This window comes from Labrus mixtus, chromosome 9 (assembly GCF_963584025.1).
Source record: "Labrus mixtus chromosome 9, fLabMix1.1, whole genome shotgun sequence".
In the NCBI taxonomy this organism is placed as follows: Eukaryota; Metazoa; Chordata; class Actinopteri; order Labriformes; family Labridae; genus Labrus; species Labrus mixtus.
In genome coordinates, this window is record NC_083620.1 from 4,149,099 (window position 1) to 4,264,044 (window position 114,946).

Below are 114,946 nucleotides of genomic sequence, written 5' to 3' on the forward strand. Positions count from 1 at the left end.
GGTCTTTACTCGCCCTGTTGTGTGCTTTAACATTATTTGCACACAGACTCTTGTCCGGTGGACCTCCATAAAGCAGCCAGGTGTGTTTGCAAGGAGCTTTATGACACACCTGAAAGCCCTCAATGCATCCTTCCTTTTTTTTGCTTCATTATAACCGTATTCTGATTTTTTTTTTCTGCAGGATTCATAAAGCTTTTTGAACTGTTTACGATCATTTTGCAGCTTTAGCTTGAAAGGTCATGCTGTTTAAAGTATTTGATGGATTTGAGATAAGAAATCAGCACCAATAAGGGACAGCTACAACCTGCAGACCTCGTTTAAATATCATGTTAAGGATCCTAATATCAAACACTTCCTAAGATATCTATTAAGTGAAACCACAGTGTAAATTATATAGAAGATAACCTAGGCCAAGACTGTTGACTTAGACACCACGTCCTGACCTCCACTTCCTCCAGCTGTACCAAAGCAAAGAGGTCGTGTTTGACCTTCTCACTGTCTGTCATTTAAACGGAGAGGGTCCTGCATAGTCCATCATATCGTGTTGTATCCGATCATTTTAATTGTAATTTATTTAATGATAACAAAGCATGACCTATTTAATGACGTTTAACTTTTAAAACAATTATGCATCTATTAGAGCACGGAGAGAAATACACCGACCCTGCAGCGCTTTTCACTCTAAAACATTGTGTCCATTATAATCAAACAAGTAAATATGAACGATGCATTTTTACAGAATCATTCAGATTGAATATAAATGACATATACTGCAACCAGTCAGCAGGAGGAGCTCCAAATTTGTTGGCCTTTTTTTAAACAATTTAAACGTTTTACAAAAGTGGAAGCTGTGCATGGCAGTATCAGACAGTCATATCAGACTTCAGCAGAGGGAATGTGGAGTTGGACATGAATCATCTGTTGTCTCTGTTTTCACATTCCTGATTCTCTCCACATTCTCTGAGACGTCTCCTGCCCGGTTTAAATGACCAGGTCATTTCTCCCAGAGCAGAAACACACACAGACGTATAACGCTTTGGTGTAGAGCAACACATGTGTACAGCCTTTGGACTGCATTGGCCTGCAGAGTTTCTTATATAAACCTACTGTTTGTCATTAACAAATCTTGAAATGCATGATCATTTCTATATATCTTTTTGAATATCTCTTATCTTTTTCTTAAACCACCATCCATCCAGACTTATTGTTAGTTTGTTTTAAAAATATATATTTTCAGTAAATTTTTGCTTTTTTTAGATACTACAGCTGAAGAGAGACAGGACATGTTGAGTGGAGAGAGTGAAGGATAACATGCAGCAAAGGGCAGAGGTCAGGTTCAAACTCCCAGCCGCTGTGATGCCTCTGTGCATAGGGCATGCAACATACCCGCTATAGGCTATGCGGTGCACCAATTCTAGCCATTTTTTAAACTAGAAATGAATACTTGTTTCCCTTTACCTTTTTCAGTTTTAGACATGTCCACTTTAGTCCCACAGCTTCTTGCGCTGTCACTTTCTTTTTCTCTTCTTAGCTTCATCCTTCATCTTTTTCTTCCGTCTCTGAGCCTCAGACATTGTATCAAACAGTACAGAGACGGGCTAACGTTTTAGCTTTTTATCTGAAGGCTGATGTGTGATCTAGTACTGTTAATCCACACACACTTCTTGCGAGAGAACATTGGCCCGCTGCTGAAGTTAGTGGTTAAAAACCTCCCTGTTTATAGTTATTGTACTATTAGATCCACATTTACTTTAAGATGGAAAAGTTGCGTATTGTTGCTTTAACATGAACACCTTTGAACAACAAACAACCTGTACTTTCTTCCACCTTTCTTCCTCTATTTCTATCTCCTCTTTTTGTTTTGTATCCACATTTTTATGCACCATCTAGTTGGCAGGCTGTCCACATTTCTGCATTCCAGCTAAATAGGGTAGCCTCCCTCCCTCCCTCCTTTCATAACCCCATCAAAAAAAACAAAAAAAAAAACAGATTCCCTCATGTGTGAGGAGCTAGCCATGCCCGCTCTGCAGGAAACAATGCCAGCCTTTCTGCCCTGGCATGAGAGGAAGAGAGGGAGGGGAGGAGGGAGAGAAACGAAGAGATTGAGAGCTCTTTGTGTGTCAAAAAAAAAACCTTCTTGGTTCTGAGAGAAAGAACATTTACTGATGTCCGGAAAGAAGGAGCTTTGATGTTGTGGGAACGAACCATAGACTGTATAAAACATGAACGTAGTCTCAGTCATGTCACATATTGGTTTCTGAAGAGGTGTCTGAGAAGCCCGACAACGGAGGTTTGCATATTGGAAATGCTGACTCCAAATAACTTGTGATCAATCTAGAAACAGACAAAGAGGTGGAGCTGAGGCGGGCCTTAAACCTCCTGGCAAACAGCTTCAACCATCCACCTGTCAGAATAATCAGTTCTTTTATTAATCAATAAAGAAATTCTACAATCTGTCTTCCTACGTTTATCTGAAGTCAGGTCGTGGTGGCAGCAAGCGCATTAAGTCAACCCAGACTTCCTTCTCCCCAGCAACGTTTTCCAGCTCCTCCTGGAGGAATCCAAGGCACTCCCAGGCCAGACGAGATACATAATCCCTCCAGTGGACTCTGGGTCTGCCCTGGGGGTCTCCTTCAAGTACAGCGTGCCCAGAAAAACCTCCAAAGGAAGGCGCTCAGGACACATCCTAATCAGATGCCCGAACCACCTCAACTGTCTCCTTTTGATGTGATTCCTCTACTGAGGAAACTAATTTCAGCTGCTTGTATCTGAGATCTTATTATTTCAGTCACTACCCACAGCTCATGTCCACAGGTGAGGGTCGGGACGAAGATCGACCGGTAAATCGGTAAAGAGCTTTGCCTTCAGGCTCAGCTCCCTCTTCACCACAATGGTCCGGCACAACGCCTGCATTACTGCTGACGCCGAGCCAATCCGTCTGTCTATCTCACGCTCCATCCTACCCTCACTCGTGAACAAGACCCCGAGATACTTGAACTCCTCCACTTGGGGCAAGGACTCACTCCCCACCCGGAGAGAGCAATCCCCCTTTTCCGACAGAGAACCATGGCCTCGGACTTGTAGGTGCTAACCCTCATCCCAGCCGCTTCGCACTAAATTCCTCTTCCTCTCAATGCAATCCTTAAAGGCTTTATATGCGATTTTTTGATCCAGCAGATGTCGCCCTTGAGCACCAGCATGAAACCAAAACAACCAAAGCATTGTTGTGTTAGCATGCTAATGCTAGCGATCTTTATTATGCTCGTATCTTCACACTGCATGTAAATTTACCTGAAATGAGCGTGATCTAGAAACACAGTTAAGCAGTGAGTACAGTATGTTATTCTTCTTTTCTCTAGTCCCTCAATTAAACAACTTTTATACACGAGGGGAGGAGTCAGCCGGCCGTCCGGGCGATGTAAACAAACTGAAGATAGGACTCTGAAAACTCTGAAAACATCACAGACAGTGGGACTCGAGTGTTACACCCATTGTAGACAGTCATGACTCACAGAGTTATTTTCAGAGGATATACTTGATTTCTATTATATTTAAGTGTGAAAAATCACATAGAAAGCCTTTAACTGATGTAAAGCGTCAATTTTTGTTGTAAATACGAGTTAGTTCAGATATTTGTAAGTTTGTCTTACACAATGAAAATGTCGATGTTAATTTAAACCCTGGAGGAACATCAAGTAAAACATTTCAGCCGTGAAGAAATAAGTTTTGGTCTGGAGGTATTTGGGTGAAAAACAATATTTAAAAGGTCATTGTCAACTTGTTGTTCAGTCTATCGAATCGTGCGTTAACAAGCTTCCTCTTCTTCACTTTATTTCTGACCTCTATGTGAACAAACCAGCTCAGTCATCACTTTTTCTTCCTCCCTTCCTCTTTTTTCTCCTTCTCTCTTTTGATCACAGCTTAGACACACACACACACACACACACACACACACACACACACACACACACACACACATGTCTCTCTGTTATCTGGGACTTTTGGGGCAGCCTGCCAGTCAGGAATGTAGGTCTCAGTTTAGTGAAGCAAGCAGCAACAGGTCCAGATCCTGAGTGCCGGCTTGTAGAGGAAACTGCAGCGGTGAGTGTGTGGACAAAAGGAGCGAGATCAGGACAAAGAGAGACAATCTGTGTTTCATGGAGAGAGGCAGCGTCCAAGAAAGCAGACAATCAGATTCACACTGATAGGAGTGAGTGAGCAGCAGAGAGCATTATTATTTTTATTTTTTTTACCATGGAGGCTGTGCATTTGCTGGACAACTGGAGAAAGGTAATTGTGATATTTAGAGACACGCAAACAATTAAAATTCACTTTGCGTGGAATCTAAAGAAGGAAAGCCTGTAGTTTTCTGTCTTTGAAAGAGCTTTTAAATGGCACAAAATCGTTTTCCAACATTTGTTTTTATTTTCAGTTTGAGGGTACCTCAAGGGTCGACTCTGCCTCTCAGCAGAGTTTCATTCTCCTGAAGGCAGGGTGCACTTTTTTTGATTTTCTGTGATTGCGATAATGATGTGTTCGCTTACTTTCCCCTGGGTTTTACACACAACCACAAGCTTCTTACGTCTCCTTTAATGACTGCTAAAGTGTTTTCTCACCTCCACTACTGAACGTGTGCACCATCATAGACGGGGAATATATTTATAGCTGTTTGTTTCAGTGCTGAGTTGATGGAAATATACCCAAAAATAACTGAGTAAGAAGGGAGGAATTTAGTGTTTTGATAGACTCTGAGAGACAACAGTGCAGCCGAGGTGGCTGAATTCCAGCGAATGCGTCAACTACCAAGAGATTTAATGTGAGCGTGTGTGTGTGTGTAGGTGTGTGTGTGTGTGTGTGTGTGTGTGTGTGTGTGTGTGTGTGTGTGTGTGTGTGTAGGTGTGTGTGTGTGTGTGTGTGTGTGTGTGTGTGTGTGTGTGTGTGTGTGTGTGTGTGTGTGTGTGTGTTGCTTAATGCTGTCTACCATCTGTTCTGTGTTGTTTGTGTGCTGACAGCATGAATCACACCTTTGCACATTAGTGAGTAAGATGACTGGAGAGGGGGAATCCCACTAAATAGGATGCCGTTTTGTGTGTGATTCTGAGACATTTTTTATTCTCCTGCGCTTTTATATGAGATCATAAAAGGGGGGTGTCAATGTTCCCTTCAGAGAGGTCTAATATGTTTTTATGTCACCAGAAACAACTCTTATATCGCACACTTCATTGATATAATCGTAGGTGTTGATGTTCTAATGCAGCCTTGATCAGTGTCTTTGTGTGTGATGTTGGTCTTTAGAGAGTTAGAAAAGGTCCAGACACTATTTTTAAAACTCACAACAAAACAACTGAAGTAAGAGCAGACCAGGTATTCTGTATGTAAAATATCCATTTTGGTCAATGGAGTCTGGTGACTGTAAAAACTGTTACAGGGATGTTTCTGTGGCTGGTATGTTTTGCACTGACAGCATGAATGAAGTCCAAAGCATATGATGACTTATTTCTCAAAGATATTTGCAAAAAAACTGTAAGTTTAAGTATTTTATAAAGTTCTTACACTTGATCTAAATGTTTCCATGTAGATCACCACTTTTTTTTGTATGAATCCAAAGGTAAACAAACAGCTGTTACATCACTCTCTTTAAATCCACCAAACTCCAGTGACATAAAGTGACTTTACCTCAAAGAACACAGGAGTTGTTGGTCCTCTGCTGTCTTGATTGTTCCGTTTGTTTCTGTTATTGTGTGAATTTGTTGATTTAGCTGGTTAGTTTTGACCCAAACATTATTTTTGCAACACAAAATTACACAACCAGACTAACCAATCAGCTCAGCAGAAGACCAGCAACTCCTGCGTTCTTGGAGGTAAAATAGTGTTTTTGTCCATGGAGTCTGGTGGATAAGGAGACAGTGATGTAACAGCTCATTTTATTTTAATTAAAAAGTGTTCAAACAAGAACATTTTGGAGTGCTGTCCTAATTCTTGTTTGAACATTTTACATTGAAAGGGAGTTGAGCGTGTTTTCTCTATCGTTAATTAAAAAGTGTTACCTTAACAATAAAGGTCTATCTCTGTGGCAATCTTATATCCATAGTGGATATGGTGGATATTTTCATTTTTCATATTAGACCATGATTTGGTTATGTAAAGGTTTTCTACAGAGCTAGACTTTTTTGTTTAAGTTAGAGATACAGATACAGTTGATATATTGCTCTCTTTAAAGCCACAAAACTCATTGACGACAAAAGGATTTGACCTCAGAGAACACAGGAGTTGCTGGTCTGCCGCTGCCTTCATGGGTTAGTGTGTTTTTATTATTGTGTGGCTTTGTTGGTAAAGCTGGTTAGTTGTGAGCCAAACATTATTTTTGTAACACAAAATGACACAAACAGACTAAAAGTTATCGGGATGTGGGCAGACCTGCAACTCCTGTGTTCTTCTTGGTAAAATTAATGTGTTTTCGTCGCTGGAGTCTGGTGGCTTACAGTGATGTAATGGTTTTTATGGGGAACAAAAGTTTTAATTCTGTGGCAATCTTTTGTGTTTGCGATGACGTTATGAATCACTTAGAGTGCAGACAGATTGTTGAGGGAGAATCCCGCTGAATATGATGACATTTTATCAGAAACTGTTGTGTAACTGTGTGGGTTTGAGACATTTTTAAAACTTATGAATCCATATTAGAACATGAAAAGACAGCACACTGAGATGAAGTCACCAATGACGACTTTTGTTACTCATTTTGTGGCTGATAGCGATGTCCTCACTTCCTCCCTCAGGATCTTCATGTGTCTCAGGCAGCTGTGGACGACTTAGTGGACATGGACCGCCTGAACAGGAACATCATGCCGGAGTGTGGACGGCAAACGCACCAGGTGTTAACGGTGAGTGTGTGTGTCTGTGTGTGTGTACTGTGTGTGTTTAGGTGAGGTTCTGGCGGGGGGAGGGAGGGGGATGAGTCACAAAAGCCAAACCCTCACTGTGGGGGCTTTTCTTTGGATGGTTTTCCATCGCAGGGACCGGAGTTTAGATGAAGTTCAAGGAACATGTAGGACAGACATATTGACAACAACATAAACATTAAATTTAAATGTATATACACACAAGATTACATCAAGTAACAACAAGGCACTAAGACTATGTAAAACCTTCATTATGATCAACATTTTGAGTTTGTCTGAAAGAAAAAAAATGTCACCCTTCTGTGCTTTTCAACTTTTGTCAGACTGCTGGTAAAATATAATGAACTGAAATATCACAATATGCCTTTAAAAATAGTTTTTATTGTGGAATGCAGGTGTGCGTGGATAAAATAATTCCTCTTGGACTGTATTTTTAGGTTGTTGGATTCCATGTCACAGAGAAACATTGTTGGAAAAATTCAAATATCTTTCTTGCACTTTTGGACTTTTGAAACAACATAATGGAGGAATTCGGTTTGGTGAGCTTTGGCGCCCAACGAAGGTCTCTGAGTGTAAATGCACACATAATGTGTTGACATAACCAGCTCAGCGTCTGGCGTGCAGCCTACCGTTTCCTGAAGCTAATGTGTAAAAGTATGTCCAATATTTCCTCTAGTTCTCAGCTTCATCCGCCTTCTTCTGTATCTTAGCCTCAGCCATTACTTTACTATTAGATCGACTTTGAGTGACTTTTTTAAGGTGGAGAAGTTACATATTGTTGCTTTGAAGGCGAGGTGTCACAGAGGTGTAAATATCGCTCTAAGTAGGAGCTTGCTTGCAATTTTTGGATAGAAATAACAAGAAATTTGCCATTATTGGGCACCTAGGACTTCTACTTTTGCTGTCATGCTATTGAAACACAAAGTGAATTTATTTGATTTTTACTAATATCATATTGAACTTTGAAATTCTGGTATCGTTACAACCCTGCTAAAGAGAGAGTCAGTAGCCTCATTGTTCTAGACTTGGCACCCATCACAGAAAAACAGAGTCATCAGCTGTGTTTGTGTCAGTTTGGTTACATGTTTCCAGCGTGAATACTTTCAAAACACAGTGAGCGCTCTCTTCTCCTGATAACTGTATCCATCAACTGATGTTAAATGTCACCATGCACAGCGGATGCTCTGGCACATTTTTGGCTCTGAAACCCACCCCAGATGATGGATAGGAGGGGTTTGAGGCTGAACCGGTCAGGTCAGGCTGCACAGCTGGGACGCCTCCTGACAGCATATGTTAGCATGTTGTGAAGCAGGAATCTTCACCCGAGTCAGTAATTAGACAGAGCCGGAGATTGGATGTCTATGATTCCCACCTGCTGGCTCTGAAAATCCTCTCAGGCATTAAAGGGGAAGGCTTTGTGTGTGTTGTGTGTGTGTGTGTGTGTGTGTGTGTGTGTGTGTGTGTGTGTGTGTGTGTGTGTGTCTTTGTGTGTGTGTCTTTGTGTGTGTGTGTGTGTGTGTGTGTGTGTGTGTGTGTGTGTGTGTGTGTGTGTGTGTGTGTGTGTGTGTGCTCGTTTTATTTTTCCTCGTGCATGTACGGGAGTTAGAAGAAACGGGAAAAGGAGGCCAAACATGATGACATTAAACTTTAATGGTCCCCGTAGGGAAACTGGGATAATGCTGCAGATAAGAAACAGGAGTATGAATAAAGACCAAGTGGAGGTTTTAAATGTAATATGAGCTGATTTTCAAATCATTAATTATCTTGTTTATATCCGAGAGGGTTTGTATAATTATCGATGAAAGTTTCTAGAGATTTGTTAAAACAAAACAGTCTCTTTGTCCTGCATGCACGCTCACCAATCTACCGGAGAAATTCAAAAGTAAATTGTACCACTGCCTCTAATCTGAGTTATTTAGACCCCAAAATATTATAACCAAGACCTCCCAAAAAGACCTGAATTAAACTTTAAGAGAGAAAGTAAACTGGAAAATGTTTTTGACTTTTGTCAAGCACGAGGATGCATTGAATTGAATAAATGTTTATTTGATAGGTCTGATGCAATCTAAGATGATACATATTTTCCCTTCATTACATTTTTGTCAATCTATAATTTCCAATTTCCAATTGTGCAGACGGGTTGTCGAGGAAAGACTCTGATTATGTTTTGGAAAGACAAAAGAAATCAGTAAAGATCTGATATGATGCTAAGCAATGTGCTAATTTCAGAAAAAGAAAAGCAAGTGCAATACAACTTACAAAACAAAGACTTATACTCTGTGCAGCACTGTATTTAAAAATAACAACATATAAAGCAGATGAATACCTGTGCATTACATTACATTGCAGACACCACATGAGAGCAGCAGCACACAGCAGAATGAACGAGTCAGCTTCATGAATCCTGCAGTGTTTCCTCCCATGGCCCCTCCCCTCTCCTCCCAACACTCCCAGTTAACCTCCCAGCCAGTCTCTGTCTCTGCAATCCTCTTAAGGCCTGACCCCACTCCACTGACGGCACCACCACAATCACATAATCCTATTAGCACACACACGGGTAGCTAACCATTCAAGAGGCTGAGTCCATGAACACGTACGGGTTGTAAATAAGAAATGTTAGCGCTCGTACGTGGGACGGATGAGATGCAGAGTTGAAGTGGATGTTAAAATGCAAATAAGTGACTCTAAACCAATCTGAGTCATTTATTGTTTCATCCTGTAACAGACATCAGCAGAAAATAATTGTATATTAGTCCAGTGATGCTTCTTAAATCAAAAGTATCATGTCAAGTTTCTCAATCTTTGAGTTGTTTCCCATCATATATAAACAAAAATCTTGCATCCATTTAACATCAACATACGGGGTGTCCTCTCCCCCCTCTGACCCCTCCTGTGATGCTACATGTTAATATTTAATGTGTCATGCTGGACCACTTTGTTCAGCTATACTGAACAGGAAATGAGAGCTGATTAGGTCCTATTGGTTTAGTCCCGACATAGCCGTGCAAACACAGACAGAGGGTGTGACCTCTTTACGGTCAGACTTGCGACTGACTTAGTGGAGGATTTCAATGCAATCACTGAAAGTATAGTTCACAGTAAGAACTAGGGGTGGAAATCACAGGGTTACTCCAGAGACAATAAGATACAGTACGATACAATAAGACATACCATACCATAAGACACTGTTTGACAGACTACGATATGATACATGATACGAAGTGATATGATACCATACGATATGAAACAATATGATACAATGCGATCCAATACAAACAATAGGATATGATACTGTGCTATACAGTAAGATGCGATACAAAACTAACTAAACCAAATGATAATATACAGTATAATACAGTATGATACAGATAGGGAATGACATGGTATGATAGGATACCAAATAGTACAATAAAGTATATGATGATGAAATTACACGATACAATATGTCACTTGATGTTGCCCACGATAATGATAGCATCATGATACAGCAATTTTGCAATAATTGATATATTGCAAGACAATCATACAATGACTCAGCACAATATTTCATTAACAAAGGAATGTGAAAAAGCCCCTTAAAAGTAAATTATATTTAATGAGTTTACTCCTCCTGTCACACTTCATCTTCTGTAGAAAAGAGACCAATCAGAACGCAATTTTTTCCACAGAACTGTGATTAAACATGCTCATTCATCCGGACCAAAATGTACAATTAAGTGGCATGTTTGACCTCCTTCTTTAGAGTACACCGTTGGACCTGATTGAGACCGGAAAGGGGCTGAAGTTCCAGGCAGAGCGCCCTCACTTGGTCAGCCTCGGAAGTGGACGACTGAGTACAGCCATCACCTTGCTGCCGCTTCCAGAAGGTGAGACACACACACACACACACACACACACACACACACACACACACACACACATACACACACACACACACACACACACACACACACACACATGAACACAAAACACAAAAAATACACTTGTTTTTGTCAGGTAGTTTTCTCTTCTTACCACTTGCTCACATATTTTCATGTTTCCAGACTTTATTCAATCACTGGCTTTCATTGATCTTTTATAGTTTAGTAAAATGGATTTATAACATTTACAACCTTTTACAAGCAGCCACACATTATATGGCTGTTGACCCGACCCTCTTATCTCCTCCATGTTCATGTTTCGTCCTTGTCTGTGTCTCTGTGCGAGCTGCGGGCAGTTCATGTCGTGTTTCTGTCTGGTGACCTTTGTTCTGTCTGTCTGTCTGTCTGTCTGTCTGTCTGTCTGTCTGTCTGTCTGCTGCTGGCCTTCCTGTCTCTGCCTGCGCCTCTGCACAGTGGTATGCAGGGGGATTCCTCTATCAGAGGTTTTGGCAAGTCAAGGGAATTGTGTGTGAGTCAGTGTGTGTAAATGTGTGTTGGTTAGAATTTGTCAAGGCCCTGGTCAGTATAACCCCCACTCTCACTTTTGGGTTGGGGGTACATGTTCAGCTTGTTTTTTCCGGTTTATATTCTCTTCTAAAGTCTTCAACTTTTTTTTCATCTAAGAGCTACTTAAGAAATATTTACAGAGGCCTACATTGTCTATTGCATCACAGCTATTAAATTTGGTCATTATGTATCAAAACGAAATTATCCAGCTGGATTAAGCAACCTCTCATTCACACGTCAAATGTAAACACCCAAAGGTTTATGGTCCCTGAGTAACGTCTCCACCACTGCGGTCATCTCTTCCTTCACCATCCCACCGCCTGTGAATGTCTTCTTGCCCTCCTTAGGATGAACATCATTTTAAATGATGCCTCTGTAACTGTGTTGGCCTTCTTCATTGGTTGGGTGAATAGAGAACGCTGTTTTTTTAAGTGTTCAACTCGTTCACCTTCTCAGTTTGCATCATGCTGCCTGCAGGGACGTCCAATGAAAAGTCACCCCGTTGCTTCTTTTGCTGACTGAAACTCTGGTCCTGCAGATGAGGCACACACATGTTGCCCTGCTATTACCTGCTACATTCATACTTCAGTCTGAAAATGTAACCAGGGGACTGGCAGGAAACAATCCTAGTAAAGTCAGAGTGAAAAATGTGGTTTTATGCATTCACACATGCAGCTCACCCTGAAAACTTCCTGACATTTTCAGGTTGAGCTGCATGTGTGGGATTAACACCATAATCATGATCACATCCACACTATGTGCTGCATGTTATCAATCAGAGAACACATTATTTCTACATTATAAAAGGTGAACCACAGTTAATGCACCCCTTTTAGATATCATTCTAACTCCTCTTCCTTCCCTTCAGGTCCGACCACACTGGGTCATGGTTCAATGGACATCAGCATCCAGGGCCCTGGGGTCGCCGCCCAGCACTGTTACATAGAGAACAGGTCTGGGATCATCACCCTGCACCCCTGTGGGAACCTCTGCTCAGTCGATGGGCTCCAAGTCACAAAGCCAGTTCGCCTGTCACAAGGTAGGAGTGAGCTCAAAAATCATGTCCCATAATGCACTCTGCTGCAATGCAGGGTTTCTGTCTCTGCATTTTTAGTAACAACATTGCTAGTCCTTTGTATGGATCTCAATTGTCTCTGCACCAGAGCAAACCTTACTGGAAACCAATAGCCAGACATGAAAGGATCTGTGGTTTCTGTTTTACATTTTACTTGTCGACTCCAGTATATTACCTCAGTTTCTGTAGAATTTGGTCCAACAGCTTTCTGATCAATAAAAAAAAAGCAGCACAGAAGCCAGCAGGTATATTCAATAAAATGCAGTCTTTAAATAGCCATCGATTGAGGAACAGCCTGAGGTTTCTGGGTTGATGAGTTAACGAGTTTGGCTGTGCTCAGGCATGCAGGTATTGAAGAAACCAAAGAGGGAGAGAGGAATTGATTTTCAAGCTGATGCTACCTGGGTGGTTCTTAGATTGAATACCGTGGAGTGGTTTAATGAAATTATCCCCTGGGATTGTTGTTTTGAAGGACTAGAATTACTTTCATAAAGGGAAATAGGCAAAGATTAACTAGACCCCCTATCAGCCAACAACACAAAGGAGGAAGTCACAAATTCAAGGATGAATTTGTAAATTATCGTCACCGCATTTTATATCTGAATTCTTCTGGTTTCCAGTTGTACTACAAGTAGTTTTTGTCCACTTTCATGAGTTGGTTTTGAATGTATTCAGGAATACATGTCAAACTGTAAACCATGAGGTGTTTCAGTTCAGTCATGGAATTTCAGAGAAGTTTACATCAGAGCACCAGAGGGAGCACAGTGACGCCACTCATCATTACTCACAGTGCTCACTTCCCTCCTCACTGCTGCGTAAACACACACTCTGCACTTACACATTCTCAGATGCATGGTCACACACTTTAATGAACTGTACACTCTACATGGACTTAAATCTTTCATTTCTAGATCCTCTCTCTTCAGTCAGAATCCGGTGTCCTGCTTGACTTTGTGTCAGCATGTCCCTCTGTCTTTTTTCGGTATTTCAACCTGGGTAACCTGAGCGGGGGACACAAGGCTATATTTATGCTGCCCCCCTCTGCCCCAGACAGATCTGACTTTAGCCCCAGAGAGGGTCTCAGGTTGAAGAATGACTGTGAGGGTAAAACCAGAAATCACTGTCAGGGTCCTGAGGAGCTGTTCTAAACAGTGAGAGAAGCTGAAGTGGCTTTCTTCTGTGTTAATGGCTGCTGATACAGATCTAAATTTACAGCAGGAAATGGATCAGACACGGTCGATTACACAACATTTACTCACCACTCCCTGCAGTTATGTACATTAAATGAGTAATACACCTCAAGTAAATGTTTCCTACAAGACAAGATGACTATTGTAGTGTCCGGAGAATGCATCACACGGCAGTGAAGCGAAGACCAGAGGCTAGTGTGTTTTCACTCTGCAGAGAAATGCAGTAATGGAAAAGCAAGCAGCAACAAGTCAGTATTGTCACAAATTGCAAAAGTGCTCAACAAGCGGTTTTGAAGTGATCCTCCTGGATTTTAAATCAGAACAGTCAGTCGAGGAAAATCCAGACAATAAAAAGGGCATGTAGAAACTAAGCCAGTTTAGTTCAGCTGCTGTTATAGGGGGATAAAGGTTTGTCTGCTTGATTCAGCCAATCAGAGGGAACACGAGGGGAAAAGGGGGGCATGGATATTAATCTCTGTGTTAACTGAGGAAGACACTAAGAAGAGCCAGTTTCTGGATAAACTTCTGAAGTACTTTACACTGTGAGTGGAGAAATCACTGATGACAGGATGTGTAGATAGAGTGTAAGGTATCTTTTCTACATACAGCACTGATGAGGGGAACTCCACTTGTGTCATTTTGAACAACACAATGTGTTTTCTTCATTTTACCATGTAGGCGTTGTGCTTCAGGGGCGTGTTCAGACTTTTTTCGACTAGGGTGGCATGAAGTTTGTGTGCACAAGGTGAATTGTATTTGCTTTGCAAAATGTCTTGACTCATGGGTGATACAGACCTCCCTTGAAATCTAACGGGTCATCCTAGCTGCCACCCCAAAATCCTGAACACTGATTGGCTTTTTGCATGGTCAGAGACTGGACTTTTTAACTTGGGTTAAAATCAACTATTTTGGCTGTGGTGTAACAGGCTGTTAGTTTCTATGCACTTAAATGTAGCATTGTTTTATTGGTTATTACTTTATTACTAAAAGGTCTACACGTCTTTTTTCATAAGACAGGTGCATATAGAGGAATGAGAACATGAAAAAATGCAAGCAAAATACTGAACGAGCACACACACAAAAATCAGCAAAACAAAAGTTCATAGGCGTTATTCTGTACTAAAATTTTATTTATTTTTTTGACAGCCATTTTTTGAAGTTGCCTACAGTATTTGTGACATTTGACAAATGTCTTCTTTTTGAGCACGTAAAGAATAAAGCCAGGCAGACGTATATGTTGATACTCTACTGTGTCACATTTGAAAATTAAGAAATTATGAGCTAACTATTTGTATGTTTATGCTCACAAACGTTTTATACCACCCCTAAATAAGTCAGAGCCCCGGGGCCACCCCAGGTCTGGACACGCCCCTGATGTTGCTTAAACTGTCTTGACTTGATTCAGATCACAGTTTCACATTGACATAATCAATAACTCCAATGTTATTATCAGTTAAATTCCTCTACTAGGGTCTTTCTCTCTTCCTCTCTCTCTTGCTCTGACTGAGGATCTCCCAGTCTTGTCCACCCCCTCTTCCTCCTCCTCCTCCTCCTCCTCCTCTCTCCTTGTCAGCCCTCCCTCTCTCTCTCTCTCTGACTGTGTGAGCCAGCTGTTTTCCTCCAGCAGTATGAGATAGCGTCTTTCCTGCGTGAATAGCGGGGGTGTTGGTGGTGGCACGGAGAGACAACAATGGACAACAATGACTGTAAACTCCCGCACTGGTTTGAATGAACCGGGATATACCAAGCGACGCGTCGGTCCGGTGGATGAAGCCGTGTTATAGCACTAACAAGTGGACAAGCTTTCCATTGTGAACATTCAAATATCTTGCAGCATATAGCCTGTTAGAGTCTCTGGGCTTTTTAAGGATTATCATAACAAAAGCGCGACGGGACAAAAAAAGCCATAAACGCTCCTGTTGTTCCTCAATAACTGAGAAAGAGAGAAAAACACGTGGTTTTATTTAAAGGAGCAGCAGAGGCGATGAAAACAACGGAGGAGGGGGAGAGGAGTTTCATTCATTGGATTTAAAGTAAGTTGTTTTGAGTGTATCTTTAAATTAAAAAAAAAAGAAGTCGCTGGTTGTGGATTGTTTAAAGTGTTGGCCGGTGGTGCTTGTCATAAAAGTTCCTATTGTTTGAAAACGAAACAGTAACACACCCAGGTGCTTCTTGTTCTATATTATGTGACTAAAGCAAGAATGGTTCGGGCAATAGTTGCTAATATGAAAAAAACACACTCTTGATTTGCGTTTCGTTTAACCTTTTCCAACTCATTTGGGTCAGAAAGCTCACATGAACCGAACCCCATCTGAGAATCGTAAAAATAAAACATCAAACCTTAAAATTTGTAAATTACATGTAATAGAATATTATTCTCGACCTTCCATGAATCAACATGATGTTACAGTTAATTCGGCATACATTAATTTAACATCTCTTTGACAAGCTTTTAATAAAGTCAACTTCTGTTGCGCAACTTGACGTACAAGTAACCCTGCGCTGGAAGGCGATGCTGCCTGTGTTAAATCACTAAAGTTCTGATTTTCTTTACATGTCAGGCTGGATTTGGTTATTTTGTACGCCGAATTTTTCGCAATGCTTTTATTGATAAGGCTAAGTTGTTTAAGGAACATTGAGCCCCAGCGTATATTACCTATATTCAAAATGTTTGTAACTGCTTGAGTTTTGAACTGAGTTTGGTGTGTCGCTGCGCGGTTGCAACATTAACACCTGCTCTAACGTTGCTGTCTCCAGTAGCCACTCAGTCCCCTTTGCTCTAAGTCCAAACTTTGCTCTGCCTCCATGTGAGTTCTGTTTATAGACTACAAACATACAAGTCTGCCAGATCTGCAGATACCCCCTCATCCAGGACGACATGACCAGACCCCTGCTGTGTCTGTCTACTGTTACACTGCTATTCCTGGATGCCAATGTGACCTAACCGGGGCTGCTAACTGGAATAGAATAGAGCTCATGCTTATTTACAGGCCTCCATAGCCTGTAAAAAAAAAAATCCACCATAGCGGGCATTGCAAAACCAAGACCCTCTTCTTTTTATTTCAAAGCAAATGACTTCACAAGTGTGGTCATTTTTTTTTCTTTCCTCCACCCATCACCTCTATCTGTCATCTTTGACACATTGAGTTGACCTCTTTGTAAAGAGAGGATGTGTGCAGCCCCCCTACAAACAGTCATCAGGGCTGCTGTGGATGTGAGGTGGATTCCCAGAGGGTCCGGAGCAACAGGTCAGACATGTGAGGGGCGACGGGGGGGAAGTGTCAGCTCAGGGACGGAGGAAAGAAGCTGGCAGCAGCTGGTGTGTGTGTGTGTGTGTGTGTGTGTGTGTGTGTGTGTGTGTGTGTGTGTGTGTGTGTGTGTGTGTGTGTGTGTGTGTGTGTGTGTGTGTGTGTGTGTGTGTGTGTGTGTGTGTGTGTGTGTGTGTGTGTGTGTGTGTGTGTGTGTGTGTGTGTGTGTGTGTGTGTGTGTGTGTTTTCTCAACGTTGTTGTTGACACAGTCTTTGACCGAACATCCTCTGACTGCACCGAGGTCAAGGCAGGGCGTCCAGATGAGACGGTGGTTCAATAATACAGATGTACAGATCGGGGTTGTGTTCACTTCCCCAGACTTTGTTCTGTGTCTGATTTCTGTTTGTTTGTTTGATTCCTTCCAGACTTTTTTAATGGTTCTAAAGCTCATCTGGCCAGTGGGGTTAAGAGTGATAAGATCTTCTCAGAAGGACATTGGGGCCGACCCCAATTAAAAATCTGAAATAATAAACACATTTGATATTTACTCTCTGATCTCATGTTGTAAGACAGGCGAGCGCTCACTCTGTGGATTGTGACATTAACAAGTAATAACCAGTTGGAAACTGAAGAGGAAAGCACAACAACATATACATTTTTACTCACCTCCAGCTCACGCTCAAACATGTACAGCCAATGTCATGTCAATGTGTTTTACTCTTTTCTCTGTGAATTTTCAGTAACAAGTATCTGAAAACTACCAGAAGTTCTTCCTGCCCATCGTCCGTTTGTTTACTCTGAAGTTGATATTGACTGTGAGAATTTTTTGCAAAATGTTCAGTTTTTAGAGTCCGGACTGGTTGTTGGTGAGTTAATGTGTGGTGTGCTGTGTTGGTTATATCTTTGCTGTCTATACATTAGAGGAACAAAAATGTTACATCTTTTCATATTTGTCATCGTGTGGGCTCTCTCACATTTTCAAACTCTCTTTTTTTGTAGTGTGGGCGTCACATGCACTCGTTATTGTTTTTTATTTATCACACCTCATATCGTTATCTCAATAACAAATATTTGTCTCATGTGCACGCCTGATTCTGTTGTGTGTTACATTTCTGCTATGACCATTAAATACCACCAAGAGGAACAAAATGGACCAGCACCATAATCCCACAATGCAACTGTTCTTATTCTTCTTATTCAAAATAGTTAAATTAGACTGAAATCAGCAGAACTGAATAAAAATCAACAAGGACCCAAAGGGACTAGAAATAAACAGTTGGATGTCACATGTAAAGGGCTAAAAAGAGCAACAGTTCACCTCTAATTTAATCACACAGTTTGGTTTAATATTTATTACTCCGCAGGTCTGCAGCCATCTGCCTCTGGGAGCATGTTCAACAGCAGGAGAGTGGCTTCAGTTGTTCTTACAAAAGGAGGAGGGGGGGGAGAGAGGGAAGGAGGGGAGGGGGGAACATCTGTTCAGACAAGCAGTGACCAGCCTCCGACACGTTGCTGTGGTGAGCGTCCAGCAGCTGACAGCCTGCAGGACGCTGCTCGGGGTCTGAGGGACGATGATGCTGTTTTTTTTAGGGAAACCTGAGTGCATTAAAGGGACAGTCTGCAGATTTTTTTTACACTGTGTGTTTTTATCAATATTTACAGTTTATGGTTTTTACCAAGGGGCAACCTCCGATGTTGAAAAATGAAGCCAGTGTGAAAGTGCAAAATCCTTAAGTCCGTTGAGGGTCCGCTAGAGGCTGGATCCAAGAGCCCCGGATGCCCCCTATTTAAAAATCCCTGTTTTTACAGCAGAAAATAACCTGTTTACAGCCTGGTACAAAAACTATAGTCTGAGTATAATAATAATATATAAATGTAGGCATACAATCTGAAACACAAGTCTCGTCAGTATATGAGTCACAGATCATTTTGCTGTCATACAACATATTCAATTGTCAATTGTCTCCCCCACAAAAGTTTTTAGGATGTATATTTTTATTTTACACATTTTATTTTATCATGCTAACAGTTTGTAAAGTTGTTTCAAATGACGCCATCTTTTTTTTACTGGATATGTGAGCCACATTGGAATGAGATGATCTGCACATCATAATCTCATGCAGCATGAGCAGGAGAAACCTCTGTCTCCATCATATCTGCCAACGTGGCATCTCATATGATCGCTGCTTCCAAATCATTTTTTCTGACCTTTAATTTGTTCAGACTGTTATTCCCACATGATGGGAACGCAGGGCTCGGACCTCCCCTCCTCCCCTCCTCCCCCCAACCCCTAACCCCCTCCTCCTCCTCTGTGTACTCCTTAAGTCTCATATCTTCCTCTGGTATGTGCGTCAGTGTTTGACGGCACGCAGAAAGGCAGTCATTGATTAACTGGAGGGGTTTTTGACTCTCTGGCCTTTGCTGAGGCTGTAAACCATCAGGTTGCCGTAGCAGCCGTCACCCACAGTTTTAGGCATTCCTTTGTCTGCAGCTGTAGTGACGTCTCATGAGAGAGGTTTAGCAGCTATGCCTCTGTTTCTGGGACTAAATGGTTAAAAATCTTCCTCTTAGTTAACTAAAAGTGTTGATTGTGAAGTCTGTTATTTTCTAAATCGGCTTACAAGAACTTTCAAAGTCGAGGTGAACTGCCTAAGCATCATCCATGTTTGTTGTTTTTTCATATACATCCAGGATGCTTTTTCCTGAATCTTCTAACTCTGTTGCGGGAGTTGATGTCCCCATTCTTAATGCTCCAATCAGCTGTGTTGTCAGATGCCATGAACACCAGGAACCGACATCACTACCTGAGGTGATCTATGCTCTCAGCTTTCTCTTTAAAAGATGGAAATAACAAATAGCACTCAAACTAAACGGATTCACACGGCTGCCCACAGGGTTAGGGTTAGGGTTATTCTCCAAATCTGCATAAAGGTCTCCTACACAGAACATTGATACAGTTCATGATCATGGTTAGTTATGAATACGTTTCAGATAGTTGATGTCGTTGGTTATAATCATGAGGCATGATCAGGAGGAGAAAAAGACACCACCAACAGAAAATCAAACAAAAGACTTGAATGGTTAAAGACCAGTATTCCTCCTGCTTGTTACCTATCTACACATTTCTTTCTTGTGGTGTTACGATGTCCACAGTCCTGCAAACATGCGTGCAGTAGATGAAACGTGTTTTCACAGGCCGGCCGGTACAGAGGGAATAACACGAGTCAGCAGCCTCGATGTGCTCCTCTACTCAGGTTGACTCCATGGCAGATATTTTAAATTTAAAAAAAAAAAATGTGGGGCTTTTTGCCTTTATTCGATAGGACAGATGATAAAGAAGAAATCAGGAAGAGAGGGTGGGGAGTGACATGCAGGAAAGGGGACTTGAATCGGTGCAGCCTGCTTAGAGGAATCCATCCTTCGTACATGCAGGCACGACCTTACCGCTAGGCCATCAGTGTCGTGATGGCAGAATTGTTAACTTTTAATATGATGCTAAAAAAAAAACAAATATCAATCGTTGTTCTGACACCAGATTAACAAAAGTCCTCGGCACCCAGTATTGTCTTATTGTCTATACTGTCTCAATAACAAGAACACATTAACACCAAAAGGACTTGAGAATCGTCAATGTTTGCCGACCTGTGAATTTAAATGGACCACAGCTGCTCTCTGTCTTTCACTTGTGGTTAAAAATATGACTGAAGATCTGAATTTTTTGGTGTTCTTTTTGATATATATAATTTAAAACAGCAGAGATTGTATTGTTGTATCATATAAATCAGAGATGTATGACAACCTTATCCTCTTCTTTCACTAAAATGAAGTGCAGCAGCATTTTGTCACGTCATGATTACTGTCCCAAAGTGTGTGTGTCACTCTGTAAGTATTTGAAGCTCTCTCGCTCTGACCACCTCTGCTCCGTCTGATCCAATCTTCTTGGAAATGTACTCGAGGCTAAGCCGACACACTGGAAAGATTTTATGTGGTCTGATGGGGGAAAAACACAGAGATGTTATTAGAGAAATGATGGAAGATTTCAGAGAGGTTGAGCAGACTGCTAACCACTTCTCCTCTTAATGCCACAGCACCCCTGAGGGAACGTTTGGCCTTAACGCTGTTTTGGCCTGAGTGCTCCCCGAGGAGCTCACACACCGCTTTACACTGATTTTTCTTGTCTCCTTTGGTATTAGAGAGTTTTAATAGATGTCCCCTCATCCAAGCTCCCATATTTATCACATTTTCTTTGTATTGAAAATGGAACGCTGCAACCATAGAAATCTCTTTTTTGTGAAATGTTCGTATCTATTGAATGCATTGAATCACATGTAAAATAAAAGTAAAACAAGCTGCTAAATAGAGGCTTGTATGGTTTGGATGGTTGGATGATTTTAATAATTAAGTAATTCAAGAGGTTTACAAAGATAAACTCATACAGTGTTTATACCCATCAATTCTTTAAGAAATCTCTATAAAGTTGTAGTTTTGAATTCATCTTAGTAGTTAAACAAGCATTCAATAAATCGATTGGTTGATTGACAACTTATTAACAACCAACAAATTGATGTTGTTCAGGAAATTCATTAAGTGGAAGCTTCTCACGTCCTCAACTATTTACTTTTAAAATCTATTTTTGTGCTTTTTCTGCCTTTACTGTCGAGACAGGACAATGGATAGAGTCAGAAATCAGGGAGAGAGAGAGAGAGTGGGGAATGACATGCTGGAAAAAGGAGCCACAGGTTGGCATTGAACCCGGGCCGCCCGCTTCAAGGACAACAACCTCTGTACATGGAGGGTTCAAACTTAACCACTAGGCAACCGCCGCCCCTGACGTCCTAAACTCTTGGTTTCATTTTCATGCAGGGCTGAAATAGTGAAGACCTTGTGACTATCATTTCATATCTCAATTGAGGATTTGTCTGAGAGAAGTTGAGGTTGGCCCTGAAGTCACATCCACACACCATGATAAAAATATTTTCCATATTTACAGGAGAAATAAACATTTAGCCTACGTTTATACAGCCTGGTACAAAAAGCTGGTTTGGGTCTGAAAAGTTCATGATTTAATCAGCATTCAATGTACAGGGGATTATTTTTTTTATAACTAATCAGTTTAGATTTTATGAATGGTAAGAGTTATTCATAATTAGGGGTGTGACTGATATGACTGCATCAAGCGTGTTGTGGCTGTTCTGCAGGAGGATTAAGCTCCGCCCCTTTTACCTGTTACCAGATTGACCGAACGTAAGATTGAGATAGCGTTTTCATTATTTATATACTGTATTTTATTTTGCTGAAAGGCATGAACTATTTTTAGATTTTCACCTTGGCTTAATCTGTGTGTGTGTCTTTGTTTGCATTAAAGTGTGCGCTCTTTAATCCACTTACTGCACTTTTATTAGAGGATGGGGTCACGCTGTCCTTGTGCGGAGGTAGTGATGCTCTTTGTGTGTCCTTAGTGTTGAGATGGTGATGTGTTTGAAAGCTGCGTGCAGATAAAAAGATGAAAAGCATGGAAATATTGTAAGGCAGACCCTGAGGCTGAACATGAGCTGCTGTTAGAGGATACTTCTGGTTTAAATGTTCTACTTTTTGGTTAAAGTGGAGCCGCTCTGGAGGCTGAGAGCTGCTGTCCTCGCTGTAATTCTGCGAGTGCACTCTGTGTGATTGGACGGCTCGTTCCTGCTGTGTTCAGGGGAAATCGTTCTCTCTCACAGCGGTCAGAGATCAATCTAACTGATTAACTGTAGGGATTTCACTTTACACACACACACACACACACACACACACACCTCCACCAATGAAGCCAATCTCTCCTAACATTGCCCGTCCTCTTGCCTGTATGACATCATTGTAATTATGAAAATGGCAGCGTGTCATATTTTCCTGTTGCAAAGTGAAGCAGAGCCGTTGATTGAACAGATGTCAGTTTTTTTTCAGTTTTTTTACTGTGGCTGATTATCGCTGAGCTCAGCCTCAGAGGAAACTAATCCTGAACTGCTGCTTCTTGGAAGAATCCTGAGGTTTTTTTTTTTCCTGGGTCAGAGGGTTCGGAGGGAAAAAAAAAGAGGAGAAGAAGAAGAAGAGATAGTGGTGTTTATTTAAAATAGCTTAAGCCGACATGGCTCTGCCAGATGTCGAGCAGGTATATAAGTGAAACCAATGCACTGGTCCAGAGCTCCGTTAATGATCTGTTTCTGATCGATTGAATTAGATGAGTTTGCGATTAGATTCATATCAGTGCCTTTATGTTGCTTTTCCAGTTTACTCCAGCAGAACAGCTCAATAGTTAGTCAATCAATCCAAAGTCAGTCAAAGGAAAAAAGATTTAATATGATGTTCGTAATGTCATTTTTCAAGTAAATATCAAATTTCAGCTCGTTCCAGTTGTCAAACATCGATGTGCTGCTCTTCTATTCCCTAAAAGATCATTGAAAAGTGGGGAAGTTTTAAAATGTTGGAACACATTTTTTATTTTTATTTCAAGTCTTTAACTTCTCCATCTAGGAAATATGGTTGTCATGTTAACAGAATTATAAACTTTGTTCCTACACTTGTAAAAATCCAGCTGTTTTGATACACTGGTAACTGGAAAGTCCTAGTCCTTGTTTTGCCATCAAATGACTGCATTGTGTAAATGGCACAAAGATATTGGCAAAGTTTCTGTAAAAAAAAACAGTCAAATAAAGTGAGATTTTATGAGTGATCAGGAGCATTTTAAGATACAGTTGCAGCCGTTACAGCTTATTTAACAGCGGCATGCATCAGTGATTATTAAACAATGTGGACCTGTTTCTTATTTAGACCCCGAATTGTGTTAAAAAGTTCAGTAATACTAGAATTTCCCTTTCATGCTATTTTAATTCACAATGAAGAATCTCAGAAACCAAAAAGTCCTGAATGTGTTGAGCAACACTCAGACATGTCAAAAGGAAACACTCATCCCAAACATCTTTCTCTTAAATCCCTTCCAGTCGAAATAAAAGTCTTAGTGGTTCGGGGTGTGGTTAATTTCTCTGCATGGTTAAAGGTTCAGCATCTTTCGAGGCCCATTAAACGCCCCCGCTCGGCGGCCTGACGAGGACAGCTTGTCTGCAGTTGATCTGTTTAGTGGTTGAGATAAGGTGGGAAAACCCCCAGCTGTTTTGGGTGGAGACGGGGGTTTGAGATAAAAAAACAAAAAAAAAACAGACAGTTTCCATAAACCGACAGCTTTGATGAGCTTCTGTTCTGTCTCTTCTCTCTGGAGCGTTTTAATCTCTGATCTTGAAGCCGTAGGACAATTAAATCCAAACTGTCTTCTGGATTCCCTGATGAAGGATCAGTCAAAATATTTTCTTTCCAGAACTAACATCCTGAGCCCATATCAGTCCTACTTTTCTACAATTCACTTAGCAGACCCTTTTATCCAGAGTTTTAAGGGACGAACATCAGAGAGTAAGAACAACAAAAGCAAATATCTAGAGAGGAGGAAAGGACGTCAGTTAGTGCAAACAAACAGCTTTAAGTCCCATCACACACACAGGTGCACAGTGGCAGGTCACTTTAAGAAAACACGATGTCATCATCAACAACCAATCGACAGCTGTTCTTGAGAATTCTAATCAGCGTCAAAACCAAATGAAATATCGTCATCATCAATCAGGTTTTAGAACATACAGTGCTGTTACTGCCATAACAATGTTAAAGACAGGTAAAGGTAAAAGACAGCATTGCTTGTCACTTTTTGTTGATTTATCATCAGCATTTGATACTTCTTCTGCTGAGGCCACATAATATTGATTTTGGTAAAATTGCACATTATTGTTTCTAGAGTATATCTCTTTGAGAGACAAACAATGGAATAGTGGTTACTTAGTTTAACATTTTGTTAAAAGTAACAAAAGGTGTTCCACAAAGTTCAATCCTGGGTCTGTTTGTTTTTTGTTGCGAATAAATGATATTATCTCCTCTCTGTCAAACTGACACATGTATCTATATGAAATCCACAATAGCTTTCAAACCATGTAATTTATGGTCACTTGCACATGATGGTAAGCATCTTGAAATTTTGGCAATTATTTTCAACCCCTTATCAAAATATTGTCATTTTAATTTCTACTGGCTTTCCATGCCATCCGGTTTGATTTGTGAGCGGTTGAATATGTAATTAATTCCTCCAACCTTCATTAGAATAGTCTAAGTAAATGAGCTATTTGTTGAACCTTTGTTTTTTTTATGATTAAAATGTGACTCTCAACTATATCATATTATTATGTAACTATTTCAAGCCAGATTTATCTAGTTTTTAAACTGTGATTCTCCAGCAGACCTCTTGTCATACATCCAGCATACCCTCTTTATTGACTTTACACCAAGTGCGTCCATTAAATTACATTTCAGTCCTGTAAATGCAAAATGAAGCACAACCGTTTTTCTGTGTCAACACTGTGTGGGTGCTCTTTAATGAACAAATAAGATTTATGATCCTTGTCCCCTCCACCATCACTGAATATGATTCATGGCATGTTTAGAGCATCTCCATATTACACTTGGATAAATTCTCCCCGTCTCCCAGGACCATAAATCTACACTTAGTTTGTGTAGAAGTATTGTCTGGCGCTCCCTGAAGTGTGTCTCCTCGCTGCGGGAGGATCCATCATGATAAGTAGCTGCGTGGGGTTGTACTAGCTGAATTGATGAGCGTTAATTGGCATCGAGGGACTGCCAGTAATGGACTTTAACGACAGCGTCTCGCTGAACGCTTAAACCAGATGGATTGGTTCAGCTTATAGCACGTCTATTGATGATAATGGCATCAGCTTTGCTAAATGATTGAACTGTAAATTTGATTTTTATTGAAAAAAAAAACTCTTTAAAAGGTCACTTCCTCTGTATGTACTGCCTGTTTTCACAAAAATGTCAAATGTGAGTTATTGTACAGTTTCAGTGAAAGGTTAAGTATTCATAAATGTGAAGTGTTGCCATAGCTTATAGATTGTAGATTTTTTTTTTAAAGAAGGAGAGTAGGCTACACAAACCAGATCTGCTCAATAATACTCAAGATTTCACTCCTTGTGAATGCATTACTGCTGGCCGGCAAAGAAGCTGCATCGATTTCTGCAGATGTGATCATGTAATGAAGCTAAGTTTAAGAAAAAAACGACAGAAAAATCAATGACAGTGTAAATGTGGGCTATATTTTCCCGCCCCTAGATGAAATGAGTTTAGGCTATAAATGCTGTAGTGTATGTGACACTGATTTACTTGCTCCATACTTGTCCTTATACAAATAAAGATGAACTAAAATACATAAAGGGTCACATTCTCTTCACTAACCAGTCATCGTGTAGGAGCTAATCAGCTTAGGTGTCGGGGAAAGTGAACCCGGGGGTGCTGGAGGTTGAGCCCTCTGGGGATCACTTTCCCAGCAGCATGCAGGGTGGTCTTCTTGGCATTTGGAAAATAATTTTAAAAACGTTCAGCTTTCTGTGAACCGTGGTTTCCATGAGGGACGGCAAGGAATTGCATGCTTTGGCATAAATGAAGGACAAATGTTAAAGATACCGCAGAGTTTCCACCAAGGCTTTTCTGTAGATTAAAATCTGCAGTTTAAGCTATTTCTATTCGACATTTAAAGCCGTTTTTATTCAACATTTAAATGCTGAAATTGACAATTTTGGTCTCTGAGGTAACAAATCTCTGCAGATATTTCTTCTTCAGTCAGTTGGAAAGAAAATAAAGACATGGGTCTACGTCTCTTCTGACTTTCTTCACTGTGAATTAGAGTAGCATTTTTAAACTTCGGCCCTATTTTAACATATTTTGGGGTCTAAATAAGTAACAGGCCCACTTTATTTTGTAACTGCTGATGAAGAGGCTGTTATAGCGACATGACTGATTAATCGGCCAGCCGATAATATATTGATATTGGCATATCCTGTGACTATTGATAACGGCCAATTTTAATACAGATAGGCGCAGGTATGAGGAGATTTATTCACCAGTCAAATAGCGTTTCATTTGAGTTACATTGTATTACACTAGCAGTTCTCTGTCACCAGCAGAGGGTCGTTTATGGATTACAACAAGCATCATCACACTCCAGAGTGTCAAGCGAGGATGCACGTGCATGCGCAGTTACTTTCCAGTTGAGCCATGTATCAAACAAATAAATCGGCAGATACATCGGTATCAGATTTTTTATCTCTCCAATATGGTCATCAGTATCGGCCCCAAAAAATGAGCCGGTCCCTAAGTATAGCCACAACTTTATCTTTGAATGCTCTTGTCATTTTGGTACAGAAACTTTGCCAAAGAATTGTGCAATTAAACAGTGTGTTTGAGTTCCTGATGGGAAGTTGGATGACTTGTGTTTTTATCTTCCTGTGGTAGTTCATAATTCTGGTATTGTAAAAAACCCTCGTGGGTACGGTTTGTTTGTCTTCTCTGTTTTGCTAACTCATCGTGTGCTGCTCCTGTTGCTGACCACACACACACTTTCACTGCTGGGGTGGATAGCCTGGCTCCCTTTGGGGGGGGGGGGGGGGGGGGGGGGGGGGCACTGGGGACTTGGATTGAGTGTCAGCTGCCAGCAGCAGTTTGTGCTGAGAGAGCAGTGAGGAGGAGGAGGAGGAGGAGGAGGAGGAGGAGAGATGTCCTCCTCATCTGTCAGCCTGCAGCAGCCTCTGCACCGCTGAGGCCTGCGTGTCCAAACACACACACACACACACACACACACACACACACACACACACACACACACACACACACACACACACACACACGTCCACACACAGAAACACAACACAGAACAATGCTGTCGGTGCTGAGTGTGATTTACTCAGTGTGTTTCTCCAGTCTCTACATGAACACACCTTACACAAACAACACTGACTAAGAAGAAGTTCTCGGCCTTTAGGAAACAATTTCTGAGTGTGACAGTGTAAGCACTTCTCTGTGTTGAGAAGAGAACTGATGCTGAAAGTTGAACTTAAGTAGGCATCATGTTTAGCATATTTGAGTCAACACATTAGCTATAGGGATTTTTTGATCCTTATAACTGGCTGATATTTTAAACGTCTCACTAAACCACAGCTCTTTCAGTGTTCATCATTGTATTACTAAATCCTCCTGAAAAGAGTTGTTTTTTGTGTGACAGAACCGCTGAGTCAAAGTGACGTGGTGTGCCACCGAGCCGTCACAAAACCCCTCCAGATCTCCGGGTGAGAGACGAGTCTGTCGTGACAGAAACACGACGCTTCGAGCTATGTTCTTTTTAAGCAAGCGTTTTCATTGGAAGCGACTGAATTGATCTTCGCCGGGGAAATCATGTTAGTGCAAGTCTGACTGTGTGCTGTGAGTCAGGGAGGCGGAGGGAGGAGGAGGAAACAGGAGATAGGTGAGGGAGTCGGATGACTGCTGAAGACGTGGCCGTGCAGACCGCAGTATTAACATCGTAATGAAAGCTTTCAAATATCCTATTCAGCATCTTTTAGGTTTTTTTCCCCCTTTCATGGCCAGACTGATGATTCCAGATATCTACAGGAAGCATTTCAACTGTGGAAAAAACTAACCAAAATGATGTTGAGGATGATGGTGTTGTAAGGAAACGCTGATGGAAATAAAAAAAAAACTGGCCCTCTAAATCCCCATGCAGATACTGACCATGAAAAAGGAATGCTAATGCAAATAAGCACAGTGCTGTATTTGGACAGCTTAAGTAGGCATGTGGCATTATTATTGTACCATTATTAAGTATCAATTTAACTGGTGTTTAGCACCACCACTGGTCTAGTCAGCAGTTCTCCACAAGCTGGTGAAGTGTGCAGAATCACTACTTTGTGCACTTTGAAATAACTTCAATTTTATTCATGATAAAGTCTATGTGCTTCACAGATTAAATCAGACAAATAGAAAACAACATGCATGGGAAAAAACAAATTCAGGAACACATTTATACAAATCAAAAACACTGGTATAAAATACAAGCCATACAACACGCACATGACAAGATTTTTTTTTTGGGCTTTTTGTGCCTTTAATGGAGAGACAGGACAGAGAGAGAGAGTGGGGAATGACATGCGGGAAAGAGGCCTCAGGTGGGATGTGAACCCGGGCTGCCCGCTTGAGACGACAGCCTCCATACATGGGGCGCGCGCACTAACCACTGCACCACTGCACCACCAGCGCCTCGTCAAGCTATGTTTTTATCTCTGTTTTGTAATGTGACCTTGAGTGCTTTGAAAGGTGCCTTTAAATAAAATGTATTATTAAAAATCATAAAGGAGGCACCAAGGCCTTTGCTTTTGTTGGATGAACCACTTCTTCAAAGATCAGTTTTCATGATTAAATTAAAGTAAATGGTCGGCCATACTGAGACTGGTATTCACATGAAGAATGCACTTACATTTAGTATAAGAGGTTCATTTTCCCCCTCAGTTGTCAGCACTGTTAGCTGTATAGTTACCGTCTCTGGTTAATATTTTGTTGTGTCACTCGTGGAATAGATTGACGGTGACTTTTAAATGAGTACCAAGCTATTTTAACAATTTGAACTTGATGTCAAATTGAAATTCCGTAAGTCGTCATTTTGCGTGTGCAAAAGTCTTACCCTGATAAAATAAAAAATGAGGAAAATGTCTCAGTGGCCATTGGTTTGATGATGGCGATCACAACTATTTGTAGACCTAACAGACAAAGAGGTAAAGCTGAGGCGTGCCTTTAGTCTTCTGTCACAGTTACAACACACCCACCTGTGAGATCAGCCACGCCCCTTTATTATGAATAATTCTTAGCCTTAATATTATCAAAACGGATTAGTTATATAAAAGAATTCACCCTTCGTACAGTTTGTGCAAATCAAGAAATAAGCTATTCAGACAAAAAACGATTTTTGAAACAGGCTGTAAACATGTTTAATTCTGCTTTAGAAATTGACATTTTTTAACAGTTGTGTTTGTGACTTCGGGGTCTTTTGCAACCAGTGGACACTCAAGGAACTGCATGTTTTTTTTTAACTTCTGCGTTTGGTTTATTTGTCAGCTCTTGAAGTTGCTGCTTGATTATAACATGACGCGTAATGAGGATTAGGATATAAGACCCAACTTCATGTTCACTATCAAGGAACTGCAGTTTCTTTCACTTACCCAGGATTTCTTTTTTTAACATTAGAGGTTGAGTCCTGTCCTCCAGAATAGGGCAAATTCTGATTCTCCATCAACTTCTCCATTGAAAATAAATGTCAACAATGCGCCCTAGATGTATCCCTATACTTTCACCAAATGTCAGCTGGGATAGGCTTGATGATAAGGTGGTGTAGGCAATAGATGCACTTTATAAAGGTTAACACTGGAGAATATTGTAGGAGCTTAAAAAATAATGTATACAGCTTCATGTAACAGTCCTTGTCACACATTTTATTTTCCACGTTTTATCCCTCAGTCGTGTCTTTTCCGGCAGCTCCAGATTACATCAGATGCTTTCCTTCCGAGCTGTCAGCATGTGCATCTCTAAAATAAAAGGTTGCCTGGCTTCGATGCACTTCATCACAGCTTGTTGTGTAACAGAGAACTTTCCATCTTCACCTTAGTCACAGTGTCCTCGGCTGACGACAGACAGAGGATCTTATCTCTGCTCAGGCCGGTAGACCTGTCGCTCGTCATCACCGCAGGACAATGGCTCTATATTGAGAAAGCAATAAACATGAGATTGCTTATCTGTTATCTGGCTCGTGGCACATACAAGGGCTGAATTAGTAATGTGCGTTATGTGCTTTGACATTTCAAACCAGGATGATAAGTGGATGTGACTGATAGCACCATGGAGACAGAGTGTGTTTGGGTCTGAGTTATATCATGTAAGAGAATACAGGTCAGATCAGAGTGAGGATCACTTCAGGACTTATTGCTGTAATAATAATCCGTTTGCTTCTCCACACTAGAGACTAGGGAAGGGTAACAATTACTTGAGTAATCGATTTCTTGTTGTGGACGTCATTAATTGAGTATTTCTTATCGGAAATAGAATGTGTTTATCATTGAATGTACCCAGCGTTAGCGGCGCTACCATTAGCGGTGATTTTTGATAAAACTGTAGGAAGTTACAGTATGTACAGCTGCTCCTTTGACCATGAGTCACTGCCACAGCTCGCTTCTTTTAATCACCTTGGACTTAAGACAGCAAGGCATCAGTTTAAACACACCTTCAGCAGGTAGACCCGCTGTAATGAAGATGCTAATCAGCGCTGCCCTACTCTTAAGTGACACAGAGCCAAACCATTTTAGCACATAGCCGACCATTGTAGACACTGACACCCGCTCTGACATGAGGAGGGGACAGAGCCCTGTGGTCAGTGAGTGTTAAGGACCACCTGGCTCTGCTTATTGAATCAGAGTGGAGCAGGAGACCACATTGTTTGTAACACTCTGTTAAGTTACTTGTATTTATTCACCACCATGGTCGGTAGGTTGAGAAATTCAACTCATGTCATTTTCAAACTTGACACACGCGCACACACACGCGCGCGCACACACACACACACACACACACACACACACACACACACACACACACAAAAGCGCGGCTCTTTGTCTCTCATGGCACCAGTGTGCTGATTGAAAATTATTTGTAACAAAGACACATTTTCTTGTAGCACATTCGACATATCTATAAATATATAGCACCTCAAAAGCGAAGATGAGTTATTGGCTCCGTTTACAGATTTACCCATAGCCAAGGAAGACATCAAACAAACTGGAGATTAAGTCTGTCATCACTTTATTTACTGTGCAGATTAAATACTTACCAAAGCAACGTTTTTAGATAATCTTATCTCCATAATTGGATGTGTTTCCTGTTGAGGCAGGATGTCAGGGCTGTGTAAACCTCTGGGATTTCAATTAGCGGGAGAAGACGGGCTTTTTTCATGTTGAGGGCATATAACTGATTAAAGTTTAATTTACAATGCAATTAACAATTCAGATGTAGCTTCCTGCTTCACAGTGAGAGAAAAAAAACTTGAGCTTGACATGCAAATGTGTTTTTGTGAAAATCATAAATATCTTACTTTTTGATACTCAGAGATGCTTAATCTGCACGGTCCTCTTTATAGGCTGCTATTTTCATCATCCCAGTCTATAAACCCAAAAGTGTTGTTCTTTGTCACTTTTAAACCATGGGTGTCAGTGTTTTGTTTGTATTTTTTTGGTTTTGCTGACAGATTTGTATGCGTCAGCACAGCCTCTGTGTTTTTCTTTTCTGTTTATGACTTGGCACTACTTCCCCCTCCGATCCTTTTAGACTGTCAGAATGATTCTGACGCCACCTTAATTACCTCTCTGTTTGTTGTGATGATGCTCTTCTGTGTCTCTGAATGCTGTGAAAATGTCATCCAACAATTTTGGATGATTGTTTCATTGGTCATGAGGGGACACTGAACAGGTAGATTTATGACTGTTTTTCTGAGAGCTAAATGATTCAGTACCACTCTTAGGTCTTGACAGGCAAACTAGCTCATTTTACCACTAACCCCTACCAGCCCCTGCAAAGCTCAAAAGACACTGGAGTATACGGATAGGTGTGGTTTAATTAGTACAGTTGTGTTGTGGTAATACACCAATCTGCCATTGCCATAGACTGTATAACACATGGACATAATCTCAGTGATGTCACCCATTGGTTTCTGAAGCGCAGTTTAGAAGACCAATGATGTTGGCAACATGTTGGAAATGATGTCTCAGATTAATTTACGGCCAACCTAGTAAAAGGTAAGGGGTGGAGCTGAGGACCTTAAGCCTCCTGACAAACAGCTCCAACACTCCGGCTTGCAGTCATAACAGTCCCGCCAGAAATGAAGATGATTTAGTTATGAAAATATTGAATCCCTTGTACATTGTGTGCAGATAAACACATGAGCTGTTCAGACAAAAATCATTTTTCAAACCAGGCTTCAAACATGTTTGATTTTACTGTAGAAATTGTCATTTTAACATGGCAGTAATGGGACTTGAGGGGCTTTACAGCAAGCCTCAAGTGGACACTCGAGGAACTACAGTTTTTTTTACACTTAATTTTTCAAAACTGAATGCTGCTGTTTGATCGAAGATGAAGTGACCGTGGGGGAAAACTCTTACAGTTTCAAGATAAGCACAAAAACATTTGGATGAATCTCTCACACTTGCTGTATTCCTTTGAGGTGTCCTATTTTGTAAGTTCTTACATGTTCTGTGAAGCAGAATTAAAACAAGTTTTTTTTCTGTGCTGTTTTCCAGGCTGTATGCTGTGTTTTGGCCAGTCGGCCTTCTTCCGCTTCAACCACCCTGAAGAAGCTTTCAGGATGAAGAGCATGATGCCCCACGGAGGAAGCGTCTCCACCGGGGACTACAGACTACGTGCAGGTATACTGAGTGATGCATTCACTGTTGTAACTGTGTATTTTCAGCCTGTTTTCACTTAACATCATGTCAGGGCTTCTCTCTGCCATACAAACATGGTTCCAGTCAGTGTGAATAAAACACACTGACCTTTTGTCCCATGAATAAACCCCCCCCCCCAAAACACTCTTTCCCTCCTGAAGTTACAGTTACAGCTCAGTCTGTGTGGATGAATGGTCTGGATTGTTTTAGCGTTGAACAAGACGGTTGGTGAGGTGGAGCCGCTGGGCAGTGTGTTTTTTACAGGTGGATGTTTGCATACAGCAGTAAATCCATGCATTCTTGCTTTTTATAGTCTGGGAAGGGCGGGGGACTTAAGCAGTAGACTCCTGGGACAAGAACAGTATAATAGTGTGGTGATGCACAATACTGAAAAAAAAAGGTCTAATAATTTGATATTTTTGGCATTCTCCTTAATCTTGATTTTTCGTTGCTTTATTTCAGAACTCAGACCTTGTTTTGGTCAATACATTTACGTAATATTGCCGTTTAGTGTTGTAAACCAGCCAGAAGAATGCCTTCTGTTAGTTTTAATGACTTTTCTGCTCTGACAAAGGAAACTCATTTTGCTAATGTATTCATTACTCATAGACGGAATATCATCAAAATGATGAGTTATGAAAACATTAACCCCTCATCTAGATTTTTAGTGAAAAACCCCAGTTACAGAGACCAAAATATTTTAGTAGCAGGCTGTAAACATGTTAATCTCAAAATGGACATGTTAATTTGGGACCTAACAGGAATATCTTGGCGCTCACAGCCAGCCCCAAGTGGACACACAAGGAACTGCAATTTTTGCGCTTAAACATGGGCGTAAATTTTCAACACTGGAGGTTTCCGCTTGGCTGAAGCATCACAACTAAAAATTTGTTTTGTACATTATCTCGCCTCTTACCAGGAAAAATCATAGTTCAGAATTCAGATGACACCCTTTCCAGAATGGTTATATTTCACCTTAACTGTGTAAAAAAAAAAAGGCCTACAGTCCAGTTATTCCTGTTTACAGCTCAATAACAGACTTTTGTTGTCAGTAGCAGCCTTTAAAATGCAGCACCAGTTGAACCCTGCAGCCTGAATAGAGCCCAGCTGGGACCTGGTGCTGAAGTTCGCACCATGCATGTTTTATGAGCATCTCATTCCTCTGCGTCTCCAGGCAAAGTTTTCAGCTACTTGCGTACGTGTGTGTGAGCCCATGTGTGCTCTGCTCCTGGCAACCACACAACTGTAAGTGTACCTCTCCGTGGCCGGCTCTACGACCATGAATGTGTCATAGCATCTTGTTATTTCCCTCCTCTCACTGTTGACGCTGCCTGCCCGCCTGCTGCCGAGGGATAAGTTTAGCACACTGGCACTCTGACTGCTGTGGACTTCCTGGTCCAGTAATGAATGCTTTCCGTTGTTTAGAAACGTACAATTTTCCTCAATTATGCATTCCTGGGTTGAATGGAAATGAAACCTCATTATACCACTCCCATGATAATTTGTGCATATCTGTCATATCAGCTTGGAAACACTTTAAATTACACTTGTTATCTGCACATTGATTCCTGAACTATCCTGAAGGGCAAACCCAGCAATTAACCTACTTTTTAATAAGGGTGCACATTTTTAACATTTCCGTTTAAAATAAAGCAATGATATTATTTTATTGTGCACATACATCATGGCTGATACCTGCTGAAATGTGGTCCATTTTAGCTATAAGGAAGTAAAACCTTAATAGACCATATTACCATGGCGGCCATGTGGCTTCCTGTCATGTTCCAGGTTTAAGTCATGTTATCTTAAATCTGAGCGGCTGTTTCATTTGAATGCTTCCTGACTGATGATCTCATACAGTGACAATGGATACTGAAAATCCGTAGCACATCGGGCCATATTATGAGTTTAAAATCATATTGAAAAACTCATTAGCTACTGCTAAGGTTAGCTTTAAGTCACTTCCTAGTTAACATTTACGTTTGAGATTCACACATATGACAGAAAAGGGGTTTATTAATTCAAAATATCAATGCTCATCTAGAACACATTAATATAAGCCTGAGGTAAAACTTGTTGGATCTATTTCAAGCTCACACATGAGCCTGCACACTGGACACACTAACAGGACACTGTTATGGTACAATTCTGCAAAATGTACTTTTCAGTTCAAACGACTCATCCTTTGTTTCAGTGTGAAAGCCTCTGAAATAAAGATACAACCAATAACTGCCAGAATAAATGGAAAGTATTCTGATAATGAAGAACATGTTCAATGATTTCTCAAGCTGAAATGATAAACACTGAGACAAATATTTAACATGTTAGGATCAGTTTTTTTTTGGTCATTTTGTAAATATAAAGTCTTGTGGTCTTGGACCTTTTGATAAAAGAGTCAATTTCGATTCATCACTTTGGACCTTGGGGAATTGTGATTTCCAGTTCTCTGATATTTTATAGACTAGAAGTAAATAAAACTAGTAAAGATAACCTCTAGATTATTCAAGAATAAGAGTAATGAATCACTGTAGAGCTGCTCTGTCTTTGTGATGCAAGTTACATTCACTGTTCTGTTCAGTTCTGGTGTTATTTTCCGGGTCAGTGTCCGTCCAATGACCAGCAGTCTGTCAGCTCTCTCCTCTTCACTGATTGGATGTTTCCTGTTCCTCTCTGTCCGGCGCACAGACGGCTTTGTGGTTCCGAGCTGCTAACTTAAAGCGACTGCTGGCTGGAGTTACAGTATCTTTTTCAGAGACTATTTTTAAAGCTCCAGTTCCATACTGCTGTCTGCCACCTCTGCCCCCCCCGGGGGGGGGTTTCCCCTCATAGTCCCATCCTGCACCCACCGACCCACCAACCATCCTCTGTGCTCAATGAAAGGCCTTTATCTGCCTGTGATTTGTCTGCTCTATCCGTCACTGGCTGCTTGACAGTCTGCAAAAAGCCGAGCTGCACAGGGCTGAATGCTGGGGATGCATTTGTTATTGTGGTTGCAGCGTGGCACCACCACATGCTGCATCTCTGGTATTCAAATGTTTTTTTATCATTACGTGATGAAAACAAGATTCTCTTAATAAAAGAGGGCTGAACAATCTTGGACAGAGAGTTCTGTTTGCCACTGGAAACAGTCATCACGTTCTTCTTTTCATTTTCACTCCATTTAAAAAAGCCACATTTCCAAGTCTGTGGAAAAACTTTCCCCCTAACATATCAGATCAATGAGGCCTCCAGTCAGCAAGGCTCCAGACTAAATTATTTTACCACCATCCATAAACCATCATAACAAACAATGTTTTCTGAAACCAATCTGTTGTTTCATTAATTTGTAAATGTCAACTTAAGTTGTTTTTGACATAATAATAAAAACCCAATTCAAATGTTGAGGAAATGAAGGATGAGGCTATAGTTTTACTGCATTCAAAAAACATGTTTTATACATAACAGAAAAGTCAACACATTTAACACAGAAGTTAGGATAAGTATTTTTTGTTATGAAGTTGTGTTTTCTCTCTTGCAAAATGCTCCTGAAAACGCTGCGTCAAAACGACTTGTTTTCTGCCAGCCTCCTGGTACATTTTGTGTGTGATGCTGATGTGAGACAGCAGTAGAAATATTCAGGAAAATTCACTGTAAACAAGCAGTGACCTCGTATCCTGCAAACGGCGCACAACCACAGACTGTATTCACATGACCCGAGCGAACTTCGTGCAGGAGATGAAATGGCATCATACGCTTCCTGTTCATCAGTGTGTTCCTTTCTGATCTTTTGTTGATATTGTGAACCTGTTGAACTACACATTGATATAAAGGCAATTATTGTCTTCACATTTTATGCTGCCTCTTTCTTTTTATGTCATGTCTTGCCACCTGAGAAAAGCCCCCTCACCCAAGACCCAACCCCCCTGCCTGACATGGATAGTCTCTTGAGCTGCAGGTGGGAACAACCAACTCAGGGTTCAGATTTCAGGGGCAGTCTAAAATTTCTAGAAATCTTCAGAAATGCATGTTACACCCAGGGACCTTTTTTTATGGAAAATTTTACATTTCTTTTCTTTATTTTTTTACCTGATTATACTTTGCAGTATTGCTACTAATGATCTAAGAACTTCTTCTGCAATTCGTTTTGAAATGTATCATGATGCATGTTTTGCAGAGGTTTCATTAGGCTTCTTGCAGTGGTCAAAGATGGAAGCAGCTTCAGTTATATGTATGCATACGGTCATTGTGAATACAGCCTTTAATCACAATGACAAATGTGTTAATAATCAAATAAATCCCCAAACATTGTTTTTCATGCCAGAAAAATGTACATAACAACAAGTGCTAGTTCAGAAGGCTAATGTATTTAAGGCTATTAACTCACAAACTCATAACATTTGCATCAGAGAGACAATGACAAACCATAAAATCTACTGCTTTGACTCTAAAACAGAGCTGTAAATCTCGCAGTAGTTCACATCACCCCGACGAGAAATAGCCATGTCAAGTTAGTCAAGACGCTGGAAGTTATTTGGGATGACCTTCAAAATAAAATATGATTACTTCTTTGTATTTGAAATACATACTAATGGCTTAAATGCTGAGACAGAGAAATTACGACATACCCGTATTGTCTAATTATCTATCATTCCTTGTACATTTTCTAAAAAGTAATCTGCTAGTGTCTGACTTGGGGTAGTTGAATTATGATTAGGGTTGATTATGTTTTTATTGTGAAAGTCATGACCGGAAACACCTTGTTCCGTTTGAAGTAACTTGACACCAGTGGTACTGTCAGCAGCAGCGGTGCCTAGCACCCCAACCCCCGGATGAAATATCATCTCGGCCGTGAATCTCCTATATCCCCTTCGGTTTATGAGGAGCCAGGCGCGGCAGGGCTCCGTCACACCCGGTCGGTAACCGGTGTTCGGAGGATGTGGGCCCTCCTGTGTGTCACATAACAGGTGAAACTGACCGGGTCGCAGTTTTATTCCTTCATGTGAGTACTGCTTAACGCCTGAGCGTTGGGCGAGAGGAGTGATGCGAACCGGTCACACGCCAAACTCCATTAAAAATCTCTCGCTTTGAAGATTATTTACATTTTTTGTAACGGTGTATTCAGCACACAACATTATAACATAGTTTAAACGATTCGTCAGATTGTAATTTCTAATTCGGCTAAAATTGTTATAAAACTAAGTCATGATTATGTATTAATAATACATATTTTTGTTTGGGGCTCAGTTTCAACTACCTGTACTAGTATGTGCAGGGAATTTCGGCAATGACATATGGACCTATCTTATGCTCAGGTAACAAGAGCTTGTTGATGTTTGTATCGATGCCGTATAATAAAGATCTACACCTGTAATACAATGTCTGAAGTCACATTATATCAGGCGCGCATATTAAACGGCAGCTTGGCTAACACTAAAATGCTAGATTTTTTAAATGAAGTTTGGTATGTCGTTTCTGAAGCTGGGGGATAGACTGTATCCAATGACATCATTGCATGGGGCTTTCTCTCAGCAAACGGTTGCTTTTAGTTTTGCCACCCCACCCCCCTCGATTTTGACTCTGCACATCACAATCAAGCCGGTGTGTGTGCTGTGCGAGAGACACGATGTGACATTGGGTTCTGCACGGATATCATGTGCTATTGTGACAGCCTGCAGACTTAACGTGCATGGAGATGTTTCAAGATTGAATAGTGGTCAGGCTGTCACGATGGCAGAGTCTCTACAGGGGAGCTGGCAGGAAGCTGCTCCCATCTCTCTCTAATGCATTATTTGTGAAGCCTCTCTATTTCAGTGCATTTTTTTCTGTTGTGACATCTCTCTCTGACATCATCCCACAGTCATCTTTAATGACTCCTAATGTTATTACATCACTGTTGTACATGGCAGCTCTTTTCAGTATTTGCAATATTGTCTCCTCCTTGTTTCAATTAAAATAAACGCAAACTCAGTCTAAACAGATGTAATGCAGCATTAAATAACACCTGATCTGTGCTCTGATCCCTGCCTCAAGGCCATGCTGCTGACTCCCACGTGGCCCAGTGTTTTTCGGTTGTAATAATCTACTATGCTGCTAACATTAGAGAGAGACGGTTAGGATTAGATTACCAGGCCTGTGTCCTCTGTCGCTTTCGGGCCACACAGTAATTGGGTTATGTAGGCACATTTTCTCCTCAAAGCACAGGCCTGTTTGTCTCTCTGTTCATCTCCTCGGTTGTGTCCTTCTTTCTTTCCTTGCCACTAGTCCCTCCTTTGCTCTCTCACTTACTTTTCTTTCAGGGCCTCGACACTGGGATGCTAAACATGGAGTTGATGATTTTTAACATCCCCTATATAGCAGTGACAAGGTTATGAATGGATAGTTTTGCGTAGGGAAATTTGTGAAGTTCCCTGAAGGCTCAGGGATGGATGGATTTTAAACTTTTGCCAGAAAAGCAAGAGTTGGTCTGTTTGGTCTAACATGTTTAAATGTTTTCTGTGTTGAAACAAAACCTTCACAATCTAGGGAGAAAAGAAAAACATTTTACAGAACGTATCAGTTTATAATAACATATTATATCAGATGTATATTGTCTAAAAATAGGGGGGATAACAAGAAGGAAAGGGTTTCATAACACCTTGTTTATGTGCTGCAAAAACATAATGCTCTCTGTGACTTCTATGCTATTTTTGTAGTCACTAAATAGTTTAATTTCCCTTAAGAACAGCAATCAAAAGTCAATTAAGGAAATTTGTAAAAGAAGCCAACGGCGGCGACACAGTCTGAGGAAGTCAAAACGTTTTTATAATACAAAAACACTCACTAAACTGATCTTATCCTTTGTTTCATCTCCTTCTTTAATACCTCGGGGAACAACAGGTGATGTAAGGTCATTCAGCAAATGAACATTTGAACTTCTAATATATTAAAGATAATCAATGACAATTCAGCATTCAGCTCTTGGATTTAAGAGACATCGATGGTACTCGTATACAAAGATCAGACCACTTATAAAGACTTTTTTTTTCTCCTTAAAAAAAAAAACCTGGAGTGAAATTGTAAAAGCCTCCAGAAAATCAAATACACATCAATAACCCTCTAATGCTGGCCTTACACCAAACAACATTTCAAGCAATTTCAAAGTCACAGACAATTTTTAAGATCGTCAAACTGACGTGCATTGATTGAAGTCTTCTTTGCATTCTTTGTATTTCTGCTTTTATTGGTCAAAGCTGCTATGGGATGTATGCGTTAAGTTGACTAAACGATTGAAGTCGTCTCTCTTGCTAGTCAACACCAGTATTACTAGTCAGTTAAACACATTACTAATGTTTCTACATATTGGCCCCAGATTCTGGGCAAATATTATTCCCAAATGCAGTTTCCCGCCTCTAGCCGGGGCTGTAGCCATAGTAGACCCTAATTGGTCCTCTTATCTACTGGCTCTATCGCCCAGATGTAAACAAGCACAGAGAACAGATAGCATTTTGGAGGAGCCGAGCGCCTGGCCGTATTTTAATCTAGAAAATGAAAATAAAGTTGTATGCTGTGTCAGGTTGAACTGTTGTGTTGACTGGAGCAATGTGTAACCACATTCAGAACAAGTATGTGGATGTCAACCTTCTGGGAGGACTCAAGGCTGGAATTGCAAACACTGCTAGCCAAGTTAGGCAAATCAAATTACATTGTGTTCCTGCAGTGAACTTTAACTAAATGATGCTCAATATGGACTGTTTTCTTAGAATTCCTCTCACCTTCAGACTTGTTGGGTAGTCTGAATTGTCTTTGAAATGAGTTGCCTAGGAACATCCCTAGTCAAAGCCTCTGACAGTTGTTTTTTCTGTTTCCAGACAAAGAGAGCTTGGTCAATGGGAATCACCAGGCCGGTCCAGCTCCTGGAGAGAGAGTCCAGTCTGAGCACAGTGCGATCGTCAGCTCCATTGAGAAGGACCTCCAGGACATTATGGACTCTCTAGTCATGGACGACCCGCAGCCATCCTCCTCAGAGGGCATAAAGCCCCCAGGAGGACAGACCATCCCCCACTCTCCCCTGTCCCCCATGGTCAACGGAGGGGGCCGCTATCTTCTCTCGCCTCCCACCAGCCCGGGGGCCATGTCTGTGGGGTCCAGCTATGAGAACAACTCCCCTCCTTTCTCGCCCCTTTCCTCCCCGTCAGCGGCCAGCAGTGGGAGCTTCACCAGCCCCTCTCCTGGTGGAGGACCCCAGGACCAGAGTTCCTCTCTGCCGCCAGTGCCTGTTCGCTCATCTAGCTACAACTTCACCGCCCAGCCTCCGCCCGTTCCACAGCCACGGACCATACTGCCCAACTTCAGCAGCGGGGGGCTGAAGGTTCAGGAGAGCCCCCGGCTGCAGAGGAAGGTCCTCACAGAGGCTCCTCCCAGCCCCAAGCCGAGCCGCCGAGGACTAAGCCAAGACGGGTCGGAGAGCCCTCGACAGACCCCTCTCCTGTCCTCCAGTGAGTCCCTCAGTAGTAGAAACGTTGTGCCGAGTAGCCCTAGACTCACTCCAAAATTCGCCTCCTGCTCATCCCCATCCCCCTCCAGTCCCAGGACCAAGACCACCACAGTGCTCCAGGAGAGACCTGCCAGCCCCTTCAGAGAGCAGCCAAGTCTCGCTGACTGCATGTTGTCCACCAGCCCCTCTTGGCAGCTTTCCCAACCTCCCACCAGAGCCTTCCAGCCCCCCCTGGACCCCATCGTCCACATCATCCAAGGGTCGCCGCTCCAGCAGCATCCACGTTCTCTGCAGCCCCTCGAGAGCCCCCGCATGGCCAGGAGGAACCTGGAGCTGAATGGCAGCAGCGGAGGGGGCAGCAGTATGAGAGAGCTGCCGCCGCTTAGCCCCTCCCTGGCTCGAAGGGGGGTCCCGGTACTACCAGGGGCGCTCCCGGGGACAGTACCCACCATGAGGACTCCCGACAGCCCCTCAGGTCTGAGCAAGTTTGTCCCAGAGAGTCCGAGGCTTCGACGCAAGTCCGGATCTACACCCGAGGAGCAGATGTGCAGCAGGGGGATCCGAGCCCGCAGCCCCTCGCCCACCTCCATGATGATGGAGGGTGGCGGGGGCCCGGGAGTCCGAAAGGCAAGCTTTGGGAATTCCTTGTCGCCTGCTTACAGCCTGGGCTCCCTGCCTGGCTCGTCCCCCTTGTCAAGCCCCAGGAGCCACAGGAAGATGTCAGCAGGGAGACCCCACCCCGGGATGAGGGAGAGGAAGAACAGCATCTCGGAAATCAGCGACAACGAGGACGAGCTGCTGGAGTACCACCGACGGCAGAGAGAGGAGAGGCTCCGGGAGCAGGAGATGGAGAGACTGGTGAGTCACTAACACATGTGGTATCTTATCAGCGTACCAGGAACGTCCTGCTTAAGGAATAGTTCACTTAATAGATTATGTAGCTGTCTCACCCTAAAGTCTATGGACCAGTTCTGATTGAAAAACCTGCACCTCACCTGCTGCTTATGTACATTTCATAATGATCCTTACTCCCTGAAGTCGAGTAGAGTAGTCTGATATGTCACTGTTTATAACACAGAGCGTTTATCATTCTCTGGACGGGCCGCTTCAAAAAACATCTGAGGCATACATTATAGAATATAACCACTTGTTCTGATGTATTCAGTCCATCTCTTCCTCTACATTTCATTGGCACAGACTCCTTCTCTGAAGACTTAAGAGATAAAGTGATTAAATTAGCAGTAACTCGGTGAGGGGTACTGAATATACTGATGAGCTTTGGATTATGATGCACAAGTGGTTTGATCATTTTTTATCTTCTTAAAACGAGCCTCTTGAAATGAGTTTAAAACTGATTTTCTTCAAACCTTTCGAGGTTTAATATTAAGTTTGACAAAGAGAGGATTTTACTGAGGATCTTAAGACTTGTCAGAAACTGTCAGAAACTTGCCTTAAGCACCACCTAACCCATCTGAGATTTTTCATTAGTATGATTATCACCACAAGAGCTGAGATGAAAAGTTGCCAAATTTCTCTGAGAAGTTTGGTCTGACTTTAGCTCGTGTGACGTCCTGGGTTAAGGGGAGTGTCATGATTGCAGTGTATCTGTGTTTGTTTGTGAAAAGGAGGCGTCATCCAGGCTCTTCTCACTGAGCTGTCTGAAACTTGGCCCCGCTAAACTGCTGCTGTCATGCTGTCTCGGGGTACCCAGATGTCTCCATAGCAACCGTATTGTTTGTTGTTTCCTAAAGTGAAGAGAGCGGGGGAGGGAGCTGTGTTAGACATCTTGAACTTGTCTGCCGCTCTGAATGAAACCACTGAGACAAAATCCTTTTTATGTGTTTGTGCCTGCGTGAGAAGGCGTTAGTTCACCCTGCGTGTAATTACAACCCCCTTTTTTTTGTAGGAGTGTTAGATTGAATGAAGGCGGCTCAGTCTGAGACGAACATCCCCTCTGTCTCTGTCTACCCTGTCGCGTTCTGGGACCTCTTATAGAGACATGGCAGTCAGACGGTGTTTCTGAAGCGCCTCATCTGAACACTGAGGCTGTATGACCTCACAGTGAAGTGGGCTAAAGTGTTCAAAACTGTTCGATACTTTGATTCTTTTTGATACCACGTGTTTCAGGACTATATAAGTCAGAAGTACTGAAGTTGTAATCATCATATTTTTGACCCAAAGCTGCCATGAGCGAAAGAAAGCGTTGTCTTCATTGCACAAATATTTTGGCAACTCTTCAGTAGCGAAGCGTTGCCAACATATTTGTGCAATTGAGACAGTGTGCAAGTTTGCATTTGTTTTAAAAACAAGAAATGACCCAACAATTGGTGCCTTATTCTGCAGTTATGTTTGTTTTTTTACTAAAATCAAATCTAAGTTGAATATTCTGGCCTCATGGCAACCCTAGTGGGACACGGCCAGACAAAGAGGCACACTGAAGTCAGTGTTATGATATGTTAGGTTGGTCTGAATATCAATCATATTTTTAGACTGGATTTGTTTTGTCAGACTTTATGGCTTCGCTCCAAGTTTAGTATTAACTGTGAGTTATTTTGTCCCTGATATAAAAATATATTTATCCTTTCAGTTGGACAGGTTTAGACCCGATTGTATGATGCTATAATTATTGTTTCCCAAAAATATTACAAGTTCATCCCTCACCACTGTGAGTGGTTTCAGTGAGTGGTTTCAGTTGGGTTGCATCTATTGATTATTTACAATAGATTAGATTAGATTTATTTTATTGTCTATAAAACGTGTAATTGTTGCAAGGAAAAATAGTCATTACAAGCTTCTGGAGGCCATGGATCTTATAGAGGCTTGTTTTGGTCCCAACAGCAGTCAGAGTCTTGATACTTTTTGATACCATGTGTTTTAAAACATTATAATCTCCTTTATTTAATTTATAACTAACATCGAAAAAGACCAGTGCTTTAAAAAACTTATTAATAAATCAAATTAATTGACAACATTTTATGTTATTTATACAGTAAAGTTTGTATGCAACTTTTTCGTAATTGGAAACTAGGAATCACCCAATATTCTGTGTCCTCGAATTCTAATTTTGTTGCCATGGTATCAAATCGAGATATTAACGAAGAAGACTCACAGTGGGGCTGATAGTATGGCTTTTCAGTGGTATGAGTGTGTTGATTTTTCTAGCGTCTTTTGAAATTGAAAGCGGTGAGCACATCTCTTTCTATCTTTTCACCACTGAAAAGATGTTAACCCGCTGCCTCCTTCCCCACTGTCAACTTCTTCTTGGGCCAATAACCCCCCCGCTCAGGTTACCCCCCCCCCCCGCTCAGGTTACCCCCTGCTCAGGTTACCCCCCGCTCAGGTTACCCCCCGCCCAGGTTACCCCCCGCTCAGGTTAGGAGAGGAGTCATGAAGTAGTGACACAGTGAGTGGAATTGACAGGGAGATCTGGTTAGAGTATTTGTGTAATAAAAGTATCTATTCTCTATCTCTTCCTTCTGCAGGCAGCGTATCAATAATTGGATTACATAGTTCAGGTCAGGGTCATGATATATTGCCTTATCGATATTTTGTGCCACCTCTAATGAAGCATATTTATATAAATCTTCAGAGCACTTTTACAAGCGCTCCACAAAGGCATGAAATAAAAAAGATGGGTCATAAATGCAAGAAGCACAAGTACAAATTTAAAATTCTTAAAGGCTTTATATGTGATTTTTCACACTTAAATATAATATAAATCAAGTATATCCTCTGAAAATAACTCTGTGAGTCATGACTGTCTACAATGGGTGTAACACCCGAGTCCCACTGTCTGTGATGTTTTCAGAGTTTTCAGAGTCCTATCTTCACTTTGTTTACATCGCAAAGACGGCCGGCTGACTCCTCCCCTCATGTATAAAAGTTGTTTAATTGAGGGACTAGAGAAAAGAAGAATAACATACTGTACTCACTGTTTAACTGTGTTTCTAGATCACGCTCATTTCAGGTAAATTTACATGCAGTGTGAAGATACGAGCATAATAAAGATCGCTAGCATTAGCATGCTAACACAACAATGCAGCATGAGTTGTTTTGGTTTCATGCTGGTGCTCAAGGGCGACATCTGCTGGATCACAAAATCGCATATAAAGACTATAATGATATGAAATTAATTTGAAAGATTTAAAAAAGTTCATTTTTGAGTGAAAATGTAAATTAGACCTTTGCTGCTGCTGTTAACCTTCACATACCTCAATCAGTCAAACCCTACATCTCTTTGTCCCCGTTGAGAGCTTATTAGCAACAACCTTTGGACTGGAACAACTAGCAGGCACACAAAAAAAATATTGACATGAGATATGTGCAAACAGCTCCAGCACAAAAGGTCAAGACCATGTAAATGTTGAGTAAATAAAGTCGTTCAGGGACGCGGCTCGACTGCCTGAAACACGGCGTCTCGAGTCCTCAGCAGGCCTGGGATGTGATTGTGGTTTTTTTTTTGGAGGCAGAAACTCTGAGGCAGGCAGCAGCTCTGTGAGGAAGAGGAGGAGGAGGCAGGGCGTGGAGCTGCAGGGCCTGTAATTAGTCACAGTTGACTCACTGGCATGACAGATTTTTTTCTTGCCCCACAGCATCTGCATTCAAAGCATTTCACACACAGCCTGCTACTCATTCACACAGCTGATTACCTCAAAACAAAGTTGTGTGAACAGTGATGCTCGGAGAAGTTTGTTCAGGGAAGAGACTGTTATTGTGAAATCAACAGGAGTACACAGCTCAGAGGCAGCGGGAGGCTGCTGGGAGAAGCTACACGCATACACTGAAATACTGAGATTCTGAATGAGATTTAGCCTGTTGGTGCTGTTAGTGCAGATGACATTCACTGTAACTCATACGATGCCGATTGGTTATGTGGTGCTTCTATTGAAATATTTAAAGAGGTGGTGTATGTCTTGAGTTTTCTCAATGGAAAATCTTTCAGTATAACATTTCAGGATAGTTGTAAAGAACTTTTTTGCACACCTTATCCATTTATATTGGTAGAGAATAAAGTGTTTGAAATACATTAGGCCAATATCTTAAACCGAATTGGCTGCATGATGATTTCCACTGTGTTCATCAAAGTCCACAACATGCAGTCTCTGTGCATTGGTGTAGCTCTTCGAGTACCATCTGTTTTCACCATGTGGACTTTGTAGTCCTGCTGGCTTCCTGTACCCTAGTCAAGCTCTCAGTCTACAGTAACGTTGGTAGTTTAATTCAAATATCTTTTATTGAGCAAGTAAATCGGACATACATTCAACAATATATTTCAGACTCGTTTTTATAGTTATTACAATTGTGCATGTAACCCTGATGTTATTTGAAGCTCAGATATATTGATAGGCACAGAGGTAATATTTAAATAAGGTAGTTAAGAAATAAAGTGCAATAACGTGCAATGTAAAGAACAGAGAAACAAACAGAGTACAAATAATGCTAAAATAAAAAATAAAAAAAACCCACCCACCCAACCCTTAGAGACCTTTACTCTTGAACCTCTCAGTTGTTGTACAGTGTGTGCTAGGACGAGGACTGTTGTATTCAGCCAGCAGTTGCAAGATATGATACAAGGGGTTTCCAGGTTTTATTGAATTGTTGAAGTCTGTCCTTCAGAACATATCTTATCCTTTCCAAATGGAGAGTGTTAGTTAGATTTTCTAACCACATTTTAGAGGTACGAACAGTTGCGCTTTTCCACAAAGTAAGAACTAATTTTTTTGCTGTTATAAGACAGTAAGAGAGAAAGTACCGCTGTGTTGTAGTTAGTTCTCTAAAGGTCAGAGATGTTCCAAGAATGATGAGCAGAGGCTCTGGTTTAATTGAAGTATTCATGACCTCAGACATAATTTTGCAGATATCAATCCAGAAAGATTTAATCCTTGGACATAAAGCAAAACTATGAAGAAGAGTTGCCACAGAAGACTGGCATCTATCACATTTAGGCGATACCTCCGGGTATATTTTGTGTAGTTTTTCTTTCGAGTAGTGAAGCCTGTGTATAGTTTTAAATTTCTTACATAAATCTTCTGAAATTGATTCACCAGACTCTTCTTCCCACTTATGCTTATAGCTTTCAGATGAGGGCGGAGCTCATTGATAATAGAGTGTTATAGATATGAGATATCAACTTAGCTTCATATGGGGAAAGTTTTAGACAGTCATCTATTTTTGATAGTGTTACTGTCTCAAACCCTTTTGAGTGTTTCCGTATATAATCTCTAACTTGTACATACCGAAAAAAGTTATTATTCTCAAGTCCATACTTCTGCTGTAATTGTGTGAATGAAGCAAAGACATCTCCTATATATAGGTCCCCAACACAGTGGATGCCCTTTACGCTCCACATATGGAAGGTTCCATCAAGATTAGAGGGGGCGAAGGAGGGGTTCCTAGCAATAGGAAGTGCAAGGGATGTAACACTAAGATTAAGATTAGACTTGATTTGCTTCCAGGTACGAATAGTAACGTTGATTGTTGTACGTTATAGACACACATCCCGCGAGTCTCTCTGTCCACCTCCTCTTTCATTTAGGAGTCTTTTCAATCAAACCAGCACTCCACAGGCTTTATTTACTGAACAGTATACCACCATTTAAAAAAAAATATATATATATATAGATAATTATTAACTAATAAGGGAGAAAAGAAAAATGCCGCCATCAGCCTGGTCCGTGTCGCTTTGTATCCAAGCACAGCCAACGTGTCAGATTTAAATAAAGGTATTTAAAGTGCGTCTAATTCACTGGATTTTTACAGTGTACTGAGGGTAAAAGTTATGCATACATTTGCATAATAAGGAACATGACTGATCCTACTGCAAGTGGCAATGTTGTAGCTGTTTCCAGGAGGCTTAAGGAGCGCCTCAGCTCCACCTCTTTGCCCTTAAAGAAAGTTAGGTGGAGTTTTCCCTCTAGTTCATCGGTCGAGGATGCAGAAAAAAATAGGCCTAATACAAAGTAAAAAATGGTCAGCAAATATATTTGGGTGGCCTGCCCAGTTATATTTAATGTATGGGAAACACTGTGATATGTTTTAAATTCACTATAGGCAGCTAAATTGCAAATAAAGATTGCAATGAGGCAAATGATATCAGAGTCTACTGGCGGGGGAACTATTAAAAAACGTTTATTTACTTCACGTTTCCACGCAGAGCGTTGAGGTGAGCCCTCTCTAATGACCGGTCTGTTTCCTGTGATCCAAGCTGTCCAGCTTGGCACGACTCCGTCCACATGGCCGTCTGACTGACACGCTGACTTGGCAAACACACTTGGCGTATGATACGAGTCTCAGGGTGCTTCGTCTGTGGCACACACACACACACTCATACATTTTCTGTCCACTCATAACGGCCTCATCTTTCCTGTGATGGTTACAGTGCTGATTTTCAACAACAAACCGTAACTTTTCTCTCACTCTGACTATGTATTTAAAAAGATGAGTACATGCCTAAAGCATAAAAACGGTCTCGTTCTCCATTTTTCTGCATCGTCCTCTGTCTCACTTTCCAAGCACAAACACGGTTTGGGCAGATGGCTGTTCATCATGAGTCTGCTTCTGCTCAAGGTGTCTGCTGTCTGTTTTAAGGCAGTTTTTTCTTACCACTGTAACTTTGCTAAATGTTGCTTAGTGCTCATGATGGATTCATGTTGGGTCTTTGTAACATAATATAACAAAGATTAAGGTCTTTTACCTGCTCTTTTGTAAAGTGTCTCGAGATAATATTTGTTATGAATTGGTGCTATTCAAATACAGATTGATTGATTGATTGATTGATTGATTGATTGATTGATTGATAGGACTAGGGAATGAAAAAAAATGTTTTTAAGCCAGTTTAAAAACTGCTGAGTGACCAGATTGATCAATGTAGAATAAAAACTATCTGAAGTTTCACTATAATCAGTAGAGGTGTGCAGCTCTCCTTGTCCAGGTCCTTGATCCTCTGATTTGATTCTCTAGACCACAATTTGATTCAGAGATGATTGACTAAATTATAACACGATTCAGGGCGATTGATTTGGTAAGATTCAATTTGATCTGATCCGATCCAACTCAAGTAGATGTTGTTAACTTCATTGTACTGACCCCAAATTAAATCATTTGTGTCATTTTAAAATAACATGTCACTTTAACAGGTAGTCAAAGGAAGGAAAAAATGTGTTAATAACACAGAAATCTTTGTTCTCACTTTGTGGGCTTTGTAATGCTCTGCTAACACTTCAAACAAAGTAATGAACTCTCCCAGGAGGCAAAAATGAAAGCCAATTTAACTCTAAAAGGAACTTTATAATTAAAACACTTCAAAACTGTTTTTTTTCTACTTACATAATTTCTCTGATTGTCACATGTGAGTTGCACGTGACCTTCAGGCATCAGTTGTTTCACCTTTTTACCAAAAACCAGCATTTAAGAATCATTTCAGAACATTTAAAAACCCCTGAGAGGAGAGGAACACCACTTTGTGAATGACAGTTTTTTGAGACTTTCAGTTACCGTACACCGTGATACGTTTGCCTCTGTTTGGTTTTGTCCACTGTAATTAGCTGACCAGACTTGATTGTGTTTTGATTGCTTGGCGGGGGCAGACCATGCAGAGTCCTGTGGAGGTGCTTATCTGTTGTTTTCAGCTCCTGCTGGATGCTGCTGGAGGTCGGTAAAGGTCACAGATTAGTTAATGCATCTTTAATGAAGACCTGCATGAAGCTTTGTTTCAACAGACACTTGACTGTCTGTGGACTTTTCCTTTTTTTGTGGAATTGAACTTTAAATTTCAGTGATGATGGGGGTTCAGTTCTGATTTTCTCGCCTCAGGCAGAGGTTTGATTTTGTGACAATTTGTAAGTTTAACTCCGGCATTTATCTTCATCATACGGCAACTTGAACCAGTCTGCCTGACCTCCCCCCCCCCCCCCTGCTCTGCTCTGTCAGAGAAAAGTCTCTCCTGCATGGTAAGAATCTTCTCTGCGGACCAGAAATACCCTTAGAGAACTCCACACATGTACATCAGCATCTAACAGTGCTCCACCAAATATATCGACCTACTGAGAAACACCCAACCTGCCCACCTAGGCTGCCAAATATAACCCGCTCCTCCTCCGCTGCACACACCCACTGAGCCGCGGGTGTGACTTCTGCAGCGCTGCATGAAGTTTTTTTGTTGTTTTCTGCAGGAGGAAAAAAAAAAAGTTCACCTCAAAAATGTTTAGACTGCAGGATCAACATGCCCATTTGCATGTTTGTCTCAGTGGTTGAAATCACAAGGAGGCAGATTACTATGATTTTTTTCTGTTTCTCCAGCTGAAAAAAAAACTACAGACAGTCGAGTCCTCACTTCTCTGAATCTTTGATGTGGGAAAGGGATCATCAATCTCCCTCAGACGGTCTCAGGGAAAGCTGCAGTAATCCTGTCTTGAGACAGTAACAACAAATATGCCACGTGGGGATTTTCTCGATCACTTGTTGGTCTGCTGCTTTAATTCTCTCCTCAGTGTTTTCAGCTGACAGCAGAGGAGGCTCCTGTTTGAAGCTTTAACTGCTTGCTGCTTTCTTATTTTTTATTCTTTTCTCCATAGTAAACTGAGGAAGTGCAGCCTGCTGTTGTGTGACCTCTCCACTAGAGGGTGCCATATAACTGCTGAGTATTACAGTGGAAGTTCACCTCCCCCTGTAGTCAGAGGGAATGTTTATTCAGGAGAGTTGGATGTTTTATTTGGTATTAAAGCTTTGTAAAAACATGTGTGACTCCAGAAGTATAAAAACAGTTCCTATTAATTCCAATTGATCTTTTTTTTTATTCTGGTGAGGTCATCGGAGGTCACATGTACCGTTCAGCAGGACTTGTTTTAAGTTGGTTAAAACAAAGATTGATGCATCATTATTCGATAATATTTATTTATATTTATTTAACTTTGTGATTCCCCTTCTTTCTGATGTGTGTACTTCAATCATAAACATATTATAATGTGACCAGAGTTTCAAGATAGTGGTGTCATTTTGTTCCTAAATGTTTCCTTTATTTCATCCAAAAAGGCCATGTGTTAAAAAGAACATCCAAAACACATTAGCAAACTACGATCGTAAAAATGTTCAATACTTTTATACTTTTAAATACATGTGATTTTATAATGATACTGTCTCCATTATTTTTAGATTCCATCAGATTTTCAGTCACGTTTTGAACAAAAAGCTGCCGAAATAGAGATTGCATCTGTGGTCCATTCATTTAACTGGTCAGTGATGTTTCTCAAGTCTTTTTCAGGTCTCATGCAAAAGTTCAATTTAAATCTCTTACAAACAGACGGAGAGCAGGAGGGATGACGGCAGCATCACCTGGGCACTGTGTTTTCATTTAGTCCAGACTGTTGGCTCTGAGCTCACAGACATGTCCCAAACACAGCAACATGATGAGAAAGAACCCAGAAAATACAGACAGAGGTCAGGGTGCAGAGAGAGGAAGAACCCTGAATTGTAACTGGATTATGAGTGTTTATAAGGATAGAATATCTTAAAATGGGTCTGTACTGGGAGTCAGTGTAAGTGTTGAGGTGTTAATTGGGATGAGATTGAGGTCCGAAATACCTTTTTTTCCCCCCCCATTAATTATGTGCTATTTTGTCCCTTTTTGGGCACCGTAGTTAAGCCAACTGCAGCACATTTTTTTTGCAACATCAAGCATTCAAAAGAAAAGATAACGTGTAGAAATGCAGCAAACTTTGCCCAACATACAGTAAGCGCTTCAGCTAGTTTCAAACCTATTAGTGTAACTTAAAAGTTTTCTGCATGAAGCAGCTGAGAGAGAAGTCACCTCTATTTCAAGTAGAGCCCAGTCAGTGCTTTCTGTATGAACTTAGCCCCTTTACTTTTCTTAGAAAGCCTCCTCCCTGAGAGGAAGTCCCCCCACACATTATGCTCTATAACTCCACCCCTTTGACCACAGAGCCCTCACCTCGTCTCACAAGACCTGGGAAGGGGGTGTGGAGGGGTGAGGGCTGCTCTCCATCCGTCCCAAAGTAGAACAGCCAGTTGTGGAATCAGTTTACAGTACAGGAGGAGCTGAGCAGCAGCAACATCTTTAAGGCCTCTTTAGAAGCCATAGAGTCCAGCTTTTAGTGTGTAAGTGTGTGTGTGTGTGTGTGTGTGTGTGTGTGTGTGTATGCGTGTGTGTCATGGACCGGTATCATGTGCTGGGCGGCGGCAGGACTGTCCCGGCCCTGAGGCAGGGTCAGAGCAGGGAGCAGGCTGTCCTGTACCTGCTCGCTCTGTCTCAGGAGAAGCCGGTGATTCTGAAGAGCGTGGCGACGCTCATGAAGGTAACTGAAGCTGCTGCTAATATTAACAAAGCTGTTCTGCTCTCTGACTGGATTTAAATAGACCGTCCTGGAGGTCCTGTGACATGCTCTATGGTTTGGACTTTGATAATATGTGCACTGTTTGGAGAGGTCTGTGTTATTTACATGTGATGCTGTGGTTAAGAATCTCTTCTGGCTCAGTGACTAACAAAGAGAGCTTTCAGGCCTCAGTCCTGTGAGAGTTTATGAGTCGAGCTGGAGAGAAATGATACATGTCTTTACAGGCAGCCAAAATTCGCTGTGTTGGTACTTTTTTCAAATGACATGATCAGCTGAATCACTAGAATCCTGGAATGTGTAGCAAATAGCAAAAATGATAATTTTAGAGACGATAAGCTGACTTTTTCCTCAGTGTTCAGCTGACAGTTACAGATTTTCAGTCTCCAAAGTGTTCAGTCTTTTGTTTTTTAGCATAATTAGTTTCAACGAATCACATTTCAGGAGACAAAGATTTTATTTTTGGGCTTTTTTTGCCTTTTAGTTTAGGAAAGTTGATAGACTTGGAAATCAGTGAGTGGGGAATGATATGCGGGTAAGGAGCCACAGGATGGAAAAAACCCGTGCCGCCTGCTTGTAGGACTGTAGCCTCTGTACATGGGACATTTGAACTAACCACTACACTACAGGCGCCCCAAGTCCATTTGGTTTGAAGCTACTTTTTTAACCTCTCTTACAAACAGAGAGCGGAGGAGGGGAAATTGCAAAAATATGTTTGCATAATTTTTGCAACAAGGTTGTTTGTACAATTTAGAAAGTGTGCAGGAGTTTGTTTACAATGATCGGTAAAGAAAAAACACAAAATGACCAGAGACTGTAAATATTAATGAACGAAGCCTGTGTGACATCACCCATCTGTTACTCATGGTGGCTCTGACAGCCTGTGGGTGGTGGTCACCATGCTAGAAGAGCTGAGGCGGGTCATAAGCCTCCTGACAAACCGCTACATCCCACCCGCCTGTCTCTCAGGTCAGCTATGCGCCTTATTATGAACAACTCATGTAACTTCATTTTTTAAACACTGGAGGATGCCACTTGGAAATTCCAACATTGGGTGCCTAATACTGACAATTTTTGTTACTGTGGTATTGAAACAGGACATGGATGTTTAACGTTGATGGGCCGGCCCACTACTTACTTTTTTGGCCGGTATCATTAACGAAAAACAAAACATACCTGTTGTCAGGAGTTTTTATTATCAAAAATCTATTTTTTAGCTCGCCAAAGTCTCGTCTTTGTTTTGATAATCCATAATTATATTATAATAATCCATAATATTGAACAATAAAGCAAATGAGTCAATTTTTAGCAAACATAGCAGAAAGCAGCCTCAAACTTCTTCCTCAAAAGAGAAGGAGTCATGAGAGTTTTTATTTTGTGTGTTTAGTGGTCTTATAAACCTACATTATAGTTTTCATGGAGCTCCTTGCATAGTAACCTGTCTGTTGAGCTCCAGGCGTCTGTGTGCGTCCTCCACTTTGACAGATGGCTCACTATGTGCTTGGTGCTGCTGTTTACTTTGGATGGCGTGCTCTTTAAATCTCCTCTGGCTAAACAGTCACACAAACAGTCAGAGCAGCAGCGTCCTACTGTACCACCCGGCTGCTATTGACTTACAGTATTTTTTGGGCGTATATTTATATTCAATCTCATAATGTCTCATGCATGGCAAATTGTTTAGCTTCACGAGGCTGATGTAACTGAGTGCAGGTCTTGCAGACTCAGTCTTTATCTCCATCTAAAAACAATAATGGAGCCCTTAAGCCTGCTTATTATCAGCAGCAGTGTTTAGTGGGGGAGGGGGGGAGAGAGTCCCATCCAGCCTCTCATCAGTGTATCTTAGTCTTTGATGTTGTCATCTCTTCGCTGGGAGTGTTTGTCGTGATAACTGGAACCCGGTCCTCACTTTGTGGGACGCCTCAGGGGGGGCTTGGCTCCCAGTTGAAGAGGAAGCCTGAGTGGTTTTAAATGCCAGCTACCCCCACCGGGAGCAACGACTCCTCAGTTTCATGTAGTGATCGGCGCCTGTGACATCGACGCGGAGGACCACCGGCTTCTTATCCACAGAGGTTGGCTCCCTCTTCCCCCCCCTGCCTGCCTCTTTGATGCTGATGTGTACCACAGGGGGAGGGGATAACGGCAGCAGCAGGAAAAAAAAAAAACAACAGAAAAAATCTCTTGTTAGGATCATCTGTTTGTTCCTCCTCTGAGACCTGGGGAACCCTCCAAGGATCAGGGTGTGATCATGAATGGGGTTTGTTTTGCAGACTGTTACCAAGCGCTCGCAGATACATGTAGAGAATGAGGCTTTGTTGAACTTCTCCCTGCTTTTAGTGTGGAATACTACGCGCTTGAGATTTCTGTTTACGCCTGTGACGTAGGTGAACAAGGCGAGTAAAGAATCCGGCTGCACACTAATAAAGTAACTGCTCGGATCAAAAGGTACACAGGCGGGGAACAGCCCCCAAGGGGCTCCAAAAAGAGGAGGAGGAGGGGGGGAACATTAAAGGGCACGAGAGAAAACAGGAGACGCCGACTCTCCTGGGAGAGAGGGAGACATGAGGAAGAGAGGCTGACGGCTGCAAGGATGAAAATAAGGAAAGTGAAGAGTTAAAAGGAGGTGCTGAATAAAGGAGAAAAACTGACAGAGAGAGATATAGGATGTCACAGATGAAGACAAAGGAGAATATACTAGCGAGGGTTCTTCCTAATTGCTGCACATTTATTGTTGAAAATGTCGCGTTTACAGAAACAACACTGAAGCAGTACAAAGAGGAGACAGTGGTGGTATAAATAACACTCCATTATGAGTGTAAAACTGCATGATGTAACTTACTAAAGATGCACAGTTTCTGTCTGACAAATAAAATGTTGAGCAATTAAAAGCACCAGCGCTCTGTTAGGGAGGTAACTATCTGACTGATTCACTCGTCTGTTTAATGTACAATTTAGATTCCGACCTTTCTAAAGGTCACAGGTCAAAATGGAGCAGAATTTATTAAAAATTGCCCGAGGGTTAACAGCCACTTAGTGTGGCTAACGTCAGCAGTGCTAGCACCTCCAGCCTTCTGTCCTCCCCTCCCTGCAGGTTAACGTCCACACGTCTTTGCTGAACGTAGTTACAGTTTCTTCAGTCGATGTTGTAGTTTAAGCTGACACAGCCTACATACATTTATACCTCCATTTTCTTGATCCAAACTGTGCTGCTTCTACATGATGCTATCTGTCCACTGTGCTGGTTTACATCGTGGTAGTAACCGGAGCTACAACCAGTCTATGGCTTTAGCCCCAGCTAGTGGCAGGTGGCTGCGTTACAGTTTGAGCATTACTTTGACCGGCATCAAGGGTCAACATGTAAAAAAAAACTGATAATTCATTTAATCGACTAGTCATTCTGGGGCCGACATGTGAGGGTGACGACCTTTAACCCCTTTAGTCGACAAATCCCATCGCACACATACCAAATATGGACAGGTATACGCCAAGAGAGTGAAAATACCTGAAGGTTAGAAAATGACTGTAAAGAAGGAATAATGAAGAAAGTTGACACAATGTACATAAAAAAGATATAAAGTGCCTTCATCCTGGATTAGATTAATAAGACAATTTACTGGAAAATAATAGTATTTTTTATTAATAATAATTTATGATGGGGTTGTGTGTGTTCATAAAATACATAACTGAAGTATTTTGTGCCTTTCTTTTGGGGTGGTGGGAGGTCACATTGGGGTGGTGGACCACCAACCTAAATGGATATGGGAAACACTGCTGTTAGTTTCAGCATCATTTGCCCTCCTCATCACTGCAATGTTGTCCTATTTAGGCTTGTATATGGGTTTAGTTGTAAGGTTGTACCTAAAGAGCAAAGTTAATTTAAAGGAGTTAAACTCCTCGTATGTGTACTTATACATACTTGGCTATTAAAACTGATTGTGAATAAATAGATTTATATATTTATTTCTGACTCTTTTACCACCTCTACGGCAGTTTGTTCAGTTTTGAACATTGAAGTGAAACATTTTCACCAGCAGCAGCATCAACCTCAACATGTGTTTATCAGAGCCAGTTGTCATGAGAGCCGCCCACCAGCTGAGACGTGGAGGGAGTCAGGAATGTGTGAGCCGGTGTCAGGGCTGGCGGATGCACGCTGGGGCCCGGAGATCTCTGTGAACCTGGCTTCCTCCACAAACTCTCGGTTGTGTGAAAGTATCACCCCCTCCCTGTGATAGATGCCGAGTCCACAGGACTTGAACCTGCAGTACAGCTCTTCATGAAAACTCACGTGTGTGGAATTTACACCAGCTGTAATGTAACCTACCATGCTGTAAAGGTTTCTGGACCTTAAAGCTCCTGTGAAGAACTTTCAGGTTGTTTTGATTTAGTTATTGATTTGACAATCAATAACAACAGACAACAGACAAATCTCATCCATCTTTATTTAAGTTATTGGAACAGTTAAAATTGAGCTTAATTTATTAAACATGACTAAACACAGTCCAGAAACATATTGCATGTAGCCCAGAAGCGTAGCCTGTAACGGGCCTAGGTGGCAGTGGCCTGCCCACAAAACCCACTGGCCCACCCGGCCAGAGAGGGAAACAAGACACCAATTTGTAAAAGAAAATGGAACACTTGATTCATTTATCCTCTTATTGAAATGGAAACGTTACAACAACAAGTTGCAAGACACCAAAACATATTTGGTTGCTATGGTTACGACAGGAAGCAGGGGACTGCCCTGTGCCAGTTAGCTAGTTAGTTAGTTGTGCCGCCACAGCATCAGTTTGGCTTTCTAAAGTTCTTTAAAGTGTTATTTTAGAAAATATCAGAATATGATATTATAATGATAACATTATATTATCAATAAACAAAGACTAATATGTACTACGTGCAAAGATGAATTTAGCAGGTTAACATCCACACACCTGTGTTACATGTGGTTACAATTTCAACATCCCAGTTTAGCCTGACACAGCCTACATACTGCGCTGTTCCTACCAGATGCTCTCTGCTCACCATGCTGGTTTACATCCTGCTAGTAGAGCTGGGAGAGCTGGTCAATTAAACAGAGGAGCTGTAGTCAGTCTATGCCTCCCACCCTGACTCGTAGTGGGGGGCTGAGTTACAGTTTAAGCAAAGTATTTGACCAGCATTGAGGGCCCGCTTTGAGAATGAGAAGAATTCCTTTTTACTGACGAAAGTCGGCTAGTCGCTCACATCGCGAGTAATACCTAAAAACTTTATAGAAATTCATAAACAGAAAGTAGTTGAGTTTTTAAGGAGGAGCTTCTTTAAGGAGCAGAGAATTGAACCTCCTGTTTTCCTCTCATTGAATGGGGGGGTTTGTTGGTGTTTTTGTATGTTTCATGGAGGGGGGGTGTTTGGGTTGTAAAGGCCGGTATTTGTTCATCTGTCTTTACGTCGAGTTGACTGTGTGCCTCATTTCAAGGTCTGACTCTGAGCCGTTACAGCGTCCATCATGAGAGTGAGTAAACCCTGATTTTAAATCTCTATTCCAGAGTAGAAGTGAATATTTGACCACAGATTTCATGTGAATGTTTGGGAAATCTCTCTTTTTAGTCATTCACTTGTGCAAAATAAGAAAGGTCTTCCCTTATGTAGATTAATGAAACAGATTTAAATTCTGCCGTCCAAAACCTCTTTGTGTTCCACTTGTAAATTGGAGTTTGGCATCTCAAAAAATCTGGATTAACACACTGACCTACTGTACTACCTTGTTCCTTTACTGCTCTGAGAAACCCTTTTTATATCTTTATAGAGAGAACAAGAGACCTGTAAACTGAAGGATCATTTTGTGCCTGTGACAGCAACAACCTAAATATTCTCACACACATTCTTGCAGCTCTTGAAGAACCACGTAAAGCGAGTCACAAAGTATAAGGTTCCAGAGAATCAGTCATCATGCGTTTGATTAGGAGCGTCATTTGAACACATTTGATGCTGTGTCAAGTAGATTTTATGTTGCAGCCAAACACGTTAAATGCTATGAAACATGTCTGTGATCCTCTCTCGTCGTCTATCTCGCAGGTCGTGTCGCCTAAAGGCTGTCTGGCAATTTAAAGGAGACAATCATAGAGCTGGGTTTCAATCTTGAGCAAATGAGACAGGCGTCAGAGTTAAGGGGTCTAATCGGAGTGTGTGCTCAAGCAGATGTTGAGTGGGAGGACTCACGAGTAGTTGCCACTTAATGTTTGAAGTTTGACTCCTTCTCTTGTGAATATCCAGCTCTGTTCAACAGCCCAAAGGGGTCTTTTTTTTTTATTTTTTTTTTACTCCCACCCACTCGGTGAAAAGCGAGCTGTTTCCAGATTATAGGTTGAAGCTAATGGTGGGGCTGCAGCTCCTAATCACGCAGATGCATCTCCTCCCTCTGTGGGAAGGCTGAGCTCGCTGCAGTCTGAAGGAGGAGATGCACTCGAGTATTTTGTGTGTGGGTGAGAACAATTTAACTGCCAAGTGTTCCCACATGACAAGAAATAGATTTGTAAGAGCGTAAAGTCACACAGTGTTTTTTTTGAGTCTCAGATATTGTCCTTTCATGAAGACCTGTGTATACAGAGGGGAGTTTCTCATGAGCTATATGACTGATTTTTAAAAAAATCTAATATATTTAAATTGTGGGCGGCTGTGGCTCAGTTGGTAGAGTCGGTCGTCTCTCAACCGGGAGGTCAGGGGTTCGATACCCAGCTCCTGCAGCCACATGTCCGATGTCGATGGTCAAAGGTCAAAGGTCAAAGGTGTCTTTATTGTCCCCACAGGGAAATTTGTTTGCAGCTGGAGACAAACATAACACTAATAAATAATCCAAACATCAAGTGCATAAAACATGAAACATGAAGCCCAGCAGAGATGCTCCAGCATCATGATAAAAATGTCCTTAGGCAAGACACTTAACCCCACGTTGCACCCGCTGCGTCGTCTGTAAGAATGGAATAGTTCATCTACTGATGGCAACTTTACACAGCAGCCTCTACCATCAGTGTGTGAATGTGTAGGTGTGACCTGCTGCGGTGTAAAAAAGCACTTTAAATATTCAGAAGACGCTATACAAGCTCAAGTCCATTCACCATTTAAAGATGCTTCTGATATTTGTGGTATATTTTGTAAAGGAAGCTTCACAAATGTATTCAACATGACTGGCCTGGAACTTGTATTTTTGTCTTGGCATTCAAAATGGTATAACTTTAGTGATAGTGTTTTTCTTTTTTTTTTCCAAAATACAACGTTGACATATTGTTTGATTGTTTGTCATCTTTTCCTGGAATGAACTGAACTAAGCCAGCAAACTTTATCAATATTTAGTAATGTCTTATGAAAATAATTATAGTTTAAGAATGTATTGACTCATTTGAAAATCTACAGGAAGTGAAGACATGGTTGTTGATGTGAAATAAAAGGAACACATACTAACTGTATCTTTATAAATCTATGATCACAACCAACAGAAATCAGATTTAAATGAGGTGTGAGCTCTCCTGTAGTATTAATCTTAGGGTTAGGCAAACACATTGTGAGTACAAATGGCAGTGAGTTCTTAATTTTAATGTCTGATCTTCCAAACATCTGAATCTTTTCTCCTAAACACCATGTATGAAAGCTCACAGTGCTGTGGTCGCTCTGCAGACCTTCAGAGACGCTGTGTCTGCAGCAGCAGCTGACATTTAGAGCTCAGAGGCCACCCTGCTGGCACGGTCTGCCCGAGCCCCCCATAGGTGGCCTGACCCCTCACGGTGACAGCTGGACAACCGGCCGCAGGGTCCCGGGGAGCACCCGCGGGAGAGGAACATGTGAACTACTGTGTTGTTTCAAGGGTGACAGACATCATGTCTGCTGTCTCAATGAAACTGAGGCAAACTAGAGTTGTCACGATACTGGATTGTGAAACTCTGATACACGATACTAGTAAAAATCAAATGATATTAAAACCTGTTTAAGGTTTAAAGAGTAAGGTAACAAAAACAGAAGTCCAGGGCACCCAATATCAGATCATTTCTTGTTTTTTATTACCAAAAAATAGCAGGCAATCTCATAAACACTGGCTAAATTGCACAATTATGATTGCAAGTTTTGAGTACCATGTCTGTCTTGTGTATTTGTTGTTGATTTTTTTGTATTTTAAAGGCCCATCTAGGGACATAGCAGTGCATGTTAGCTTAGGATATGCATGCTTTAGGATGTGGCATCGGTTTATTTGATTAATACTTGTCGCTATACAAATTAAAAAATAAAATAAATCTTTGTAGGAAGGTGTTTATTTTCACCTTTCCTCTGTTCTACAGAAGAGTTTCCTCAAGTGTTGTTCAAACATTAGCTTCTGAGGAACGTTGGCGTGAACTTTGGTGTGGTTTGTTCGTCACTTACTAACATAAAATGTTTCACCATTCCCTGAAGAATGTTTTATTTCCCGGCTTCACTACTTGTTATTCTCCTGTTTTGAATTGGATAGTTTAGCAGCATTTAAGTCCTTTCATGTGTGTGTTTTGTTTGACATGGACTCAGGACTCACTCATTTAAGGTTAGTGTGTATAAGTGTGTGTTGAGGAAAGGAGTTAAGGAAGAAGGATCTAAAACGGTCCTGATCTGATACGGCTCTTTGTCTTTTTGTGTTTTTTCCAACAGGAGAGACAGCGACTGGAGACCATCCTGAACCTCTGTGCTGAGTACAACAAAGGAGAGCCCGGCAGCCTGGACCCTCTCGGCTCGGGGAGGGCAGGTTTCCCGGGGGGGTTGACGGACGGTTTAGCTCGCAGACCGTCCCTGGAAAACATCCTGGGAGGAACGCCGTCCTTGGTCTCGTTCCGCCTGGCGCAGAGACAGAGGGAGAGCGACGAGGAGAACCTGAAGGAGGAGTGTAGTAGCACAGAGAGCACTCATCAGGAGGTGAGGACGTCTCCCGCTCCGAGCACAGCCTCAGCACTGCACAATGGAGACAGACAGGTCAGAGGGAACGCTGTTTCCCGGCAGAGACGCCATCTGCATGCCGCTGTGGAACCAGCATGTGCATATGGTGTGCATGGCTTTGCTTGAATAGGGCTTCTTTAAAGGGATAGTTCTGTATTTTTAAGGTGGGGTTGTATGAGGTAGCTGCAGGTGAGATGGTCAGCTTGGCCCCAGTCAGAGTGTCGGTACAGAAGCTAGGCTATTCACCGCTGGGGCCATTTGTACCACGTAATTAAGCTAATTATAAGAAAAACTGACCTAAATAAGTTTACGCTATCATGTATTTTTATCCATGCTTTACTTTACCATCAGCGAGCCTGTCTATCTCAGCACACCCCGTACTGTATGTGTTTATCCGCTGATTGGCTCCTCACGTCCACTCTGCTCACTCTGCGTGTGTATGTGTGTGTGTGTGTGTGTGTGTGTGTGTGTGTGTGTGTGTGTGTGTGTGTGTGTGTGTGTGTGTGTGTGTGTGTGTGTGTGTGTGTGTGTGTGTGTGTGTGTGTGTGTGTGTGGCTGCCGTGTTAGTCTTTGTGTCACTGTGCACATGGCATGTAACCTGCTGCTTGCTGAGTTGAGTGCAGGCAAACTCCTGCACGCTGTATAAATTGCTTAGTCGTGCGATTTAGACTTTTATCTCCTCCTTTCCTCTCTGTCTGTTGGAAAGAAATGTAAATGTTACCTTTGCATCTTTTAAGATTTGTTTTTGGCTTCAATGCCTTTAATTGTTGAGGGATAGTGGGGGAGGACTACAGCCTCTGTACACTGGGCACGTGCCCTAACCACTTGGCCACCAGCGTTCCACTTTTGCATCTTTAAGAGGTGCACAAAGACTTGAGAATCATTAGAATTTTCAGATCTTTCACTTAAATGATCTTTCAGTTCGAAATTTGACTGAAAGTTTTCTCCAAGCTTTGTGACTTTTTGATACAATTGATCATAAAATAGCAAATATTTTTGTCATTCTGAGACATGTGGCATCTAAAAATGTTGACATTTTTGATCATTTTGCAGCCTTACCTTGAGGACTATTTTGCCACTCTCTACCTTTCTCTCCTTGCCTCCCTAACCTGTCTTAAGAGCCTGACTGATTCTCCCCTCTTTGCAGCATGAGGACTCCACTTCAGGCAGCACAGGTCGCCTGGAGCTCGGCTACTTGGAAGACGAGCGGGTTCGCGTTCTTGCGCGGATCGATGAGTTCAAAACCCGGCTGACGGAGCTGGAGCAACAGCTGCAGGAGTCCAAACAAGAGGTAGAACACATGGGAGTGATCAAACTATATGATATCAGCGCAAAAGATGAGATGACTCCACAGAGGCCTGAAGCTCAGTCTCTATTAGCCTCAGAGCTCACTGTGACTTTTCCTGGTTTCGTTCTTCCAGGCAGAGATGGAGCGCGCCTTGCTGCAGGGCGAGAGGCAGGCGGAGCTGGACCAGATCGAGGCTGAGACGGACGTCATCGCTCGGCTGCAGCACAAGCTGGACGAGCTGGAGAGCGCCATCCAGAGGGAGAAAGACAAGGTACAGAAAAGAAGCTCTCATGTTCAGGTTGAGTACAAACTTTGAGAGTCAGAAAAGAGACACTGATACACTCACTGCCTGTTCCCTTCAAGTCTCTTTCTCTGCTGTTTCGTTCCTCATCGGGTCTGTTCCAAGCATCCTCGACTTGGACAATTGAATTTCTCGCACAGATAATGACAGACTTGAGAGCCAGGGCTGGACTTAGCTCCTCGGGTGTTCTCTCCTGCATGTTTTCATCTTAGTGGTTTTCCCTCTGCTCAGCTCGCCCTCATCTGTTTCCTTATTAGCAGGTCTCCGCTAAATAACCGACCTCCATTAACCTCCTTAACCCTCTCTCTGCTTCTTCAGCACTCACACTTACTGCAACTCTAAACCCAATGTGCTCGCCTCTGTCTTTACTGTGTGCATGACGGACCAGGTGGTGCCAGAGAAAACCTGCCCTCCAGTGGCTGGTTCTGATCTGTAGTCGTAGGTAGTGGAGGTGCAGTGCATGGGTGGTGGAGGAGACCTTGAATAAGACGTTTCTATAGTGGGCAGGGGAATCTACCTATCATGTTCTCTTTAATGGTTTTAGGGATTCTATTTTTTTTCTTTTCACCAACATGTTGCGCATTTGAACTGTAGCAAGAAAGCACATTTACCAGCTTAGTTGGTTATATAAATCATCTGTTGATAAAGTTTTTGTCCGTATCTCTGAAGTGTTTCTTAATGATGACCAACAATTGTAAAAGGTTTCATTCGTGATTGTTTTATTAGAGCATGAGTAGATGAATGAGTGTCCATAGAAAAAACAAGATCTTAGTATTTGAATGTGATGCATAATAATGTCTGAGAACACAGAATATCTCAAAGTGGGGAGGATTTAAATCTTCAGTTGAATATTCAATATCAGCTCAAATGTTGTCGTCTGAATGACTCTCAGTGTCCTGCTGCAGCAGCTCTGTTTGAGTTTGGTCTTGAAGTTCACACTAAACTCTACATGTAAACTTGTTAGATTGTAACACAAGTTGTGTCATTACTTGGTTACCATGGAGACATAAGATTAATCTGGACTAGTCGAGCATGTCTTTGGTTATATTGAAGCCATTGCAGTGTGTTTAAGAGCTGCTGTGTACTTTTTCACCCAGACGTATTCAATATAGGAAGGCAGGTAGGTTGAGAAATCACCTTTTTTCAGACTATGTGCCTTTAATGATTCCCTGCGCCCTCTGTGTCGACATGTCTGTGCTAACACCCCACAGCTTTGATATTTGCATGGTGTGGATTTTCAGCAGTGTGTTCTCTCTCTCTCTCTCTCTCTCTCTCTCTCTCTCTCTCTCTCTCTCTCTCTCTCTCTCTCTCTCTCTCTCTCTCTCTCTCTCTCTCTCTCTCTCTCTCTCTATTAACCCTCGTCCATCCATCCTGTGTGTGGGTATGTGTTGTGTCTTTCTAGGAGAGGGCTAATGTTGAGGCTGAGCGGCGGGCCCTGCAGAGCCTCCAGGAGGGCTACGCTGAGCTGAAGAACCAGCTTCATAATTGTCCCGAGTCCCTGCGGGAACAGTTACAGGAACAGCTCAAAAGGGTGGGTCTTCAGTCAATCAGAAGCACCTGGAATCCCCCCTCCCCCCCTCCCACCAACATCCTCCAACCATGGACTTTCATTCTGTAGTAGAATTTAAACTACATAAACAGTGTCACCACCTCACACATCTCTGCCATCATGCACCCACAACCATTTAGTGAGTTGTCACAATACCAGAGTTTTTAAACTTAATTAGGATTGTAGTAAAAATCCATCGGTATTGATATTTGTTTCGATACCACGGCAACAACTATGAAGTCCTAAGCATTTAATATCGAGTCATTTATTGTTTTAATGCCCCAAAATTGCAGGCAAACTCCTGCACACTGTGTTCAATGCAGAAACCGAAACATTGCCAATGTATTTGTGCAATTTAGACAGGGCTCAATCGCCGTTGCTCATGGCAACCTTGTTTAAAAATATGACTAAACATCTGTGTTGCTATTTCTTTCTGGCTTTGTTTGCCTTTATTTAGAGATAGGACAATGGATATCGGGAGGGGGGAGAGAGAGAGAGTGAGAGAGTGGGTAATGACATGTGGGAAAAGGAGCCACTATACGGATTGGAACCTGGGCTGCCCGCCTCCTTACATGTGGCTAACGTCACGCGCTAACCACTAGGCTACCAGTGTCCCTGTGGTTTTTCTAAAGGGTTCAATACTGTAATCATTAAAATAATTGAGAAATCATGAGGTTTCGAAGTATTAAAACATTTTGACAATCTTACCTTTAAGCTTCCATGCACATTGTTGCCATCTTCCAACCTGCTGCGGGCTTTTTAAGATCATCCATCTAGTAATGATCATGTCAGATTTTATTCTCTAATGTGGCCGTGATATAGTATTTATATCTAAGCTGTTATGATGGTTTTATGGAAATCATTTTTTTAGTTCTAATTATGAGCTTTTAGGCTTTATATGTGATTTTTTGATCCAGCAGATGTCGCCCTTGAGCACCAGCATCAAACCAAAACAACTTGTGCTGCATTGTTGTGTTAGCATGCTAATGCTAGCGATCTTTATTATGCTCGTATCTTCACACTGCATGTAAATTTACCTGAAATGAGCGTGATCTAGAAACACAGTTAAGCAGTGAGTACAGTATGTTATTCTTCTTTTCTCTAGTCCCTCAATTAAACAACTTTTATACACGAGGGGAGGAGTCAGCCGGCCGTCCGGGCGATGTAAACAAACTGAAGATAGGACTCTGAAAACTCTGAAAACATCTGAGTTATTTTCAGAGGATATACTTGATTTCTATTATATTTAAGTGTGAAAAATATAAAGCCTTTAAAAAAGACACAAAGTCAGAATGAAAGCATAGGAACCTTTTTGTTACACAGCTTGTTGACACTCTCAGCTCTGTGTCTCAGTAAGGCTGTTTCTGTGCCAGCACTCATCACATGGCATCACACATAGTGCTACTGGCCCCTTTAACCCTTCTCAGGGCTCCTCTACATGCAATCTACACACACACACACACACACGCTCAGTATGTCTATAAAAAGCCTCTTGGTGCCTCTCATAGACGTGCTTTTACCTCCAGCTCCAGATTCTTCTCCCTCCTCCCTCATACACCTCACCTACATGACACTGACCCCCCTCAGGTCCACTCAGGAGCGCACACACACACACACACACACACACACACACACACACACACACACACACACACACACACACACACACACACACACACACACACACACAATATTCCTGGTACCTTCAGCTGCTCGTGATGCATTTTGGTCAAACGTGCGTGGTGTGACATGGTCACACCGTGCTGCATGTGTGAATCTGTCCTGTGATTTTTCCCGGCTCGCTTAATTTGCATAACTGCTCACTAATCAATTAACGTAGGCCCTGACTAGATCCATTCTCTGCTTCCACTCCTAATCGTCCTTTGATTTCTCTCATGTTACTTTATGCTGCATGTTTGGTTTACCACTCAGACAGAAAGAAATGATGAGTCACTTTTAGAAACTTTGATGGCGAGGAGACATGTTTTTATTGACGATAATGTTCTGTGATCAAAATCCTGCAGAAGCCTAATCCTGCCAGTATGATGGGGATAAAAGATCCTGGAAGTCACTGCAATGAAAAGCCTTTGTTTTTTTTAAATGTGCAAGTGATAATGAGTTCATATTTCATCACTGTAAGAAAGTTTTCCATTAGTTTAGATACAAAGCTCAGCTCATTTTTAGGAGATATCAGCTCGTTATACAAAAGAGTTACGGTTTTGTGAGGGGTTTCTCTTTGTCTTGTATAACAGAGAATAAGGGCCACACTAAAGAAAAAATAACATCTGAGATTTGGTGAACAATTTTGCAATATTAAGAGAATATAGTTTTAATTTTAAGAGAGAAAAAACACAGATTTTAGGCTATGGTTAGCTTCCAATCTACTTTGAAGAAGAATCAGAAGAGCAGTCAGACAGGTGTGCTGAAATGAAGAACATTGAGAAGTTAAACATCACACAATGCTACAAAGAGGTGAAAAAAAGAACTGAACCTCCCTTTCTTATACAAAAAAGACGAGAAAATGATTCTCACAGCAGATTGTTTTACATTTTTTTTGGAACCTCGAGTAGCAACGGAAAAAGTAACAAGAAAAACACACATTATCCCTGATAGAGCTTTTTTTTAACAGCCCAACACCTGTAGCATCTTCTTCCTCTCACTTCTGTAGGGTAAATGATCGACAGATGTCATGGCCAGGCCCCCTTGATTTGCTGAATCATTTGGTCTGAATTCATTTTTGGGATGTCACGCCCACAAGCACACTTCAGTCTCAAGTGCTTTATGAAGTCCAAACACAGAACAGAAGTGCCTCACAAGGTGTTTGACTTTTAAGTTCTTTGTTTTTTCTACTTACAAAAATGAATTGCAGTCATTTCAATCTGGGAGCTGACTTTCCTGACTGTCAGGTCCTTCAAGGGGCTACAAAGACTCTCAAGAATAATTCTATTCTATTCTATTCTAAGAGGGTTCAGACTGAAACACTCGATGTCCTGAATTGATTTAATTTTTTTTAACTTGTCAGCATCTCCATAGTCACAGAGTGAAAGCAGGAAGGACAGGCTGGTTCTCCACCAGGAAAACAAAGCAGCATAGAGAGGAATCAAATGATTAAAAGTCTAATTTAAAGTACTGGCCATTGTCTCCTGTGTATTGCAGGTCTTATTGGTAGCACACACACACACACACACACACACACACACACACACACACACACACACACACACACACACACACACACACACACACACACACACACACACACACACACACACACACACACACACACCTGTAGCTGTGCTGCAGTAGAAGCATGTTCTTCATAGCTGGCTGCTTGACTGAGCACGGTGTGTTTATAGTCGCCTTCCAAAAGAGCCTCCCAAGCTTTCACAAATATTCCTCATTCTTTCAGATGTAAAGGGTGTTTTTTTTTTTTTTTTTTGCTTTTCTGTCAGCTAGTCTGAGAATAGTGGCTGGCTGTAGAATGAGCAGTGTACAAACTAAAGTGAGTTTTCCAGTTTCTTATGATGGTAACCCGCTGACATGTGCGTGCCTCCCATCAGGACGGAGAGGCTCTGGAAGCAGGCACCAAAAAGTTTGAGGATCTGGAGTTTCAGCAGCTGGAGAGAGAGAGCAGCCTGGAGGAGGAGCGAGAAACCATCACCCAGCAGCTGCTACAGGAGAGAGCCGAGTACCACGGCAGTGTGGCCAAGAGGAAGGTGAGGAAACATTCGACAGGCGGCGGGGAACATCTGGTGGTTTTTATTGCTTTAGAGTGGAAGAAGCCAATGGGAAATATTTCACTGTGTAAGCAGCAGGTAGAGCTTCAGGAATGTGCTTAGAGGATATGAAGTGTTCGTTCACAAACAAATAAGGTTCAGTCATAAGCAAAAGAGGCAATATCAGTGTATGTGATGTTTCTTACAGCTGCTCACATGATGCAGACTGTTGGTTTTTACCACATAGAGGTTTCATTTAAGTCGTGTGTGTGTGATACTTTGCATGCTTCAGTCACAGTCTGCATCAGAGATTTGATCTTTTCTGTGACGTCCTTCTTCAGGAGAAGGTGTCTGCTCTGGAGAACCAGGCTAACCAGCTCGGCCTGCAGGCCACTCAGGAGTGCGAGCGGCTGGCCAGAGACAGAACCCTGACTCTGCAAATGCTCCAGAAGGTACGTACATATAGCAACTGCAGCTCGACACTTGAAGCTATATCTTCATTTAAAACATTAACATTTGATAAGTGTAAAGTTAATAATCTGGCTCTGCATTGAAATTTATTTCTGGTGAAGCATACATTACACTTCACTTTATTAACGATTCATGATTTAAATTGTACGGAGGCTGGGAAGAGAAAAATGACAAAGTGTGAAACACTTTTACAGAGCTTGAGACAAATTGACATTTTTAAAACGAAAATACAAAAACAAAACACTTTCATATTTTACAAAACAAATTTACAAGAAGTGAAACCCCTTAATGCGCGCTGAGACAAGTTTAAAAGTGTCCCGGAAGTGAGCGGCCCATTGATTTGTTATGGTGAAAGGACTGTGCGTTAACTGTCTCAGGTGTTTTTCCTCAAAACTGACAAACCATCATTCTGTCGTCATAAACTCAGTATAACACATTTCACACAGTCGTACGGCCAGAACAAACTAATTGACCGCTCACTTCCAGGTCACTTCTGGTATTTGGTACATTCCCTTTCCGGCAAGAATTATTATGTACTTTTTATTGCCCAAACATGACTTTTCAAAGGAAAAGAAGAGCTACAGAAAGTTCCTCAGTTTACAGTAATTATATTTTCACTCCCTTAAAAAAAGAACTTGTGTCTTTCTGTTGCAGGAGAAGGAGCGACTGTCAGCCTTAGAGAAGAGATACCACAGCCTGACGGGCGGGAAAAGCTTCCCCAAGTCCTCCACTGCGATGAGAGAGGTAAGAAAAGTGATGAGGAGACACAAACACACATGGACTCTCTGGAGCTGTCATTCCTCACCACATTCACCTTGTTAACTCGCAGCGTTTATTGGTGTGCAAACTTAATGATAACCTGGTCTAACAGCTGAACACAGTTTAACCAGACTAATGAGCAGGTTTATTCTGTGGCTCTAATGTTGAGTTCTCGATGCTAAGTGTGTAGAGCTAACTAATCTGTGCTGCTCACTTCGTTATCTGACTATGAGGCTACGTCTTCACTTCTACATGTTCACTTTATGAGTTGTGGAGATGTTTGGAAGCTACATGTAAACATAATTAAAGGTATGCACTTTGAAACAGAAACATGTTTGTGAGGATGTAGCCTAAGTGGACCAACTTAAAGGAAGCTGTAACAGAGGGAGGACAATAGACAGTGATATTTAAACATATTGGATTCAGTGCTTCATATGTTCTCTGTGGACGTTAAAGGTACTTTATTCCTGAACTGTTAAAACAGGCAGCGCTCCATATCAGCGAGGTCGACCTGTTGTTGGAGGATATCCACTCCTCCCAGCATTCCCTCTGTCGAGCCTCTTCTTCCTACTTACACCCCTCCCCTACCTGTCAGTTGTACCCCAGCAGCCCTACGGAGGTAACCAGACTAATGTTTCCCTGCATGAAGCCCGCCGCTTCCCCCTCTACCGTCTGTGCATAACCCTCCCTGAAGGTTCACCATGGTACTGGCAGTGTCACAGTTTCCACCTGGAGTCTGATTGCACCTGTGACTCGCTGTGTTTGGTCCTGTTGCCTCTCGAAGTAAACCATAGTTCTCTGCAACTATGTGAAAGGAGGAGCCAGCACAGACGCTTTCAGTTCATCTGTGTGGTGTTTGTTACAAGCCCAGAGATGTACCAGGTGATATAATAAAAGAACATAATTATATTCAATACATTTTTAGGTCAATAAGACTCATAAACTAAACGTTTTAGTATTGCTTCAGAATATTGCTTCAGCTTGCAGCTGCAAAACAGGCGGTAATGGGGACAACAAAGTCCCTGAGGTCAAATGCACCTGATCTAAAAAGTTCTTGTTTTTACCACTGAAAGGCTTACAAAGTTATTCCAAGTGTCCGACAACATTTCAGAAAGTATCCCTACAGATGCTGAGGAAGATGCTTTTTTTAAAATCCAGAAACAGCTGTTACATCAGTTTTTTCAGAGACACCAGACTCGATTGACAAAAACAGTAATTCTAGCCTGCAGAACACGAGACGCTCTTCTCTTCTTGTGACTTGTTCTATTCCTTGTTTGTGTTTTTGTTTGTCTGAGGAGAGTCGTGTAATGATCTGAGCTAACTGTTTGAAACACAGAACACAAGGACAGTCACACAATTACACAAACAAAGTAACAGATCAAGGCAGACATTCAGCTCCAGTGAAATGCAATAAAATGACTGATTTTTAGAATGGAGTTTGGTGAGATTAAAAAACCATGTGACAGCTTTTTTTTTTGAGTGGAATAAAAGGTCTATCTCTGAAGGGAGCCTCTCTTTAATGTTTTCAGGCAGTTTCATATAAATCTCAGCCTGTTAGTGGTAAAAAAAAAAAAAAAAAAACTTTTGGTGCATAGTGCAGGGAACGTGTTGCATCCATTACAGCCTGTTTTTTTAGGCCAAAAAATATTTTATAAGTTGGGCAGAAATTTGAAAAGTACCAGAAACCCCCTTTGAGGATTTCCAGCATCTTCTCTTTTCCCACAACATCTCTGGTCGTTGTAACAGCCATCAGACGTACCTGTGTGTGACCTCTCTGTGTGTCAGCCAGCTGTGATGCTAAAGTTACACCTTCTGTTGCTCGGTGTGTATCTGTTTGTCTGTCGTCACGCACACTGTGTGTAGCACTTGAAGGTTAATGTGGGTCTCCTCCCTCTTCCCTAATCCCTCTCAGCTCTCTGTGTGTGTTACGCACTGTGCATACGGTGCAGTGATGTCCTCATGGCTGCTCGTCCTCTCTGACAGTTGTTGTTGTTGTTGTTGTTGTTGTCGTTGGCTGGTGCTCAGGAGTACATGAATCTGTCGGATGTCTATAAGATGTACGGCAGCAGCGGCCACAATGACAGCAGCATGCCCTCCTCTCGCGGCCGCTCGTTTGCTGTTGATGCTGCGTTAGCTGGCGAGGTACCATCACTCTCCCTCTCTCCCTTTCCTCATTCACTTCTTAACTTTCTCTCTCTTTCCTTCTCTCCATCATTTCATTTCCATGTCAAGTTGCTCCCTCTGCTGGTGTGCTCTTGAACAGTTGCTTTGCTCTCTGCTACATGAGACTTTGTGTGTAAGCAGCCTGTGTTCTCCCCCTTTTGTTCCCCCAAAGCCGCTCTTCAGATCTGTGTCTGCGTCATGTCTGCGAAACAGAGACTTTAATTAGACTGATAAATGCAGGTCAACCAACAGCTGCTGTTATACATCAACTACAGCAGGAAGTACGCTGTAAAAAATCATTCCAAAATGATTTTCATCATTTGTACTCAGGTTATGTATAAAGTATGAAAAAGCATCTTAGAAGATATAACAACTCTCTCTCCCTGATTAATACACAGAAGCCGTCAGTGGGGATACATCCGGACATTTTAATTTACTCTATTTTACTGTGATTAAAGGTACATTTCAGTTGTTTGACATTAAGATCTCAACTTATTTATCGTGTTATCTCGTGTTAACAACAAAGGTTTTCCATCTGATAATGACTTCATTTCTCATGATCTCGAGAAAAGGCATGAAATGATGTCGTTATCTCAGCGAAAACAGCGTCCTTATCCCGAGATAATGAGATAGATAAGTCGTTATCTTGGGAAAAAACAATCAAACCTGACTCATGGCCACAGAAAAACAGAGTGCTGTATGTCCACTTCAGGCTTCTGTAGATGAGAACATACTGCAGTATAAAAAAAACACAGCATTATAAAAATACTTAATAAAACCAAAATAAAAGACTAGAATATGTTTATGTCCTTTGCCTCACACTTTCAATGCTTCTTCTAAAACACAAATTATGATACAGTTTGGAAGATTATTGTGTGTGTGTGTGTGTGTGTGTGTGTGTGTGTGTGTGTGTGTGTGTGTGTCTGTGTGTGTGTGTGTGCGCACACTGTTCGACTCTTCCTCCTCTCACACCTTTATCAGACAGGAAGTCACACCTGGATATGTTTCCCTCTTTTCACCATGTTTTCCCTCTCTGTGCTCCTCTCTTCTGTGTCCTCTCCTCCACCGTGTGTGTGTGTGTGTGTGTGTGTGTGTGTGTGTGTGTGTGTGTGTGTGTGTGTGTGTGTGTGTGTGTGTGTGTGTGTGTGTGTGTGTGTGTGTGTGTGTGTGTGTGTGTGTGTGTGTGTGTGTGTGTGTGTTGCCTTCATAAAGGAGTATGTGACAGTGGGCCAGTTAAGTCAGATGTACGGGATGCCAAAGCTGGAGTCGTCCCCTACGTCGCCGCTTCGCCAGCACCTGCAGTCTGGAGCAGTAGACCCCGCCTTCTCCTGCCTCCCCTCTCCTCACGGCTCCTCCCTCTCTCTCTCTGTGGAGGTGTGTGCTGTCTTCCTTCCTTCCTCCCTTCCTCCCTACCTTCCCTCCTTCTTTCCTTTTTATGTACCCGCTGTCACAGATTAAACCCAAACTTTATTTATAAAACACTAACAGGAAAATAAAAATGAGCTTATTGACTATTTTAAGAGGATTGATTGGTTTGGTCTGTAGGTGAAGAGCCCCCTTTAGGACCAATCAGGGTTTAATAAGGCTACAAAATAAACTGTTATCCATCCACATATCCTAATATATTTACTTAACAAGGTAAAACAATGTGTCTATGCTGAAGCCGTATTCCCTCTAAACTTTGTGCAGAATCTGTTGTGTTTTTCCAAACGTTTATTTTAAGATGCATGCTGCTATCGGTTTTGAAAAACTACTCTAAAATAATTGCACACGTATAAAAATGTTGCAAACGTTCAGTCTCTTTTCCTTTCAGTGTTCAGGATAATACTCGATTTACTGCTGTGGCTAAAGACTTTAAACCGTGTGATGTCACTGTGAGAGTCTGAAGCTTTGCCTCCAGTCACAGACTCCTATTGTATCCCAGAGATCCGAAAAGGATGGCTCGCAGTCAAAACACTGACTTTACTCACATAAGACATCATTTCTGACATCACATTTACAGCCTTCTGTATCTTTAATTGAGATGATTGCACCAGAGCTAAGCTTTAAAGAATGACTTCTATCAGCTGTTTTAAAATGTGGTTGTAAGAACTGAGACTGAACAGTTAAGTGCTGCTTCTTACTTCTGTAAAAAGCTCAAATGAAATGAAATCTTGTTGTGCAGACACACTGCAGGCTCTATGGACGGCTGAACTGAAGTAAAACATAAAATTGAGATGAAACTTAAACGTTCTTGTTCTTGAAACTGGGTCATTGCAGCAGCAGAGAGTTAGAAAAGAGACATGTAAAAGAGGGTTATAGCAGCCCGAGGGTACGAGGAATAATAGAGCTGACAACAGAAATGTGTTCAAGATATTTAAGAAACATTTTCAAGTATAAGAAATCCTTTAATTACAGCTTTTGAGGGTGTGTAAAAACAAACGTTTCTACTGTCTCTCTGCTGTCTTTGAATGCTTTCTAATCTCCTCTTGTCTTCTCCTGTCTCTTCTTCATGTTTCCCTCTCTCCGCTCTCCGTGCTTCACCTCTCTCTCTGTGCTCTCCAGTACCAGCCTGAAGGCAGCAGGTCTCACCTGCCTAAGCTAGATTTAGAGCAGTGGTACCAGGAGCTGATGGCTGGCTCCAGCCTGCTCTGTCCTCCCCCTCTGCCAGCCAAGTCTCTGTCGGGCCGCCGGCATGTGCTGCAGGTATACAGGGCCTTTTTTCTCCTCTCTCCTCCCTGTGTCCTTCCCCCCTCATTCTTCTGCTGTTTGTGTGTGCTGTTATTTACTCAACTCAACAAATCTTTAAGAAGCTCTGAAGACATGTCAGGTGTTCACTGAAGCTGCATTTACATCACATGGAGACGAAAGGGTCGCCTCGAGAAGTAGACGTTTTTCTTTTCAGTCTGCATTACCGTAACATTTCTTTAATTACAAAACAGATTGAAGTTGTATGCAAGTTACATACAAGTAGACTGAGGGATTCAGATATATAAATCCTGAAATCATATACGCATGGAAAAATGTGAAGGCTGAAGCTTATTATAGCTTTTCTTTTTATAGAACACACTCATAGGAAACCCTTTAGCCAGTCAATTTAAATCAAATCAACACGTTACAAACTGAGTTTTAAACTTTCCAGAGAAATACAAAACAAATCTGAGGGTTACAAAAACCTTTTATTCTCGTTTTCATTTGAAGATTTATAACTGCACAGCATGAGCTACATGTTTGTGACTCATTGTCCAAGCTGCTCCACAAGTTTACCCCCTTTAAGGCTTCATAACTCTGCTTTAAATCACTTCTTATTCTTCTAAATATTCCCATTCCTCTAAGTTAATACTGCCTCTCTCTGGTTTTAAACATCCTCTGAATACAGTTAAGAAGTGATTTCGTGTTAGGAACATAAACTGTGCAGTTTTCAGTTCAACTAAATCACAAAACTTAAGAGCCTTTGAATTATTTTTTTTTAAAAGTGCGTTGGTTGGTAAATGGTAGTTGCTTCCTGTTCACCTTTGCATCATTAGGTAAAGACAGAGCGTCTTAATTTCAGTCTGAAAAATGAAAACCAAATCTAGGGCACAGCTGCATGTTGGACCTTTTTTTTTTTTTGCTGAATCCAGATGTCTGGAGTCCACCGGTGTTGCAGACCCCCCAGACACAGGCTGGGTCGTACCAGAAAGTCTGAAAAATACTACTGACCGTCTTTACCCATAATTCATCGGCCCACATCGGGGCTCAAGTGGACTGTTAGTAAGTTAGTCCAGCTGCAGATTCCTCCAAGTTATCACCCGCAATTCATTACAATAAAGACAGGAAGTTGAACCCTTAAGAAATCAATAATTCCTCTGTGAGTCATGACTGTCTACAATGGGTGTAACACCCGAGTCCCACTGTCTGTGATGTTTTCAGAGTTTTCAGAGTCCTATCTTCACTTTGTTTACATCGCCAGGACGGCCGGCTGACTCCTCCCCTCATGTATAAAAGTTGTTTAATTGAGGGACTAGAGAAAAGAAGAATAACATACTGTACTCACTGCTTAACTGTGTTTCTAGATCACGCTCATTTCAGGTAAATTTACATGCAGTGTGAAGATACGAGCATAATAAAGATCACTAGCATTAGCATGCTAACACAACAATGCAGCGCAAGTTGTTTTGGTTTCATGCTGGTGCTCAAGGGCGACATCTGCTGGATCAAAAAAATCACATATAAAGCCTTTAACAAGAGCCTGACCAGTCCGCATAAACATCTTATTTAGTGCATACACGACAAAAGCAAGATCTTCATGAAGCAATAAAGAAATACAAACAAGGCTGAAGAAAAACAAGTAGATATTTAGATACTGTTCAGATAAAGTTTAAGTCGGAAGACAAAGATGCAAAATCTTGAGAAGGGACGACAGATGATGACCGACGAAGGCAGTCGAAGAGATGTTAAGATTTAAAACATTCTGAAGCTGAGGGAGCCTGGACTTTAAAACCTGAATTAGACCCAACCACAGGAAATAAAAGCGAGAACTGACCTGTATGATGTTGAAGTTTCTTGTTATTTAAAAATTGATCAGAAGAGTATTTAATGAAGAACCTGATTGTCATACTTTTTGCTGAGGTGGTGTCGAGCCTAAGTGCCCCCTGTTGACAAAGTGCTACATCTTTTTTTGTTGTTGATTTTCTCCCTTCCATGTATAAGTAATTATTTTTAAAACAAAAACGTCATCCTGCATCATTTTAACAGTCTAACTCTCCTTGTCTGACACAAACCAACTTCTAGGGATTCCAGACATTAAAAACAGCCACATGATAATAAAAGTGTATCTTGCTCTGATGGTGGTCAGGTCAACTTTTAAAGCTCACTAGGAGGCGTAAGCATGAATGCTATTTCATAAACAGGAGCTTTGACAAACACAGAGAACAAAATCCAAGTGCAGGACAATTACTTTATATTTAGCCGATGTCTTTGTGATATTTAGAAAGTGTGCAGGAATATGCCTGCATTTTTTGTTAATTAAAAAAACAAGAAATTACACAAAATGTGCTGCCAGGGACCCTTAACCCTTCTATTTGTGTTTCAGCTGTAGCAAAACAAACAGGTATAGATATTGTTTTATTTTTATCCAAATCAAATAGGGGTTTTAAGAATAAGTCTGGTATCATGATCACAGAGTGCATATGACTGATCTCCTCAAAGGCAGAGACAGAAACTTCAGAGGGGGAGGGCTTTGGTGTAAAACATGAAGTCAGTTTGTGTTAAGTGGAGAGTAAGACGATCACTGCTTTAAAAGAGTTCGAATGTGTGGACGCTTTCAAGTCGCTACTTTGAACATCACACACACATAGAAACTCCCACGGTACATGAATGCAGCATTAACTTAAGGTGGCCTGATCAAAGAGCTCTTCAATGAGAGGGTTGAGTAGGCTGTTCCAGGTGTGTGTGTGTGTGTGTGTGTGTGTGTGTGTGTGTGTGTGTGTGTGTTAAGCAGCCTGACTCATGTATTTTCTGTTGGCTCTTTGATATTTTTGCCAGTTTAGATTTTTTAGATTTTAAGATTTATGTTCCTCATTGAAGCCTGATTGCAGCATTTTGTTCAAACAGTGTTCAGCTGCACTTACATCATAACGCCTGATCATCCTTTTGACTATTCTTCTATTCCAGCAGGTGTTTAAAACTCCTCCATCGAGTATTTCAGTTGTTCATCTAACATCATCCTGCAGCCCTGTACAGTATCTGACACCACATGGCTCTTTTTTATTGTGTTTCATGACCACTTCCTCATCTCTGTGTTCTTCCTCCCTCAGGTGTTCCGCTCTAAATTGGACAGTGACCCGGGTCTGTCTCTCCATCAGCCTAAGTCTGGCTCTGTGTCCCCCCTGCAGCACGGAGCAGCCACACTGGGACGCAACTCAAGCTCCAAGGTAGACCCGCTTGTTCATTTTCAACATGCAAAGTTCTTCTAAATTCTCCCCAAATCCAAAATATTTATTTCAACCCCAAATAAAACCTGCTCCCTGTGACCCTGCAGAGCCCCCTGCTGTCAGCCAACAGCACCGGCAGTCTGCCCAGGAACCTGGCTGCGACCCTGCAGGACATCGAGACCAAGAGACAGCTCGCTCTGCAGCAGAAAGGTAGACATTCATGCTAACCTCAACAAACACATGATGCAGGATGTTTTCATACATGCTCTGTTAGTGTAAGTGTGGTTTGTGGTTGGACAACATCTTTTACCAATAAAAACAGTCTGCCTTTCTAGCATACTGTCTCTGTAAAAGAGATGAACCTGTCCTGGAGGACTTTGGAGTACAAGTGTGAAATTCTTGCTGAGTTTAGCTCGTTGCACATCCAGAGCTGACGGCAGACTCATACCTGTGGTGGTTGGCGCAGACAGATGTCCGACTCGCTCCTCTCCAGCTTCAGGCCTCTCTTGTTATCTTGCACTTGTACCTCAGAACTGATGAGACAAGATAACAGAGCTACAAAGAATATTGCATTAACTTTTAATAGGCAAATGATTGTGGATGGAGAGACCATCTGTTAACAGATGTAGTAGGTGTGGACTCCTGCTGCTTTCACCCTAAGTTATTCTTATTAAAGCTAAGATTGTTGACCCACTGAGCTGAGTGTGAGTAGAGGTCAGGACACCTCAGCCCCATTTCCAAAGGTTGGCTTGTGACTTTATGAAATGTGTCTACCGCTACCAAACAATGAAAGTAAAGAAAATATCAAAAGTAATCAAGAGAAGGAATGTGTGTGTGTGTGTGTGTGTGTGTGTGTGTGTGTGTGTGTGTGTGTGTGTGTGTGTGTGTGTGTGTGTGTGTGTGTGTGTGTGTGTGTGTGTGTGTGTGTGTGTGTGTGTGTGTGTGTGTGTGTGTGTGTGTGTGTGACATGAGTCAATTTTATTATTCTGCGTTCTTTGACTAAAAGTTCAGAGGGAAGCTGTGTTGTGTTTATATTCTTGGCTGGTTACAGACGGCAGGTGCTGACACATTTGTTGTACTTGAGGTTTTCTTCATTTCTGTGTGTCTCTCTCTGTGCTGCACCTCAGAGCCCATGACATGTTCACAGACCACCAGAGAGGGAAGATCAGCAGGTACATGGAGCGCTGCTTTGAGGAGCTGAAGATTTCCTTTAGTTTCTTGGTTTTTGTTTTCTCTGGGATTCACTCTTGTTTGATGGTCTGCTGTCTCTTCATACGTCATAAGCTGGGTCTGAATTTAACTGTCTGTCTTAATCTGCCAAGGGTCAGAACTAAAAACTGCAGAGAAATATTCTTATTCAAGTGTTAACGCTTCAAAGATTGAAGCTAACATATGGATTATTTACCATCCAGAGAAGCGGGTAATTATACAGCAGCAGAGAGTCTAACTGGCAGCCAATCAGGAATCAGTGTTGAAGCTTCAACATGAAGACCAAAGACTTGTCTGTACCTAAAATATTCAACACCTATCCAAACCTTAAAGCAGTCTGACAGGTTACTGTTGTTTATTCATCCATCAAAGGTAACGTTTACCTTAACTTGGCACTTGTCAGCTGTTAATTTCAGACCCTGTCTTCTTCTAACCCTCCTCTTCTTATCCTCCTCTCTCTCTCTCTCTCTCTCTCTCTCTCTCTCTCTCTCTCTCCCATCTCTGGTGTGCCATTAACTCCTCTCGCTCCTCAAAGATTTCTTTTCATCTTTTGTCAAACATCGAGCAGCCTTTTCTTCTCCCATCAATCTTCCATGAATCTTCCTGCTGCTTCTGGAGAATAAATTGTGCATGTTCAGCGTTCAGCAGGCTCCTCCTTTGGTGTTATTGAGCTGGGTGCTACTTTTTTTTATCAGATGTGTATTGTGTATAGTATCAGGTGCACAGAAGCATGGATTTGATCCTTGAAAAGTTTGTGGCTACAGGACTGTGGGTGTTTTATTATCCAGAGAGAGCACATCCTTAAATGTGTGGTGCATGGTCTGTGGGGTTGGAGATGTTGGACCTGTGCTGGTGATGGTGGTGCCTTTAGTGGTGTTTCAGTTGTGGATGTTCTTGAGCTAACACTTTGGTTTAAATTAGGACTGGGCAATGAAACAATCTTAGTAACGGAGGTGTTCAGATTTGGGTAAACTTTATTTTTCTAACTTTTTTAACATATGTATAAATCTAAGAGTCAGAATCACAGTGGGAGTAGTCTGATAACTCCACCAGACTGCAGTTTTTATTGCTTGCAAAAATGCATTAAAATAATTATATAATTTCTAGTAAATTTTGAGATTGTGGTTGCTTTAAATAGGTCTAAAAAAACTAAATATTTTAATTTTTAAGACATCTTAAAATTATGACGGAAATGACTTCATTAAACAGAGTGGTAGCTCTGCTTGGCCCCTTCCAAAGAGCCTCAAAGAAACACTGATTTCAAAATGTAAACTGTTTTGTTCAGTGTTTTACAGTTTTTTTTTATCACCTGGTCAGTTTGTATTGGAAAGAAAAAAATCAATTCCTGTTTAAAAACCTGTGAAACATGAGCACTGAACTTTACTAAGGTCTAGATAATATGTTGTTCACAAGAGAGTGTTTTTAATGTTTTTTCAGTGACTCCACAGTTAACCATTCAAAATGTGTAAAGAAAACACAAGTGCATATTACCAAATGTAATTATAAAGATTTAGTGGTTAATCCTCTAACTAGAAGTATTATTAAAAGTCAATATGATATGATAAATATATCACTTTAGATAATAAATCTGCCCAGTCCCAGTTTAAACGTGGTGATATTCAGGCTGCTGCAGGACAGAAGGACCTTTTGCTGATTTGTGGATGGAGTTGCTTGCAGGTTGCGGGTTCATTCTGTCAGCCCGTTTCAGAATCAGAACCAATCCACTGACCCCGCCTTCCTCTCTCAGGTCATCAGGTGATCGAGGAGCAGCGTCGTCGTCTGGCCGAGCTCAAACAGCGAGCGGCGGCCGAGGCTCAGTGTCAGTGGGATGCGCTCCACGGCTCTCAGTCCCACCTCATGACCTCGTCCTCCTCGTCGCCCTCCTACTCGCCCATCATGTCCTACAGCCCCGCGCTGAGTCACAGCTCGGCTGGACCCCCGCCTCTGGTTCACCACTCCATCCTGCACCACCAGCCCCCGTCAGCCGGAGAGCAGCCGTACGACACGCTGAGCCTGGAGAGCTCCGACAGCATGGACACCAGCGTGTCCACCGGCAACAACTCGGCCTGCTCGCCAGATAACATGTCCAGGTATGATGGAGAACGCACACACTCATTACTCACTGTACTCCCAATGGTCCTTTACGTTGGGACGTTAAACAAAGCTTCCACTAGAGGGCGCAGTCTGACACAGATCCTCCACCACTCCTTTACCCCATCTGACATTCAGTTCCCATCAGATCTCCACCCAGCTGTACCTGTGCCTGGGCGAGCTAACATCATATATATCTTTGTAGTTTCTAACCCACTCACATAGTCTTTGCTCAAAAAGTTCAAACATTTTTTAAAAGAAGTATTCTAAATTAGGGGTGGGGAAAAAATCAATTGAAAATCAAGATTCTTATCTCCCGAGATTCTAAATAGATTCATAACTTCCAAAAATCGAGTGCTAAGGCTAGCTCTTTAACTCAGTAAAATGCCAAATGGAGCAGCCAGAAATTCAGCCAGTCTCACAGATGACAAGAATATAACCTGAAGTATGTACTTATTCCAGTATAGACTTTGAATCATGAATCCAGAATCGTTTTGAATCGAAAATAGATTCTGAATCGAATCGTGAAACACCCAAAGATACCCAGCCCTATTCTCATTGTGTTGGTTTGACCTGTTGGCCACACGGCTCAACGTTGCCCCCATGGTTACCAGTGGTATTGCAATGTTTGGTCCGTATTGTTGCAGAAATACGGAACCAGGAAGCAGGAGTATGGACAGAAGACTCCGTATATATCTGCATGCATATCAGCTGTAGAGAATATGTATGAGAGTGAAGTTTTGACTCGTGTTAGTTCTGCTGCTGTTGCTTGGAAAATGCATTAATCAGAACCTCGTAGTGAATGTCTGTCTTAAACTTGCCCTGATTTGAACTTAAACCCAGCTGTAGGAACAGGCTGCATATCTCATTGTTTCATATCTTTAAGTTGAACCCCCTCTTCAATATCAACACCTTCTTCTTTTCTTTAAAAATCATCCAACATGTCTCCACCAAGCTGCTGAAACACATATGTCAATCAGTTATTATAAATGTAATCATTTAAAGTAAAAGAGCTCACACACATACCCACAGTGACGAGCGCAGTCTAAAGAGACACACATACACCAGCGCTGCTCTCACCAGTTGTAATTTGTCTAATGGTGTAATTTGTGGACCATCTGTTCATGTGTCGACGCTGTGATCTGTTTTACACCGCAGCAGGTTCTCTGCAGCACCTGTTGCTTTAACACATAAAGAGCTCTCAGGAGTCACATCCCAAAAACAATCAGTAATGTGTTTTTAACTTTAATGAGATTTATTCTGTAATGATAATCACACAGTGGAGACCGGAGGGGGGACATTCATGAGTGGTAGTTTTGACTTAGACGTTGACCGATTATATTTATATTAAATTATATTTATTAAACTCACTCAACATGAGCTGTTGAGGGTTGAGATGATCTACAGCAGTTCACACTCCACACACTCCAGTACAGTAGGAGGAGCTGAAAACCATCATGATCGTCGACCATTTAGACAAAAACAAGGTTTCTCTGCTGTCCTCAGGTTCTTTTTTTCCACAGATTATTAAAATTCAAAGCAAGTTTGGACATGTGTACTCGTGTATAAGTGTATAAAAACATGTTAGGGAGAGAGTATAGTGTGAAGGTACAACGAAAACAGATATGGTTCAGTTGGAAAAGAAAGCATCACACAGTCCTTGGTTTTCACAGAATCTTTTTGAGTTAATCTGTTTGTTCCAGAGTTCAACAAACACATCCCTCTGAATGTGCAATAAGAAACAGAGCTTCTCAACATTCACATAACTTCTGAAAATATTCAGAGTGAGCTGCATGTATGATCGCCAACAGTGGAAGTTTTCACTCCCAACTTTATCCAAATGTTTCCTGACAGACCATTAGCAAAATTCTGCGTGAAGTTAGAGATGTCATGATCTCTTCCTCAAAAATCATAGCGTTGCCCCCCCCTGTCTGAGAGGGATAGTCTCCTGCTGTGAGGTGCATGTGTGAACAAGCAACTCAGGAAGACCAGGAGTGCATATTATGTGAAAACAGCTAAACTCGTTAATTAACAATATCATTCATGTCTTGTCCATTTCCTACATCAGAGTCTTGTACGTGCTCTTTCACAAGTAGAACTCCAGATAGCAAACATGTGGCTCATTAGCTTCTTCTGCAAAATCTGCTTTAATGTAACAAGGAAAGAAATTAAAATCAATTTCACACAAATTCCCACCAGATGAGAGAATTGGTGCAAGTTTACTAAAAGCATTGTATTTTATGTTTTTTTTATGTATACATGAAATGTCATGCTTTTCTTTGTTCTATATTTAATTACACATAAACATTTTTCTTTTTTTGCTGACAGAAGAAGATATTTAAATTCTTTACTCAGGATTTTAAGGAAGCTTTTCTGGACTAATTTGAGGTTTTTCTGACCTCTGAGGGACTGACTGATAAATTGATTGAGAAAAAATAAACTGAAATAGCTGCACTACTCAAATATAAAGCCATTACATTTGTAAATGTTGCTACCAGTAAGGCTGTTGTTGGTATATAAATTTGCATTTTGCTCCAAAGCTGCTTAAAAAAAGAAGAAAAGACTGACTTTCCTCCCATCTGTTGGGAGATCACGTCACAAACACAGTCTACAAATTTGCCCTGCAGTTATTTTTGAACCGTGCTTTGAAGTAAAGGTTAACTGAGTTGATGTGCTGTAATGTAGCTGTTAAATGCAGGATATGTTTGTGTGTTGGTGGTTGTTTATCTCATGTAGTAACTCTGTGTTTTTTCACATCAGTGTCGGAGGAGTCGACTCTCTGAAGATCGAGGAGATGGAGAAGATGCTGAAGGAGGCGCAGCTGGAGAAAGCCAGACTTATTGAATCAAGGGTGAGGCACCATTTGAAACGCAAATATCACAGCGTGAAATCTGGATTCCTCACGATCCATACCCGCTGATGGATGAGCCTTCCTACACTTCTCCTCTTGATGTCTTTACATTGATCATGAATTTGAAATATGAAGCTTCAGAACAGCAACTTGAGGTGCCCGTTCTTTTTTTTTATTGACCTCCATGTTTCAAACGTCTTCATCTCTTTGTGTGCTGATGATGAAGCTCAGAGTAATCAGTATCATGCTCTAAAGCTTTTTCTCCTACATTTCTCTATCAATTCTCTCGTCTTTCACTATATGAACTCCTTTTGTTACTATTCCACTATAAAAGACCTGACCCCATTGAAAACTGCTCTTGAACTGATCTACACAGTTATAGGTCTGGAAGAATATTTAGGTTTGGATAAAACTACATTCAAGCATACCCATCTCAGAGAGTCTCATATAAAGTCCTCTGAATGAGGAAACTAGTTTACAGTCCCTCATCGCTTGACTCAGAAACCCCTCATGTCTGCCATCATAGCAAGTTCTTGTTTGTTCTACTTTAAGGATCAAGAAATGATTTCTGATGAGATGAGCTGGGCTTAGAAAGACCAACTGTCAATAAATACAGAAATAAATGAATAATAATATGATCACCTTCTGTCTTGTAGAAAAGACTCTTTCAGCATCTGAAGAGTTCAGTCGACAAAACTTGTTTTGGACTGTGTCCTGCAGTCACAAGAGAATTAAAAAGAACATAAACAGAGATCATACAAAACATGTAACACTTCCACATATACATAAAAAAAACTTCTTCCTGCAGCAGTGACTTACGGCATGGCCTCTTGGCACTTCCTACATTACCTGTTATTCAGAATATGAATGTGCACTAATGAATGTGTAAAGCAGTTCAGCGTGGTGTGAGGGACTCTGCGTCTTCTTCTAGAGATTCAGGGTTTAACCCAGAGGTGCTGCTTGTCAACAGGCAGGGCAGGCAACTGTTTTGGGGCCCCTGAGGGCTGACACACTGTAAACCACAGCAGTGTCTCAAAATGTGCAAAGTTTGCAATGACAGTAGGAAACCCCCCTAAAAGGCCCCATCTGACAGCACTCACTCATATAATACTAAATGACTGAATGATGCCTGTCTAGCCCTAAGTCTGTGGGAGAGACACTTTCATAACATGACTTCCACTGAAGAAATGTGTTGGTGTCAGATTATCTATTACATGATTGGGACGGTTGCTGTTTTGAGGGGCCCCCTGCCTCGGGCCCCAACAGACTCCAGGATCACCACTGATCTAACCAAAGCGCTGCCTGTGACATGTGAGATAGAAGAAAAGACGTCTAATTTCAGTTACAAATCTTTTACATCTCTCATCTTGATTTTAAAGGTAGAGACTGTAATATAAGGAGCAGATGGATTTAGAGGAATCTACATGTTTCCTCTGAGTTCATCACAATTCAGAAAACCTGTTTTTTTCCCCTGATTTAAGGTCTGATGTCCTAAACAATGTCAACAGTATAAGGAAGAGTTAGTTTCAGTGAGCCTTCAGTTCAATTTCACTGTCAGGATTCTGACTTTAAACATGCAGAATAATTGTATTTTCCCCCTACTGGTTACCTTCTGTGTCGGAGTTCCAGCTGAGAATAAAAATGTACATAAATGTATGAAGCTCAGGCAGAGTTCTGGCTGTAAAAAAAAAGAGAGAAAAGGGGTTCTGTGCAGCGCCCATCCATGGATCAAAAAAATACTTAATGAAAGCGCTGTCCTCCAGGAGCGAGAGAGCCTGGCTCGCCGTCAGATGCTGGAGGAGGAGAGGAGGAGGAGGGAGGAGGCCGAGAAGAGACTGCAGGATGAAACTTTCCACCGGCAGCAGCTCGTGGAGAGGGAGGTCAAGATGAGGTCCAAGAACTTTTCTCAGGTCAGTGAAATCAGACGTAATTGAGTCTGCATGGTGGAAGAGTGGAAAAGGAGTCTCCCCGTCTGAAAAAAACATGGCAGGGTTTAATGGATATGAGTGTAGAAGGTGGATTTTTGACTAATACATTCAACCATTTTCAGACTGAAAACACCATATCTCTAGTTTTCCTTCAGGGTTTAAACCTGTATGAGAGAATTTACCAGCAGAATACACCACATGTCTTCACGGACTAGACTAGAGATATTTGAGGTAGTCAATGAAGTGAAACTTTGAATTCACACTCGTCCTATAGGGCTTTCACACATGCAGAAAATTCCTGATATTTTCAGGAGGAGCTCTATGTGTGAACGCAAACTACCACATTTTTCACACAGACTTCAGCCTGGAGTTTCTCCTGACAGCCCCCCTAGTGTTTTTTTATCACATCAAGACGGAGTGCTCCTGAGAATTAACCTCGAGCCAATAGGAGCAGTCCTCCTGAAATGATCTAGATATTTTCAGGAATGCATATCGTGAAAACGGCTTTACAATCTGGGTGTGGGGCATTTTGCACCCTGACTTGATTTGTGTTCAGTCCAGTGTTTTCCCACACATAGACAATACATGGAAGGGCCAGCCAACTATTCACATCAGCCAAAGTAAATTTATCCACTTTTTCTACATTTTTTCTTCTTCTTTTTTTCATACCGTATATGATCGATATCTGCGAATGAACTAGTAAAACTGGTGAACTTACTAGTGTAGGTGTTTCAAATAGGACCTGACACATGTTCTGGAGGTGATCAGATTTGTTATGTCGCTCCTGTAAATGCATTGATTGAGGTGTGGCGTCTCATGTTGAATATCTCATACCATCAACACAAATATGAATAATTAGTTAAATGTACTAGAAATATTGTTGTTGAATAGAGAGGGTGACTGTTTAGTCGTTTATACAACTAATCTTGCACATCAATAGACAAGACAAGGAGGCAAAAAGTGAAATGCTTTCTCACATAACTGTAACTTTAACTGTATCAAATGTGACTTGTGAAGCAGCTCTGGCCTTCGTATCTGTCTCTGACTGAAGTAGTTTATGTTCCTCCCTCATCCAGGCTCGTCCGATGACTCGCTATCTGCCCATCCGGAAGGAGGAGTTCGACCTGCGCTCCCACGTGGAGTCCTCGGGTCACAGCGTGGACACCTGCTACCACCTCATCATCACGGAGAAGATGTGTAAGGGCTACCTGGTGAAGATGGGAGGAAAGATCAAGTCCTGGAAGAAACGCTGGTTCGTCTTCGACCGCCTCAAGAGGACCTTCTCCTACTATGTCGGTAAGAAGAACACAAGGTGCCTCATGAATGTTACAGTATTTATCTAAACATAAGACATAACAGTTCAATATATTAGTGCAGCGATGACACTTTCAGTAGTGAATATGTAATAAGAAGCATAATGTCAATAAGGGAAATGAAGTCAAACACTTCATGCTGTAAAATCTGCTGCTGGATTCAAATGGATGTCTCAAAAGGTTCTTACTCTCTATTGGTTGATATAATAATCAAGTGAAGCCTTTAATCAATAGGGAAATGATATCTGTGGTATGGTTTGGTTCTTCAGTAAACATAACAGGAGTTGTTTTTGAAAACACGAAAGAAAAGTAATCTGAACCTCCTGATTAAACTTCAAGATTCAGAATTTAAGAAAATATCAATCTCACCCGAGTGTCACAGAGAAGAGTTTTTGGTACTGGATCGTTTTAAAAACACGCTTGAGCAAGTTTGTTAGAGAGTTTTTTTGTGTTCTTTAGACTCTTGAAATGACGGGAAACTGTTGTGAATTATAGTAGTTTTATATATTTATAGTATTGTATAGTTTTCACTGTTTGGCTTCATATCCAACATCTAAGAAGACATGAAGAAGTTAAGCTACAGTATATCCCCAAATATAGATGCATGAATGGCCCCCTGACACAGACGGTTCAGTATATGACCTCCCTTTCAATATTAAAGTTATTATTATTATTATTATTAATAATATAGAAATATATCACAATACACTCATTTAATCATAAAGCTACATAAGAAGAAACTTCAAACCCTGCCCTTTGAACACATCATGTTTTATCAGCTCATTTCACTCTTTATTATTCTGAATCTTTAACTTAATTAGATAATGAAGCTGTCTGATAAAGTACAAAGGAAAAAGTACAAAATGTCCTATTGAAATATGTAAATGAATATATGTTGGAGTGTAAAGTAAAGATGTCACAGTGTCAGATGTTTTTGGTTAAGATAGTAAGTGTCAAACGATTCTGATACCTGTTTCAATATCAGTAACTCAAATACACGTCCATGGCACCTTTAATGGGTCATTCTTGTTTTTAGTTCCCAAAAAAAGCCGGAAAACACCTTCACACTAAGTGCACAAATACACCGCCAACATATTTGTGCAATTGAGACTGTGTTCTCTCTTTTCTCTACTTTTCAATTTTATTGATCATTAAAACAGCAGAGAGTGTTTCTTTTTTAAAACAAGTGGTATCCAAAAGTATGAATGTATCCTTAGTGTACAGTAAAATTAATACTTAAAACAAGGATTCAAATACAATGCTTGTCATCAGTTTTATTCCACCAATAGCAGCATTTCAAAGCAAAGTGTTCCTGTCTGTTTTTGCAGCCTGTTTAAACACAGAGTTAACTGTGTTATATTCATCAGAAATTATGTCAACAAAGAAAAAAACACCATCCCGTGTGTCAAAGGTTACAGATTTTCAAACTGCCTGCCATGAGTTTAAACACTCTGCATGTAAAGTGGTTTGGATTTTCCTGCCGTGGATGAGTGACAGACACAACCTGTGTCCTCAGGACCTTGAGCAGCAGCAGCAGCAGCAGCGCGGTACATGCAGTGTGAGGCGTTCACGGTTGTGTAATTTGCCACGGCGCTGCGAGCTCTGGGACACTTGTTCGCTGTCAGCGCCTTTGAAGTCCTTCACAGGGTTCTGCTTAAAGCTGCTTAAAGCGTTACCTTGTTGAAAGTGAGCCCGGGCGAGGGGGTGTGCTGAGATCTACTCTGGCAGTAGTTAAAATGCGCTCGGCGCTGCGCTCTCTCAGAGGAGGCTGATTGAGATGCATCGCCTGTCCTTGTCTGTTGACCTTGAAACAATGAGAGACGGGAGGTGACTGGAGTAAAGTCGTGAGCGCTGCTAATTTGCAACCAGCTTTTTTGTGATTTAGATGCAGGCAAATGAGATGCAAATCCAGGGCTATTTGAATGCTAAAGAGGTCATTAGCAGATAATAGCTGCGTGTTAAAAGGAAAAAGTGTTATTCCTCGAAATGAAGCGCAGCCTTTCTACCTACTACTCTTTAAGTTGGCTTGTGGAGTGTTTGTGCCTGGAGGTAGAGACGGGTGTTGAGTTCCCCAACTGGTTCCTCACTGCAGTTCTGCAGAGGCTGATGAAACAAACTGCAATGATGTACAAGAGTAGCGTAAGAATGCAGCCAAGTGTGAAAATACAATGAGAGCTCCATTGGTTTAAAAAGCAGAGAGAGAAAAAAAAGTGCTGTGCTTGTCTTTTTCCATCCATCATCAAAAACTATAAATTGGTCATGATCAAAGTGTGATTTTGTGCTTCTTTTTTTTTTTTTTTTAATGGGCGTATCATGCACCCTCCTGTCGGTATTCGAGGTGACATGCACTGATGAGCCTCGTTTTCTCGAGCCAAAACAAAGTCTGCAGTTGTCAGTTGTATTCTTTGACCAAACCCCACGTTGCTTTTCCCCTCCCCACAGACAAACATGAGACCAAGCTGAAGGGTGTGATCTACTTCCAGGCGATAGAAGAGGTCTATTACGACCACCTCCGCAGTGCCACAAAGGTGTGACTCCAAACTCTCCTTTCCCCTCATTTATTTCACTGTTTTATTTTCACCTTTCATTTCAAACTGTCTGCACATTCTGCCGCTTCTTTTTCTCCTTGTTTGTGCTTTTTTAATTTTTAATTTATTTTTTTTTGCTTTGGTCGGCTGCTGTCACAGAAGGGATTTTTCAACTTGAATATCAGTGTATGTATCCACGCTTTCTTTTCACCCTTCTAACCCCTCTGATCTCTGTGTGTACTGAAAGTGAGCGCGTGCAGTGATGGACAATAGTTGATGGCTGATGATGCATGTTTTAAACTACTGCTTGATATGTATCTGTTTGTCATTTAAATCCTGTTTGATCGGCCGTCCATCCCAGTGTTCCCGTGTAAAACAGTCAAGTGATTAAAAAAAAAAAAACTGAAATCTGCTCAATCATTATGTCCCAAGCATAGATGGTATAAAACATGGACGCAGTGTCAGTGACATCACCCACTGGTTTCTGAAGCAGAGTTTTGAAGATGGTGGTCTCTATCCTGGAAATGCTGACTCAAACCAACTGTCAGTCGCCATAGAAACAGGAAAAGATGTGAAGATGATGCAGGCCTTTAGCAGCTCAGCCACACCTTCAGTGATGCATAACTTCACCTTATTAAAACCAAAACAGATGAGTAGAAAAAATTAATTATAAAAAATAAAATCACCGACTGTACAGTGTGTCCTGATAAAAACATGAGCTACTCAAAACAAAACCGTTTTTGTTTTTTTAACCTGACTGGAATCAGTTTATTTTAGGCAGCTTTTAGTGGACACTCAAGGAACTGCAGTTTTTGTTGCACTTCTGCACTGGCTTCATTTATCAACATCAGGGGTTTCTGCTTTGGCTAACAGGGTGAATATAGACCTCCAGTCTTGAAAAATTAAGCCAATGTGGAAGTGCAAAATCCTGCAGTTCATCGAGTGTCTGCTTGAGGTTGGCTCCAGGAAACACTGGAAGTCACAAACACATGACTGACGAAAAAGCAGTTTTTACAGCATAAATAAACATGTTTACATCCTGGTACTAAAAACAAAATAGGTCTGATTTGTTATTGTCATAACTGGCTCACACTGTACGGGTGTTGATTTTATTGATTCAGCATCCCGTAACTTAAGAAACGACTCATTATGCTTAGGGTAACATTGATGAGTTTAATATATCATTTATAAAGTTAAAATGACCACGGTCTTAATGCTAAACCTGTTAGCATGTTATGAGAAACATCTGTGAGATATTCAAATTTAATTTGAACGATTGCTTGTGACTTTGGAATAGTAATATTCCTTTAAATGCCCATCTCTAGCATGTAGGCAAGGTTGTTTAAATTTCAGAAATTATGGAAACTTATTAAATACTTAATCACCTTATGAATTCACACTTCAGTTTGTGAAAGGTTGTCCTGATAAATACTTTGTATCTGATCAGAGTATAGGACAGTGAGGAGGTGTGGAGCGGGTCCTGTCAGTAAACATGGGAGTGTGACTCAGGTTTTCTGTATGTTCTTTTTTTTTTTTTTTTTCCCAGAGCCCGAACCCCTCCCTGACCTTCTGTGTGAAGACCCATGACCGGCTCTACTACATGGTGGCTCCGTCAGCGGAGGCCATGAGGATCTGGATGGATGTGATCGTCACAGGAGCGGAGGGATACACACAGTTCATGAACTGAGAGAGCCACGGACAGAACAGGTGACGAGGCAGATCTCTCTCCTCACAGACTCTACAGGGCCACTTCCTGTTTCCAGTCCACAGCGGACACAACGCCTTCTTTGTTACGTTTTTAATCTCACTCTTTGATTTTGTAGATGTTTTCACCTCCACAATTTTCTACCTGATTCTGTTCGGATTGAAAAAGGGAGCCCTCGGAGGACACACACACACACACTTAGACACACCTGTATATAAACCAAAATGTATACCTGTCAAAGACTGTAAAAAAAAAAAGCCTTTCTATATTGCCAAATGGAGATCGTATAGTTACTGTTTATTGAAACTTTTGTATTATTTGTTTTCTTTCAGTTTTTTTACTTTTAGAGAAAATTGCCAAATGACATAAAGCCAATGTTTTGTTTGAGTGTTTCATCATGAGTAGACAGAATAGTTTTAAAAGAGTCTTCAATCGAGGGGTGTAATCATTAGGACATATATTAGAAAGAATCTTATTCAAAATGTTTGAGTCTATGAGAAATGTCAGTAAACAGGGACTGAAGAAGTCCAGAACTCGTCTTTTAACAGTGAAACAGTAAAATATCACAAGTCCCTTCACCACAGTGCTGCTCTTAGATTAAACACTAAACCACCAGTATGGAGATAGTGTTGGTGCAAAACTGTAAACTGGATCAACAAATGCCCACACAGACGAAGATATGTAAATGTATTAAAACATTAAAGGCAAGGCTGGACGCATGAAGATTATCCACGATAAGCCTGTGAGCCCAAACTCAGGGCAATCAAACCCAGACTCACACAGTTGTAGATCATGATACCAGTGTTCATTTTGGCAGCTATTTTAGTCTTTAGATGAAAATATTTAATCACTTTTTAACCGCATTTGAGTTGTTTTTACCCTTTATAGTTTTAATATAGTTTTAGTCAATTAAAATTTATTCAGTTGTTCATTTTCATCAAAAATATTTTCCCTCTTGAAACCGGCTAATTTAGCATAATTGTAAAATTTGTGAAACACTTAAAGGGAAGATATTGCTGCAATTCTAATATGTTAAGTAGCCTACTTAAACGTGACACTGATACACTTTAAATTCAGGAATTAAACTTGTAGCGGAGTTCTTTCACTGTGTGTCAAAAGCTGCTTTTAATATGACTCCTGGTAACATTTTAGCACAGCAGAGCTACACGTTTAACCGAGTCCCAGTTCAAGATCTGTGAACACATTTGTGGATCTATTGACACATTTAAAAACAGTTTTGCACCAATAGTGTATCTATTAAAGTGTAGCATTTACAGCACATTAAGGTACCCAGTGCTACATGCTCGACGTATCACTTCACACAGGTTAACCAAAGTATTTGGAGGTATTCTGCTAAAGCTTTGATCACTCACAGCTCAGGAGTCCACTCTGCAGTTCTCACTGTGGTTCGACCAGTACAGGCTTTGAACAGCACGTTCTGTTCCAACATATTTTAGCTGTAATGTTCCTGTTGATGGCAGAGCTTTGGCAACAGTTTATCATTTGATTTAAAAAAATAAATAAAAAGAAGGTAAATCTATAATATATAAGTAGGTGGACTCAACAAAACATCCAACAATCAGAAATAGACCCCAAAAGGGAAGCCTGTTTATTGGTCCAACCATAGCTGTCACGATCTCATAGTGAGTGTGAATATGTTGAACAAGAATATCTCACTAAACGCCTCCATGCTGCCGACTAAAGGTACAAACTCCACACCTAAAAACAAAACGGCTCACCTTTTTGCCAAGTAGCCATTAGCTTACTTGATGATGCTACAACACAGCTAGAGAGCAGCCATCATCACTGCCAGCCTAAAGCATATCCACCAGAGGGCGCTACAGAGGCCACACCCACACAGGAGGGGAGGGGGGGGGGGGGGGGACAGACTAATGCAATTCAGAACCGTGCCTTGACTAAGTGTTGTTACTGATGCCGTGTCTGTGAGTCCAGCACAGCCTCATAAAGGCTTCAATCATATGAATGCATCTGTGTTTGTGTTGCTGAGCTGTGATGCAGTTTTCTAACACATTAAAGGGACGACTGCCTTTAGGATCATTACAGGCAGATGTGAGATCAGAAGGCCCTGAGTGCAGTGGGGATCAGCCGGGTAACTTTTATTATTTGAACTCTTGAGTCTACAAGACTCTTTTACACGTCCAGGAGCTCTGGAGGATTTTAATGGTGTCACAGAAAATAACTTTGAACTATGGTTGTGGAATACGGACTGAAAAAAAACTTATTATTATTATTATTTCAGCAGATCTGATATTGATTTGAAACTGCAAATAATGTTTACTGCTTCTCCAGATGTTTTTCAGACTTAATCATATAATACAGTTAGTGTGAGGGGAGGGGGAACTGAGGAGAAATCCTGTGTTATGTGGGAATCAGAGAAGCTCTGGGAGTACAGTAGATCATTAATGTAAATAAAACTTAAACATTTAAACCCTGTCTTAGGTATAAAATTGATAAAACTGATTCATAATTGGCTGTTCCCTAAAAGCGGCAACTCGGGGCATTGATTTCCAAACATGTGGAGGATCAGTAGTTGGTGTTGGCCTCTTCAAAGCTACTATTTGTTGCATTATGGGAAATGTAGTAGGTTTGCCATCAAAGGTTCTTCACAATTGACTACTTAAGCCGCAAGTTTTCCCAAAAATCGCTTTATTAACATTTCCAAGATTTACCTTTAAATCAGACATACAGAAAAAAAAAAAGTTGAATATTTTGTACATTCACTGATGAAGAGATAACTTTTCCTAACTTGGTTTGCTGATGCCTGTTGGTACTGTAAAAAAAATTTGGTGATTTGAGACAAAATAACTTCTTGAAATGAGTTGTAAAGTCATTTATTTTTTGGATGAGACGTTATTATTGGTTAAAGTTGGCAGCCTAACGTCTGCACAACCTTTTAATAGAACACCAGACCTCTGATAAAATCACACAAATGTCCCCCTCAGGTTAAGATCCCCACTGTGACCTGAGGCCTGCATGCATGAGAACAGATAAAGAAATCTTCAGCTTTAACAGACTCTATGTGACGGGGGGGCTCGCCTGGCCTCTTTAACATATCGATCATCATCACATTGTGACTCTATTGATCAGTTTGTAGGTAACACATGCAGGATGCTTTTTTCTGTGTATCTTTTTTGTTGTTGTTGTAGGAGCAGAGGAGAAAGTACGCTGTGATTATTGGAGCATGTGGAACTGTTGTTTGGTTTCATGTGTCGGTACAGTGATGATGATAATTTATGGTTGTGGTGCCTGAGATAGTGACAAGTTTACTTAAAAAAAAAAAGAAAAAAGGCAACTAGTGATAAAAGACCTTAATATATTCTGTCCCCTTGCCTTTAATTTCTCTGCACAGTGTGCAAACCAAACTATTCAACACTGGCAGGGCTGTTAAATCATGTCTGTTGATAGTAGGTGGTGTGTACGTTACTGTCGTTATCTATGTTAGAAAGAGAGGAAGCTAAATATACTGTAAAGAGGATGCCTGAATGATTAAATATTACTATAGAAATCTAACAGTATTGTATGGAAAGAAGTACAATTTTTACTTATTTTTGTCATTTTAGAAATTTTATTGTCACCCGGTTACAAATTGTACAGTAGTGATGAATCAATCTACTTTTTTTAATGGTACAGCAGAACACACACACACACACAAACACACACAGAATAAATCACCCAGCACTCATTAAACTTTGATTTTTTTTTTCTTCTAGACAGTAGATCCTGTTTCACACAAACACATTCATAATCAATACTCGGACCATACTGTGTTATTGGTACCCGCGTGTCTCATGTGTTGCTTTCACATATGAATTATATGGATTTTGTTGAATCTATTAAAAATGAACTGTTACAAGATGTCGGCTGCTTTTCTTGAACTCGGCAGGATTTTACCGCGAAGGCTCCGGTGTTGAGAAGAGAGACAGCAGTAACTCCTGAATATCTCACTGATTATTCATTCATTTTTCTGACTTTTTTGCCGGTCGAGAGTTATTGAGGCTGCGTTGGCAATTATAAATGAAAGTTTTGACAGCTTTTTGGGTGCAAATTCAGCAGGCTCATCTCGCTACACAGCATGGAAAACCATTCACAGAAAGAGCAAGCTCAAATCCATCAGAAGAGCGAAATCTCAAAAGATGATAGGATGGATTATTTGCATGGCAGCATGTGGTAAGGAACATTTATATATCATGTCCTGTACAGACGGGCACCGGAGCAAACTGTGGGGTTCACCCCACACAGCAATTAAACTGAGCGTCCAATGCCATTTTTTTTCCCTTTCCAGCCATTGCTCTTGTCGTCCAGGAAGTGAATGTTTCGCAGAGCCTTGACATCATATCCGGGGGATAATGTCAGTAAATTTGAGTTAAAACACAGACTTCACTTATCCTGTGCGAATGCGCCGCAGGAAACACAGACGTGGTGGGGTAATTTCTAAATCACATGAGGTCTCCAGGTAATACTAGTCCCGTGCGAAATAGGGCTTTACACCTGCGTTTTGTCACTGCAGCTGTGTTGGTTTGAGCCTATAGTGTGATTAACTTCTTCATATATGTATTTTTTTTTCTATAGTTTTCTCAGGTTAAATGAAGATAGGGCTGCACCGTGGTACATTGGTTAGTGCATGCCGGGTACTCCGGCTTCCTCCCACAGTCCAAAGTCCACAGACAGGCTCGTTAGGTTAATTGGTGACTCTAAATTGCCCGCACTTGTGAATGTGAGTGTGGCTTGTTATCTGTCTCCAGGGCTGCTTCCCATGTCTCTTATTTTTCATTTCCTCACTTCTCGCTCCTCTCGTCTCAAGTCTCTTATTTCGGGACCAAGGAGCGAGGTTCAAAGATCGAGGAAACAACTTGGAGGAGGTATGATCGACGAACCATAAAAGCATCTTTCCGGGAAGTCTTTGACAGACACGCCCCCCTCTCGAATATCACTCATTGATTGGACGCTGCAGCGGATCGGATTTCAATGAAACTTATCAACATCAGCGGAGTTCAATAACGATGAGAAGACAGTCATAAAATGGATGGATAGATATGGATGGATATATGAAGATAACTCCGCCCCTTTCATGTGAAAGTGCTCTCTCAAAGAAACTCTCATGTCAGGTTTAGTGAAGCCAGATAACCGACAGATACCTGCTCCGTAGTAAAAGCCCCAAGACGGACTTAAACAAGATGAAACCCCCTCCCGAAAGAAAATGCATCTCTCTATTCGTGTAATGTTAGAAACAGCCAGATACCAAGTTTGAAAAGTATTGAGAGAAAAATAATTATCTAGAAGTTTCTTTCTGCTGCACAGAGATTCTTCCAACAGAAAAAAAATCCTGTCAGGCTTTTCTGCAGGACTTCCATGTGTGTTTCTTTTATGCATCATTGTTGCTGTCACCTGCAGAGGAAACAGTAGTTACCTGTAATCCACCAACATGCATTTACAATAACGTCTCAGTTTAGGTTGTTAAAAAATATAATACATTTTTCCAATTAAATTTGACATTCATTCAAAAACCTATGGGTGAAAAAATGTCTGGGCTCTAATTGAATACTATATGTTATACAATGTCTTTGGGGTGTTTCTGAAGAAATGATGAAAAAAAGCTTGTGCATGCTTGTATCTGCATTCAATACAAAAGAGACTATCAACACTCAGAATGTAAATGTAACTTACCCTGTGTGCAGGAGGAGGTGTAGTCAGTGAACGCCTCATCACCTGAAAACAAAAGAACACCTTACGTTTAGATACGCCTCAGTATGACAGAGAGATAAAGATCTGGACCCGTATTCACAACGTCTCCTAAGTACTCCTAGTGCCAAAACTCTAAGAAAATTCTTAGAATGAAAGTTATTCACAAAGCGTCTTAGCCCTTAAGAGAGCTCCTAAGGTGTTAAACTTTTAGGAGGAGTGAGGAGGATTTTTAACAGGAAGAAGAGTTTCTCAAGCTGAGGAGGAAATGGAGAAATGTTCTTAAAACACTACTTATTGAATATTTTTGACTCGGGGCAGAACAGATAAAAATGATTTGTGCAGACATTTCAATCCGTCTATGTCTTTTTTCAGTACAAAGTGAGACATGCATGTTGAGTTTCTCTACATGTGCTTACCTCCACAGGTGAATCCCATCACTAATTAAGACTGTACATGCTTTTATAAAGATCAGCATGTGAAGTCAACCCAATCTGATTCAAACTGATAATTAAATCCAACATTTTTTTTTACTTTAAGGGACTGATTCATTTATTTTAGGGCTTTTTATGTCTTTATTTAAGAGATGGTGGATAAGCGGATAGAGTCAGATATCAGGGAGAGAGAGAGTGGGGAATGACGTGGGAAAGGAGCCACAGATCAGACTTGAACCCGGGCTGCCTGTTTGGAGGACTATAGCCTCCATACATGCACGCGCTAACCTCTAGGCTACCAGCTGGAACAGAGTATATCTACATAATTTACATCAAGGAATATTATGCGGTGACTTTGGACATTGTTGTCTTCTTCTTGTAAGCTAACGTATGTTAACTGACGAGCCCACTAAGCTAACGTTATTCACCTGAGAGGTAAAAGGTTGAACTCAAAGTCTTGGGAGAGTATTCAGGATAGAAAGTAAACCAGTTCATAACTTTGAAACCGGAACATTGACCAGTTCGTGGTACATGTTTGATAACCTCAGAAAGCTGCTAATGAAGGAACCTCAACCAGGAGATCTTAACATTATTTAAGCGGAGGGGGCAGGACATCAAGACCGCAGCTCTGACAGACATACCATACTGAAAATAACTAAGGCTCCAAATGACATCGCCAGTGTTAAGACGGCAGCCACACACACACACACACTCAGGCTGGTCTAAGTGGCACTTGGCAACGCCGCTGGTGGAGATGTCAAAGGCGCTGCAGTCAGTGGGAGGGGGGGGGGGGGCTGTTATAAAACATTGCGATCTGGGGTGAGGGACGGTACATTTTGATTAAAACTTACAATAAAAAATAATCTACAAGTGTCAGAACAGAAGCTGCTAAGAGAAAATGAAAGAAGAGTTTTCTTTCTAAATTATGAAGCAGTCAGGTTGCTATGTTGCGAACCCAAAAGCTTCAGTGTTTAGCCAGCTCTTCATCAGTCTTGAATCATCATCATTAAGCCTTGTATTTATTATTCCTTTTGCTTATATTATGTTTACATTAAATGTTGTACTTTTTGTACATTGAGAGCTCAGTTACTGAAGACAAATTCCTTGTGTGTAAGCAAACATGCCCAATAAAGCTGATTCTGGTCTTGATTCTGATCATGTTTCTATGTTCAATTGTTTTTGCACCAAAACATCAAAACAAATTTACAAACTTACTTGGGAATAAACTCGATTCTGATTTTGTTCTTTCACCCCTGGCCTTCCTTTGTCTCTATTTTATTGTTACAGTTCTGTCACACATTCTGTTGTTGTCTTTTTTTGGCTCGTCCTGTTGTTGATTTACCTGAACCAGCACGCAGCCTTTTCCACCGGCCTTAACTTACGTACTCTCCAGGCACCGTGCTCAGCTGCTTCTCCTGGTACAACCGCCTGTTATTCTGATCCACAGTGAAATGTATTTTCTGATTCTTAGACTCTTTCATCATCACTTTAACGGTGCCCTCCTCGCTGTAGGTGGCAGTGGCATATTTAACCAGAGCCTGGTGGGCCACCACAGTGTCCTGACGAGCAGAGATCTGTCATTAGCAAACACTTAGAGGAACTTTTACATTTTACATGACTTTTTTTACATTCCAAATAATCATAGAACTTACTAATCTATTTCCCTCTTGTTTGCTTGCGTGTATTCATATTATTTCAGTCTGTTTCATTCATTGACAATCATTCTTGTCATTTTCTTTGGAGTCATGGTTTGGTCACACAACTTTAAAGGAAAGGATTTTTTTTTAAAACCAGATGGTGAAATGGTTTTAGTTGGCTGATTGGTTAGTCACCACTCTACCAAGTCTCTCTGGATACTAGACAGTCACTGCGGATAGCTACCTCGATAGGAAACGGTGATTTTCAACGGTGATTTTCAACGGTGATTTTCATCTTCTTCCCTCTGGAGGTTTTTGAATCCCAAGGTGCAGAACGAGGTGGTTTTAAAATAGCTTTGCTCTGGCTGTTATTACTGAGCTCAACAAGCTGTAGTGATATCTGCACATATTTATGTATTATTTATTTTAGTCCTGAACTCGATTTTAATCTGGATTTATTTACACATTGATAATTCTCTCTCTTAAAAGCCATGATTTCTGACATTTTGCAGCACTTTAATCATTTTTGACCATGTTTTACGATGTTTTAAATCGTTTTCTTGTTCTATTATATGTTGTGTCATGTTACATCTAATAGAGCACTTGAGAGTTCTAGTTCCTCCTCGACACAAACACACACCCACACACACTCACCACCTGCCAAACTGCCCAGCACCCTTTTTACAAACAGAGAATCCCCCGAGGCTCTGTCCTTTAAGCCCATTAAATGCAAATATTAATATTTTCTGGCAGATTTCTTCACAAAGTCAATTATTAGGACGCTCGCTGGTGCCAAACACCTCCCACTGCGTCTGTGTTTCATTTTTTATTCTCTCATCAAATCCAGTGTGAGATTTGAGCTGAAAGTATTTTGAGTTGAACAACAAAGAGCTTTAGATAAAACGTTCTGAAATGTTCCCTTACCACTGATGCAACCAAAACATATATTATTAATGTTATTTTGCTCCTATTATACAAAACTTTTAACCTTAAGTTTAAGTGACAGGGGTGATATGAAGTTAAATAGTTTCTTCCTCTTCAGTTTGGGATTTGTTGCTCAAAATGTTTGTTGTCTGTTTAAGAAGGTAGAAATGTAATACTCCTTTTCTTACTCTAAATATAGAGACTGAAAGTGCTCAAACACTCCCAGAACTTTGCAATATTTGGCGATACATTATATATCTAATGCAACTTCAAATTTTAAAGCAGACCACCGAGGGCCATCTGCCATCCTTGGACCAATCAAAGTCTATTTTGATGCTGCAAATGCTCAAATAAAGCCTTCTTGCTTTTGAACCACGAGACGCGTAGACAACCTCCTATTTCGATCCTCCTACTTTCTTATTTATTGGATCTGCAGAGTCCCTCTGCACCTTTAAGAAAAAGCTAAAGACCCAGCTCTTTCATGAATACCTACTAACTTAATGATGATGGTCTCCATATTATTGATGATGATGATGGTAATGACGATGGTTTTTGTTTGATAACGATGACTTATAAGATGGTTTCTATACTGATTAGAGCTCTCAAGAACTGCCCTCAATGTTGTGCTTTGCCTCTGGTCACTTCCTGTCAGCACCTGTGTGTCCAATCAGACTCAAAGCTGATCGTTTGCTCTTACTGACATTGTTCCCCTTTTTTCTAGATCCTTGTACATCGCTTTGGATAAAAGAGTCTGCTAAGTGAATTGTAGAATTGTAGTAGAATTGTATTTGTGTAACTCCAATTTACAATTTTAAAAGGTTTTGATATGAAATGTAATGTTTTAAGATTTGATGTACAAAACTTTACTGGTCAGGTTTGATTAGTTAGTATGTCTTTTAATTAATGATTCATCACATTTCTTTGTCTGACTGGATTAAATTTGATCCATTTTTGAGAGTGTGGTTTAAGATATCAGTGAGTGATACTTGTCTCTAAATGTGTATCCTTATCTAATCCGGCTGTTAACATGTGTGTTGCATTTTGAGGTGCTGCTTGTCAACAGGCAAAAGTCACATCATTCATTCAAAATGGTTGAGGGGGAGAAGCATCAAGTACCTTTGGGGAAAAGTAATGACTGTCAAGTTAATGCACTGGTTCTCATTCTGTCATTAAACATATACGTATGGTCATGCTTTACAACTATCTGTTTTGATGTCAGGTGTTGTGTTATCTGATGGTCACTGACCTCCACCAGCAGGTCGCGGATCACTGTGTCCACTTGGCCCTTTTCTGGTACAGTGGTTGTTTTATTTCCTCACAGTTTGCCCTTCTTCAGAGCTTCTGCGCTGACCTTCATATTCACCTGACCTGTGTGCACACATACATGCTGTTATTCTGAAAGCAGAGCGGTGTATTGATTACCTCTTCCTATGACACTTTGTGTACAGAGGCATCAGCATCCTGTCTGCTTTCACACTCGTTATCCTCCCTGTTCCTGTTCCTCCCCCTTGTTTCCTAACTCACTCTTCCTTATTAATCCCCATTTGTTGCCTTATTATCCCTCATCCTGCTCCATCTTCCAACCCCTCCTCTTCCTCCCTTCACAGCCCACAATCCTTCACTCAGAGGACAAGTACAGATCGCCCCCCCGAGGGAGAGCTTTCTGAGTGTTTCGTCAGAGATGCTACCTGACTTGTTAGTACAAGTGATTGTCAGCATTCCTCTAAGGGGGAGTTAGATGAGTGCAATTTGACATTCATCAGAGCGGTGTCTCAATCCGTGCTGATGGAGGCTGATAGAAATCCTCTGCTTTCAGGGCCAGGCAGCAGAACAAACACAGCCCGCTGTCTTTGCTTCCAGCAGTGAAAACGTAACAGCTGTCAATGCCCTTAATACAGATTCATTAGCTGCTTTTGTCTCATTTTTGTCACTTAGAGTGTTTGTTTGTTATTGGGCAGAACAGACAACGACAGGATTTAATTATGATGATGTGAAGATTGCATTAGATCATTAGTGACAGAAATAGCAGGAGGAGCAGAGCTGTGACTGGTTAGCATCGTTTCAGACAGTGTCATAAGATTTTTTTGTATGACACTGAAAGATATCTGCTGGATAGAAACTGCAAAAGACCTACGGAGATATTATTGTTTCAAATCTATTTACAATCATGTAAATAGATCCACACACATGTAGACAGATGTGTACAAAGATCCACATATGCATACCTGAAGGCACACACCTTTATAAAATTGCTGACCCGCTTCACCCAAACTAACGTATGAGTAAATTCAACCCCATTCATAGTGTATTGCAAACTGCTGAAATAATGTGCTAGCGATGAGAAGCAGACGGGAAGAGCACATTTTTAAAAGCTTTTCTCCCTCATTCCATCATAATCATGCAGCTAAATTAAACGTTGGTAAACTATGAAGTAAACAAACCTTGTGGAGTTCAGGTTTGATTAAAATGACTCCTAAATTGTGACAAGTCACCAGCGCTGTGTGCTGGACACAAGAACGTCTTGGTAAGCCTGTGAGCCTGAGCTCAGGACAAAAAAAAACCTGGTCACACACGTGTCACTCTGCATATTTGTGGATTTATGTAGCCTAAGAATTTGCGGTAGCTTACATGGCAGATGTGTCGTATCATTTTTCTTGTAACTACCAGTTAAGTTGCTACTCTTGGTTTCTTTTTCTATTTTTTTAAAATTGTTTTTTCTTGGCTGTTTGGCCTTTGATTGAATAAAACAGCTGAAGAGCGACAGGAAACGTTAGGAGGAGAGAGAGAAGGGGGACGACATGCAGAAAAGGGCAGAGGTCGGATTTGAACCCTGGGCCGCCGCAAGGAGGACTACTGCTTCTGCACATGGGGCCACAACATATGTCCGTCCGATGTCCCGCTACTCTTGGTATCACCAAAGTAAAAAAAAACTATTTAAGTGATTTGAATAAAAACGTTATCATTTTAATTGTGTAAAAAAGGGAGGGCTTAGCCTGCTAGCCCATTTATACTGACCCTGTACTTAACATATTTAGTTTTTACAATTAAGCTGTGACAACAAAAGTGATGTGGATTTACTGGTGATAATTTTCACACTGGAAGTTATTACTGAAGTTAACTGTAAAGCACTTTGACCTGCATTTGTTCAACCAAAGGTGCAAACTTAGCCTGAATTTAGGATTTAGCCAGCATTATTTCTGGTGAGTTTTGCATTGATACCTAAGGCGGTTGGAGTAACGATCCATGAGAAGGTCAGGCTCTCTTCAGCACACAGACACACACTGTACTGACAGCCAGCACAGTTCTGGTACGTGTACTGATCCAGGAAGCTTCTTGCTGTGAGGTGACCTAACCACCATGCACCCCTCTATCTAAACTAATGAATTTAACATTCTAGACGAGACAATGTCAAATTGTTTGTGAATTGTTTTTTGTTTTTTTTATAAATTACAGCTTACTTTTTTCGTATGAGACAATTGGAAACAGTGTTAGAGTATTCCTCTTCATATGATAGATTGCATGCAGCCATGTCTTTAGCCTCTCAGTGTAAAAAGGAAAAGGCCTTGAGTTTGGATTGGTTCAGATGTTTGGGTCAAACGCCAAATGAACTCTGACAGCATGTTTATCACACGACTCCACACAGCACTTCACACCCACGCTGTCTTTACGTGTTAAAAAAACAAAAAAAAAAGAGCCCTACTTTCACCTCCCACTCTCTGAACTAAAATAGACCTCCTTCTTCAGATTCACTGACTGCTCAGGAGAAATTACTCCAGACTACACGTTCACTGTACCAGAACATGTCATGAAATATCAGAGGAAGAAAAGAAAACATATTTAACCTACCACTCGTGCTACAGGGATGAAATCTGTATCCAATGAGACGATTCGAATCGTGACTTTAAGTAAAAGAAAAAGGAAAAAAACATGTAAAATCATTTAACTATAGCACACAGCCATACATAATGAGGATGACATCACTCCAGAAATGCTGCAACCAAACTGAATCAAATCTGTCCGTACACTTCCCATTTGAATGCCAGCATGCAGGAAGGTGTCCAGACTTCTTTTGACTGGGGTGGCCAGTCAATTAATAATTGACATTTTAAAAATGACAACCAGTGCAGTTGACTTTTTACTGTGATTTGATAATATTCTTTTTATATCATTGCTCACTAATACTACCAACAATGTTAGAGGAGCCAGCATTTTCCTGTGTGCTGAATGAAGTCGAGTCTGGGCTCAGCAGTATGCAGATATTATAATTTAGTCCTAAATAGTGCTAGTGCAGCAGAATTGGTAAGCAGGCTGAGCTGAAGAGTATGTCTGCATCATTTCTGCCACACAGCAGGAGACATTTTTAACACTGTAGATGTCCTCCTAATGAACAACTACAAAGTAAAACATAAATAACCTCAGAACTCACCAGACTGCCCAGGTCTGTAGACGTGGATGTAATCTGGAGGCTCAATGAGGACTTTAGTTTTCTTATGGATTCTGTCTGACGGGTCTCTCTCACCCTCAAGAACAATGCTTATATTCCCCACCGTTCTGGAGCTCACTTCAGGAACCTGCAATACCAGAAAACACACATCTGTCGGAGGAGACACAGCACTTCAAAAGGATGGTCATATTACATGTAAAAAAAGTTCCAACATTTTTTAACTAGAGAAGCAAGAATTATCTGATAAAACTAGAATTAATTACAGGAATCAAAAGCATTTACAGGGGTGTTAGGGCATGAAGTGCCTGACTGAGTGAGGTCTTGAAAATACATTAAGCTATTAGCATTTGGTAGAATTTACCAGTATAACAGAAAAGGCGGAAATTCCTAGCTAACATAAAAGCTAGGAATTGACATGCTTGCTAACATGTTTGCTAGGAAGTGGTGAAAAAATAACACTAGCTAATGTCTTAAAGTTATCTTAAACAGGTTAATATATTATCAGAAAGATTTCCCTCCAAACTTTCACCACCCAGATGTTAATAAGGAGACAATGAAATTATGTCTTATGTGAATGGCAGTTTTCTTTTGACCCAAAACACACAGTTGAACTACTTCACAAGGTTAAAGGCTGGTTATTCAGAGATGGAAGTTTAGTTTGGGAAGTAGAGGTCGGGCATGGGGTGAGTGTCTGAGTGGATGAACCGGTGTCTGACTGGTGCCAGAGGAGAGAGGATTAGCAGCATGTGTAGAAACAATATAAGCATGAGAATAATCATATCATATCTGGCAAACTGAGGACCGTGTAGGGGTCCTTTAAAAACTGCCTACCTTCATCTGGTCAAAACAAATACAAACCATTACGAACCAGAGTCTAATCTTAGAAAGAGGACATACTGGCTCTATTGTCAGAAAAACCAACACTTCAAGCACTTGTTTCCCTAATATCTGATGATATAGTAAGGTCATTTTCTGATTTAATTCAGTTGATATCTTACATATTGCTCCTTTAACGTTGTACTGGGTTGAATGATCTGGCATTGAATAACTGAAGAACCAGGTTATATTTGCACTGCAGAGGAACAGGTGAGCAGGATGATGCAATCAGGAGGTGATTGACGGTGGCTACATCCAGATCTGATTCTTTTTGATAACTGAATCCCAGGTATTCTTTTTCACTCCCTCTGTTTACAATTATTGTAAATTCCAGTGTATAAGACCTTTTATACCGCTGGGACCAATAAGCCAGTGTAAAAAGCAGTGATAGGTATTTTATGGTTCTATAGATCTCAACAGTGTGGTTCTGGAAGTAAACATCCCATTCACTTTCTCCATAGTGGGTTGAGTATTGGCCACATTGTAGACTACAAAGACCTGATTGATCCAGTTGGAGACACAAGGTGTGTGAATGGAGGAAGGTCAATGGAGGATTTGGATGGGTTTATCTACTCCTGGAACCACAGCAGCTGACAAACTGGGCAGTCACTGTTGAGCTCTATGGTTCCTGCAGGTGGATGCTGGTGGTTGAAAGAAAGAGCACAGTATGGTGCAGGGCAGAGGTGGCAATGACTTAAATAAAAGGCCAATTTTGGAGAATGTGTGGAATGGATGTCAGTGTGCAATTAGTTCAGCTCACGATGCCTGAACGAGCTCACAGGTGTTGCCTCATTTCTTTTACTTTGCCATCAGTATGGTCTCTCTGACTGCACACGAGGGCTTTGTTGACACCAGCCAAGTTACAGTAAATATTCTACACCTACATAAGGCTGGCTCAAAGAAAACGACAAAAACCTTACTCTGTAGAATGAAATTGTGTCCTCTCAAGGAGCAATATAACCTCCTTTTCTGTCCAGCAGTTAAATAAAATAGCCCAGACTATTTTGGAATGTAATGGAGCAGAGAGAAGTGTGTTTTAGGTCTCTTTAGCGGTATTTAAAGTAATGAGCTAACCATTAGCGACTATGTGAGAATTACCTTCTTAGTGGCTTCATTGCAGGCCAAATACCTTTTTTTATTCTGTAATGAGCATTTGTTTAGATGAGGCTGTTAAAAATGTTTCCCTTTCTTTCTTTTAAAAACCCCTAACAAAACTCAATATCCAAGCTTTCTCCTTTTTTACTTTGCACTTGAAAACATTTTACTTCCACATGTTGACCCTTCAGTGGTAAAACACAGAATGCAGCATTTTACTACAGTTTTTGGTATCATCATAATCATCACCATCTTAGTTTATAGCTCCATGTTATGTTGTAAATGATTTTTCATTCAGAGGAAAATAGACGATAAAGCGAAATATTCTTAATAGGGTGGGTATCGGTGATAGACATTTTATTAGCATGGCAGCCTGTCAACTAGGATTGCGCTGACTACCAGATATGGTTCCCAAAATCAAAGATGGTGATATGCTGAAGTCAATGCATCATAAGGGGAGTTCATAAACAAATGGTTGGCATTGCCATGGGTACGTTCGCTTTTATACAGTCTTTGGTTTGTATTGATTAGTTCTGAAAAGGTAGTTACAATTGTGTCTGAATTTTCTGTTTCAAAGTCAGTTTCACATTGAAAATGTTGTGTTGGAACATTAGACATGCAAATGACCAGCTTGATTAATTAAACAAATTAATCAGGATCTTTGTTGCCCTGGCTGTTTTTTTGACAAAAGTGATTCTTGCCTGAGCAAACAGCACTGTTCTCAGTGTTTGACGTCATTGAATACATAATTGGATGGGTGCAGGTGGCCTAATGGTTTGTTGGCATACGTATACAGAAGCTAGCAGACGGGGTTGAAATCTGAGCTGTGGCTTCTTTCCCATACGTCATTCCCCACTCTCTCTCTCTCCTGGGTTTATCACTCTATCCAGTGTCATGTCTCTCCAATAAAGGAATAAAAAATAAATCTTAAAAAACAACAACATAATTGCAGATAAACAGAAGGCACTTTGACACTGCAGCACTTTCCCATGCTTCATACTGTATGGCAGCTCTATGGGAGGTGTGTGGACGTGATGTGTGTGTGTTCAGGCAGGAGAGGGCAGCAGACGTTCGGGCTGAGAGCAGGCTGTTTGTTTCATGTCTCTCATCTCCAAATCCAGGGAGGGGCTCATTAAGTCTGGCTCCCCGTCTCTGCCTGATGAATTCTTTATCAAAACAGTATGTTCACCCTGTGCCCCTACAAAGATATCATATTAAAGTTCAATTAACTGGGGCTTGATGATCTCAATGAGATGATCTTTTACAGCTAAAAGCTCCCTCCCTGCATGGTCCGAGAGGCCTTCCACAGAATTGATGCACATGGAAACACGGAACCACGGTGAAGGAACATCCACCAGTGACAGTCAGAGAGTCAGGAGCAGCTTTCTCCTCTGGGCCGTGCGGGGCCCTCTTGAGTCAGGTAATTAAATCTGTTGTTTAACCAGCCTTTATTTGAATCCACTTTCTACCAAAATATTAAAGATCAGGGACAAACAGAAAGCTGCAGCGCTGGTGCATGAGCCAGTAATGAGCTGACAGTGAGGCTATGAGAGTGTACGATTCACAAGTTGTGTGTGTGGTAGAGAGAGCTCCTCTCCTCTCTTTAATACACACAGCCCCCGATCTTTCCTGTATGTGCCTGTTCCTTTGACAATCTTCATCTACAGTATGTGACATAAATAAATAAACATTTATAAAGTTTCTTGCAGGATTCTGTTGCACCATATTCAGAGCAAGGAGAGACTTATAGCAGGCGTCTTTTCTCTCTTTGTTTACTTCCACCTGCAGAGCATGTGTGTGTGATAGGTGTAATTTATTTGAAATAACTGATAAGTTATAAATAAATTCATGGAGAAATAAATATGATTTTAGTGACATAAAACAGCGAATTCTTGTAAAAAATGTCATAAAACAATTGTAGAAGTTCATTTAAGTTTAATAATTTGTAAAAGATATCAGTGTTAAAACAGATTCAGTCTGAAGGATTTAAAACACTTTAAAACTTATTTTTTTGTTAAAAACCATTGAAATATACAGATATGTCTGCCAAGATTTATGAATCTGTCATCTACCTGTAATGTCTATCAAGAGATAATGCATGTGATTGATTAGTGATGCCTGCCGAGGCCGGAAGGGGGAGCTCTCAGCCGCGATGCCTCATTCTGCATGACGCTGACAGAGGAAGCATCGTGTCTTGAGTCCATTTATTCATTTTACCCTTTTTCAGGGCACAACATTTTGGAGGCACCGCTGGGATGGATGTGGCGAGGTTAAGCTGTCCCAGATAGACGTCCCCGATCATCATCCAGCCCTACACATCTACAGCCGAGGTGGACAAAAGCGTGTGGTGGTACAACAGCTGCGTAGAGAGACTTGCATGCCATCTGAGGTCAACCGCTGGTGCCAGGAAAGCTGCATTGTTGATTCTACAAAGTAAAGGTTCTGCTTCACCCTGATACTGTCCCACGGCCAGAAAAATAAAATGGATACGTCAGAGTTAGAGCACTTGAAACTGGAAGTTGGTGGTGCGCTGTACACATTAACAAGAGATGATTTAATTTAAGTTTGTGATTTCCTACACATTGCTGGGTTAGAACTTGAAAAAGTATCAGGTAAAAGTCGTTCATCTCTTATTGTACATGTTACAAAGCACATAGAGAGAGAAGAGTTAAATGAGCTTGAGGATCAAGGTATGGCAGCGCTACTGACTTTAAAAGACAAAATAGTCGAGTTGCAACAGGCTGTTAAAAAAAGCGCACCTGAAAAAGAAACTTCAAAACCAACAGATTCAGTGCAGGAGCAGTTTGTTCAGCCTTCAGAAGAAGAGCGTTTGCAAAAAGAGATAGAGACACTGCAATTAGCATTAGCTTTATCACTTAAAGAGAAAGCAAACCTTAGCAGTAGGACACAAAAGTCAGTGGGTGAGGACAGTAACAGTGCTAAAGAAGATCATGTAGTTACGCAACAAACCGTCCAACCTCGTCTCTCATTGCAGTGGGGTAGGGAATTCAAAATATCAGGCCAGATAGGTGAGCCAGGTCAAAAGGACAAACTTACCTTTTCTAGTCTAGCACACCAAATTGAGCAAGGCATCAGTGAAGGATTTGCTGAAATAGAAATAGTTGATGCAGTTATAAGAGCAATAGCACCAGGTTTACAACTACGCAGCTACCTTGAGGGAAAGAGTAACCTTACATTACCTACCTTGAGGAGGATTCTCAGGTCCTACTACCAAGAAAAAGGAGCAACTAAACTGTACAAACAACTAACATCAGAAGTTCAAAGCAGTAAGGAAACACCACAAAACTTCCTTATCAGAGCCCTAGATTTGAGGCAGAAAATCCTGTTTGCATCCCAAGAAGCAGAATCTGGACTAAAATATGATCCTGTCCTCGTACAGAGCATGTTTCTCCATACTGTTCTGACAGGCCTGCAAAACGATATCATTAGGAGTGACCTCCAGCCGTACCTGCAACAAACAGCAACGAGTGATGAGCTGCTTCTCGAAAAACTGAACATTGCTTGTTCAAATGAAGCAGAGAGACAAAATAAAAAGAAATTAATAACTCAACAGCGACAGCCCACAGTGCACTCAATTCAATCTGAGCCCCCTGCAGAGAAAAGGGTTAAAAATCCAAGTTCAGAACTTACCAGCAAAATGCATCCTCAGCTATTAAAAGAACTGAAAGAAATGCGTTCTGATATGGCCCTACTGAAAAATATAGGCGCTGAGGTTGCTCAAATCAAAGAGTCAATTCGACAGCCGAGCACAGCACAGACAAACCAGGTGGTTTCACAGGAGTGTATTAACCCTCTTCAGTTCCAATATCCACCACAAGGTGTGTGGCCTCCCCCAGGACCTGGACGAAGAGGAGAAACAGCCCAATATCAACAGAGGTTTGCACCACAGCAACATTACCCTGTCCCAAATCGTGCACGCCTGAGAAAATGTGTTGGCTGCCAGCAAAACGGAAGTGATTACTGCACCCATTGCTACAGATGTGGCAGCGATGAACATTTCCTTGCAGGATGCAAGGTGAGCGCAAACAGACAAAACAAAGATGGTCCTTTAAATGGAGGATGGTTACCCCCACGGGACAAGGAGTAACCAGCAACAGTGTGAAGTCCCAACAGCATTGCTCCCAATGTGGTCTCTCTGCCGGAGACAAAAGACTAAGAAGGTGTGCATCATGTAAAACAGACATTTACTGTTCAAAAACCTGTCAAGTTGAACATACAACAACACAAAAAACAATGTCATCAGTACATTCAGCCACCAGTTAACCAGCGCTCTCAAGCAACAACAAATGCCACACAGACAAAGAAAGAAGGAAGTCATCCCCGTCTCGTTGATCTTGTAGGTAAACGGTGCATGATTGACTGTTACATACAAGGCTGTAAAACTAGAGCATTGTGGGATACCGGCTCCCAAGTCTTTATTGTGGATGAGAAGTGGAAAAGGAGACATTTGCCACGCGAAAGATTAAAGGATATCTCCGAGTTACTCAATGCACCTGATGATTTGAAAATAACAGCTGCAAATGGACAGAGCATGCCTTATAAAGGTTTCATTGAGGTCACTTTTGGATTAGTTGCTGAAGGAGCTGACCCCAAAGAACTTCTTGTCCCTATGCTAGTGATGAAAGGAGGAAGACTGCAACAGCCCATCCTAGGGTTTAATGTCATTGAGCAAATAGTGAAAGCCAGCACCACAGAGCAACTGGATGCTTCCAGAAGAGAGCAGCTGAACAAGATATTAAGAACTGCTTTCCCCTGCCTTGGAAGTGAAAATGTTACTGCCTTTATTGATCTTGTGGTTGTTGAACAGTCATGTGACTATGTTGTGAAAACGACAAAAGAAAAAGTTATTGTGCCCAAACACACCTCTGTTCAGATTGACTGTAAAGTTAAGACACGCCCTCTGAAAAAAGACACAACACTGCTATTTGAACCTGACATAAATCCTCAGTGGAGTGAAGACCTTGAGTTCTGTGAGACATTGGTTAAGCTAAAACGTGGTGCTTCACCCTACATTGTGCTTGATGTACAAAATCCCACTGATCACGATATCGAATTGTCAGGAAAAACTGTTGTTGGTACCCTACAGCATGTCCAGGCTGTGTATCCAGCAAATGTGTTAGAGAAACCAAACCATTGTCCCCAAGTGTCAGTGAATCAAATGAACGCGCAGACTGAGAAAGTTAAGGACATTCCATGGGATACACCGATTGACTTGAGTCATTTACATGAACATGAAAGAGTAGCTGTACAGAACATGCTTCGTGAAGAGTGCTCCTCTTTTTCAAAATCAGATGATGACATCGGATGTATTGAAAAGTTAAAGTTAAGCATCTCATTGAAAGACATGGATCCTGTAGCACGCACTTACCTGTCTGTGCCAAAGCCGTTGTATAAAAAGATGAAAGATTATCTGCATAATCTTATTGCACAAGGATGGGTGAAGAAATCTAACTCGCCTTATGCCTCACCTGTTGTCTGTGTAAGGAAGAAAGATGGGAGTCTACGTCTTTGCATAGACTACAGAGAACTGAACAAAAAGTCTCACCCAGACAGACAGCCCATCCCACGTGTGCAGGACATTCTCGACAGTCTCGGAGGTAACTCGTGGTTTTCATTGCTAGATCAAGGGAAAGCCTACCATCAAGGTTTTATTGATGAAAACAGCAGACCCTTGACTGCATTTGTGACTCCATGGGACCTCTACGAATGGATAAGAATTCCGTTTGGCCTAATGAACACACCCGCAGCGTTCCAGCGCTGCATGGAAGAGTGTCTGGAAGAGGTGCGAGACAACATCTGTGTCCCCTATCTTGATGACACGCTTGTGTACAGTCAGTCCTTTGATGAACATGTAAACCACGTCAGAAAAGTACTTAAGCTACTGAGAAAGTATGGCATCAAGCTTAAACCCAGCAAGTGCGAAGTATTTAAACATGAAGTTCGTTACCTGGGAAGAATTGTCTCTGCTGAAGGAAGCAAAATTGATCCAGCTGACACCATCGCTGTGAGAGCATTAAAAGAGAAAAGACCAAGCAATGTTGGAGAGCTTAGATCTGTCATGGGTTTATTAAGCTATTACAGACAATACATAAAAGACTTTTCCCGTATTGCAAGCCCACTTTACAACTTGTTGAAAGGAACAACAGGAGACACCAATGTGCCACACAGAAAACCAAACACGAGACAAGTTAAAGTTAAAAACAAAGGAGTGCCTTCAAACACACAGATTGTTTGGGAGGAAGAACATCAGCGCATATTGGAGCGGCTAATAGATTGTTTGGTCGAGCCACCAGTCCTTGGGTTCCCAGACTTCTCAAAAGCATTTGTTCTCCACACAGATGCTTCAAACCAAGGCCTCGGTGCAGTCCTTTACCAACAACAGGATAACAAACTCAGAGTGATAGCCTATGGTTCCCGAACATTGACTGCTGCTGAAAAAAATTATCATCTACACTCAGGAAAGTTAGAATTCCTTGCCTTGAAGTGGGCAGTTACAGAAAAATTTAGGGATTATCTGTACTATGCCCCCACTTTCACAGTGTTTACTGATAATAATCCCCTTACATATGTCTTATCCAGTGCAAAGCTCAACGCAACAGGATGCAGATGGGTCGCAGAGCTTGCAGACTTCCACTTTACTATTCGCTACCGCCCAGGTAAAGAGAATGTGGATGCTGACAGTCTGTCCAGAATGCCTGTAAACATTGATATGATGATGGAACAATGCACTGAAGAGCTGACATCAGATTGTGTAGCCGCGACAACCCAAGCCGTCGAGACTCAAGATTCAAGCTCAACATGGGTGTGTCCAGCAGTTAACTCTCTCCAGTGTACAGTACGTGAAGAGACACACAAACCATTCTCAGTTGATGAAATCAGAAGATCACCGCAAGAAGACAAAGACATTGGTCCTGTAATACAGTGCAAAATGAATGATAACAGACCATCTGGACATGAACTGAATGCTTTCAGAATGCAAAGTAAGTGTTTACTGCGAGGATGGGAGACACTCCATATTGATGAAAATGGCATTCTTCGCAGAAAAACAACTAACAAAACACAGCTTGTATTACCTGAAAAGTACAAAGCCACTGTACTAAAAGAGTTGCATGATGAAATGGGCCACCAAGGCATCGATCGAACAACATCACTGATCAGAGATAGGTTCTTCTGGCCTTATATGCAAAAAGAAATTGAACACTATGTTGCAAGAACATGTAGTTGTTTGAAACAAAAGACACCAAGCAAAGAAACTCGAGCACCGATGACCAGCATTGTAACCACACAGCCATTTGAACTAGTGTCGATAGATTTTCTCCACTTAGACAAATGTGCAGGAGGCTACGAGTATATATTAGTGATTGTTGATCACTTCACTCGTTTTGCACAGGTATATCCAACAACCTCCAAGTCTGCCAAAACAGTCGCTAACCGAATATTCAACGATTATGCTTTAAAGTTTGGGCTACCAACAAGAATACATCACGATCAAGGCGACGAATTTGAGAACCAGCTCTTCGCTCAGCTGAAAAAGAACTGTGGAGTACTGGGATCGCGCACTACACCTTATCGACCACAAGGAAATGGACAAGTAGAACGTTTTAATCGTACGTTGCTACAAATGCTAAAGACACTAACTGACAAACAGAAGACAAACTGGAAAGACTCTTTGAACAAGTTGATCTATGCATACAACTGCACTAAGTGCGAGGTCACAGGTTTTTCGCCTTTTTATCTTCTTTTCGGAAGATCCCCAAGGTTACCTATTGATCTACTGTTTGGTCTGACCACGGAAACAGGAAAAGCAGATCATCGGACATACATGGAGAAATGGAAAAGAGAAATGCTAGACACATATGTAATCGTCAGAGAAAATGCAAAGAAATCATCAGAGAGAAGTAAAAAACACTATGATGGAAAAGTGAGAAGTTCAGTACTGCACCCTGGTGATCGCGTTCTTGTGAGAAATCTGACACCTAGAGGAGGCACTGGAAAGCTCCGCAATCATTGGGAAGAACATATTCATGTTGTGGTACGTCAGGTTGGAGAAGATATCCCAGTCTATGAAGTTAAGCCTGAACAAGGAAGAGGAAGAT

General features: G+C 41.3%; 1 protein-coding gene across 7 annotated transcripts; it reads left to right on the plus strand.

The window, feature by feature from the left end:
• Positions 1–4,022: 4,022 nt before the first annotated feature.
• phldb1b (pleckstrin homology-like domain, family B, member 1b) lies at positions 4,023–95,595 on the plus strand. 7 transcript variants are annotated; one of them, XM_061046014.1, is made up of 26 exons: positions 4,023–4,290; positions 6,777–6,881; positions 10,642–10,765; positions 12,195–12,365; positions 33,091–33,216; positions 41,061–42,544; positions 61,672–61,989; positions 63,101–63,244; positions 63,375–63,512; positions 64,945–65,073; positions 68,652–68,807; positions 69,149–69,259; positions 69,933–70,022; positions 72,063–72,179; positions 73,413–73,574; positions 74,745–74,885; positions 77,978–78,094; positions 78,202–78,304; positions 79,222–79,266; positions 81,051–81,393; positions 84,155–84,245; positions 86,009–86,155; positions 87,250–87,469; positions 89,929–90,014; positions 90,174–90,200; positions 91,561–95,595. In XM_061046014.1, exons 1-26 carry the CDS (start codon positions 4,255–4,257, stop codon positions 91,699–91,701), a joined length of 4,872 nt encoding a protein of 1,623 aa, XP_060901997.1. In that variant the 5' UTR covers positions 4,023–4,254; the 3' UTR covers positions 91,702–95,595. The 7 variants fall into 7 exon arrangements, with proteins under 7 accessions (XP_060901997.1, XP_060901996.1, XP_060901998.1 ...); XM_061046013.1 differs by lacking the exon at positions 72,063–72,179 and adding an exon at positions 70,522–70,656 and having other exon boundaries at positions 4,024–4,290; XM_061046015.1 differs by lacking the exon at positions 79,222–79,266 and having other exon boundaries at positions 4,025–4,290.
• The last annotated feature ends 19,351 nt before the right edge of the window (positions 95,596–114,946 follow it).

Coding starts and splice junctions, on each gene's coding strand:
- phldb1b (XM_061046013.1), top strand. CDS start 4,255: ATGGAGGCTGTGCATTTGCTGGACAACTGGAGAAAG. Junction 6,882..10,641: donor AAACGCACCAGGTGTTAACG/GTGAGTGTGTGT, acceptor CTCCTTCTTTAG/AGTACACCGTTGGACCTGAT. Junction 86,156..87,249: donor GGTCCAAGAACTTTTCTCAG/GTCAGTGAAATC, acceptor TCCCTCATCCAG/GCTCGTCCGATGACTCGCTA.